Source organism: Urocitellus parryii, chromosome X, assembly GCF_045843805.1.
Source record: "Urocitellus parryii isolate mUroPar1 chromosome X, mUroPar1.hap1, whole genome shotgun sequence".
Lineage (NCBI taxonomy): Eukaryota > Metazoa > Chordata > Mammalia > Rodentia > Sciuridae > Urocitellus > Urocitellus parryii.
The window spans coordinates 98378661-98519913 of record NC_135547.1 but is presented as its reverse complement, the minus strand read 5'-3'; the positions used below and the strand labels follow the sequence as shown (position 1 = coordinate 98519913).

The following is a 141253-nucleotide window of genomic DNA, read 5'->3' as shown; positions in this document are numbered from 1 at the left end:
CAATTAATTAAAATAAATGTCCTGCCAAGATTATTATACCTGTTGCTGATGATTTGCTCTTAAATTAAGTCTAATTTGTTCAGGAACATAAATCACAGTGTCAAGACTTGTGTGAGAGGCAGGAAAGGCAGACTCATGGCAGATTGTTCCAGTGACAGTGAAAGAGAGAACCTAATCTTTCCCATCTTAGTGGTGTAATATTCCAGGTTTATAGAATATTTGAGATTCTGCATGGAATAGAAATTGCTTGGGGCCTGATTCTACTAGGAATAATATACAATTGATCTTAGTTAAGACAGTATGGGCCAGGCACAATGGTGCAGGCCTGTAATCCCAGTGGCTCCAGAGGCTGAGGCAGGAAGATCGAAAGTTCAAAAGCCAGCCTCAGCAAAAGTGAAGCCCTAAGCAACTCAGTGAGATCCTGTCTCTAAATAAAATACAAAATAGGGTTGAGGATGTGGCTCAGTGGTTAAGAGCCATTGGGTTCAATCCCTGGTACCAAAAATAAATAAGAATCCTAGGGGCTGGAGATGTGGCTCAAGCGGTGGCACGCTCGCCTGACATGCGTGCGGCCCGGGTTCGATCCTCAGCACCACATACGAACAGAGATGTTGTGTCTGCCAATAACTAAAAACATAAATAAATATTAAAAATTCTCTCTTAAAAAAAAAAAAGAATCCTGTGTAGAGCTGGGATGGGACTTAGTGGTAGAGCAATTGTGTGGCATGCGTGAGGCCAGGGGGTCCATCCGAGGCAGTGCACTGCAAAAAAAAAAAAAAAAAAAAAAAAGTAGAATCATGCACACAGATAGGAAATTTCCAATTCTGAAATACTCTTGAAATACAAAATTAGACTTGACAAATGAAAAGAGATTACATCATATCTTTTTGGATGGGAAAACAATATCTGTAAAAGGATTCTCCAGAGAACACGTGCACACACACACACACACATTTATTTTAAGGAATTAGTGCACATGATGAGGCAGGCCAACAAGCTGGAATCTAGGCAGTATTTCTGTAACAGTCTTGAGCAAATTCCTTAAAAATACAACAGTCATGCTATGGGTAGGGTAACTCGATGGGAGAGCACCTGTCTAGCATGGGCAAGACCCTGGGTTCCATCCCCAGAACTGCAAATAAATAAATAAATAACAAAAAAACCCACTAGTCCTTGGAATAAGGGCCCACCCTATTCCACTATGACCTCATCTTTAATGACATCTGCGTGACCCTATAAGATCATTGAGATGGGGCATAAAACTTTTAACATAATAAACAAAAATAATAAAAATATTTTTATGGAACCAGACAAGTTGACCCTAAAGTTTATATGAAAAACTAAGAAAACACTGGAAAGGAAGAGTTACACGGGTAAACCAGCTCTAACAGAGAAGACACTAGAAGACACAGTAGAAAACCCCTCTGATTGACACATTCTGTCCCCTCATCCTGGGTGTGGAACACTATTACAAAAAGAAAAATAACAAGCTAGGAATCCAAGACACCAACTGCTCAATGGTAAGGAACTGAAGGGGCAAGAAAGGAGGCCTCCTTCTCTGTGGGTGAAGGCTGGGGGAGGTGGAAAGCCATGACTTTCAGTCCATCACAGTAAATATCTGTTGGTCAGCTTTGTGTTGCTGTGACCAAAATACCTGACCAGAACAAATCTGGAGGGAAACTTTATTTTGGTTCATGGTTTCAGAGATTTAGGCCATGGTGGGCCCAGTTCCCTGCTCTGGGCCCGAGGTGACGCAGAACATTATGGAGGAAGGATGTGGTGGAGGGAAGCTTCCCAGGACATGGAAAGTGGAGAAGGTGAGAGAAAGCAAAGAAAAAGGGTGCAGGGAAGATCGATCCTTCCAGGGCGCTCCTGGGGACCCAGCTCCTCCAGCCACGCCCCATGTGCCTACAGTCACCAGCCAGTGAGCCCACTCACACTAGGATGGCTGGTTAGGTCCAGACTCTCTGGATGTGATGGGTTCACCTCCAGACATTCCTGCTTTAACACAGGAGGTTTGAGGGACACCCCGCATCCAAACCACAGCAATATCAGACAGGGATCACTGGTGAGTGCTCACCCCAGGAAACAGGAAGCCTGGCGAGAGGCACACCTATCCACCCACCAATGGCTCATTAGGAGCTAAGGGCTGTTCCTGCAGCAGTGCCCATGCCAGGCCGCACCTTGACTGCACGAAACGTCCACTCCAGACGAGGAGTTGAGAGTCGTGTGCTTCTGAGAAGAGTGAGGATAACTTTTACAATAGTTTGGCTGACACGAAGAAAATGGCATCCTGGCATTTTTTGGCAAATGGATGGAACTGGCCACTATCATGCTAAGTGAAATAAACCAACCCCCCAAAACCAAGGCCGAATGTTCTCTCTGATATATGGATGCTACATCCGACAAGGGAGGGAGGATATAGTTAAATTCACTGGATTAGACCAAGGGGAATGAAGGGAAGGGGGGAGGGAATAACAGTGGAATGAACTGGACAGAACTCTCCTGTGTTCACATATGAACACAACCAGTGAAACTCCACATCATGCACAACCCCAAGAATGGGAAGTGATCCTCCATGTGTGTATGATATGTCAAAATACACTCTGCTGTCGTGTGTATCTAAAATGAACAAATAAAAAATCTTTTTTAGATTTAAAAAATAACAATATTTTGTCTGTGATGGTATACCCTGAATGTAATGGTGAGGAGACATCAGGCAAACCCCAACTGAGGAACAGACTATAAAAAACTGTACTCTTCAAAAGTATCAATGTCATAAAAAACACAGAAAGGCTGAGGAAATGTTCCAGATTAAAGGGGACCAATAACTGCCCCACATGATGCTGTGCTGGATCTTGTATTGAAGAAAAAAATTCCATAAAAGACATTATTGGAATTTTTTATATTTATTTTTTAGTTTTCAGTGGATACAACATCTTTATTTCATTTTATGTGGTGCTGAGGATCGAACCCAGCGCCCCACGCATGCCAGGTGAGTGTGCTACCACTTGAGCCACATCCCCAGCCCAAATGGACATTATTGGGACAATTGGCAAAACTGGAATATGGACTACAATTAAAGTATTGTATTAGTGTTACATTTCCTGAATTGGATAACTCTTATGGTTATGTCAGAGGATGCTGAGAGCCACAGCCGAGTTGGAATGGCCCCTGGCATTTTGCCAGAAGTAATGGTTGAGAGGCAAGCCATTAAGATGATGCTGGATTGATTCAATTGTATATTAGACCTTTACCGTCCGCCTGGGGTGCCTGCTACTTTGGAGTTCTCGGGAGGATTGCCTGAGGAGTTCGTTTTGGTGGGGGAAGTTCCAGGAGAGGGAGTTCTGGTTGGTGTGTGGTGTTCCTGGGGGCCGTGTGGGTGGCGTTCGGGAGAGTTCCCGGGGAGCGTGTGTGGAGTGTGCTGGTGGAGTTTGGAAATAAAGTTTGTTCCTGCTTGAGTGGCTCATGATTTGTGCCCAGCCAGACTGCGGCAGGAGGAGATCTTTGTTCTTAGGAAATGCATGCTGAAGTATTAAGGAGGAAAGTAGAATGATATTTGCAACCTACTCTCAAAGGTTCAGATTAAATGGTAATGTGTGTTTGGAACACACACACACACACATACAGATATATACATGTGTGTTTATCTGTGTGTACACGTACACATCATCAAAGAGAATCAAACAAACAAGGCAATGTTTAAATGTAGTTGTCACAGTTTGTTCTGTGTCAGCTTAGTTAAGGGGGAGCCATGTTTTCCAGAATCCTCTACCTGTATGGTTCTGGGTAAGAACTGGCTCTCAAATTAGAAAGCTTCTGCAGAGCAAACGAAATGATTAAGAGCTTGAAAAGAGGGCCCCCAGAATGGGAGAAAACCTGGGCCAGCGAGCTACTCCTCCAGTGAGGGATTAGTATCCAGAATATACAAAGACCTCAAAAAATGTAACACCAAATAACCCAATCACTAAGTGGGCAAAAGAAGTAAACAGAAACTTCTCAAAAGAAGAGATACATACAAATGACCATCAAATATATGACAAAACTGTTCAACATCTGTAGCAGTCAAGGAAATACAAATCAAAACTACATCTCCAGTGAGAATGGTAGTTACCAAGAACACAAACAACAATAAATGCTTGCAAGGCTGTTTGGGGGGGGGTACATTTGCACATTGACTAGTACAACCATTCTAGAAAGCAATATGGAGATTCTTCAAAAAACTAGGGGTGGACCAGGTGTGGTGGTGCATGCCTATAATCTCAGTGGCTTGGGAGGCTGAGACAGCTGGATCGCAAGTTCAAAGCTGACCTCAGCAAAAGCGAGGTACTGAGCATCCCAGTGAGACCCTGTCTCTAAATAAAATACAAAATAGGGCTGGGGATGTGGCTCGGTGGTTGAGCGCCCCTAGGTTCAATCCCTGGTAGATCCCCCCCTAAAAAATGAGGGATGGAACCACCATATGACCGGGCTATCCTACTCCTCGGTATTTTCCCAAAAGCTCTAAAATCGCACACTGCAGCTATACAGCCAAACCAATGTTTACAGCAGCACAATTCGTAATAGCTAAATTTGGGAATCAACCTAGATGCCCATCAATAGGTGAATGGATTAAGAAACTGTGGTATATATACACAGTGGAGTTCTACTCAGCCATGAAAAAAGAATGGCGTTATGGCATTTTCTGGTAAATGATTGCAACTAGAGACTGTCATGCCGAGTGAAATTACCCAAACTCAGAAACTCAAAGTTGGATGTTGGATGTTTTTTTTTCATATGTGGAAGTTAGAGTAAAATACAGGAAAGGGGAAGGGATAACATAGAAGCAATCAGATGTCAAGTCGCAGAGGAGTGAAGGGAGGTCTAGTAGAGGAAGGAGGAGGGGTAGAGGAGGCGGGGCAGTTGGAAAGGGGGGATCATGAACTTCAGTGCATTTCCATGGATGATGAGTCTGTCGGGATGGACCCAACTACTATGTATAAGTGTAAAGCTCTTTTTTTAAAAAGGGCGGGGGGGAGTGCTCAGAGACCCCTAGGAGGGATGAGCAGCGCGGAAAGGAAGTCTTACTCACAAAGGCATCACGGCCAAGAGCAGGAGAAGACAGCTGCGGAGGCGAGGGCAGGCTCCGCTTGCTCTTCTCCTGACCTCCTCGTCCAGCTCTTGACTCCCAGGGACCAAGAGCACCCCCAGGCAGCCCACGCCAGCCCCGGATCAGGGCCCCAAGCTCTGCTCTGGCCTCTCCCATGGACTGCCTGGTGCCTCCCCAGACCCTCCAGTCCCGCTCTGGGACACAGCACATCCCCAGCTCCTTCCTCAACCTTGTCCCAGTCCTGCGCAGCAGGGCGACGTGGGAACTGCAGCCATCTGAGCGCTGACAAGCCGCGGCTGCGCATGCGCGCGCTGGCGCCCAGGAGCTCTGCTAACTGACGCTTCACCAGAGAGGCTCGCGGGGGCGGCCAGGCACTAGTGAGAGACCCGCGGTCGCAGAGGCAGGAGGCCATGCAGTGGGGACACAACAATCCCCCTCTAGGCTAAGTGCGATGAAGTCCCCAAGCTGTGTGGGCTGAAGTCCCTGGGCTGCTGCTGATCTTGCAGCCCTAGAAGGATCGCCGAACGCAGCCTCAAGAGAACTGCACCAAGCCCCAGCCTGGGTGTACCCCAAACTTGCTAAGAACAATAGGAAAAGCCCCTCTGTGCCCGGGGCTCGGCCTTTGGGAATTATCCCTCTGGGCTGTGGTGCCACTAATACAGTGTTGCTGGCCGGTCTCGGTGTCCTGGCCCTCATTTCCCTGTGACACCAGGAACTCAGTCAGTGGCTCTGCCTCCCGGGGGTGGAGGGATGGGGGGGGGGAAGCTGATGCTGATCTGAGTGAAGGGTTTGGGGGAGTTCTCTGGATTATCCTTACAACTTCGTTGTGAAATATTTCCAAAGTAAAAAGCTTCAGAACTGGGAGTGGACAGCACTTGCCTAGCGGTAAATGACATCCTGGGTTCCAAAATTCCCACCACCACCCCCAAGAAAGTCTTTCAAAGGCAAAATTCTATATTTTTATATATCTTTCTAAGATTTCAAATACTGGACGATCTTCTCACTAGATGGCTAAAAGTTTTTACTTCTGGTGCAAAGACTAGGTATCAGAAATAGGCAAACCTATTTCCTATGACAGGGTGGCAGAATATGCCACTTCAAAATGTGTCACTTTGACATAGGGATTACTCAAGCTAAAGGCACCTGATGAACAGCAGATCCCTAAAGGGCCTTGTAATGTACCCCCTCTGACCCCCCAGAGCAGGAGATAAAACCCCCATGTGAGCCAGGCCTAGTGGTGCATGTCTGTCATCCCAGTGGCTCAGGAGGCAGAGGCAGGAGGATCTCGAGTTCAAAGCCAGCCTCAGCAACTTAGGAGGCCCTAAGCAACTCAGGGAGACCCTGTCTCTAAATAAAATACAAAATAGGGCAGGGGATGGGGCTCAGTTCTTGAGTGCCCCAGAGTTCAATCCCAGGTACCAAAAGTACCAAAAAAAAAAAAAAAAAAAGGACTGGAGATGGGGCTCACGGCTCACTGGTTAAATGCCCCTGGGTTCAATTCCTGGTACCATAATAATAATAATAAAATAAGTAAATAATTTGAAAACCCCATGTGGAAGATACCCTGCCCGTACCAGGAGAGACCTTTTCTGACAGCCACAGCCGAGAGGCTTCTGTACAAGCTGACCTTGTTAAAATAATTCTCCTCTTCCTTTGGCCTCCCCACTTCAGTTTACCTGTCTCCAATCGCCTCTTTTTGTTCAGCCTACTCCAAAAGCACGCAGGTCTGGACGGTTCTTTGGGGTCTTCATTTCCGTGCGAGGGCGCCTGGGTCAAGTAAACCTTGTCCCCAGTTTGTATGCTCTTCCTGTAAATCTAGCTGATGTCAACTCAAGTCTCAGGCCCAGCTGGGACCCGAGGGGGGGAGGAGGGGAGGAGGGGAGGAGGGGAGGAGGGGAGGAGGGCCAGGGTAAGAGAGGGGTGGAAGGAGACTGGCAACCTCCTGCTTGTTTCCCCCTTGACCTGAGCGGTCAGGGGCCTGAGGACGTGTGACTAGGGCAGAGAGATGACACGAAAGATCAAAAGATGGACAGGAAGCAGCAGCCATTCCCCGGGGCTGAACACAACTGATTCCTTCCCCACTTCAACGCGCGGAGGGACCCAGGCCCGAGGAGGACAAAGCAAGGGGCGTTTTACAGTGAAGGGAAACGGAGGTACAAGACCCCGATGATGCCCGTCTTCGCCTTACAGCTGCTGGAGAAGCCCCCGGCCTTGGCCCCCACCACTCACCGCCCTCACCGGAGGAAAACAGCAGAGAACACAAAAGAGTGGAGTCAGGACCGCAGATGGCTCCAGAATGACTCTGAGCAGTGTCTGAAAATAGCAGAGCCGGTACACCCGCCTACTGTGTCACTCATCCAGCTGTCTCGGGCCAGTGCGGCTTCATTCCTTTGGTGGAACTAGAGCCATCGAGGCAGTCAGCACAGGACGTGGCGGAGGAGGAGAGTTTCAGAAAACACTGAAACCCTTGCACTCTGTCCTCCCAGCCACGATTCAGGAACGCGTTTTTGGAAAGGCTGGCCCGGGTTCCCGAGAAAACCCAAGGAAATACATTTCTGATTTTTATGGTCTTAAAACCACAAGACAGAAAATCATTTTTTTTCTAAAAAGTGAAATGCTGCTATCATTAGAGGAATATATTGATTCAGGCAAGAATCATCAATGAATTTTACAACTCGTGGGTTAGATGTTGGATGAGAAAATTGGCATTTTAACAGTCTCCAAGTTAAATCCCCACAGATCACTTATGAATGGTAAAGGGGAAAACACTGAATTTACCACGGAAAAAGCTGGTAAACACCACTTTAACATCTGAATAATAAGCAGACAGACAGACATCTCGGGCTTCCTGCCCTCAGGTCACTTCCCATGGCCTGGCTGTCCAAAGTGAACACCCGGAAGGTAGTGTCCTAGTCCACTTGGGATGCTATCATAAAAAACTTAAACTCAGCAATTTATAAGCAACAGAAATGCATCCCTCATGGTTCTGGAGGCTGAGAAGTCCAAGATCAAGGCACTGTCAAGTTTGCAGTTTGGTGAGGTATCTCTGCTTCCTAGATGGCGCCCTCTTGCTGTGTGCTCACATGGCAAAAGGGACAGACAGGGGAAAAGGGGCTAGAGTGGCCCCTTCAACATTTTATAACGGCATATCTCTTAATATTGTCACCTTGGGAGGTAGGTTCCAAAATATGAAGTTTGGGGTGAGACACATTGAGATGAGAAAAGTAGGCCTCAGAAAACACCAGATGATCCCGAGTTGAGGGACATTCTTTCAAACGGCATCCTGGAAGAAAATGTCACAATGTCACAAATCAAAGAAAGGAAGAGGAACTGTTCCAGATTAAAGGAGACTAAAGAGGCATGACAATGTCTTGTGTGATCCACTCTGGATCCTGAACTAGAAAAACAATATTGGGTCAACTGGCAAAATTTGTGGATTGAAGATAACAGTACTATATCAACAGTAAATGTCTTGATTCTGATGGGCATATTGTGGAAATATAAAAGAAATCTGTGAATGTCTATATTCTTAGGAAATACACGCTGATGTTTTATTTTCTTTTTCTTTTTTTGGTATTAGGGAGTGAATCCAGGGGCACTTAACCACTGAGCCACATCCCTAGCCCTTTTTTGTATTTTATTTAGAGACAGGGTCTCACTGAGTTATTTAGGGCCTCACTAAGTTTCTGAGGCTGGTTTTGAACTCACAGTCCTCCTGCCTCAATCTCCAAAACCGCTGGGATTATAGGCATGTACCATTGCACCCAGCTAACATGCTGAATTTTGAAAGAAATATCCTTATGGGTCCAGGGGAACCAAAGAGAATGTAGCAAAATGTTAACGGCTGGTGAACCTAGGTGAAGAGTATATGAGAGGTTTTTGGAGAACATTTCTTGCTTTGTTTTAGACTATTCCAACTATTGCCCCAGTCTGAAATTATTTCACAATAAAAAGTTTAAAAGAGGGCTGAGGTTGTGGCTCAGTGGTAGAGCACTCACCTAGCACATGTGAGGCCCTGGGTTCCATCCTCAGCACCACATAAAAATAAATCAATTAAACAAATGTATTATGTCCATCTACAACTAAAAATATGTTTTTTTAAAAAAGTTTAGGGCTGGGAATATAGCTCAGCTGGTAGAGTGCTTGCCATGCAAGCACAAGGCCCTGGGTTCAATCCCCAGCACCACACCCATGCACACAAAAAAAAGTTTAAAAGAACAATTAAGGGGCTGGGGCTCAGTGGTAGCGCATTTGCCTGGCATGTGTGAGGCACTGGGTTCGATCCTCAGCACCACATATAAATAAATAAAATAAAGGTCTATCAACAACTAAAAAATAAAAATAAAAAAATAAAGAACAGTTAAAATGCAATCTCTTGGGATTGGAGGCATAGTTCAATGGTAGAGAGCTTGCCTAGCATACGAAGTCCCTGGGTTCAATCCCCAGTACCAAAAAAAAAAAAAAAAAAAACGAACAAGCAAAAATGTAATCTCTCTGGTCTACTGTGCACTGGAACTCACTGCAGAATCACGTAGGCCCAGGATTGTTCATGTCCAACAGGAAGAAAATATGTGATGATACATTGTCAAGACTAGGAAAAGGTATGAATCTATCTTTGTATTTGCTTGTCTTCTCCCATCTTTTTCCTTTTAAGGATGATAATGAACTTGACAGCCATGTTCATGTTCGTATCTCATAGTTGAGTCACACAGCGGGGTTCACGTTTAAAAGGCAGCACAAAGAGTAAAAATGCCACTTCCAATAAGATCAATGGTAAAGTAATATTATTGAAAATAATGATAAATCCGTAGCTGTTTCGTCTCATCTACTAAAGAGGGAGAAACACACGGCAGGCTAATCCATCTGCGGGGAGGGACAATTAGGACAGCATTACTGCTGTTCTCTAAGCCTAAAACTGTTCTGTCACTCCCTACCTTTAGTTCAGACAGGTAAAGTCCGTGATAATTTGGTTCATTCCTACCACTGCACCCTTCTCAGCTCAGCTTGGAGACTCCATTGCTTCTCTGTCTTTCTTCAGCTGCTGGCCAGGTTCCATTATGCTTTACCTTCCCTTCCCAGAATAAGTCTGCCCCTTCATCATAACTCTAACAATCAAAAACTACCACAAGGCACAAAGTCTGTACAAAGGCTACACGGTTGCACCCTAATGTCCACAGGATTGGTTCCAGGACCCCGCATGGATATAAACTCTGTGTATACTCAAGACCCTCATGTAAAATAGCATCGTATTTGCATAGAACCTGCACACACATCATTCCATATACATTTTTAAATTGTTTAAAAAATTGGGGTCTCACTAAGTTGCTGAAGCTAGCCTCGAACTTGTGATTCTCTTTCCCTAGCTTCCCAAGTTGCTGGGATAACAGATGTGTACCACTGGGCCTGGCTCATCCTCTAACCTGTAAATCATGTTTAGATGACATAATACCTCATATACTATAATGACACAGCCACATCCGTATTTATAGCAGCACAATTCACAATAGCTAAGCTATGGAAACAACCTAGGTGCCCTTCAGCACATGAATGGATAAAGAAAATGTGGTGTGTACACACACACACACACACACACACACACACACTCAGCCATAAAGAATGAAATTATGACATGTGCCAATAAATGGATGGATCTAGGGACTATCATGCTAAGTGAGCTCCACAAAAACCAAAGGCCAAATGTTTTCTCTGATATGTGGATGCGCGGATGCTGACACATAATATGGCAGTGTCGGGGGAGAGAACAGAAGTTCAGTGGAGTAGACAAAGGGGAATGAAGGGAAGGGAGGGGTGGGAATAGGAAAGACAGGGGAATGAATCTGAGAGAACTTTCCTCTGTTCATATATAAATACAGCACAGTGAATCTCACCATCATGTGCATCCGTAGGAAATTAAATTTGAAAATAACTATAGGTAAATGGGGAAAAGATCAATAGAGGGAAGAGAGCATTCGGAGAGGGAAGGGAAGAGGAAAGAGAGGTGCTGGGGTCTGAATTAAATAATATATTCCATGCTCGTACAATTATGTCTCTTATGGTTTGGATGTGAGGTGTCCCCCAAAAGCTCACGTGTGAGACAAAGCAAGAAGGTTCCGAAGGCGCTGGAATTGTAGCTCAGTGGTAGAGCACTCACCCTCCACATGGGGGAGGTGCTGGGGTCGATCCTCAGCACCACATAAAAATAAATACATAAAATAAAGGTATCGTGTCTATCTACAACTAAAAAGAAAACATTAAAAGAAAAGGTTCAGAGAAGAAATGATTGGGTTAAGAGACCTTAACCCAACTGTGAACCAATCCCCTGATAAGATGAACCGAGTGGTCACTGAAGATGGGTGGGGTGTGGCTGGAGGAGGTGGGCATTGGTGGGTATAGATCTGGGGTGTATATTGTGTTTTTGTTTTTTTTTCTAATTCTTTTTATTATTTTTTCTTTAAACAACTGCCAAGATTGAAACCAAAGATAAATAGAAGGCACAACAGTTTTTGCTCTGGTTGTTATTTGGTTAGGGGGATTTTTTTTCTTTTTTTTTTTTAAACAAATACAAATGAAATATGAAAAAACTCTACATCAAAAGAATCTAACAGTTCAAGAAAAGCCTATTAATTGCATTCTAGACACTTAAAACCTATCTCACAATTTAAATTTCAATGGTAAAAACAGTAGGTTTTAGAATTATTTTGGGATCACATATCAAAAGAAAAAAGTTCTATTAACACCTTTCATTCAGTTTTTAACCACATCAGGAAGAATCAAATGTCAAATTTTCCAATGGCAATTTTTCCACATCAGAAGTTAATTGTAAGTCTCAAAAAATAAACAATTTGGATTTTTCCTGCCTCCAAAATGCTTATCAAATCCTCATTCCTCGAAGGCTTTAAAACATGTAGAAAATAAGTAAGAAATATTCCAATGAATGAAACATACCAAATGTCAGTAATAAGCAAGACACATTCCTTTGGGGAAATAGCTGTTTTTTAAAAAAATCCAGTCTATATATTCAAAGCAAACAAGAAAATTCAGTCTTTGCCGCAGTCCGGCTGCAGCAAAATAACAATGACGAGCAACTTGTGTACATTGATACAGCAGGAGTGGGAGCCGTTTATTGTAGGACAGGAGGGGTATATATACATTCCACACAGCTGATCTAATTAACATAAACTAGATACAGCAGTCAACCAATAAGGAATCTCCACACTTAATGGCTCGCTGGCCTTACTTCACAAACCACTCCCTCTGCAAAATGCCAGGCGCCATCCTGACTTGTTTCAGACCTTAACAAGTCTTTTCGTTTTTTCTTCTTTAAAAATTCGTTACTCCTAAAATAGCGTTCCACAAGACTGGAAGTGAAGGACTAAAAGGCCAGGAGAAGGGGAAAGGGAGGGAGCACACACCATTAACACAAAAAGAAGTAAAACTGCACAAACTTAAGCGGTTTATAAGACTAGGGTCATCATACTCCAAGATAACAAAGGCTGGTTGAAGAAATTCATCCTTCTGCAGAAGCTGGGGTTTTTATGCTTCATGAAGATCAGTGAGGAGCCATTCACTGCGTGGAGCAATCCCCCTTCCCACTCCAGATCCTGGTTTCTGTGCCCTGCCTCCACGGGGAGGGCCTCTCATTCCACCGCCCAGGCTACCTCCAGGGCCTCCAGGTCCCCGTCCCAAGCAGCTTTCCACATTCAGTCGACTTCACCTCTGAACACGATTGGCCTGTTGCTAAGGACCTTCTGAACAGGCGCAGCATCATCAAACACAACAGAACCAACATTGGGTAATTTTCCGCCACTGTTTCTGCGCAGCTCCACCACATTCCCATAGTTTTGAAAGAAATCTTTTAAGTTCTGATTTGTCCACTTCATGAGGCAGGTTGCCAATGAAGAGTTGGTGAGTATCAGGATGTCTCACAATTCTTCGGGGCTCAGTATCACCTTGGTCACTGGCCTCACGGATTTGTCTGGGTCCCCTCTGAGGAGGAATGTTTATTCATTGCTCTCGGACTCATTGATCCCTCTGAGGCCTCTGTGGTGGAATCTGAGATTCAGGCTTAGACTTGGCCCCGGGGCTGTGAAGCTGGTACTTTAACAACAGGAGGTGGTATTCCAGTAACAGGAGCAGCTCCACTGGGAGGAAGGTTCTTACTGGTCACAGATGCCCAAGAAAATGTCCTCAAGTTTCCCTGTAGTGTCTGAGCTATATCTGGAGGTGCTGGAGAAGAACTCTTCTGAGCATCCTCAGGAGCTCAGACTTTTCCTCTTGGATTTCAGATACGGGTTCTGGCTCTGGTTTTGGTTCAGGATCAGGCTCTGGTTCAGCAACAGGCTCCTCTAAATGTTTTTCCAAGTCACTGCTGACAGCCTGATCATAGAAAGTTCCAGAATCATCAGGTACCACCTCAGGTGTCTGCTGTCTTTCTTCAGGCTCCCCTACTTCTTCCTCAGATTCCTCCTGAGGCTCAGTGACAAAGCCACCAAAGACCTCATCTTGGTATCTGAAGATATCATTATGAACACAGAATTTATTTGCAACAGAGCCCTCCGGGGCAAGGACAAATGTTTGCATGAATCTCCGCCAAGCCTGGTTGTTGTTTGATAAGAGTCCCATCACCTGGACCACCACACCATCATTTAGAGTAGCATGAGCATCCACATGTCGAATCTTAGTGTGGCAATTGGTGTAGTTTGGTGACATCAGTTTCCTCTAAATTTCTTTCTGTCCATAGAGTGCATCTGCTGGCTTTCCATTTGAATCCAATCCCCCATGCACATAGGAAGAGTCCTTTCCATAAAATCTATGTAGCATGTCTGGGGCCTGGTTCAGCAGTGTGTAATACTGTCTCACAAATTCCCGCCCGAGCAGCAGGGGACTAGGCTTCTCCATAACCGTTACCTTGCCCTCCACCACCCTCTTCTGCCATGATGTTCAGCCTTTCTCGAGCCCTGAGGAATGGAGCCAGCTGTCTATGGACTGAGACCTCTGAGACTGTGAGCCCCCAAATAAACTATTCCTCACCTGAAATTGTGCTGGTCTGGTTTTAGTCACAGCAGCGAAAAAGCTGACTGAAACAATGTCAAAATGGATTCTACGGTTACATAACTAAAACAAACCAATAAAAAAGGCCTAATACAATGTAAATGGTATGTACATAGTTGTTCTACGGTATTGTTTAGGGAATAATCACAAGAAAAAGTCTGTCCATGTTCTGTATGGATGAAGTTTTTTCTCCAACCATCTTCAATCCCTGGTTGGCTGGCCCCATGGATGCATAGCCATGGCTATGGTGGCAACAGAGCCAACATCTACCAGTAAAGCAAGCTCCTTCGTGCTTCCATTTCTCTAGCTCCAAGATGCCCTTCAGAATAGGCAGACCCTGTTACGGTCAACAAGGGCCACGTCTAGCCAACATATTAGAAAGGCTTGCGGGGAGAAGAAATATTTCTCTTTCTTTTTCTTTTTCTTTTTTGGTGGGGGACAGGGAAATACCAAGGATTAAACTCAAGGCCTCACACAGGCCAAGTACATACCCTACCACTAAGCTACATTCACAATCCTCTTAGCTGACCCTTAAGCTAACACAACACAGTGACTTCAACTGGAGTAGAGGATAGGTACACAAACTTGTGAGTGTGTGTGTGTGTGTGTGTGTGTGTGTGTGTGTGTAGGCAGTACTGGGGATTGAACCAGGGGCACTCTACTACTGAGATACGTCCCTAGTCCTTTTGTTTTGAGATAGGGTCTTGTTAAATTGCCCAGGCTGCCCTTGAACTTGCTGTTTCTCTTGCCTTAGCCTCTCGAGTAGCTGGGATTACAGGTGTGTACTACCATTCTTTCCCTGGCCTAAAGGAACTTATGACATAGTTAGAGTGACAAAAACTCATCAGAACTGACAGTGATCTGTGCAGAAGATATAAGAAATAGGAAACCTTAATCCTATTTTCCCATATATTCATTGTGTTGCCATGGCAAACGACATGACCTCTTAAGGCCTCAGGCCTTCTTTGTAAAATGAGAGGCTAGAATGGATGATAATAATAATAACACATCAAGTGGTGCATGTCTGTAATCCCAGTGGCTCAGGAGGCTGAAGCAGGAGGATTACAAATTCAAGGCCAGCCTCAGCAAAAGCAAGGCGCTAAGCAACTCAGTGAGACCCTGTCTCTAAATAAAATACTAAATAGGGCTGGGATGTGGCTCAGTGGTTAAGTGCCCCTGAGTTCAATCCCTGGTACCAATAACAACAACAACAACAACAGGTCAAGGGCTGGGGTTGTAGCTCAACAGCCGAGTGACTGACTAGCATGGAGGAGCACTGGCACTGGGTTCAACCCTCAGCACCACATTAAAAATAAATAAATGAAAAATAAATGGTTAAATTTTTAAAAAAATAACAACTGGTAAAATTCACTGAGCACTTAGTACCTGCCCAGCCTACTCCGAGTGTCACTGTGTATTAACACATTGAAACATCACAACAATCCGAGGCAGGTGCCACTGTCATTCTCCTTTTACAGATAACCCGTGAGATCCTTTCAACTCCAGGTCTAGCATTAGGTAATTTCAAGTAATGTGGTACACTGTATTTTTCCAGAAGTGGCCACCACCACAGTATTTCACATCTCATACACTCTTCTTTGACTGTGACTTTGATACTCCTGCCTTTGAGAGGTGAGTCTCTGTCCCCTCCTGTTGAATTTGGGTGCCTCTGTGACTACAGAGAAAGTGATATTGCATGATTTCTCAGGCTAGGTCCATAAAAACCCATACGGCTTATATTAGTTTTCTATTGCTGCAAACCAATGACTACAAATTTAGTGGCTTAAAAAAAAAAAAACACTCAGTTATCAGCTCATGGTTCTGTGGCCAGAATTCTGGACACAGCATAGCTGGATTCTCTGCTCAGGGTCTCAAAAGGCTGAAAGGAAGGCACTGGCTAGACTGAGTTCTTGGAGGGCCAAGAGAAATTCTGCTTCCAAGTTCATTCACTCTGTTAGAAGAATTCTGTTCGTTATGCTCCTAAGACTGAGCTCTCTGCTTCCCTGCTGGTCTTCAGCTGGGGGCCACCTGCCTTCCAGGTCATGTGGCTACCCCACTTTCAGAGCCAGCTGCAGAAGATCTCTCACATCCAAGCCTCCGTGCTTAGACTCTCTGACTTCCTGTCTCTGATCTGTAGACCCTTGTATGGTTTTGATATTATGTCCTCCCAAAGCTCATGTTCAAAACAAGCTTTAGAGGAGAACTGACTGGGTTAGGAGGGCCTTAATTCAATAAGTGAGTTAATCCCCTGATGGGATGAGTGATGACTGGAGGCAGGGGGGTGTGGTTGGAGGAGGGGGCATTGGGGCGTGGCTTTGGGTGTATATTTGTATCTGGAGAGTGGGGTCTCTCTCTGCTTCCTGATCATCATATGAGCTGCTTCCCCCTACCTCACTTGGAGACCTGAGGAATGGAGCTGGCTGTCTATGGACTGAGACTCTAAAACTGTGAGTCCTCAAATAAACTTTTCCTCCTCTAAAATTGTTCTTGTGGGGTCTTTTAGTCACAGCAGCAAAAAAGGTGACTCAAACAACCGTGATTGAAAGAGCTCATGTGAGTAGGTAGGTCCCCTGGGACAATCTCCCTGTGTTAAGGTCAACCCAGGTGAGACCTCAGCTACATCTACAAAATCCCTGTGTCATATAGTCATGGGAGTAATAGTTAATGATATTCCTAGGAAATTCACACTCAAGGGGAGATTATACAAGGGTGAGGATTGCTAGGGTCCTCTTAGAATTCTGCCTACCACACAGCTTCCACTTCATTCTTTTTTCTTTTTTCTTCATTCTTTTTTTTTTTTTTTTTTTTTTTTTTTTTTTTTTTTTTTTTTGGCGGTAGTGGGAATTGAGCCCAGGGTCTTGTGCATGGCCTCACTTTGCTACTGAGCTGTATCCCCAGCTATACTTGATTCTTTTATGTTTGCTCTTAAAGGTCAGCCACCATGCTGTGAGGAAGTCCAAGCAGCCTGTGGAGTAGCCCATGTGGAAAATAGGCCTCCTCACCCTGGAACAGCCCCAGCTGAGCTCCCAGCCAACAACCAGCATCACTCGGCCAGCCATGAATGAGCCCCCCCCCCCTTTTTTTTCTTTTTTCTTTATTTGGTACTGAGGATTGAACCCAGGGGTACTTAATAACTGAGCCATATCCCCAGCCATTTTTTTGTATTGTATTTAGAGATAGGGTCTTGCTAAGTTGCTTAGGGGCTCACTAAGTTGCTGAGGCTGGCTCTGAACTCTCAATCCTCCTGCCTCAGCCTCCTGAGCTGCTGGGATTACAGGTGTGCACCACCACACCAGCTGAGTGAGCTATTTTGAAAGTGGATCCTCCAAGCCCCAAGATGAACCATGCTGCAAGGGATGCATGGAGTAGATGAGCTGTCCCCATTAAGTCCTGCCCAAATCGCAAATTTATTGCCAAATAAAGGATTGTTGTAGTTCTCATCCAGTAAGTTTTGGGGGGATTTGTTACCTAACCATAGGTAATCAAAATCAAGTGACAACTAGGTGATATGATCTACAAGTACCAGAAGCTTCTTGTACAAAGAATAATAGCTTAGACTTTTTTTAGAATATTGAATCATCTGACAGTACTGGCCTAAAATGTCATTCAAAGCAGAGCACAATGGTGCATGCCTGTAAACCAAGCAACACTAGAGGCTGAGGCAAGAGGATCACAAGCCAGCCTTGGCAACTTAGCAACTCCTGTCTCAAGATAAAAAAAGATTGGGGATGTAGCTCAGTGATAAAGTACCCTGGGTTTAATCCTTAGTATCAAAGAAATAAAAAATTAAAATAAAAAAGTCATTCAATACACACTTTATTTTTTAGTATTGGGGATTGAACCCAACGGTGGTTAACCACCAAGCCACATCCCCAGCCCTTTTTATTTGAGACAGCTCTCACTAAGTTGCTTGGGGTGGCCTCAAACTTGTGATCCTCTTGCCTCAGCCTCCTGAATTGCTGGTACTGGTGTATGCCACGACACCAGACTTAGGCTTGCTAATTTATTAATTTAAACTTACACTGAACTGATTTAGACCAGAATGCCAGTCATCCATATCTGGAAGCCTAACATTTTAAAAGGGTTATCTAAAAATTGGATCACTTTATATTATATATTTTAAGCTGCATTTGTAAATATTTGGAATGTAAATGAACACCAAATGAATACTAATTTTCAAAGATACAAAAGACTTGTTTGTAATCACTAAAGTATTAATATTTCAATGCATATTCAATTACTTTTCAACAGTTGCTATTTTTATGGGAAAAAAGAAAACACTGAGAAAATGATCTCTAATTTTGTCATTAAAGAATTTTCATCAACAGATATTAAAACTATTAGATACAAAGATTTGGAGAATATAATATCTGTACACTCCCAAAGCAGCCGCCCCCCTTTGCATTATTTGTTGAGTACTGAGAGGATAAATGACCTCTACCTTGGAGAACCCTGCCAGACACCTCAACCACGTATCAAATTTGCCATCAGAGACAGGGTCTCACTGAGTTGCTTAGGGTCTTGCTAAGTTGCTGAGACTAGCCTTGAACTCGTGATCCTCCTACCTCAGCCTCCTGAGCCTCTGGGATTACAGGCATGCGCCACCATACCTGGCCTTGGGACATTCTTTTTTTTTTTTTCCCTCAAATTTGTTTTATTGTTTGTTATTAACTTATTTAAACTTTGGGTTTTCATTTCCGAGAAGAGTGGAAGAAAGAGAGGTGTGAACCCATGGGAAGAGCCTCTGAGACTCCTTCTGTTCCGTCTTTTCCTTGAAGATCCTTTAGAGAGCCTCCACTGTGGGATGGATGGATGTGTCCTACTGCAGATTTGATAGCCGTGCAGGAGAAAACCGTTCCAATTCTCCAACCCTGTCACATATCATGACGTGCCACCACTGTTTGAAGAAGGAAGGAGAGCCGAATGTCTTGTAATCCCAGGCTCAGACAGGAGGATCACAAGTTCTATGCCAGCATCAGCAATTTAGGGACACCCTGTCTCAAAATAAATAAAAAGCCAGGTGTGGTGGCGCATGCCTATAATCCCAACAGTTAGGGAGGCTGAGGCAGGAGTTCAAGGTCAGCCTCAGCAACTTGGTGGGACCGTGTCCTTAAATAAAATGTAAAAAGGGCTGGGGATGTGCTCAGTGGTTGAGTGCCCCTGGGTTCAGTCCCCAATACCAATAAATAAATTCATACATACATACACACATACATAAATACATAAACGAAAAACGAAGAGGGCTGGGGTTATAACTCAGTGGTCAGGCACCCCTGGATTCAATCCCCAGTGCAAAATTTTAAAAAAAGAAAGAAAGAAAGAAAGAAAGAAAGAAAGAAAGAAAGAAAGAAAGAAAGAAAGAAAGAAAGAAAGAAAGAAAGAAAGAAAGGAATGTAACAGTGTCCGCTTTATGCTGTGAGTGCAGCCCTTGCTGCTCTGCTCTGCAACTTATTTTTAAAACGAACACTTTTCTTTCTTTTCCTCTCTCTCTGCCTCTCCCTAATCTCTCTCCCTCTGTAATGTCAGGGGAAACAGGATTACCTTTCTTACCCATTTTAGACAAGAGTTATCTGTCCCCACCATAGGAAGGAAATAATCTAGACTTTAGGGATGGTACCAGATGATCTCAGAAAGGACTATCTCCCAAATTAATAAGTGAATTACAACTCAACAGAGAACACGTAGAACATGCATCCTTTGAATTGTCTGTTTAGCTCAGTTGGTAGAGCGCTTGTCTCCCATGCATAAGGTCCTGAGTTCATCCCCAGCACCACACAAAAAACAAGCAAACAAAAAAACTGAATCACCTTTTTTAAAAGCCCCCAGTTCCTGCTGTTGGGCAGAATCGCAGCCTCTGGGACGGAAGCCCCCTGTGTTTCTCCTTTGCTAGCAAACAATAAACCTCCTTTTTCCTTTTTCTCAAAACCTCGTTATTGGACTGGCATCAGGGACAAGGACTGAGCTTTTGACAACAGGAAGAAGAAAAAGAGAAAGAAAGGAAGAAGGAAAGAAGGAAGGAGGGAGGGAGGGAGGGAGGGAGCACACTGCATAGTCCCCCACCATAAGCAGGAGGAATGCACAGAAAATAGCCAAGCAAAAGTGAAGCGAGGAAGAACGGGGAGAAGCTATATATATATATATATATGAATATGAGAGAGAGAGAGAGAGAGAGAGAGAGAGAGAGAGAGAGAGAGAGAAATAAAAGCCTAGGGACATCCTTAAAAACCACTGACTTGGACTCTTCAAAAATGTCAATGTTGCAAAAGGCAAAACAAGCTGGGGAGCTCTTCTAAAATGATGGATTAACTGAAAGAGTTAAGGAAATGTGAACTTTGATTAGATCTTGAATCTTCCCCCTCCGACAAGGGGGAAAAAACCCGTAACACTATAAGATTTAAATATGCACTGCATATTAGATAATAGTGCAGTACTAAATGTTAATTATCTGAGTGGATTATTGTGTTGTGGTTAAGTAGGCGAAACTCCTTGTTCTTCAGAGGCACATGCTAAAATATTTACTGGTGGAATGTCGCTATGAGCCGGGCGTGGTGGCGCATGCCTGTAATCTCAGCAGCTTGGGAGGCCAAAGTAGGAGGATCCTGAGTTCAAAGCTAGCCTCAATAACTCAGCGAGGCCCTAAGCAACTCAGTGAGACCCGGTCTCTAAATAAAATATAAAAAATTGCTGTGGATGGGACTCTGTGGTTAAATGCCCCTGGGTTCAATCTCTGGTACCAAAAAAAAAAAAAAAAAAGAAAGAAAGAAAGAAAGTCTCTATGCCTCCAAGTACCACACTCGGGCAGTTGTGCCAGGACTGAAATTCTATACCTAGTTGGGGAATTTTGCACCGACAGCCTCCTGGCCAAAGCTGGTACCTGGGGGATTTAAGGTTGCGGTGGCCCGCGCCATGTAGCCGTCACCATGGTGGCGTAGGGTCGCAGACAGCCTGCACACTGTGTGCCAGCACGCTGGTGACGGTGCACGCCATGAGCAGCAAGGACAAAACAGGCAACGTTTCCTCTGCACAGATGCAGAAGCTGGGCCGTCGCCTCCCTGGGTTGCACGTGGAGCCCCGAATATGGCCGCAGCACAGCGGGGAGGGCGAAGCAAAGCCGCCTCCACCTCTTCCACGGGGACAAAGACACAGGCACACTCGGTCCACTGTTTCCTGGGGCGAAGGCACGCGCGCCCACCCCGACAGGCACACGACAGGGGTTCTGCGCGCCGGACGCCCGGACGCACTTTAGACAGGCGCAGGCGCGAAGGCAAGCCACGCCCCCACGCGATTGCAGCACGTGCGGCCAGAGGCGCTTTACGGCAATGGGGGAAGGCACGAGGCCGCTGGAGGACGTCACGTTGGGGGCACTGCATGTTCTGGGCTCAACGCTCCAAGTCATTGAGGGCTGCCAGTTCGGCCGTTGACGGTCCGACGGCCAGGCCATCATGGGGGTGACGGAAGAGGTGTTGAAGAAGGCCAAAGACTACGTGAAGACTAAGGAGTTCCGGGATTACGTAACCAGCACCCACTTCTGGGGTCCTGTGGCCAACTGGGGCCTTCCATTGGCCGCCTTGAGGGACATGAAGGCGTCGCCGGAGCTCATCAGTGGCCGCATGACCACAGCGCTCATCTTGTACTCGATGACCTTCATGCGCTTCGCCTACCGAGTGCAGCCTCGAAACATGTTGTTGATGGCGTGCCACTTCACCAACGTGGTGGCACAGAGTGTGCAGGCTGGCCGCTACATAAACTATCACTATCTTGGTGACGCCCAGCGGGCCACCGCCGCCAAGGGCAGCGCAACTCCAGCGGCTAGCTCCGGTGTCCAGTGCCCCCCAAAAGCTTCCTAATGTGTGGGGACTCCATCAGATCTTTGCAGCTTGCAGGCTGAGCCATATTTCCTTCTGAAGACCCATGGAAATTGGTTCTGACTCAAAAAAAAACAATGAGAAAATGACTTAAAACTGCAGTTTGATTAATAAACAATAGCATCACAAGGAAGCTGTTGATCGTTGCCTATTTTGTGAACTGGAAATCAGTTTTTGGCGGAGGGTAGTTTGGCTTGGAGGATCTGCACATTGTGGGGTCGGAGGGAGGACGAAGACTTTGGGAAAACATTTAACATCATCCACTGGCTCATAGTTCTTTGTTTTGCTTTCCGTTCCTTTTTGTTTGGCTCTCTGGGGAACATGCTTATTACCACACCTGATTTTTAAAACTTGATACAAGTCTGTACCAAAAAAGTTTGGGGGCTATTTCTATTGAGGGAAATGTTTCCATGTGAGTTTAAACAGGAATGTGAAATCCAGTGTAAATTTGTAAGGACCACTTAGAGAATCTAGAATCAGTTATAGAATCTGCCATGGAGACGGGATAACAACTCTGAGGATGGTTGCTGTCAACCCTGGGTTCTAGGCAAATAAAAAGTAAAAACGACAAGGCCATAATTCTTTCCTCCTTATCAAAAATGGAGATAGTTAACCTATCACCCTGTGTTGAATGCTAGCTAGGGTTGGGGTGTGAAGGGAAGTGGTCAAAGGAGTAGCCCAGAATATTTCCCTAGAGATCCTGTGGGTGCTAGACTTAAACCAAGGAGCAGAAGAAGAGGGAAAAGAGAAGGGTGGGGGCTGTGGGGCCATGACCTCCAGGGTAGAGGCTGCCCTCTGGCATTTGACCCTACATTTTCCCCTGAGGATGCAGGAAGATCCAGATAGGTCTGTCACTGGGGAACCCAGTGTGTTTGGAAGTGCTCAAACTATGCTTTTGTTTATTTTGGTACTGGGGATTGAACCCAGGGGTGCCCTACCACTGAGCTATATCCTCAGTCCTTTTTGTTTTTATTTTCGGTTTTGTTAAATTATTGAGACTGGCCTCTAACTCGTGATCTTCCTGCCTCAGCCTCCTGAGTCACTGGTATTATAGGAATGTGTCATTGCACACCACTTAAACTGCTTTTAAGTTTTCAAATGCAAAGAAATTGGAAAGGAAACTGAAAGGTTCTGAAGATAACAGCTCTTGGTTCAGTTACATTAGTGGAATTCTAGAAGATTCCTCACCTTTTCGCATCTAAGCATTAGACCTCTTTGGGGACAGTTTCACATTCCGCATATAGCAGTAGAGGTGGGGAACAGATTATGGGACAGTATATTGTATTTGTTATCTATCGCTGTGTAACCAATCAGCCCACAACTTAACAGCTTAAAAAAATGAATAGTCTCAGAATTTCTGAGGGTCAGAAGTCTGTGCTGCAGTCTTTGGACTGGGGCTGAAAGATGTACTTCCGGATCACTTAGAGTTGTTTGCAGGGAGCTTCAGTTCCTTGTCATGTGGGCCCCACCTAGGGCTGCTAGTGATGCCACACAGCTTCCTCTAGGGGTATTCTGAGAGAGCCCAAGATATGATCCTTAATCGTACCTTATACCTTAATTGCAGCGACATACTATCACGTGCTATGTTCACACACAGCAACCTTAGACGCTGGAAGGACAGTGTGAGGGTGGGACTATCAGGAGGTGAGGATCACCAGGGTCATCTTAGAAGCTGGCTACCACATGGTTCTAGAATAAAAATTGTCATGTTTCCCGTACTCAGTATGAACCAAGTAAGGTCATTGCCCATCTTTTTATGTGGTGCCGAGGATCGAACCCAGTGCCTCATGCATGCCAGGCGTGCACTCTACCACTGAGCCACCACTCCAGCCCCGTCATTGCCCATCTTTACAAAGACATGTCACAAGAAGCTTAGTTTACAGTTGTGTGATCAATTACTAATGTGCACATATCAGAGCATGGGTTTGAAAAGTTTTTGGAATGGTGGTTCTTAATATTTTAGATAATCCAGACTACAATGTAGTCATAAAGTCCAGTTGAGTTATGAAATGAATCATATCAAGATTTTATTAAAACATTAAAGGTTTTTTCACTGAGTAGAAATTAATATATTTTCAGGCATGTCTTACAAAACATTTTTGTACAAAATATGTAGCCAGGTGTGGTGGTGCACATCTATAATCCCAGCGGCTTGAGAGGCTGAGGCAGGAGGATTTCGAGTTCAAAGCCAGCCTCAGCAAAAGCGAGGGGCTAAGCAACTCAGTGAGACCCTGTCTCTAAATAAAATGTTAAAAGAGCTGGGGATGGGGCTCAGTGGTCGAGTGCCCGAGTTCAATCCCTGGTATCAAGGAAAAAAAAAAAAGGCAGAGGGTGGGCTGGGGATGTGGTTCAGAGCCCTTGGGTTCAATTCCTGGTACAAAAAACAAAACAAAACATATTTCAATAAGTGGCCACTGTCTGTTAAAGACACTTCAGTGCAGCTAGGTTTCTAATTAACCTGGTAAAGGAGGCAATGCCTGCTGATAATTTCCCACCAATCTACATTTATAATTCAGAGGTCAAAATGCCCAGTCTCCAAGACTGCAGCACCTCCACTCCCATGCCACACTGCATGCTTACTACATTTAGTTTGTAACATGATCACCCAACTAAGACATGCCCTTTGTTGCCTAGGATGTTAGTATTTAAAGCCACAGAAGTCATTAATGCTTTAATAAAAAATGAACCTCTTCATATCATTAGGGCAACAATAATTTCATAATCCCCCCAAACTCTCAAATATTGTGACCTTGGCTATTTAAAACTGTCTACAGATCTCTTTACCACTACTTTATGAAGCCAGTAATAACACGTCCGAGTTGGCAGAGATAGATTTCCAGAAGTTTTGGACACCAACACACTTGAATCATTTCCCAGAATTCAGGTGTTTTTATTGAGTTTAATATGTCACATCTTCCTTTGAGTTCTTGGAGATCTGTGGTAAAGAACAGGCTAAAGCCAAGGAACTGCCTTTGCAATACAAGTTTGAACGTTTTTTTTTTTTTTTTGGTACTGGCCATGGAGGTCAGGACCTTGAACATGCTAGGCAAGCACTCCACCACTGAGGTACATCCTCAGCCCTTTTTAAACTGTGAGATTCTTGCTGAGTACCCCAGGCTGACCTTGAACATGTGATCCTTCTGCCTCAACCTCCCCAAGTGGCATTATAGGTGTGCACCATCACACCTGGCTCTCAAAAATCTTTCAAAATTCTGAACCACACATTTTGTATCCCATGTAGTGGAGAGCAAATCATACTGCTGGACGAAGACAAGCCACTCTCCAATAGAACCAAGACAGCTCTAGGCAGAAAGGAATCTTCTTCCTATGACCCTGAGGATTCCCGAGTGGCCCCTGGAGGTGTACTCATAAAAAGGGGCTACAACAAATTCTGGGAAATATGACACAGATGTCTTGCAACTTGAATTTATACTTTATTTTGAAACTAAACAAATTAAGAAAATTCAAAATACACAAATGCATGTTTGTTGTAAAAATTTCACACAGGAATATACAAAACAGAAAAACCAAATAACTTGTGTTAAGTACCCCATGGCCCCAATTCCTTTATAGACACAGCACAGCAAAAGGTTAGGAAAAACACACGACTTTCCATACCTGTTATTAGAACATAAAAAAAGTCTTACGGCATGCTATGTGCTGTTAAACATTTTGATGTTCTATTTATTTTTTGTGGTGATGCTCAGGAAGGAAGCCAGGGCCTCAGCTGCTGGGTGAGTGCTCCACTGCAGCCTGCTCTCCTATTGTACTGCAGCACTGCAGGGCCATCTCTTTCTTCCTAACAGTTGCCCACTATTCTGCAGGATGGATGCGCTAGACTTTCTTTAAGGGTCCTCTCTCCGACAATGGCTGGTAACAATGCTACTGTGCACATCCTTCTGTGCACACCCCGGGGCCCACCTCTGCTGGAGAGCTGCCCACAGGCTGATGTCTGTGTATATGCTACATTGGCTTTAAAGCCCTCTCTGGACACGCCTTCCTATCTGTTACTGATAAGGTTTTCTGAATACCTTGGATGTTTCAGAGCAGACAAATCCAATGAGATAATAGCTTGTCTATGGTCATCCATACTTTACAAATCCTTATATGTGCATCTACTTCAGTGTCTCTAACATGGTGGACATCCATAAGTGTTTTTCAGATAAATAGGGAAAAATTAACTAGACTCAGTTCACTTTCCAAAGTTCCTAGAGGAAGAAATCAGGTCTTAAACTGGTTAGTGCATCAACCAGATTCCATTTGATTCCACGTTTTGTATCTCAGAGCTAGAAACCAGGAGATATTTCATTAAAGTTTCTTAGTTGGGAAAGTTGCAAGATGAATTAAAATTCTTCCTTCACCACTGAAGAGTTCCCAAAGCGCTCCAGGAAAAAAGAAAACACAAGACTAAAAACTGCACAGCAACTGAGAAGACAAAGCGTGAAGCTGTAGGCACATGTGCACTCACCCAGGTTTTACAGAATCGTAGTAAATGCATTTTAATGTAGACATTTATGCCCAATATACCTCCTCCCTCCACCCATTCTCTACAAATTACAACCTTGATGGGAAGCTGGATAGGCAAAGGAGCAGGTCACCTTCCCTCAGTGTACTTCTTCCAGACAAATTCCGTCCCTGAAAGGTTCAGAGGTGACTTGATCCAGTTTAGTGCCACTGGCCTTGCAAGTGATCAGATGGGGTGAAAGTGAGGCTGACCCCATAGATCACTGCACACAATGGTGCACTGCTTGTGTCATTCAGGCACAAACAGGGTGAAGCCAGGAGTGGGAGATTTGGGGTGCAAAAATGAAGAGCTAAGTACAAAGGAATCTGAATCTGTTGAAAGGAAATGTCTTAGTTTTATAAGAATGTTGAAAGTTCACTCTTAAATTTCATAATGAAGGACCAGGCTTAGTTAGCAGTATGACATTTATACCAATAAATACTCATAAACACTCAAAGGCCAAAAGATGAATGTTCAGTTAGATGAGTACACGCTGGCTGTGAGGGCCAGGCCCTGCCCCCGGCACTGGGTATACAACTGCACAAAAATAGCCACGGCTGTCAACGAGTTTACTCCCCATAAGTATATCGTAAATAAGCTGCCAACTGAGCCCTCCCCTTGATGTCCCTGATATGACGTGGGCCTGGGCCCTTGTTAGTCAAGCCACTCGCTGTCCTCCAGCCCTGCACTCACCACCATGGCCGCCCCTTGGCCTGGAGCCTCGATCTATTCAAACCTGTTAGGAACGGTTCAGTTTTATACTCGGTTGGCTAGAGAGCGGCCTTCCAGGCACTTTGTCCTCTTGCCTTCTTCCAAAATGGAAGGTTCCAGCCCAGCCCTGGCCATCTGCATGCGAGACACTGTCAGGCAGCAGGCAGGGGGATAGGATGCATCTGCCTGGGGCACAGCACTCCATGTGAGGCCTTGACACAGGCCCGGCCAGAAAAGAATCTCACCTTTGAAGTAGCCGAAGTCCCTGGCTGTTAACAGCTATGGCACAAGAGTATCCAATATTTTTTGGATTGGCATATATCACACAACCGCAAATTTGTGAATATGGGAAAGAAAATATATGTGTGTGTGTGTGTGTGTGTATGTATTTCCAAAGAATCAGAGCAAAGTCCAGGACAACAAAACCTCCTTTTCGCTGGGGTATAGTACTCTGAAAACTTCTTCCTTTTGCCTGAGCTGGAAGCCATGCTGACTTTCACAGGACATGCCTGATTTTTGTTGAAGGTCAACCTAAAATAAAAGAGAAAGTCTTTTTTTGTTTGTTTCCTTAATTTGAGAAGAAAAAAGTTAAATACTGAAGATGGTTACTTATGTGAACCAGTTTTCCTAATAGAAAGAAAACCAGTCGGTTGCTATTAATGCCACAGTAAAAGCTAGCTGTCATTTCTGGGGGCAGAAATGGTTTTGGATTCTGCTATAAAGTTGATTCACTGAAGAGCAGATCAGTGAGTTCAGGTATATTTGGCTAAACAAAGCTGCCAGGGAGGTGCTGTTGAATTACTTCACAGATATGAGAACCATTCATTAGAAAAAGAGCACAAAGCTCAGTGTCCTTCCTTTGAAATAATAAGGACACAGGGAAGCAGACGAGACCGTTGTGTGTTATTATGGATTCACATAAGAGGACAGAATCTAAGCAGCAAGGCTCTTCATCCTTATTTAACATCATATGCCTAAACTCACCTCAGTCCTTCCTTTCAGGTGTCTCTCTCCCAGGCTCCTTTGAGTCTCTTTTTGGATTCGGGGGATGGAGGCTGTCTAGCTTCTGCATGTCTTCTCGAAGACCATTTCTCAGATCTTCATTGTTCCTCAGAAATTCCTTCATCACTTCCAGTCGATTTGAGATCTGCAAGCAGCCATACAAAGCACAGCTTAGGGTGACTCTTACAGCAGACTTGTCATGCCAATGAAAAACTCACTGGCTACAAGATTGGCCCCAGGGCTGGAGCTTGATAGCCGAGTGCACGATCAAGCTCGAAGCCATAGGCTGCATCCCCAGCGTCCCACCAGCCTGGACCCAAAGGCGGGCTCTTGTTCAAGTGCCCACCAAGAAACAGAAATCTTGCCTACAGGTATCTGTCCATCGATGGGTTAAAATTTGAAAAACAAAACAAAACAAAACAAACCCTTTTAAATGAGGTACCCTCCACTCAAACAAAACACAACCGAGGATAGGTTTTGAGACCATGCAAGAGGGTATTTGCTTATCTATTGAAAAAAAAATTTTTTTTTTGCTTTAAAACTTCCTACATTTATATGAGAGCTTCATCTTACACACACGTGTTTTATATATGTGTCTATTCATCTATATTCTACATAGATGAATACAGAATATATTCTATACAGATGAAGAGACACATATAAAATAAAGCCCTTTCCTTTGGAATTTTGTGCCTATTTTATTGCTGTTAAATAAACGAACATACATTCACATAAATGTACAGGTATAAAATTCAAAATCTACAAGGTGAAAGGAAAAAAGTTGGCCCTCTTCTGAACCCTGTCCCCAGTTACCCAGCTCTTCTCCCTAGAGGTGACCATAATGAACCATCTGTTGTTTCTTCCCGAGACGGTCCATGCATTGACACGCAAGCATGTCTGTGGACATTTAAAAAACACAAATGGCAATAGACTAGACACTGTTCTTCAACGGCTCTCTTCTCTAGGAGATTATGAAGCGTACCTTCACTATTTTTTAATGGCTGAATAGTATTCCAATTATGGCTGCTTCACATCTTAACACATTTCAAACCTTCTGTTCAGATAATGCTACAGTAATTAACCTGGTACATGTGTTATTTTGCACAAGTGGCACGTCTGTGGGATCTGTTTTTAGAAGTGAGATGCAGTTTGAGTTTCCTATTTTAATTTTAACAGGTTTTGCCAAAACTCCATGTATAAAGGTTGTACCAATTTTAAGCCGCTCCCAGCAACACGCTTCCCAGCATGGAGAGCGGCCCGCAGTAGCTTCCGCTGGGCTCACAAAGGTGAGAGTTATTCAAATTTTGAGGTGTGGTTGATGTTTTAGATGGAGGATCCCCAATTCTAAGGTATGTCAAGGTGATCTAAAAATCTAATGAAGAAAAATAGTGCAGCACCTGCCCTAGAGGTCAGGGAGCTCCGACACTGTAGAGTGGACAAGATTAACCCCACTGCAGTAGGTCTGGGTGGAGCGTGCATTCAGATTACTTGGATATAAGCAACCAAAACAGCTGGGGGAAGAATGGCTAAGGCTATGGCCAGGATGACTAGTAGCAGGGAGGGACAGAGCAGTGGAAGATGACAAGTTTTCAGACTGGTTGGTAAGCAGACTGGGGATGCGCCCTCCGGGTGGAGCTGTTAATGACATGGCTAGTAGCCAGCCCAGAGCTTCTGCAAGACGCCTGCACTCTCAACAAACCTGGAAACCATCAAAATGTGAAAGGACAGTTACTCAGGAGGCTGAGGCAGGAGGATCCCAAGAGTGAGGGCAGCCTCAGCAACTCAGTCTTGTCTCAAAATAAAAAGGGCTCGGGAATCGCTCAGCGGTAGAGCGCTTGCCTAGCATTCACAAGGCCCTGGGCTCTATCCCCAGCACCACAACGCGTGCGCGCGCGCACACGCACGCACACACACACACACACACACAAAGTGAAAGGAAGACCACGCCTACACGTTAGTAACCACGAGCACTGCACTGCTAGCTCTTAAGCCTGATGCCCTGGGGCTGCTGGGAGTTTCCAGCCAGTGCCCAGCACTGCACAGGGCAGCTCTGTGCCACAAGAGCACTGATCCTCACTGGTGTCCCCTGCTCCCTGTTCCAAGACCTTGGTACCTTTGGAGCTGTGACGCTTGTGCGATCACCTCCTGACCCTTTCTGTTGACCCTCAGCACAGGTTTTCTCTATTCTCGGTTTCTTTTGCTTTGCTCAGGGGTTTTATGCAGAAGCCTCTGCGCCTCCTCCACCATGTGCTTTAGTTTTCTTTTCTGTTCCAAGTTGCCTTTCTTTCTCATTCTTCCAACAGGAGTGCCTCATAATTGACATTTCTTGGAATTTCAGTTTTTCCCTTTATGTAAAGCAATAAATGTGCCTAAGAAATGTTCATGGCCAGGGAAAGTATTTTAGCTTAGGGATGATGCAGTCAAAAGAAGGTTTAAAAAAAAAGTTACTGGGGCTGGGGCTGTAGCTCTGTGGTGGAGCACTTGTCTAACATGCATGAGGCCCTGGGTGCACATCCCTGGGACCACAAGATAACAACAAAAATTATTAACAACAAGTGAGGGGCTGGGGCTCAGTGGTAGAGCACTCACCTCGCATGTGAGACCCTGGGTTCAATTTTCAGCACCACATAAAAATAAATAAAAGAATGAGCGAGGCATGAGGTGCAGTGATGTCCACCTGAAACCCCAGGGCCTCGGAGGCCGGATTGGGCCACTCAGTGAGATCCTGCCTCAAAGTAAAAATAAAAAGGGCTGGGGATGTGGCTCAGTGGCCAAGCACCCTGGGCTCAATCTCCAGTACTGCAAAATTTTTTTTAAAACTTTAAAAAGTAAAAAAAATTTTAAAAAGAATGAACTAGGCTTGCGTACACTTCTGTATGCAAATTAAGGACAATAACCCAATACCACTTAGGATTCTTGTTGGGAACTAGAAATGATCTCCTGGGAGCACCGATGAGCACTGTGCAACAAGCCACTCTTCCCCTGTCCCCAAGAAATGTCTGAGAGACCAGCTACCATATGCTGCTCTACTATTCTGATAAAGGATGCCGGTCAACGTCACTCTTCCGGTCACTTGAGCTGAAACTCTCACCCTTATCTTTGCGCCCCCTCCAACATCACACCCACCCTCCTCACCACCTCAGCCCCCATCCCCATCCCCACCCTCTCTTATTTGGGTAACTGCAGGAGCCTCCTACCAGGTCTCCCTGCTCCAACCTCTGCCCCCTCTTCCTCCACCCCAGGGCATCTTCTACTAGAGCTGGCTCCTTTGGTCATTATTATTATAGTCACTGGTTAGAATCTCTGCTAGGCCAAGAGCCTGGGTCCTTCCAGTGCCTCACAAGGCACACTACTTGCTTCGTCTCTCCTCCCTTCTCTCATCTCCTAATTATTTTTCAACTCGGCCTCGCTGCTCAACTTAGTCTCCCCTGCCCAAGTGTTTTTCCTTCAGGCATGTGCGCGACTACTCCTCACCTCCTTCCAAGGTATTGCTAACTCTAACCTCCAGGAGGCCATTCTGACACTTGTCCCCACAGTGCCACGCCTGCCCTCCCCAGGCTCTGCTCTATCTGACCCACATCATTTACCTGTTGCGTTTCCTCTTTATTGTCCATCTCCTTCTACGGGATCTTTGTTTTGTTCACTGATGCCTACCCATTTTCTAGGGCTGTGCCTGGCATATACTAGGTGCTCAATAAATACTCTGGAATATAACAAATGAGGTGCCATTTTTTGATCCTTTCCTTGATGGCCATTGTCACCATCCATTCTCCCTAAGCTTCCCCAAGGATCTCTGTGAAAGTGATTCCCTCATTAGAGTTAAAGAAATCTATAACGATTTCCAAATATGTGCAGATTCTTCACGTTTTTCAACCATTTCTTGTGATCAATGTTCTTTCACTGAGGGTTGGCAGGACTACATGAAGGGAACTTGGTAGCAGTGGAATTCTGGGGCCTGAGTAGTTGTTGTTCCCATTTGACTCCAAAGCAGAAAGCATCTTACAACTACGGTTCCACATGTACCGTGCATTTAAATGCGAGCCCCCACCCCTTTAATAGTAATACATATCATTAAGGCTCATGAAGCTAACAGAAAAGAATAGAGATGCTGAGCTCTCCGTGGTCTGGTGCGGTGACGCAGCTGCAGGAACTAGCAAACTAAAGAACTGCTCCCAACTGGTTTTCTCAAGTTGGCTTTCCAAATCTACCTCTACTGTTTTAAAAGAACCCAGAAAAAGGTCTTGATAAACACTCACCAAAAAAGTTCTCTGGTCGTAACCTTATCACTCTATTTCTTGACTCCTGGGTACATGTTTTTTCCTGTCACCTTAGAAGAGAATGCATCTTACCACTGATAGGGTCTTACAAGAAACTGGCAGCATTTTTTTCTTTCTTAGAAGTAACTGAAATGACGGTGTGTCTTACAACAGATGGCATTTTAGACTGACTGAAATGTGGTCTTATTGAATCCCGACTTCCGAGACTAACCCTAAAGAACACGGATAACCTATACGGTACTGAGCTTTCAGAAAAGGTCAAGTTTCACACACATGGAAAGCTGACCTTCAACTTCTTTGAGATAACATGCCAATCAATCCCAACTTATTCTGATCAACTGAAGTGAGGACACATGCCGTGGTCAGCAGAACCGACAGCATGAAAAAGGAGAATCTGTCAACTCTACCGAGGGACCTCGTGACCCAGAGGACAGGCCGATTAACACTCATTTCCTCTCTGTAAGAGAGACGATGAGAGTTTAGAATTGACAGTTGCCAGAGCGTCAGTAACACCAGATCTGCAGCACAGTATGTGGAAAGCCGCAGGAGCCCTGGGGCAACCCTCACACCCCGGCGCCAGCTTCTTGTAGCCCTTGCCGCCTGTCTAGCAGAGGAGACGGTCAGATGACTGCCAGCTTCCCTTCCAGCTCTCCATGACAGATGCCTGGCTCCATCACGCTGCCACACATGTCCCTGGCTCTTGGCTACACAAGCAGGAAAAGAACTGCAGCTGCCCCAAGAGAGGAGAGCGCAGCCCTGGGGACTTGGGCAGGGGGTCTGGTCTCCTGGGTGTCTTCTTTGATCTATTCTGTTTCCAGAACCGGCAGAAGGAAGAAAAGCAGGGCTGGTTCTAATGGCATTTAAAAATAAAGTCAGATGCAACACGTGGATTCAGAAGACTTCATGTTCTAAGTTACCATTTTAAAAACCCTAGTGGGTACACCCATGCCCCAGTGTACTGGACTTTGGGTTAACAGAGCTCCTCACACTGACTAAACATCTGGATCAAAGCCCAGATGATTAATATTGGCATATTTACCGGGAAGGAGCATGGCTTAATGAGAGAAACACGCACTCTGTATTAAATGAATACTCCCCCTGTGTTTAATGAGGTAACCCAGCAAAATCACTTTCCTTGGTTAAGGAGGAATGCAATTTCCTGACAGGGTGTGTCCCAGATCGCCTGGTGATCTAGAATTTGAATTCAGCCAGGTCTGGAATATCTCTGAACCCTTCCTGAATACAACCCTGTGGCTGTTGGTTTCTTTTAGACCTTGCACATAACAAAGGAGATTCCTGAGACCATGGCTCACCTGCAGGTCATGAGTTAGAAACCTCCATGATCCTTTACCCCTCCTCTCTCCTACTTTTCGAACCTCACCCCTTGTCCCTGATAATGTACCTAGCCACTGAGGTCCATCAGTTCTACTGAGCAAAGCCTCCTGAATCTGGCTCCTCCTGCACAGACTCTAGCTTGTGTCCTTTTTTCAAAGCTTCACATGACCAACAGACTTCAGCACAGTCTCTGGCTACTCATCCAACTCATCCAAGTTAGAGTTCACTTTCTAAAAGACACATCTGATTCTATCACTGCTGTTCTTTCTTGCTTAAAAACATGCGAGCTCCCCATCACTTTGGGGGAGTAAGGCACAAACCCCTTGGTGTGGCACAGAAAACCTTTCAAAACAAGGCTTCAGCCCATCATCCCACGTGCCTACCTGACCACACTTTCTGTGCTCACCCTGCCATCAGCCAGGCCCAGGCCAGTCTCTCATGCCTTTCCAAGTGCTGTCCCTTCTGCCAAGAACATCCTTCTTTCTTTGCCGATTTGCAGAAATCTTGTCGAACCTGTGAACTCCAGTTTAACAGCACCTTCTTGGTGAAGGCTTTTTCAGCAATCCCCCTTGCCTGGCAGAGAACCACACCCCCAGCACTCATTCAGAATTCTGCTGCAGCCCTGATACACATTAGGCCCTTGAATGCATTCAGATTAAAGTGAAAATATTTGTTAAAATGTAACGCTGACCAGGGGCTGGGGCTCAGCGGTAGAGCACTCGCCTGGCATGTGCAAGGCCCTGGGTTCGATCCTCAGCACCACATAAAAATAAAGAAAGAAAATAAAGGTATTGTGTTCATCTGCAACTAAAAAGTAAATATATATATATATATATATATATATATATATATATATATATATATATTTTTATTTTTAAATTAACACTGACCAGTACCAAAAGAAAATTCACTTCCGGAAAAAACTAGTCTTGTAATTACTTTGTCAAAACGATCTGCTCCTCCTCCCAGGCGCCCTTCCTTCCTTATTCACACAGAGCACATAAGTCTTTCCTTTACCTCTTCGGGCAACATCTCTTGTTCTTCTGCTTGAAGATACATCTCGTGAAGTTTTTCCCTCAGTAATTCCATTTCGATCTCATTTACTTGGCTTGCACTCAGGTAACTTCCTGTTTCGCCTTCATACCCATCTCGCTGATCTTCCTCGGGGATGTGAACAGCCCAGTCAGATGTCAACAACTGTGTGTGGGAGGACGGTACAAGCATGTGAACTCGTTTATATATTTATTATTATTTTTTTTAATTTTAGTATTTATTTTTTAGTTCTTGGCGGACACAACATCTTTGTTGGTATGTGGTGCTGAGGATCGAACCCGGGCCGCACGCATGCCAGGTGAGCACGCTACCCCTTGAGCCACATCCCCAGCCCTATATATTTATTCTTAAAATCGATTTTTGTTGCCTTGTTTTGCAGCGCTGGGGATGGAACCCGGGCCTCCTGCATGCTAGGCAAGTGCTCCACCATAGAGCTACACCTCAGGCTCACTGAAGGGATTCGATGCTCAAAGAATCTGTAATTGAACATCATTAACTGGATCTATTTTAATAATACAAAAGCTTCCCAGTCCTTCAGTACTATTTCCTCTGCCATTCTAAAATTTAGTTTAGTTAGGGCTGGGGATGTAGCTCAGGGCACTTACCTAGTATGCATGAGGCCCTGCATTTGATCCCCAGATCTATAGAAAGACAAAATTTAGTTTAATAAACGTCAAATTCTATATGAGTGACTGGGCTTCTGACTCCTTAGTTCTGTACACCAGAACTATTTTTTTCTTTTTTCCTTGTTACTGGGAATTGAACCCAGGGGCAGTTAACCACTGAGCCACATCCCCAGCCCCTTTTTGTATTTTAATAGAGACAGGGTCACACTGAGTTGCTTAGAACCTTGCTAAATTGCTGAGGCTGGCTTTGAACTCGCAATCCTCCTGCCTCAGCCTCCTGAGCCACTGCGCCCGGCCCAGAACTGATTTTTACCTGTTCTATTCTGGAGTATACTGCCACAATCTCTGGAATATTCCGGAATTCATTTAGAAAATTTTGGATTTTTATCTGAAAGTCTCGGAGCCATGTAGATGATACTTTCATCTCTGAAGAGTGCATGATCTCGTTGCGACACTTAATCACCTATAGAAAGATAAAAAAACAAAACAAATAATTATACAGCTTCAAAGTCAATGGGGTAAACAGAGATCTTGTGGCTCCAAAGAAAAACTGCAGAAAGGCTTTGTTACAAAATCAGCAAGTGTGGTCTGGGGGCAAGGGGTGGGGAGGCAGAGCTTTCTTGGAACCACGCATATAAATGTCTCATCAGCACAGCGGGCATGCGGCCTTCCAGCCGCCAAGTCAGATCTCTATTTCATTTCTTCTTGCCCAGAGAGCACATATCAAGAATTCAAGTCACTTCACAAATTGAAATGCTGTCAAGGCATTATTAGATAACCAGAGTGAAGCTGGCCACACACAATAGTAGGGACACTGGGAGAGATGGCAGAGAGACAGAGTGCAGAGTGGCTGGCCCATCTGAAGAGGAAGCCTCTACTCAACTCCCGGCTTTTTGCTACAGGAGCTACGAGGCTGGTGGCACCAGGCCTTCTGATTTTTCAAGAGGAGCTGGAAATTAATATTTTTTATGACAATTAATTAAAATCATAAAAATAACAACTAGGCAGGACAAATAAAAGATGAGAGGCATCATGCCATCTGTCATGTGCCAGCCAGGTAACAACTCTTACAGTTTTATTTGGCCAGAGGGCTCCAGGATAAAGAGATGCAAACGGGGCGACCATGGTTCTGCCTGTTCCCTAAGCCTCTGATGCAGACACCCAAGAACCCAGGAGTTCGTGATAGGACCTGCAGGTGCCTGTGAGTACTCTCGAGTCTTGAGGGGATGTTCAACACCCTGCCACAAGAATAATGAACTAACCAAGGAAAGAAACACAAATATGCCCACAAATATCCTTAGCCTCTGCAACACTGGGTCTGCCTGGATAGTTCACATTTCTCCAAATCTCTTAACTTACAACAAATCACGGAAGGGCAAGCATATTGGTTCTGGGTATAACCACAGGCTAAAGCAGACAATGTGAAAATCTTTTAAATATTGTCGGAGTGCCAGGAAGTTGGATCAAGGGAGTTTCCTGATGTGGAAACCATGATGAAAAGAAAATCAACTTTTGCCTATATTTTAAGAAAAATGGCGAATGGCGCTCACACATTAACATATAATTCACATAAAGTCTTCCACTTTCTTGGCAAAAAGATATCAAAGGGGTCAACCGGTATGACAGGTCTTTGTCTCTGTGAGGTCATAAAGAAGTCTTAATCCTTTCAGTTGCTGCCACACTGGCAAAATATACAGCATCTTCTCTACATATCATAAATAATCCAGTAATGCTATCTACTCTTTTCAATGACCCTCAGAATAAAAAAAAAAAAAAAAAAAAAAACAAACCGCGTGAGAGTTGTTATCTGGTGGATGGACTAGAGAAAAAGCTAAATCTCCCAGAGGAAACCTGGCAAGCACAGTGATCTGACACTGTTTATCCGTCTGTGTCCACATTTTCTTCAGTGCTATGTAATGTGGTCTTGCAACTGTTTAGCCAATGAGATTCAGAAAGGCAGGATTCAAATGCTGGCATATGACAGATAAGATGATGCCTTTTTTTTTTTTATTACAGTCCCGAGGATGGAACCCAGGGCCTTGTGCACACGCAGCAACTGCTCTACCACTGAGCTGCACCCTTAGATTTTCCCCCCAATACAGAAAATTACTTTGCTTCTGTTTATGGCAAACAGGGAAGAGAAACCTGAGCTGTATCCATTTTAATAGCAAACATTACAGTAACAAGTCGCCAAGAAACTTTAATTAGGGAGTACTAAAAGACTAGTTCTTGATTGCATTTACATGAAGGTTCTTGGACATCACACATGAAACGAGTGATGCCAACTTTGGACTGAAGTTTAACTTTCTTTGCACACCACTGTTCTGGGGGACAACCGTGCTATACCCATGTTTGCCTTAGAGTCACAGGGTGTGTCTCACAGCTGGCCTTTGCAGTCCCCACCCAACAGACTTAGTGTACGGTTTGGAATCTAACAGCTCTTACCTCTGTGACTTTCTTTCGATCAACCACAAAGTGATCGCAGGAGTTGATGAGACTTAAAAGAGCAACTGCATCGCATTCCTCGGGGCCTCGTTTATCTGTTAGTCCTCGGGGCATGAAGGCCTGTCCGGAGAGGGAGGTGCAAGAGGTCTCCGAGCCCCTCCAACTCTAGGAGCTGGCGAGGCAAAGTTACCTGCCTATTTCCCAAGCAAGGACTGACATTCTCCTGCACTCTGAGGTTTCAAGTTAGAGACTCAACAAGTGAGAAAACTGTCACAGCTAAGCCTGAGCCAAGGGCAATAACTGAAGGGCCGTGCTGTCCCTCTGCTATTAGATTCACCTGACATAACCGGGTTCAGACCTGTCTTAATGGAGCAGAAGCAGAAAGGATGGTAGAAGGTACCTTTTTGCTTTTCCTTACTGAAATTTCAGTGCTTGAGTTGTTAAAAAGGATTTTAAAATAATAGTTACTCCAAAGTGGACACTTTTTAAGTGACTTGAAAAATTTCAGTACAGCTGCTTTAAGAGTCTGGGCTTTGGAGCGTGACAAAGCTGGTTTAAATGCCGGATCAGTCACTTGCTGGCTGTGTGACCATCGGTAAGTTTCTTATCCTCAGATTCCTCGTCAGCAAATGAAGGATAACTGTCTTCATCTACCTTAAAAGATGCTGAGAACTGAGTGAGTGCAAGCAGAAGATGACTGCAGTGCCTGGCCTGGCACACGGTGACAGAGGCCAGAAATACTGGCAATTATGATGTTGATGGTGTGAGGTGAAGTAGGACCTGCACGGGAGTCACAGAGGGAATCCTAGGATCTGAGATCCTGCACGCACCAGAAGGCCTTGTTTTAGCAAGACCTTGCCTCCAGCAGGAGTTTATGGCATGGGCCACAAAACTTGGGCATACTTCTCTCCTGAAACGTTGCCAAGCTTACATCTGGATGCAACTAGTTTCCCAGGCTAGGACTCTCAAGGGTACAGCCCTGCCAAGGGACTAGAACAGATGATAAGCGAAAAAAAAAAAAAAAAATCACTCTCAACAAGAGCTCTAACTAAAAGGAATCTCCACCAACACAAACATACTTCAATAAGCAAGTAACTGCCGCCTCCTACAGCGTGGCTTGGAACTGTGCTCTGACAATGCTGGTGGCGAGTGCTGACGAGTGCCGGGCAGAGTCAGGGCTGCGCTGCTGCTGGCAGGGGAACTGGAATTTTTAATTAAGAATTCTGTGTCCACTGAATGCCCCCTACAAAGGTACAGTGGCCAGTACCACCACCATATTTCTATGTCTCCATGGCCACTGACATGCCAACAACTCTAATAGAAGCTCATCACAGATGCTACAAAGATGAGCAAACAAGCAAACCAATCTCAGGCAGACTAAAGCAATGCAATGGCAGAGAAGAAACTTTGCATTTTCCTTTCAGCAACGTGGAATTAAGCAAATTAGAGGGGCTTTAGTTGCCTCCAAACCAGGTCTAGTTTCTCTTTTCCATTGTAAGGCAGGTCCTGTCTGGCCCTTCCACATTACCATTTTACTTTAGTAATCATCTCCCCACCCCTGAACTAGAAGCCTCCCTCCCCGCCTGTGGTCACTTTGCTGATAGGAGATGAGGATAGAGAAATGAGCAGGGCCAGATCATGCGGGGCTCACTGGCTCTGGGTAGAAGTGGGAGGTTTATTTTAGGGCTGTTGAAAGCCAACCAAGGGTTTTAGGCAAGGGCATGGGGTATCTGATTGAATTTCCATTTGAAAATGGCCCGCCCTGCCACCTGGGCCAACCAGAGGTGCCTAGAGAAGCCCAGGTGGGAGGCCTCAATTAGAGTCCAGGTAGGAGACAGGTATAAGCTGTAATGTGAAGATGGAGAGGAAGAGGATTCCAAAAGTATTGTGTGGGTACAAACAAGGATTTTTTTAAAAAAAAAAATATTTTATTTATTTTTAGGTGGACACAACATCTTTCTTTGTATGTGGTGCTGAGGATCGAACCCGGGCCTCAGGCATGCACTACCGCTTGAGCCACACCCCCAGCCCCCAAACAAGGATATTGAAAGGGAAAAAGACAAAATAAGATTCCAGGAAGCTGTTGGTGTGAATGGGGGGTGGTGGGGGAGTCTTTAGGATGGGAAGGCAAGGAAGAGGGCGAGTCAGCTAAGCAGCCGGGATCCATGCCTCTGCCCCTCAGAATTCTGAGACAGAGCGCCACAGGCAGAAATGTGGGAGCCACCAGCGTGAAGGCAGTATTCAACTCCACAGGCCTGGCAATATCAGAGAAGAAGGGGACGGAAGAGGTTCACTCCTAGGACACCAGGAAGACAGAAGAGCAGCCAGGAGATAGAAGAAAGGCAGGAAAGAAAGATGTCACAAAGCCTGGGGTGTTTTAAGAATGGCCAGGATGGGGCTGGGTTGTGGCTCAGCAGTGGAGCGCTCTCCTAGCACGGGACCTGGGTTCGATCCTCAGCACCACATAAAAATAAAGGCATTATGTTGTGTCCATATTTTTTAATCTTTAAAATAAATATTTAAAAAAATGGCCAGGACGGGTGCAGTGGCGCACACCTGTAATCCCAGTGGCTCAGGAGGCTGAGGCCCCAAGCAGCTTAGCAAGACCCTGTCTCAAAATAAAATATAAAATGGGTTGTAGATGTGGCTCAGTGGTTAAGTACTCCTGGGTTCAATCCCCAGGACAAAAAAAGAGAAAAGAGTAGCCAGTAGACAGGTAATGCTGCATGCCTCAGAGGTAAGAAAGATGAGCTGGAGAACTGAAGGCCACAGAGGCTCTCGAGTGAGTTCATGGGAGCTAAGGAAAGGAGAATAGACAACACTGTTTTTGAGAACACCTTCAGGAGGCAGGCAGAGGAATGGGGATACAGTTGGAAAGAATGGATCAAAGGAAGCTTTTTTCCTAAATTTTATTTCTAAGTATTTCTAAGTGATTTTAAAAAATAGCTTTATTGAGATAGAATGCCCCCATCTAAGCATACAATTCAGTGGTCTTTAGTATATTCCCAGAGTTGTGCATCTTACACCACAGTGAACTTTAGAATATTTTCATGCCCTCAAGAGAAACCTCATATCCATTAGCTATTATATCCATACCCACAGGCCAACAAACATTAATTTACTTCTGTCTCTATAAATGTGCCTAATCTCAGCATTTCATATAAATGGAATCATATGGTATGATTTCACTTAGTATTGTTTTCAAGATTCATCCATGTTCTTACATGTATCAGTGCTTCGTGACTCCTTCTTGCAAAATAACATTCAACTGTATGGATTCTGCTCATCCATTTGGACATTTGGGTTGTTTTGACCTATTGCAAACAGTGCTGTTATGAACATCTGTGCACATATTTTTGTGGGGATGTTTTCATTCCTCGAGTATGTGTGGAAGGGTAGACCTGCCAGGTCATGTTAACTGTTTGATCCTTTCTTTTCTTTCTTTTTTTTTTTTTAAAGAAAAAATTAAATAGGGGCTGGGATTGTGGCTCAGCAGTGGAGCGCTCGCCTAGCATGCACAGGACCCTGGGTTTGATCCTCAGCATCACATAAAAATAAATAAATGGAATAAAGGTATTGTGTCCAACTAAAAAAGTTAATTAAAAAATCAAATAGGGGCTGGGGATGTGGCTGAAGTGGTAGCGCGCTCGCCTGGCATGCATGAGGCCCGGGTTCAATCCTCAGCACCACATACAAAGATGTTGTGTCCGCCGAAAAACTAAAAAATAAAAATATTAAAATTCTCTCTCTCTCCCCCTCCTCCTCTCTCTCTCTCTTTAAAAAAAAAAAATCAAATAAACCAAGGGGATATTAAAGATACTTGTATGGTGATGGGAAAACGCTAAGGGGGAGGAAGAGTGGACAACCAAAGGCTCAGGGTCCTTGGGCAGGTGGGAGGGGATAAGATCCAGTATATAAGTGGAAGGAGGACGACAGGAGATACACCCTCCTTTGTAGCAAAAGGAAGTGATGTACCTGGTACCTGGGGAAGATGAGGTGGTCTGTTTGGGGACATCCATTTACTCCATGACATGTACACAGGGTTAGTGGCTGGGGTGAGTGATGGATCCAGAGTGGGAACTTAGTGAGGAAAGGTAGGAAGAGTAGTCCCTAGGGAGAAGAGGAGCCAGGCCACTGGGGTCCTGATCCACAACCCTGTCAGCTCCTGTAAGCCCCCTCACCAAACAGAAGCAGATAATGGTGTCATTAGGGCTAGAGTTGGGCTGCAAGGGACTGATTATAATGATGGGTGACGGGAAGAGCCAAAGGCAGGCAGGGGACCAAGGTTGCTGGGTACTGTGAAAGTAATGGGAGCCTCAAAGAGGTAGTGGTATAAGGACAAAGGGTGGGGGTGGGAGAGTTTGGAAAAGTGTGCCAAAGGCAAGAAGGATGTTAAGACACTGACCCTTCCGGTGCCAACAGGGTCCATTCAGGGTGTGAGTATGTAAAAGGAGGCTGAAGTGGAGTGGACCAAGGATGCTAGAATAGGGAGCCTAGGAACTAAAAGTTTGTTTGGGGGGTACTGGGGACTAAACCCAGGGGTGCTTTACCACAGAGCCCCATTCCCAGCCCTTTTGGAGGCAGAGACTTGCTAAGTTGCTAAGGCTGACTTGGAACTTGTGATTCTCTTGCCTCAGCCTCCTGAGTAGCTGGAATTACAGGTGTGTGCCACCATATTGGGCTCCCAGGAACTAAGAGGATGGGATCAGAGAAGGAAGGACTGCAGGTGATCAGCAACAATGAGGATGAAAGAGCGGCATAAGCAGGTGGCATGGGCTTCAAGGGGATTCTGAGACTATGAAAACCGCAGTGAAGATTAAACAAGTGAAGCACAGTGAAGGCCAAGGGTAGAGTATTGTTACCTTAAGTTGTGTGTTTTTTTTTTCTCTTTTCTAGGTAAAAGAAGTCGGTAACTCTGTGGCGGCAATAAACAAAATGGGGAGGAGGATGTAGGTGTGGTAACTTTACTGGTCTCCAAGTCTCAGGTCATGGACACAGTCCAACTCGCTCGTTTTTAAAGGTTAGGGAGCAAAGGCTGGCCCAAGGTCACACCAGCAGCTGGGCCGGGCTTCCTCTGCTTCCCAGGAAGCAGCCGGGTGGGAGAAAGTTTCTACTTCACTGAGCTGGGTTTTGGTTCATCCTAACAGACCCAAATTGCCTAGACACTAGGCCCAGGATAGCCAATCACTCTGCCCCTGTTTTGGGGGCCCGGGCTTCAGCACAGACACACCAGACGCCCGCTGACTTACCTTGGCTACCTCCCAAGCGTCCACGGGCCAGAGGCCCGGCCGGCAATTTCCCCAGTGCACGTCTCCGTTCCTGTTGATGTGATGTCTCAAAATCTCCCGTTTCCACTCCGCGCACACCTGACACTGCGGCTGAAACTACAGGGGCCGACGCTAAGGAGAGCCCGGGAGGGAGGGATGGCACCTGGGAATCCGAGCCCCGCGGAGGGAACGGAACACTGCTCTCCGGGACAGGAAAAGGAAGGGGAAGGGGGTGGGGAGGGCTGGTTTAGGCCTCGGACCACGTGCTCACCTGACGGGCACGCGGGCTGCACCGCGAGCCGCCGCGGCAGGTGGCGCTGGGGCTCAGGCCGGGGGCCTCGGCGAGCAAGCCGCGGTGGAAGGAGAGCACCTCACGGCCGACGAAGCCCTGCAGGCAGCTGCGCAGTAGCAGCAGGCAGTGTCCGGCTTTCACCCAGTTCTTGTACTCTGCGCAATTGAGGCGCGCGGCCAGCTCCGAGAGCACCATTTCCCACGCCACCCAACGGGCGGGGCGGACCGCAGTGCGCAGGCGCAGGCGCCTGGGAGGCGCCTCAGGCGCAGGCGCGGTCCCGCCCAGCAGCCGCCGCATGCGCAGGGAGGAAGTGGTGGAGCGAGGCGCTGCGTCACCGACCCCAGGGGCGGAGCGATTTTGCTTCCGGGACACGTCAGGTGACCGCTATTTAAATGTTTGGTGCTAGCTAATGCAGCCTCAGCCTGAAACCCTTTAGGTCCTCTTCTCTGTCCCCCCAAAGTGAGACCCTGCCAGCCTCCGATCGACTTGCTCTCTTGATGCACAGGTTCCTGTTTTAACTTTATCGTCGAACAGTGTAATGTACTCAGGAACACGTCTTGAATTGTGTATCCCTTCCGTTATGCAATTCTAGAAAGTTCACTGTTTCCTAAACGCACCGACTACTGTAGTAAATCCAGACGTTAATGAAACGCTGGCTCCCTGCACAGCGCACTTATTTTGCGCCCGCGGTGTGCCAAGGTGACACAAAACTCAAAAGCTACACTACTGGGTCACCAAGCAGAGGTAGACAGGGCCTGGATTCAGGAGGCTGCACAGCCCCAAGCTGGATAATAGCGTCCTGAAGCATAGGGCAAAGGTTACATTATTCAGAGTGCACAAAACAGTCTGATTTAAGTTCCAACTAAGTGCCTAGGAGGTTAGAGGGCATCAGATTGTCAACTCCAAGTGACAAGAGGTCCTGTCAGCTTTAGCTGCTTTTAGTGAGTTTCTTTGAGCTTGGAAAAACATGTCTAAATTGTTTGTAATCCCAGCAGCTAGGGAAGCTGAGGCAGGGGGATCGCGAGTTCTAAGCCAGCCTCAGCAAAAGCGAGGCGCTAAACAATTCAGTGAGACCCTGTCTCTAAAATAAAATAGGGCCGGGACATGTGGCTCAGTGATCGAGTGCCCACTGAGTTCAATCCCCGGTGGGGGGGGGGGGGAAGGCTTTGAAGGAACTAGTGTGAACAATTGAAAACCTTCCCCTGATTGCATGGTTCACAGCAAGAGGTACAGTGTTTGGAAGCAGCAGCTCTGGACTCAAGGTGCCTCTTTGTGGTTTGAACTTAAAACAATATTAATTTCATCCCAAGTTAATTTACTTCATTTCTTTGGGCCTCCATGTGTCATCTGTAAAAGGATATTGATACTTACATCCTAGGGTGGTGGTTGTGGTGGTGGGGAGGAGTGCGGGAGGATTGGGATTAAAAGCTCACTGAAACACTTAGAACAGTGCTCAGATAAACTTAGTAAATATTAACTATTATTTTGTGTTGACCTAAATATGCCCTTTCAATCAGTTACATTCATGGGTAAGGTATTTTAATAAATCACCGGCCACTTGTAAGTGGAAGCAATTTATAGAAAATTGTGAGCAGATGATGGTGTTCCTGGAGTGCTGGCTGGCCTCTGCTGTCTTAATTACCTCAATACCATATCCATCCTAAATAAATGCAAATCATACCCTTTGACACATTTCCATTCTGTTCATTCCACATCAAAACCAAATGAAAATTTCACAAGAAACAATTAAATCTACATTAACATTTTTTCCTTTCTGTCCCTTAATTTTCTGTGTATTTATTTTATATCAAGAACACTTGGAGCTGGACACAGAGACACACGCCTATAGTCCCAGCTATTTGAGTGGCTGTGGCAGGAGGATCGCTTGAACCCAGGAGTCTGAAGCTAGCCAGGGCAACATAGCGAGACCCCGTGTCTTGAAAAAAATAAAAAAAAGTAATGGACTTTATTTCTTTTGGGGGGAAAAAACATGAAAGAAAGAAACAACTTTTATATTGAAATTGTGTCAGAACTCAGAGTAGCAAAGTTATACTTCCTGAAGTTATCAAATTACGCACAGTCCAAAGACTGTTGGCATCCCATAGCCAAACAGGTTATTGTGTTAATTGCATCAAAGTTATTAGTGGTATAGAAATTCAAAATCATGTATATTTTTGTTTATGCTTGCACTTAGCTCACTCAGTTAATTTTCAAAGGTAAGGTTCAGCTCCTGCTATTAATAACTTGGTATAGTCTAGTCCAGTTTTCACTTTCCTCCTTATTCTAAAAGTACTTCTACCCATTTTGAAAGCATTTCTGCAGATGGAAAAAAGAAGGTAACAAATTAGGACAGATTTCTTCTTTCAAAATTAAAACTAATACTAAACCAAACTACAATCCAAAACATCTTCACCAAAATTAACTAAAGAGAGTTGGTAGTTCTCTGAAACTTGTACAAATTTTATTTATTCATGTAAATACTAAAATCACATTGAAAAACACCTTCAAGTTAAGTCCCACACCACCTACTATGGAAAATTACTATGGGCATCCAGTCCCTTTGATTGAACGTGGATAACAAATGAGGCAAAAGACATGGTTTGTGATGAAACTTATGATTCAAACACTAAATGTTTTCAAGCTTTAATAAAGTATATATACCAATTCCAAGTACCAAGCATGATATAAAAATTCAAATTCATGGATTGACTCTTAATAAGCATCAAAAGCAAATTCTTTTCACTGAATCCTATCTTACTCTTGCACAATGCATTCAAAGATGAGCTACGATTAGGGAAAAAAGTGTCCGTTGAATGCATCATGTCTAAAAATGCAATTAACATTTCAAAACCACACTTAAAAGGGAAAATGCCTGTAAAGTTAACTCTATTAATAAAATTATTTGAAACAATGTTATCCTATGGATAAAAATACACTTCTTATATATACATGTAGATTTCTACATGAAAGAAGGGATTCAGTCCCAAACAGAAAAGGACTGATCCTTGATAAAGACATCTTAGATTGCCAAACTGATGTGATTATCACTCTAAGGAGAACTGAAAACAAAGATTAAAAAGGCAAGTTAAAGGAAGGATAAAAGTTTAGTCACCTACTCCTGAATAGGGGCAGAGTTGGGTGAGAAGCAGGAGATGAAGGCAGAAGACATAGAAATAAGACAAAGAAGGCTTCAACTCTGACCAGAAATGAATGGAGAATCAAGCAAAGTTGAGAACAGATATGATATACAGTTACAGTTGAGAGGCTTGAAGCTATAATTTGGTGGTTATACTTATAGAAGCCCAATTATCTTAAAATGGAATTAGACAAAGCATCTAAAATTTAATGGAGAGCCAGTATTAGAGTGACCAGATAACTCAGCATGGCGTTATCATTTTAAAAACTTTTCCAAATCACATCAAGTCACCAGAAGATCTCTGATTCAGATCATGTTCTCTGAAGCTGAAAAAGTCCCCGACTGGGAGAGACAGTGCGGGTCTCCAAAAAGAAACCTTGCTCAGATGCATCAGTACCAGAAACTCCACTGGACCCTAGAGAGGCCCTGAATCTTGGACTCTTCAAAATGACTGGACCAGGTTTCTTCTAAGTAAAACATCCTACTGTTTTGTGGACAATGAATTGAGATTGTTTAGAACAACCCCAGTTTTGGTTGGGAAGGCAAGGAGAAGAGAGATAAAGAAATGTCACAGAAATTCATGCAAAGGTAGAACATTAGAGTTTTTGTTTCCTAATTAACGCTGTACACACAAGTATCCTGTGATGGAATTTGCCTGAAAGTTTCCGTATCCTCAACAGATGAGAATGATTGCATTGTCTGAGATCCTTGATCAGTGCAAATCACTTCCTCTTCTCAAAGACTAGGTTCTTTTTCTGTTTTTCACCCAAATCCTACACTGAAAGACAACCAAGGTGCTAAATATTATCACCAGTCAAGTTAGGCATGATTGAAGAAAATAAATTAACCTTGAAATAAAGAAGATGTTTCTGGTCAAACTTCAGACATATCTGACTAGAAATTACTGGCCCCACCAGGTTAAAGATGAAGGGAGGCCCTAAGAAGTCTAGAGAGCTTATACACACACAAGTGAGTGTCACTTTTTTTAACCTAGTTTTATTAAATATTGCTTCTTTGGGATGTGTTTATAACAACTCCCAGAACATTTTCATGTAAGGATTCAAAGCGGTCATATTAAAATACAGCTCCAATATAAAGTTTATCACAGTTTTACAGTATTCAAAAATGACAGACCTGCCTTAAAAAACAAAAATCAAAAAAAAGGACTATTACACCCAAAACATAAGAAAACAATTAAATAAACAAGTTTGGCATTTTCATAACTTTATAGTATAAAACAGAATATTAAATCTATTACTGGCAAGCGGACACTCATGAATTACCTAATTTGAAATGTGTCCCATTTAAACACACTATACAAGTTCACTATACAAAAGATTGAAGGTCTTTTTGATGAAAGAAGTGCACCCTGAAAATTTTTGCCAGTTTAGAATATTTATCTCTGAAAATCAAAAAAGTCCTTTTCCTTTTTTAAAACTGAAGGCTGAATTCAGACTTTTTTGTGTTGTTTTGTCTCATTTGTCAGCCTTCCTGGTTTAAAAACAATAGTGTCTATGGACGCCCACCAGGGGGCAGTGTAAGATTAGCCATTAAATCACGAACAGCTGCAAATATTGTGCATTCACCTGCAACAGAGAAAAATGGTCATTAGCTATTCGCAATACAGGAAAGATGATGTTAACACACCGGTGGGGGAGAGGGGAATTAAATATAAAATTAGTAAGAACTTAAAAGAAAGACTAACTTTTTCACTGTTCAGATTATAGAGGACTAAATTGTGGTGTGAAGAACTAGATAATATTTGGTTTGGGATCCGTTTTGTTCTCAAGAGAGAACAGTGGGAAAGTCCCACTTAGGTATGAATTTAAGAACATACACCAAGGGTTCTATAGAAATAATGTTCCTCTGGATAAGCCTTTAAAATTGAGCTTTAAGCTAAGGTTTAAGGCTTGTGCATTTTGAACCTAGAATGAAAAGATCGAGTTTATACTTATATATTAGTTCTAATTTCAGTGGTGTCCCTCTAATGTTGCATTAAAGGCCAAATAAAAATGTCTATGACAGCACTGTCCAACAGAACATTGTGAAGATGGAAATGTTGTGTATGTGCACTGTGGCTACTGAGCCCTTGTAACACAGCCACTGTGACTGAGACTGAATTTAAATTTTAACTTAAAAGGTTCGTTTTCATTAGATTGTCACATCTAGCTAACTACAGTTATATTGGACAGTGCAAGTACAACATCTATTGGAGATTTCTCCCAAATTTCAAGGAAATGGTCAACTTCTGGAGTTCAACATTAAAATTCAATTAAAATCAATTAGCAACCAAAAGAAGAGATTTTTCTTAGAAACACTTTACCCCAGGAAAGTGACGGGTGTGGGAGGAGGGCAGAGGCTTAAGTAGGGCATACCAGCAATTTAAAATTAAGATTTGATTGTGGGGAGGGGGAGGGGGTACTAATGGCTCATTCTATTGATTTCCCCCTCACCTCTCACTTCTTGTAAATATTACACATATTAAAAATCATAAACCAAAAGCTGAATCCCCTGCACTAGAGCATGGTCTGACACTGTGGTGGCTGAAAGTGGGAGCACTGAAGAACTCATGTGAATCATGGCCTCTGGCAAAGGGCAGGATGTGCGGTGACCCTGTGCAAGTTACTGCCAACCTTCTCTCCAACCACTGGAGAATCAAGGCACAGAAAGAAGGAAATCCAAGGTTTGTCCAGTCAAAAGGGGAAAACAAAAAGGAAAAGAGATACACGTCTACAGTATCTAACCAATTTCATAAATAAAAAAACCAAAATATCTCACCAATTTCTTAAATAAAAGAATTAAGATATATGTATGTATGTATGTATATATATATATACATATATGTTTGTGTGTGTGTGTGTGTGTGTGTGTGTATATATATATATATATATATATATATATATATATATAAAATCTTTTAAAAAAGTACTTTCATTGGTAAGTAGAAAATCTTGCTTGATCCAACAGGATCAAAACATTTTCCTTTTCATTTTAAATTCCACAAGACATAATACATAAAAACACATAAGATAATGATAGCCATCTGCTTGTGAAGGAAGGGTTGTTTATTATCAAAGTTCTACTGGGCTGGTACTCTGAGAATTCTAATGGCTTTGAACTTTGACTCTTGAGGGCCTATTTTTAGCTGAAAGAAGAGAGAAGTCAAAGGATGAAAGCAGAAAATTGTAAGAAGTGGAAGAAGTATCACAACAAAAGAAGCACACCGTTCTCTACTGCCCAGCGTATTCCTTAGAAACTAAAGTGAGAACTTGCCTGTGTACAATATGGGGAAACAAACGGTTAAAAAATATCATCTCATGATTCCTAAAACTGTGGTACCTAAAAATGTTTCAGAGAACAACTTTCCCTCATTTACCATAATTTTGTTAGCAAACTATGCTGAGATACAGAGGACTTCCTTAATATTAGAAATAAGCAAAATTTTCATTGATATTTTCTTAATATTAGAAATGAGCAAAATGGAAGAAAAGTTCCCTTTGCTGAGCTTCATGTTCTGTAACCGCAAATTTAGCACTGCCAGGAGTTACGTGTTAAGCGTAGGCTACTCCAGTATGGAAGGGACCTTGTTTATCTTTCTAGAAGCATTCTGGTTTCCTCGGAAATGTTCAGTTTGAGAGCTTCATTGTGCACTTGGTGAAAAGGTTCACTTGCACCCACCTGACACTTATATAAGAAGCCCAAAAAGCAGTGATGCCATTTGTATCAGCTTTTATTCTTCACAAAACATTTAGAAGATACAGAACTTTTAATGAGAGTATTCTATTCATGATTGAACCATGAAATATGAGAAACCAACATGCATTGCAACTTTGTGATGTACAGAGTGGCAGATATTGATGGTAGGGCAGGAATTCACAGCCATGGAAAATTCTATCATCCTAACCTAGGGCTTTGTGGCAATGTGTGCTATAAATACAAGCTTCTGGCATTAGCAATTGGGTCAGTCCCAACAGTAGATCACTAACAAAAATAAAAGTCCAGGCAGCAGAGAAATGGACAAAAATGAAGAACCAGTGAGAAAGGAAGACAGCGACAGGCAGACATTAAGAGGGCCACGGCAACCAGAGCTCTACTCCTAGGGAGGGACTGGGGTGTAGGGGCAGGGAGGAGAGGAGAGAAGGGGTGTCTCTCAAAAGAACTTTGATAACATATATGCAATAGAACATCGTCTACTGGTCATGTACCTTGTCGCGGTGGATTCATCTCTGCAAACCTCTTCAGAATGTTGCTGACCATCATGGGAGCAGCAACAGAAGAGTTCTGCTGTCTGGGAATGTCTGCCTGCTGAGTTGTACCTGAAGCCATGTCATAAATGATGGGAACTATAATACTAACAGGTTCTTGGGGAGGGACCGATGTTTTCTGAGTTAGTTGAAGCTGTAGATACACAAAGAGAATAAAAACAGAAGGAAATAAAACATCTGTCTCAATTTCTCAAAGGTCATATCATTTACTCTACTTTCACATTAACTAGCAAGGACCAGAAAATTAAATATGATAAGAAAACTGACAACTGAAATATTATGGTTAAGGTGAAACTGTGTCATGCAATTACCTAGTGGAATACATTTCTATAGTTAGTAAGGGAACCAGGATCCCATGAAGTCTAAACGGACAATCAAGGGACCTGGGCCTCTATTTGGCAGTAATGAATGATTCATGCAGTTATCCAAAAGTTGCTCAGACACCCCCATCTGGCACTTTTCTCAGAAGCTCTGTACATACACACAGATGCTGGGTGGTACTTACAAAAAATAGCATTTTGGATTTCAGCACCACAGCAGGTGTCCCAGGAGGTGCAATGGGCGGTGCGCTGGGGGGAATCGTCAGGCAAAACTGAACATTCCACTTCAGCTGTGTTGCCTGGTCAGGAAACTGTTTTGCAAAAAGAAGAAAGAAAAAGAAACATCATGATAAAATCATATGAACATTTAAAATCATACTCGAGGAGACTGAAACATTAGAATTTCACTTTACATCGAATTGTTAACAGAACATAAAGCGATGACCTGCATTTTTTCAAAAGAAATACAGACATGAAACAACTGAAAAGTCAACTCTGAACTTGTGTAATATGTTCCCTGTCCTTCCCTCTCACTTCATTGCTTCCCAAAGCCTATGGATTCAGCTTCTGCAGTGTCTCTGACACCTGACCTATTCCTTTCTTTTTTCATGGAGGCCACCAAGCTTAAGGATCATTACGTCTCCCACGGTTCCCTAACAGTCCCTTCCAGTCGCTGCCTCTCCCAGTCTATTAATAGAATATGTCAGTTACATATCCTGTAGTGTGATTCTTCTAATCAAGTTCAGAAATGTTTAGTGACATTTGCTGACGAGTGTATTCAAGGCCCTTCTTTTTATTTTTTTGGTACTGAGGATTGAACTCAGAGGCACTAGACCACTGAGCCACATCTTCAGCTCTGTTTTGTATTTTATTTAGAGACAAGGTCTCACTGAGTTGCTTAGTGCATCACTGTTGCTGAGGCTGGTTTTGAATTTGCAATCCTTCTGCCTCAGCCTCCCCAGCAGATAGGATTAAAGGTGTGCACCACCATGCCGTGGCAGCTCAAGATTCTTAACTGGTGTCAATCTAGACTTTCTAGTTCTGCTTCCAACTCCTTCCCTAAACAAACTAGTCTATGTGTTAATTGCAAATCATATCTGCTGGTACCTTTTTTTTTTTTTTGGTGGGGGGCAGTACCAATGATTGAACCCAGGGTCATTTAACTACCAAGCCATCCCTGATCTTTTTGTATTTTTTAATTTTTATTTTAAAACAGAGTCTTGCTAAGTCCTCAGGTCCTAAGTTACTGAGGTTGGTCTCAAACTTGCCTTAGCCTCCCAAGTCGCTGGAAATACAGGAGTGGGAAATGGTACCTGATCCCCCTGGTGTTTTCTTAAACATATATTTACTCCTTTAAAAAGTCATAGATTTCTTATTCACATAAATAGTTGCTATAGTCCTATCAGATCAGAAGCCAAATGTTCAGACTATTAGCAAATGACATTGCTTCTCAAATACTCATAGTAAAATACCAACTAAAAGGAGGAATGAGGCATTAGAGTTCCTCAAATAGACACTGGAAACATTAAAACAAGACTGCTATAACACTGAAAAAATTATAATCAGCTGCCACCAGAATTCCATCTATATAGTTGTAAGAAATAGTTAAACCTACCAAAAGTACAAATATAAAACTAGGAAAAGTATTTATAACTGGGTAGGGATAGAGCTAACTGGTAGAGTGCTTGCCTAACATGCAGGAGGCCCTGGGTTCCAACCCCACCACCACACACACACACACACACAAAGTTATAACTAATGTTTCAAGGGAGTAACTTCTGTAATATACACAGAGCTCCCACAAATTAGTAAGAGAAAGACCCAAAATCTAAAGATCAATAAAACTGTTGATAATGATGTGGAAAGCAGGCATTCTCATAAATGGCTAGTGTGAATATAAACTCACATAACCTCTAGAGAATGATCTGGCAGTATCTATCAAAATTATAAATATACATATCCTCTGAGTCAGCAATTCATGCAAGAAATGGATCCTACAGACATACGAGCATATCCATAAAAAGGCTCTCTATTATGGCCCTGTTTGTAATAGTAAAATATTAGAAATCACTAAAATGACTGAAAGAGAAGATTGCTTAGCCATTTTAACACATTCATATAAAGAAATGCTAAGCTTTGTTTAAAAAGGAAAACACAAAGACACTCTTTATGTACCGATTCGGAAAAATCTCCAAGATTCATTCAGTGAATTAAGCAAGACAATATGTCAAGCTTGATATTCTGGAAATCATTTCCACCACAAACACTAACAAATATTTGGAGTAGGGAGACATCATTTTAAATGCTGTTATGGGTTGAACTGAGTGCCTGAAAGATATGAAGTCCTAATTCCTAGTACCTGTAGAATTTGACTTTACTTGAAAATAGGGTTTTTGCAGATATAATCAGGTAAAGATGAGGTCATTAAGGTGAGCCCTAATCCAATATGGCTATGGTCCTTTGTGAGAAGAAAAAAGACAGAGATACACACAGAGATGCACAGATTGCAGTGACAAATATACAAGCTAAGGAACACCAAAGACAGCTGGCACCACCATGCTAAGAGAAAAGCACATGACAGTTTCTCCACTAGCTACTTCAGAGAGGGCATGGCCCCATGGACACTCTGATTTACAAACTCTTGCCTCCAGAGCTCTAAGAGAATTTTTTTTTAAATTTTTTATTTATTTATTTTTTTGTAGTGCTGAGGATTAAACCCAGGGCCTTGTGCATGTGAGGCTACCACTCTACCAACTGAGCTAGATCCCCAGCCCCTGTTGTTTTAAGCCATTCAGTTTGTGGTAATTTGCTATAGCAGGCCTAGAAAACTAATACAAATGGACAGAGCTATGCAGAAGGAAAAAAAAAAAATCCACAAAGACCAATACCAGAGCAAGAGCAGATATCTAGTGCTCTAAAGGGGGCTGCTGCCCATGCAGCTTCTGCTGTCTGTGACTCTGCATTTCAGTCTCAGCAGCTATTCATGGACACAAAATCCATGACCAACAAAGGTGGGGAGTCAGATCTTTAAAAAATTTTATAACACATAAATTAATGTGTATATAATATTTCATAATTAAATGGGGGAAAAAGTACAAAATAGCATGTGTAAATGTTATTGCTTTATTTAAAAAGTATATAGGAGGGGAGTAAACAAGGACAGGGTAGGGACGAAGAGCTTGAGAAGAAGATTTACATTAAACAGGGATGAGAGGTGGGAGGGAAAGGGAGTGAGAAGGGAAATTGCATGGAAATGGAAGGCGATCCTCAGGGTTATACAAAATGTCATATAAGAGGAAAGGAGGGGTAAGACAAGATAATACAAATGGAAGAAATGATTTACAGTAGAAGGGGTAGAGAAAGAAAAGGGGAGGGGAGGGGAGGGGAGGGGAGGGGGGATAGCAGAGAATAGGACAGACAGCAGAATACATCAGACACTAGAAAGGCAATATGTCAAGCAATGGAAGGGAAACTGATATGATACAGCAATTTGTATATGGGGTAAAAGGGGGAGTTCATAATCCACGTGAATCAAACTGTGTAATATGATGTATTAAGAACTATGTAATGTTATGAACGACCAATAAAAAAAAAATAAAGAGAAAAAAAAAAAAAAAAAAAAAAAAAAGTATATAGGAGAGATGTATTGGCCTTTATGAATGGACTACCTCTGCAAAGAGAGGGAGCCACTGAGAACTCTGGTTGGACTCTAGCTGGACAGGGATGGAGAGTGAACTTCTCACTATATCACATTGTCCTGAATTCAAGAGAACAGAATTATGTCAATTGGTCAAAGATAAATAAAATTTAAGTTAAAAATTAAGAATTAAGGAGAAATATGGAAGAAAGTGGGCTGAGGATGTGGCTTAAGCGGTAGCACACTCGCCTGGTATGCGTGCAGCCCGGGTTTGATCCTCAGCACCACATACAAACAATGATGTTGTGTCTGCCAAAAACTAAAAAATAAATATTAAAATTCTCTCTCTCTCTCTCTAAAAAAAAAAAAAAAAAAAAAGGAAGAAAGTACATAAACAAGTGAAACTTAATCAACGCTGCTCCCACCAACTCTAACCTCCTCAAACAGACCTTGCTAGAAAAGCACGCGTTTCTCCAGAACTTACCAGTTCTAGCTTCATAATATGCACACAGTCCCTGAGGATGTGCGTAGGTGCTCCTAACAGCTTCGTGAAGGCTATTAATGTATTGGCTTTAAAAGGTGGGCCTGCAACCTGTCGGGATAAATAAAGCTAGTTATTCTTCATTCCACCTTGACTTCTCTGTTTCATCAACTATATTAAAGTTATGCATTAACACATACTCGTGTTTCAAAGAATTTCTCCAAAACTTGAAGTTCATCAGGTTTCCACTGTCCCGCGTTTTCGGGTGTCACTTTTAGCTGAAGGGTCTGGTTGGTTTTGGGACTAAGAGCTACTCTGCATTTCAGGGCGTCAGTTTTAAACATGATCACTCCGGGTTCATTGGAATTTATCAGTTGCAGCTGCAAAACAAGAAGGAAGCATCAAATTAATATGAATTGTTTCAAAGAAAAACAACTAAGTAAACACAGATGAGAAGAATGAGGTTCAGAGAGCTGAAAGCTTACATGGATTTTAAGTGGCAGAACTCAGGCTGGGTCACAGGTCAGATGACTACTCGTTTAAATACTAATTTGTTCAAATTATGCTAAAACTTTTATTATTATCCTTTTTCCAAATCTGACATTTTAAACATTCACCAGTTTGACTACTTCATTAATACATACAGATATCAATAGCAAGTAGAAGTAACTAACATGTTTTGAAAGCCAAGACATTATGCAAAGGGCTTTTTCATAAAATATCTCAAATTGCCTCTACTGTTATTAGTCAGATTGATATTCTTCTTCTTCTTTTTTTTTTTTTTTTTTGGACTGGGGATTGAGCCCAGAGGTGCTTAACCAGTGAGCTACATCCTCAGCAGCCCCCCCACCCCCGCCACCTTTTAAAATTTCTGAGACAGGGTCTTGCTATGTTGCTGAGGCTGGCTTTGAACTTGGATTCTCCTGCTTCAGCCTCCCGAGTCACTGGGATTACAGGTATGTACCACCATGCCCAGATGATAGATACTATTATCTACTTTTACCAAAAAGGTAAAAAAAATTTGCCCAAGCACATATTAGCAGGTGATATGGCCTGGCCACGAACCTAACTCTAGAATTGGTGCTGTGAATTATGAACTATTTTGTAAGGGAATCACCACGGGATCAGACGTCTTTTTCTATAAATGCTTTAACTAAATTCAATCGTTCATGCATTTTAAAAGGAGATTCATCCTTGTGATCATAAATAATTTAATTTCAATGGAGACTCAGATTCAAAGTCAGCCCGTCTGCAAGGGCACCCTCAGGGGCAGACAGTTATTCCTACACCATTCTCTGCAAGGTCATATCCTCTGAATACTGTGGTGACCTATTTGTAGGTTCATGTTAGTCCTGTGCCATGGAAGTCACAGCACAAAAGATTATGAAATGCAGAAACATGTTAACACAAAAGAAAACAGAGCCCATTTTTAACGCTAGGGCAGAATGAAAAGCATAATTCTAATAAGCTAGTTAAAGGAGGTGTGAGAAGCATCACTTTAGTTCAGATCCTTTTCTGCAGGACAACTCCGCATTCTGCTTTTGACAATCACTACTGAGAGGGTTAAGAGGTACTCATACCGTTTCTTGTTGAATAATTCTTTGAAGGTGTCGTCTCATGATGACTGATCCAAGGAATCTCTCAAGTGGGGAACAAAGGTAACTACCTGCCAGGCCAGGCACGAGACCTGGCGTTGGAGAGGGCAGCAGTAAAATGTTCAAGGCACTGTGAGTGAGGATGGTAGGTATGGACGCCGCCCAGGAGCGCTGAGGTAGTTTGCGAGGTGGAGGCATGTTTGTCGGCATTGTTTGGGAACCTTTGGGGAAGGAAAACATGTCATTTCAGTGACAAATACATACTATCTTTTTGTTTCCTGTTTTGCTGTGAATTATGAACTATCTTGTAAGGTTCATAATTACAACTCATTGTCATTCTAAATCATTTTGGACTGTTTTAGTTACTCCTTGTGGTATTACAATCATTTATTAATTTCCTGGTAGCAAAGATGGTCATAATTATTCTCCTTCTGTAGCCAGGCTCCTTGCAAGTGACTTTGCAGGAACTCCTTGAGGGGTGCAGTCTACATCTCCACCTGGAATCTGACTGGCCTTGCAACTTTATTTTGGCCAAAAGAATGAAATGGAAGTGACACTGGCCTAATTGCAAGCCTAGACTTATATTTACTTCCTCTCTTGGAACCCTCTCCAGTCACCATGTGAACAAACTTGTGATCCAGTATGAGACCACACAGCCAGCAGAGGCCATCTCAGGCCAGCTAGTCCTCAATGAACACAGTAACTGACCAAACACACGTGAGCGAGCCCTATGGAGCTTGGCAGCCTACAGAATTGGGAGCTACTTATGATTGTTGTTTTAAGTACTAAAAGCTATGCAGCAAAAGCCAAGAAATACACTGGTATAATTCTTCTCCTCTGTGTTCATTTGTATCTTAAGGTATTGTCTATGATTCAACGTGGCAGCTAACAATGCAGCGGTCATGACAGAAATACTGGGACTCACTTTCTAAGGCTTCTGGAAAAGATATCACCCCTTTCTTACATTTTGCCCGATTCTGCAAACTAACAATTGTGAACAGATTTACTATGTGGATAAAGTTGAAGCTTTTAGGTATCCTCATTCAACAAGTAGGTCAACCTTCAAGTGTGAGGATGAAAATAAATAGGCCATTTATTGGTTATATTAAAAAAAGAACATAAAAATGTTGACAACACTCACTTGTTCCAGCTCGAGGGGAATGAGAAGCATCGGGAACTGGAGAATGTAGTGATGGGTTGGCGGGTGACATTCCAGGCAGACGTGTTGCTGGTGAAGGGCCAGACACTTGAGGGGACCCTGGCCAGTTCCCTGCTCGTCCACTTGGTGACACCATAGTGTATGGGGAGCTAGGGTCAAGAGTTCCTGAAAGAAGTAAACAGATGGTTCTCAAAACCCACATCTTAATAACCCAAAATTACGTGACAGCATTCGAATCCTCAAATGCTGATTTATTTTTTCTTTCAATAAGATATTCCATTAAAGCTTGATGTTTCTTAACATGCCATGCATGAATCTCTATTTTATGTAGTTTATGTACTTTTCAACTGGATGGATGGAAGAATTTAGAAAAATATGTCTAAGAAAAGATAAAATTTACCTTCACATGAGCTTCTTTCTACATCATGTAAGGCATCACAATCTATTTTTTTTTGTCACTATATGTGCTTGAAAATACTAAGCCAACAATCTTGAAGCTCCTTTAAGGAGAGAAATATTTTATTTTTAAACTAACCCCTAACAAATTATATTTTCATTCTACTCAGAGATGGACAAAGAGAGGGAAAGTTTCCATTTTCTTTCTTCAGCAAAGGCCCCCTTTACCAAAACATGAACCGAGATACAAGTTCTGAAAGCAGTGACTTCCTGAATAATTTATAGTTCATCCTACAGATGACCTTTGACACATTTATAGATCTTTGTCACCAAGAAAAACAGAAGACACTTCTACCTTACATGTCCGCGAGTAAATGGTCTTTACTTTAGAAAGGGTTCCATTTCACCAGTCATCGAAGAAACACATAGTCAACAATAAGATCCCCCTTTTCACCTATCAAAATGGCCAAGACCTTTTAAAATCTTAACACCCGCCCGTTGGCACACATGCAGGACAACAGACAAGAATGTACGATGCTATAGGAAATTCGTACACTTTCCAGGTGAGCATTTTGCAATGTTTCAAAAGCTTTAGAATTTCTCAGACCCTTTGAGACCAAGATGCCACTTCTAGGAATTTATTTAAGAAATAATCATGGGTGTGGGCAGAAACAGCACCTTTATCTTTAACTGTAAAAAAAAAAAAAAGGAAACATTCTCAACATACAGTAATAGGATAGCAGTTCAATCATGGTATGCCCATGCAAGAAATACTATGAAGCCACATAGTACAATGATGTAGAGTTATTACTAACAAATACTTGCACAAGTATTAATGTAAAATCACAGGGGTGTGCAGCTTAAAAACTGAGGAAGCTCTTTATGTTCTGGCATGACACCATATTCATGATATATTGAATGAAAAAAATGAACACCCTACAGTACGCTGCCACATGTGTAAGAGGGATACATATTTGCTTGCATATGTATAAAACAGCTCTGCAAAATTATCAGAAAATATTAACACCAAATACCTCTGGGAAGAGGAACCAGGTGGTTGGTGGAATAAAAAGGAAACATTTCACTGACTACCTCTTCTGTCCTTTATTTGAATCCATCCAAAAAGTATCTTTTGAGTTATAAAGTTAAAAAATTAAAGTCACAGGCTAGGATTGTGGCTCAGCAGTAGAGCGCTCACCTTGCACGGGCGGACCCGGGTTCGATTCTCAGCACCACATAAAAATAAAGGCACTGTGTTGTAAATTTGTTTAAAAAAGAAAATTAAAGTCACAAAACAATTCATATTACCATTTGTGGGGGAGGTGTGGGGGGGCGGAGAAGTGGATAGGTAGGGAGCAAGCAAGAGCCACAGACAGGTGAGAAGGCAGGAGAGCAGGAAGTACACAGGAAGGGCAGAGCAGGGCAAAGTGGGGCACAGAGTTCAAAGCAGAGAGGACAGACTGGTCGTTCATTACCTCTGTGTGGTATGATTAGGAAAAACTGATTTTCTCCTTAAGCAGTTCTTTTGCTATTTCCTCAATAAACAGGCACGGATTTAGCAATAAGGAAATTTACTAACAAAAATTACTTTCATGTCAAGCTCTTATGCTATAGCGATTTCTACGTGTGGACTCACCATGTGGACTAGCAAAACTGGCCCCTGGTCCTATTGAGATTCCATGCGAGGATGGGGGAGGAGTTGGAACAAATGACGCTGGTGATGGGGCTCTCAAAGCCCCACTGGGGGAGCTGGCAGCATGCAGATTTCCTAATAAAGGAAAATAATTATAGATGATCTTGCAGGACACCTTTTACGTCCTGTCCAAGGACCCCGAGTTAAAAATATCCCTAAAGAAACAAGTAGTAAAGCTCCCATAAATAATGTAACAAAAAACTAGAAAGATTTCATTATTGAAAAAGAGAGCTCAATTCCATGGGCCCAAATTCTAGTTCTTATATTGACGAATTTGAAAAAAAAAAAATCCAGTGTACTTTTTACTCACTCACTCAACGAGTAGGCATGAATGCCAACTTCATGCCAAGCACTGTTCTAGGCATTGGGGATGCAGCAGTTAACAAAAGAGACAAAAATTCCTGTCCTCATGGAGCTTATATTCTAGTAGAATGAGAAAGACAAACATCTATGTCAGGTAATAATAAGAGCTATGGAGAAAAACTAGAGCGAGTAAGGGGACAATTTCATGTAGTGGTGGAGATGAGTGCTATCCTGTATATAAAGCTGAGAGAAGACCTCTCTCTCTAAGGGGGCATGTGAGCCAGACGGGAAGAAAGTACAGGATAAGGCATGAGGACATCCAGGGATAAGATATTCCAGGTAAACAAAAGAGCTAGTACAAATGTTCCAGAGGAGGAAAGAGTTATGTGCAAACGGGAGGCAGCCAGTGTGCTGGAACCATGAGCAAGGGGCAGGGGAGAGGAGCCTGGGCGAGGTCCAAACCACAGAGGGACTTGTAGGCCACTCTAAGGACTTAGGGTTTGCCCCAAATGCATGGGAGGCTAGTGTGAAGCCTGGAGCAGAAGTCGTGAACTATCTCCTGTCATAGCTGCTATGGGGAAACAGACTCGGGAGCAAGGGAGAGGTAGGGATGAGAAACCAGTCAGAGGCAACTGCAGTAACCCAGGTGAGAGAGGACTGGTAGTCGAATTCTGGGTAAAATCGGACAATAGAGCTGACAGTGACTAAATGTGGATCTGAAAGAAAGAGCCAGCCAGTATGAGTTTCCATGGTTTGGCCCAGGAAACAGGAAGTTAGAGGCTGCCATTTTCTAAAGCCGGATGTCTGTGGGAGGAGCAGGACTAGGCAATAGGGCAGCAGCAGGAGCTTAGTTCCAGCTCTGCTGAGTTCCAGGTAGCTTCTAGACTTTATATGCAAATGGTGAATAGACAACTAGAAAATATAGGGCTACAGTTCCAGGGTAACTGGAGACATGAACTTAATAGTATTTAAAGCCATAGGATTTATTTTAATTTAGGATTCGAAGGGGGAACTATGGCTACCCAATCTATTGAATGAACACAACATTAAAATATTTGTTACATTTCCATCACTATCTTAAACACCAGCAGGTTTCAAAGCCTCTACCACTATTAAGAAAATTTCAGGTTTTTATATTCCCAAGTACCTAAAGCAATATCTTATCCTCAGAAAATACGTTAATCAACTTGATTAACCTTATTTAGCTATATGCTCTGGACAGGAGATTTAACTTCTCCATACCTCAGTTTTTCTCCATAAAATGGGGTTAATAACAGGACTTATGCCACAAGTTTGCTGTGAGGATTAAATGAGTAAAGTGCTTAGAATAGGGCTTGGCACACAGTAAGCACTATATACTTGTCTGCTAATATAAAGATTTCAAAATTATTTTCCCTTCTTCCTATGAAAAAACCATTGCAACACACACTCTAGAAACACAGTCCCCTAGGGTTCTGTTTCTGTATCTGCCTACTTCCTCCCTAGCAGTTCTTTCACCATAGACCACTAGTGCTCCTAAGAATTGAGCTCACCCACCCACTCAGGCTTCAATGACCCTGGACATGACAATAAAAACTTCAAGTCTTCATCTATGGTCCCATCATCTCTCTGATACAGCCAACTGCCTATGGCATGTCATATCTTAACTCAGATGTCTCTGGCAACTTACAAGCAACAGGTTCCAGAGAAACCACCCCCACATTGAAATCTGCCCCTCCACCACACTTACCCCTTTCAGTTATGCAAATTGAACCCCACAGGGCCCTGCTTAAATCCAACAATGGATTTTCAAGGGGGAGGGGTGCAGGCAGGCATCTACAGGAAATAACAGTCAAACCCCTGCAGAATGCTCAAAATGCTCAAAAGCATGACTAACCCCTTTTGTTACACTTAACACACCTGGTATTACAGATGCAGTCTATTTATCTAGCAATCTAAGACAGAGGAAGCAGGTCACATACCCCCTCCTAAAAGGGGGGAGGGTTGAAATATTTTTTGTTAGATGAGGATTTTTAAAATTTCTTTTCTTTATTTTTAAACCATGCTACTGTAGTAATTTGAAGAGCCATGAGTGGCTAAGTGTGACACACATAGTGGGGCTGGGATGTGACAGGACTGTGAGTCACCTGGGTGGTGCTGGGTGTCAAGTAGCTCAATATGAACAACAAAGCAGATCCTGAATGGGCTGGTCAAAGAGGCAGGAGCCAAGTGCTGGGCCAAAGACTAAAGACCTCCGGGAATTCAATTCTCCTAATACCTCTAAGCAAAATGCTTTATATTATTCCCTTTTGACAAATGCAATTAGCTGGTTAAAAACAAGTGATATCCCTATATTTCTTATCTGCTGGTCAATACAAGTTTCTCATATATACTTATACATAAATGAAAGGGTTTTTTTTTTGTATTTTAAAAAGGAAAAAGTGCACACTGCAAAGTCTGCTTTACAATGCAAAAACTAAAAAGTGAAAGCATTTGTTGGATTTGTCTCTTTTAAAAACAAATCAGTTCTATGTTTGTCCTGTTTTCTAATAAGCTAGAATATCTTCAAATGGCAATGTATTCTTTAGTTGACCAGACTGATATATTTGAATTAAAGGATTTTACTACACATGTGCTTTTAAAAATTATTTAATTGCTTATTACATCCCACATTACATGACATTTTGTATGCTGAAACTTTGTGTTGAAAAAGCATCATACTTTGTATCATTATTGATGCAGAACAGATTAAGTATGGAAGCTGGCAGGCAAGGGGTCACCAGCCACAAGAAATCTGATACCCATCTTCCTTGCTAGCTAAGCTGGAGAGCAGGGCCAGTATCTGGCTCCCTACTGAACCCCTAGCACCAACTGGCACTTGGTACTCCACTGAATCACTGAATCAAAAGTAAAAATTTGTCAAGCACTTTTACAGCGCACTTCACAGAACTGCCCGCAAAGCCATTTTGTCTAGACTAACAAGATGTGCACCTCCTAACTCTGGGGCCTGAGGAGCAGGCATCTTCACAGGTACTAAGGCTTAGAAAACGGAGTTACTGTAGAAGGAAGCTTTGTTTATTTACAAAACTAGGTAGCAGGTAGCGGGGAGTAAGTGACCCACAGGCCTCAGGTTGTTGACCTCTGATAGAGATCATGTTGTAATTAGTACCCCTTGGAATTGTGCCTTAAGTCTGGCTCTGGATGACAATGTCTCCACTTAATTCAAACCTTTTAAAGTGCTCCTGAACCATGAACACAGATTTTTACAACCTTGCTATAATGAATGCAAGGCATGTATCGGAGCCATAGACTAGAAAGGGTATTCTCTCTGAAGCCTGAGGCCACATGCACAGTTCTTCTCTGTGTGTGTATATATGTGTGTGTGTGTATGTGTGTGAGTGTGTGTGTTTGTGAGTGTGTGTGTGTGTGTGTGTTCTGGATTTGAAGGCTGAACATGACAAGTGAATAAGTAATACCTTACCTGGAGACTGTGTGTGCATCATAGAGGGAGACTGATTAACTGTGCTGTGATAAGATGTGGGGGGTGAAGTAAGAGGATACGCGCCTGATGTTCCTGGCTGCTTTGGAAATGGCTGAAAAGAAGAAAATTCAACGTTGATAAAATGGCCGACTCTAGATAATATAAGAGTGTGGCTTTCCTCCACTATAGCTACGGTATTAACAATTATACACTTCACTGGCTACCCAACAGGAAATATGACATATGAAAATGTCCCAAAAAATACACAGTCTTTAAAAACTCATTCAAAAGGTGTTTCAAATAGCAACATCCTCATTCCTGACCTTGCGACATCACCACTTCTATCCATCTAGATTATTTTTTGCCCATTTTGTCTACCATATCCATATCACTGATTTATCTCTACCATTTACCAACACTTCATTGCATATAAGGCGTGTTCCTATACATTCTCAGATCTCTGAAATCAGAATATAATTTTCAACACCTGGAATGTCGGTTTAATTTGCAGTGTGTTGTTGTTGTTTTTAGAAGCACATAAAAATGCTGCATCCTATATTTGGTGGAGTTTAGAGTCAATGAAATACAGTAGTTCAAACCGGCCTCTAGTTACCCTGATCTCTAGTAATAAAAAACCAAGGATAATCTAATTACCTTCCTAGTCTGATGTTTTAAATTGAGGTATAGGTTACATATAATAAAATGGATAAATGTGAAACATATTGGATGAATTTTTTTTAAATGTTAACTACCAAGATCAAGACACCGAAGACGATTACCTACACCCAAAGACCTCCCTATACACCACCTGCCAAATCTCTTTATTTTCTCCCCAAAGATAAGCACTGTTCAGACTTCCATCAGTCAAGTTTAGCCTTGTTTTCGTATTTCATAAATATACTGAATGTACTCTTTGGTGTTTGGCTTCTTTTAACATTATCTCAGTGAAATTCATCCAGTATGTTGCAAGTAGCAGTAGTTTATTCTCTTATTTCTGTAACAAATTCCATTGTATGAATAGACCCCAATTTATTCATTTATTCTACTATTGCTGAATGCTCGAGTTGTTTATAGTTTTTTGAATGTTGCTGCTATAACACTTTTGTGTTTTTTTGATCCGTTCCAGTTGCATATATACCCAAAAGCAGAATTGTTAAATCAGAGTTATGTATATAATGTTCAGCCTCAGCACCCTGGAATACTGCTAAACACCACAACAAGGCAGTTGCAGCATTTTACATACTTCCTGGCAGTAAATGAGAGTTTTAGTTGCTATTAATACCAAATTTTGGCAGAAATTATCAATTGTTTTTCTTAAAGCCATTCTCTGTTGGTGTAGAGTGTTATCTCGGTGTGGCTTTAAATTTGTATTCTGTGGTGCCACGAGGTTTGACTATCTTTTTTGTACATCTGATCATTTGGACATCCTCTTTTATGAAATGCCTTGAATATTTTGTTCATTTTTAAAACTAGGTTGTCTTTTTTTTCCCCTTTCCCTTATTGATTCTTCCTTAACTATTTGAAAGAAATTATAGAATTCAGGCTCTCTAATTCACAAGCTACAAAAATCATACATTTGGGGGTATATTTTATCCAATAATGCAGAATGTACCTTTCTTTTTTTGAGATTCAAATAATGCTATCTTATAACTAAAACTATGACATTCCTAAGCTTTTATATTTTCTTCCTTTTTCATGGACTAAAAGTGTGTTTTACATAAAAGAAGAAAAGCTACCTGCTCACTTCAAGCACATGAAACCCTTTATGAACATTTTTTCTTCCTGTCTTATCAAAGAGATTAACAGTTTACAAATAAGAATATAAGATAGATATCCAGTAAACAAAAAGGAATTGAAAACTAAAATTGTTCAATAAAATGCTCAATTCTTAAAAAGTACCTAGAGCCAAAGAAACTAACTAAATACACTTAGCCACAGCATATGAATATTATTTGAAAAGAACTCTAATTGGTATTAAATGTCAAACTTTTTAATTTAGGAATCAATGAAAAAATCTACCTACAGGTTGAATATAGAACAAGAAAAAACAAAATCCTAGAGCTTTCACAAAGTGACAAATTATTCTAACTTTTTTGGAACATCCTAACTTTTTCCCCACCTAACTACTTCTAATCCTTTTGCCCTGGTCTATAACTATTTTTCTAGATAAAAAGTTCATGCTACTGGTAGAGAGAGCTTTCAGCAAAATCAGAATATCGAATACACTAGCACTGTAGGCTCTTACTGTAGCAGATAATTATTTCTAAATGACAAGAAATCCTTACAAAAAAAGCCAAGGAGCAACATATCTGGGAGAGGGAAAGATGAATCATGTTCTCTATTCATTCCCCAAGTAACACTAGCCTTGCTATGGCTATGGTCACTAGCCAGCCCATCATAGTGACATCTTTCCCTAAGATGTGGCTCACCCCCTGCCACGTATCAGGTACAGGAAAGACCTACAATGCAAGAGTGTGGTTTCCACAAGAACAAAAGGTCCTTTGGCATCTGCCGGGCCAAGGCATTTTCCATCCACCATGTCTCAGCATCCTCGGAGGACTAGCATCTCATGTGAGTCAAAGTCTGTCACAACAGCCCCACACCTGGGCTACAGAGAGGCACTCATGTGGGGCTTTCATAAATTTTCCATCATTTTCATGAAGGACAAGAATGGAAGCAAGTACAAAGGAGAAAAGAAACCAAAATAGCTGCCAGGAACAATATACTTTCTAGAAAACCCTCCTTCTGGTAAGAGTCTGGTACTCTGTCAAAGATGCAAGCACTGTAAAGTTGCAATCATTAAGTGGCCAGACTAGAAGCTAGCCCATAAAAACAATGAGTGAACTCTCTACACAATGCTGGTTTTAAGGACTGCTGTTTCAAGGAGGCTTCTGGATGAGAAGCAGTGAGCTACTTTGTAAACCAAATCTCAAAGATGTTCCAGAGTGTCTTACCTACATGTCATGTGCTCACATATGACTAAAAATGGAGCCACTGAAGGCTCCAGCCTAGAGATAGGAAACCTCTGCATAGTCACAATGAATCTTTTCCAGGCTAAGGAGTCACCCAGGACTACTAAAAGGGTAAAGGATCACTGGCCACCCTCTATTTCAGGAAAGTCAGCATGAGAACAAAGGCTGGTTTGAAGGCCCGTTCAATTCCCAGACATGTACAGGTGATAGCACAGATCTGAAAGTTTTTAAGATTTGATAACATGGCTTATCCAAGGGGCCTGAGGACAGAACCCTTGAAATCTGTACACTTATCTTTGCAACAGTCTCTACTGAAAATATCTCACTAGACATCTGACTCTTCTGTGCTTTGTGTGTGTGTGGTGGTACTGGTGAGCCCGGAGTGCTGTATCACCGAGCTCCATTCCCAGCCCTTTTTATTTTATTTTTGAGTCAGGGTCTTGCTAAGTTGCCCAGGTTGATCTCGAACTTGGGATCCTCCTGCCTCAGCTTGCCAAGCAATTGAGATAACAGGCCTGTACCACCATGCCTGGCTCTGTGCTCTAACAGCTATCTTTCAAGACACAGTAAGGACACTTGCCCAAGGATCTCCTGAGATCTTGCAGAGAATGTTTCCATCCTTGGAATCACATCATTTTAAGTGCATGAATGGCCCGAGTGTCTGAAGTTAATACTTTTACTAACACCATTCACTTCCTGTCACTGAGAGCCTCCTCATCTCCCTCTGTCACTATTTTTTTTCATAAGGACTGCCCAGCTATCTGAGGCCCACAAAGAACATCCTTTGCTTTTCAACAAAGAATCCCTGATATCTGTGCAACCTATGATGCTATGCAAACTGACACCATTTGGAACTTGGGAGGCATTACCTGTTGCTGGGGTGGTGGCTGGAGCTGTGACATTAATGAATCCATCATATCCCCTCCTATAGGAGAGGGAGGATTATCATCCTCATTTACGGATCTTCTTCGAGCATCCTGATTGCTGTCAACGAACATATTCAGGAAAGTCTACAGATACAAACAAGAAAAATTTTGATGACCTGACTTTACTAAAATATTTTTAATCATTTAGAATAATTTAACAGAAACAAAACATATCGTATCCATCCCTGAAAACTATTATTAAGACCATCTGGAAGAGAGACAACCAATTTTGGAGGGGTGTAATTGAGGAAAACAGTTAAAAACAATAAAAACATCTAAGTGAAAAAAATTATAACGAATTAGTACTGTGCAAGCACAAAGTTGAAATATACCCTGGGTTGGAGGGACAGCTCAGTGGAGGAGCACTTGCTGAGCATGTGCAAAACCCTGGGTTCCATCCTCCAGCGCAGCTTTTAAACAACAACAACAACAAAACATCCTCCAGAACCTCTTGCCACCAGGTCAAAATATTTTTTTATTAACTTCTGACCCAGAAATGGGGGAAAAATTAAAAGTTGTATGTTGGCCACCTAAGTAACTTGCAAAATTTTCCATTTAGTCAGAGTTCTCCCTTTTTAAGCTAGGAACACTGAAGGAGAATTCATCCAACTTTGGGCTCTTTAAACCATATGATTTAATCTTAAATGATGTTCGAGCAACTTTGTTTTAAAGAATATGTCACCAAACAATTAAGCAAGGCAACTGAAATTTGGGTCCCAAGCACAGATTTTTTTTAATACAGCCCACTTTGCCAGTTTTTTTAAAAAATGTAGATCATAAGCTAAGCAGAATCATCAAAGGGCTAACAAAAGTACACAACCTGACTTTAAATTAAAAATAATGAATTTGCAGCACACATTCATCTTCTCTCAATACCCTACTAAAACTTACGAGGGAAAAAAATCTAAAGCAGTAACTTACAAAGACAGAAAAAATGGGAGAAGAGAAAAAATAGCAATACATTCTGCAGGCTGTGAAGCAGATGGCTGAACCATCCCATGCGAGAAAGTCTAAGCAGGCCACAGGGGAAGGCCAACAAGCAAAGCTATTTCCATCCAGAACCTCAAGACACGTTGGAACTGGCAACAACAGAGACCTCTGGAAATGGGGATGCAGGTGGCACTAAAACCAGAAGGACTGGGTGAAAGTCTCTTTAAGAAACTCTGAAACTCCTCCAGACCCTTGCTATTCTCAGTGAGCTCAGCTGATCTCCACCCTGCTGGAGGAAGTCTGACTTAGGGAACTGCAGGATCGATGGAAAGGAGCACCATATTAAAAATGGGGATTAAAGTCTGCACAGTGAAAGTCAAGTCAAGAGTACTAGTTTTCTTCTTCATTTTTTTTTTCTTTTTGTGGTACTACAGATTAAACCCAGGGCCTCAAGCATGCTAGATAAATACTCTACCATTAACCTACATCCCTAACCCTTTTTTATTTTATTTTGAGACAAGGTTTTGCTAAATTGCTCAGGGTAACCTCAAACTTGCAATCCTCCTGCCTAATCTTCTTGAATAGCTGGGATTATAGGCTTGTGCCCAGCATTCATCTCTCATTTGACCTCGCCCAAATTAAGAGCTAGATGTATACCATTTATTCAGAAGATCTGGATACTCACATCTTGGTACTCATACCAACCCAATAAAAAGACCTAAAGCTACTGATATTGGGAGTTTCCCTAAGAAATGGCCCAGGCAGGTCATCCTGTAATGAAGATACAATCTTACCCTTAAATAACAGCAGAGTTAAGAATCATTTAAAATATGAAGACACTAACATGAAAGAGATTAAACCACACTCCCACACACACAAAAAAAAAGAATGGAGATTATGTGGGAAGAAAAGAGGTAAGGCAAGATAAAGCAGCTATATAAGAACATGATGTCATAAAATGAACATTTAGGAAGAAAAAATAGCTTTGAACATTTTTTTTAAAAGATAGCAAAAGAAAAAATCTTGACGGAAAAGAAAAAAAAAAAAAAAGGATTGGAAGATGGGCTAGGGCTATAGCTCAGTTGGTAGAGTGCTTGTCTCGCATGCACAAGGCCCTAGGTTCAATCCCCAGCACCACAACAAAAGGGGTGGGGGGAAGTGGAAGGAAAAAAAAATTTCCCAAAAACAAAGAGGTAAAAACAAAAGGTAATAAAATTAGAGGGCAAGTCTAGGATGCCCAGAATAGTAGGGTTACCAAAAAGAGTTAATAGAGAATAGAAGAAAGAATCCAGAAATAATACAAATAAATTTCCAAGTGCAAAAAGGTAATAAGTTTTCAGATGGAAAGAGCCCACTCAGTCACATAAGGTTCAAGGATTAGAACAGCATCAAATGTCTCAATCATCACAATGGAAACTAGAGAACAATGAAGCAAGGCCTTCAAAATTTTTACAAAAAATGATTGCAGCCAGAATTCTGAACCTATCCATTCTCAATTAGATGAGGGTCAACTGAAGGCGCTCGCAGCAATGCAGTCTCAAAAAAGCTCCTGTGTTCAATTTAACCTATCATGTACCTTCTCCCAAGAAGCTAGTATAGGAGGTCTGCCAGCAAACAACAAAGTAAACTAAGGCAAAGTAAACCAAGGTGGGGTCCCAGGCACAGGGCACGCAACAAAAGACAGAAGTAAAGGGCTGGGGATGTGGCTCAAGCGGTGGCGCGCTCGCCTGGCATGCGTGCGGCCCGGGTTAGATCCTCAGCACCACATACAAACAAAGATGTTGTATCTGCCGAAAACTAAAAAAATAAATAAATATTAAAAAAAAAATTCTCTCTCTCTCTCTCCCTCTCTCTTTAAAAGAAAATTTATAAAAAAAAAAAAAGACAGAAGTAAAGAAATCGCCCCCTTTATCCTGTGACAGATTCCTGTGTCACAACTCTGAAGTGCTACCAGTCCAAACTGGAGCAGGTCAGAGAACTGTGGAAGAGATATCTTCAAGATGAAACACACGAGGTATTTGGTAGAGTCTGAATGCACCAAGAGGAGAGTTACATAACTGGGAGAGAATTTAAAGCTGAGTTAGTGAGAAGTTCAGAGAAAGCTCAGCCAGAAAAAAGAACCAATGAATAGTTCCAGGAAAATAAAATATTGAGCAAGAAAGGAAAAAGTAATAGTAAGCTGTGGTACAATAGTGTTTATATAGTCCTAATAATATGAACACTAAAAATGATTGAATCATAATTACCATCCAACCATATTTCAAAGACAGAAGGGAAAAAATGCATTTATGTACTTGAAGCAGGAGGAAGGGATACATACATACATGTATGTATGTATGTATGAATGAATAAATAAATAAATAAATCATCCTTTCCCATGGTAAGAATCAGATAATGACCCCAAAGGTGAACAAACAGCACTGTAAGCATGCTATTTAGAGATATGGATATAAATTCCAAGAGAATTGTGTCTAAAGAGCAGGAAAATAGCAAGAGTGGGTTGCAGAAGACTATTCTTCAAAATAAGCCTTCTTGAAATTTTTTTTTTTTTTAACCTTTGGTGCTGGGGATTGAACCCAGGGCCCCACGCATGCTAGGGTAACACTCAACCACTAAGCTGCATCCTTGGCCCACCTTCTGGAACTATTTGACTTTAAACTATAAACATGAACAACTGAGCCATCCCATGAGAATCTCCAGCAGCTATGGCACAGGATGTCACATTTTTGGAAGGCATCATAGTGGAACGGATGATGAAACTTTTCCAGTAATCAATGATAAAGACAACTTTTTAAATTTCTTAGTTTCAAAGAGCAAATATGGCGTTCTTCATCATCTTCCACCTTATTTGTCAGCGGGTAAGGAAATAGAGAACTTCTCATCACCTCGGACACATGGGCACAGCATTTCATCAGAACTTTCAGCTCCCTCAGAAAAAACTTGCAGAGATGATGAGTTAACACTGATATTTATTAAATTCAAACAGGACTTTGTTGCTTCTCCCCATTATCTCTCTCTCAAAGAAATTGTTTTAGAGGTAATTTTTAAGTTGACTATGTCATACTCTAATGCTTAAGTTCATTACCTTTAGCCCTGGTGCAGGATAAAAACCTTCAACTAATTTGCTGTTATCAAAAAGACTATAGGCACCATCCCGTATTGCCACGACACCTCGACTCCGGCAATATATGTCAATGCAATACATGTTCCTGAAGGCCAGTCTGATGTGGGTGGACGACTGTGGCAAAATGGAGAAGCACTGGTAGGCAGTGTTGGTTCTCTGGGTCAAGCCCAACATCGGCACAGTGGGGAGTTTGTTGATGGCATTTAATGGAGCCTGAGTGTCAAATAGTACCTATAAGGAACAAATACAGTGAGAAAGCCATTTCCTGTACAAGTGCTAAAGCCTAAAAATTTCAATATATAACTGTCAAGAATAAGACAATGTCTTTCTGTAAACTAGCCATGGAAAAGAACACAAACTAGATCATATTTCCGCTTTGATCAAAGAAAATTCCCAAAGAACTGTTCAAGATATAAAAGACACAGGTACCACTCAAATCACTAAAAACAAATGATTCCACGTGATTTTTTTTGAGGAGTTTTGCATGAGAAACTGTCAAAGTTATATTTTATATTTTAGACAGAAAATAAAACTTGAATTACCTGTAATAACTGAACCACATTTGGTGTTTTGTTGAACATTTCTTGAAGCTGATGGAGAATGGTGTTGTGACAGTTACTGCAACCTGAGTTTGGGCCAACTGTTCCCAAAGAAATGTGAAACTTCTGGTGGATAGAATTCCACTGGATACTAATCTATATCAAAGAGATCGCACATTTCAGAAACTGGGAAAGTTATGAGTCAAACACAGAGTAAAGTGTTTTAAAAAGCAAAATGCCAAAGATCCAAATGAGACATTTTTTGAAAATTAAGTGAGATGGGATTCAAACTTCAGATGTGTTGTTATTGTGGACCAGTATATCCCCTGAACATGCATCTATTACCTTCTTCTACTATATAAAATAAAAAGAGAATATGTTAAAGCAGTAATTTTGATTAAACTTTATTTGATAATTATCATTAGTGTTTCTCATTTTCTATTCTTCCCTTGAACTGAAGGAAAAGTCACACTCTTGGTACCATGAACTACGTGGCACTGTTGTAAAAGAGAAAGAAGCCACCTCCAACACAGATGCATTTAGTTAATAGACTTGAAAACACTCAAATGATTTCTGATATGACTTGATGTGAAGAAGGCCCAGAGAAAAGCCAGCTGCTTGAATTTTTACACTAAATTTCTAGGACTTTACATATGGGAAGGGAAAAAAAAGAAAAAACTAGATTACAGGGAATACCTTCAAAGTTAAGATAGGAAGCCAGGTGCATTGGCATACGCCTGTAATCCTAGCAGCTCAGAAGGCTGAGACAGGAGGATCACGAGTTCAAAGCTAGCCTCAGCAACTTAGTGAGGTCCTAACCAAATCAGTGAGACCCTGTCTCTAAATAAAATATAAAAAAGGGCTGGGGGGGGGGGCGTGGATTGTGGCTCAGTGGTAGAGCGCTTTCCTAGCACTTGCGAGGCCCTGGGTTCGATCCTCAGCACCACATAAAAATAAATAAATAATGATAGTGTCCAACTAAAAAATTTAAAAAAAAAAAAAAAGGGCTGGGGATGTGGCTCAGTGTTAAGCATCCCTGAGTTCAATCCCCAGTACCAAACATTTTTTAAAAAAGTAAGATAGGATCAAACAATAACATTCATGTGACGCAAAGCAAAGGCATACTACATTGTTTATACTCAGATATACTCTGCCTTTCAGCAATCGTGTTGCCAAGAAGACCTAGAATCAGTGAAGAAAACAAAAATAGGAACACCAAAAGCACATTATCTTATCCAAAACTCTTCAAGATCACATGCCTAATCTAAGAGGGTATTTTTGTTTTCAATCTGAAGAGTATGAAAACTTTATAGTATGCTACAGTATATGTATGTCAACAAAACATTTAAAATTTACCACTTTATCCCTCATTTTTACTTGAGCCCTTACTGATTTTAAGGCAGTTTTCATGTTTCTGAAGTTCTTGATTTTACAAAGATTTATAAGAGAGGGACTTCAGACTTACTGAACTTCCCTTGGTGGTTCCATAACACAAGATAAGTTTTCGATAATTATAAACACGAACTTCTGAGAAAATATTTAGATGCGCAGGTATGTCTAAGTAGAAAGGAAACAAGAAGGAGATTAATAGTACACTTTATAAATTTGAAAAGGAGGGCACTTTGGCAATATTATGTGCCTAATTAAAAGGTCTCTACATAATTGAGTTTAAAAAAAAAAAAGGCATAAATAGACAATATACTTCCATTTCTCCAAAAAGGAGCCAGGGCAGGACACAGATATACTGAGACATTCTAGCACAGCAGCTAGGGGGGTTCCATTTCCAGCACTGCCACTTACTTGCTATATGAACATTAGCAAAGTTCTTAGTTTCTATGACTTGCCTTCTTCATTTGTAAAAATGAGGAATAATAACCACTTACTTCCTCAGAGGCGATTGTGAAGATTAAACGTTAATGAAATCAAACTGTTTTTTTATATGGCATGGCACATAATAATAAGTATCGTATTACAATAGCACACAGGGATTATTACACACAGGCACATCTCTCTGTAAAAATTTCTGGAAGCAAAAGAACTTAACAGTGGTTACCTCTGGAGGAAGGAAATTGAAGTCTGAGGTAAAATGGACATAATTTTCATTAGACATACTTTTGATTTTTTTTTTTAACATTGTGCATGCTTTACCATTTTAAAGGGGGGATTCTTATTTTATTATTTTTTTAAAGGAAGATTAGCAACTCAGGAGGCTGAGGCAGGAGGATTTCAAGTTCAAAGTCAGCCTCAGGAACTTAGTAAGACCTGTCACACACAAAAAAGGCTGGGAATATGGCTCAGTGGTTAGGTGCCCCGGTTCAATCCACAGTACCAAAAAAAAAAAGATGATGATGATGATGATCACATGTACCTGGTAGGGAACGTGCAAATTCCAACACACACTCATATAATCGTGCAATGCTGTTCCAGTCATTAAGGAACATTTCAACCACTTTTCTACCACCAACAGGTTCAGAGAGCAGATTTTCATAGGTCAGGTAAACATGCCGGGATGGGCCTACAGGATTAAATGAGAAGATTAATAGTAATCAATACTAAAAAAAAAAAAAAAAAAAAGCCCAGAATTATGCAAAAACAAAGGGTGTGAAATATCTCACCTTGTTCCCTTGTAGAAGTGCCATTAAGTGGACAATTTGCAAACACTAACTCTGCCACCCACGTGCGATTATTTCTACCTTGTAATCGGAAAGTGCAATCAAGAAGAGAGCGGTCCAGAGCTTTTTGGGTTTCCTCGTTTACACCCTTACAGGGGGGAATTCTGGTGATGAAAAATAATATATGAAGTGTACTTTACACAGAAAAAGAAAGCACAATGTACACAATGACAGGCAGGGTGTGACATTAGAGCTGCAGTTTAAGTTTTACTTCTAGATACTTTCTGCAAAAGAAGAAAGCAATTCATAGCAACTAATGGTATTTAACCCATTTCCATTCATATCAGCCTGAATTAGGACCTCTCCCTTTAACAAAGTAAAATAAGTGTTTTTCTAATCTTGTTTAAAAAAAAAGACTTTAATTCTACAGAATGAAAATAAATCAACAATATAGATTCTATGGAACATCTTAAAAAAAAAATAAAAAAGCTAAGGAGAACAAAATACTTATAAAACCACCCTCTGAAGATAGGACAATATACTACAATGAATAAGGGCTTTGGAATCTGGGTCTTTCGTTCTAATTCTGTCTCAGCCACATTTAACCCCTCTGAATTTCAATTTCCCAGCTATAAAATAAAAAATTACCCGATGAAAAATGACAAAATAATATACAACAAATGTTTATTGGGGCTGGTAGAGCAAGTACTTATATATGTTAATATCGTTTTGTAGTAAAAGCAAATCTTGGTTTACTGGCTGAATTGCATGATACTCCCTTCACCTCCTCTCTATAGAGGTAACCCTATTATGATGGAGCTTAACATGTATGAACTAATTGAACATACACACTGTGTATATATCTATCACATATATCACATATACAAGAGGAGTGTAGTAGCTTTGGTGTCTTAAAAATACCTACTTAAGCATTTTCCTTCAAGAGCTTTATGGACTATTTCATTTTATCATAAAACATCAGAAGGATATATATTTGACTTGTTTATGAACTATTTTAGTAATGGATGAAATACTGAGGTGATACAGTAATTACACATTATTCTTAGATGTGGCATAATGGTTATCTACACAAAGGCAAACAAAATGAATGCAATCGGAAATATAGAATCTTGGCTCAGTCCTCTTATTCAGAATATAACACCTAGAACAAGGTTTCTCAATCTTAGCAATACTGACATTTGGAGCTGGATAATTCTTTATTGGGGGGAGGGGGCTGTCCTCTCTTGTCCCACCTTGGCCTCTACCTACTAGAGGTCAGTAGCATGTTCCACCCCCGCTTCCCAGTTAATGATAACCAAAAATATCCCCAAAGATTACCAAATGCTCCCTGAAGGGTAAATCTGCCCTGGGGTCAAGAACCCCTGACCTAGAATGAAAAACCAAAGAGAACAAAAAAGAGAATTGCATGTAGTAAAAACAAAACATGTGGGCTGGCGATGTGGCTCAGTGAAGGTACTTGCCTAGCTTGAGCAAAGCCCTGGGTTCAATCCCCAGACCACAAAAATAAATCAATGAAATTCGTTGTGTGGCAGAAAAGAAAGCTATGTAAATATACATTGTTAAAATATAATTAACGTACTCTAGAAATTTACTCAAAATTTCTATCACATCTTCTCATCAAGAGTTTTCAAAAGCTTTTCAAAAGTTAAATCTTTCATACCATATTCTTTGTATCACTACAAGAAAGAATTGCATATTTTGCAAACACGTTCTTCAACTGACAGGTATACTGAGGACTTGCTTGTCCTTACCCCTCATGACATAACCCTCCTCATAGAAGTTATAAAAAGCAGCCAATTCAGATAGATATTTCATCTCAAGTTTGAAAATATAAATGCATTACATTATCATCCTTTTACATTAAGGAGGTTTCTCATGAAATCCACCTGGTTGGAAAATAAAAACAAAGAAGCTAACATCTTCTGAAGTGAGAACTAAGGTAAGTATAAGACTCCTTTTAATTTATGTTCTCAGGGACAGCTGGACCCTGGAATGCACTTTGTGTCACTTTCTTAATCTGTGACAGATATAATTGGCTCCATTTCATGGAACCTATAAAATATTTGTCCAATTTTTTTTTTTTTTTTTCAGCACTGGGGTTGAATTCAGGGCCTTGCATATGCTCGGCAAGTGCTCTGCACTAAGGTATCCCCAAACACATTTATTCATTTTTAAGACTGTAATAGAAAATAATCTATGACTAAAAGCTGAGAAAATTTTCTCAAGATTAAATGTATTAGAGCAATTACATACCAATTAGATCTGTGTAGGATTTTAATTTAATAAAATCAGAGGCAGTATTACTTTTTCCTCTTCATTTCTATACCCTATCCTGATAATGAACAGCATTTACTAGACAAATATATCTTTACTTGAGCCATTTCTATATATTTTCCTATAAGTTTAAATAAAGAAATCAAAAGCCAGAATGAATAATTTTGTTTAAAAATCATTGGTAAATGAAGCTAAAAAATATGAAGTGCTTCCCCCATAGATAAGATTCTTATGTGAAAGAAAAAAAGGAATTCTAAAACTTCTCTTGAAAAAATGATTAAGAACAAGGTATTTAAAATCTTGTATGCCAGGCACAGTGGCACATACCTGTAATCCCACTGGCTCAGGAGGCTAAGGCATGAGGATAGCAAGTTCAAAGCCAGCCTCAGCAAAAAGCAAGGCGCTAAGCAACTCAGTGAGACCCTGTGTCTAAATAAAATACAAAATAGGGCTGGGGATGTGTTCAGTGGTTGAGTGCCCCTGAGTTCAATCCCCAGTACCCCCCCCAAAAAAAAAAACTTATGAATCATGAAAAATATAACTAAGGAGAATAGAACACAAATGTTAACATCACTGACTTATCTGTGGTTTCCAGGAAGAGTAAAAAGAAAAAAGAAACCTATATTTAAGGCAAAGCAATTCAAAACCAAAAGCAATTAAAACACATTACATTTTCCTACTGAAGTCAATTGTAAGACCAGCTCTATCTCCTACAAACTTTGTGTAGAAATGGTGTTAAGATGGTCAGCTAGGAAGAGGAGCTATCCTACTTCTTCAACTCTTAGGACCCAAAGTGAGCACCATTACATACATTATGCTCACCCTTATCTGGTAGCCCTTTCCACCTTCTACAAAAGCAAATACCCACATAACAAAAATTAAAGCCCTATTGCTTAAATTTACAGACCCATGTTTTAGCAGATGGAGGAATTCTATAAAAATTGTTTTTATATTAATAAAATACATCAAGCAACATCTAAGAAACAATAAAATGGTCCCGGTAGGAGAGCCCTCTCAAAAAACCTGTTTTCCGGACCAAAAAGGATGATGTCATAGATGGTACTCTAGCACTGCACATTCACCTGCATGGCTGTGTAAAGTGAAGATGACCACATTAGATTCACTTCTAAGCATCCTTCAGCTCCTTGTCCTCTGGCCACTTAGAACCAAGCCCTCTGCTCATCTCCTTTTGTATACTTGTTCCCAGCGATCAATTTATTGCCCTAGCTCAATCCAGGATTCTGACTTTATCTACTTATGCATAGACCTGTTAACTGAGCTTGAGATACACCCCTTCTGGCTCAAAGGATGTCTAGGGCCTGAAACTTAGCAAAGCCTTTTCAAACTCACATCTACTATGTCCCTTATCTCAGAAAACACCACCAACATCCATTATTTGACCAAGATAAAACTCGGAAGCATCTTGGCCACTTGCCCATTCTCACCTCCAACATCAATCAACTGAATCACCAACCCTTTCATATTTCATGTCTGAAGTCCCTGTGGAACCTACCCTAGGCCAAGCTACCAATAACTTGATGTGAACCAGTTCAGCAACTGGTTTCTGCTCCAATTTATTCTCCACATCGCTATCAGGTTAAGCTTTCAGAAACACTTATCTAATGATGCCAGTTTCTGCCGAAAATCATCTAATGGCTTTTGAGTGCCATAAAGATCAAGTTCAAATTACGAGACCTGATCCTTCCTTCTTCCATTTCCAGTCTCACCTTTCCTACCTGCGGCCATGCTGAACTCCCTTCAGCTCCAGGATAGCAAGTTCTCTCTGGCCTCTAAGCCTTCATATTAGCAGTTGTCCCCTCTGGTGAGGATCTCAAACTCCCACCCCGCCTCCCTTTCCTCCTCTGGCTAAGTCTCACAGCTTCTTCAGTCTGAGCATAACTGTTGCTTTCTGAGGTATACCTTTCCTACCTTCTGAACTGGCCCACATCCACCTGCTTTATGAACCCGAAGTATCCTATCACAAGTCAAGCCTGACACTCAGTTGCATTCAGTAAATATCTATTGAATGAATTAAAGAAACACGAAGGAGATATCCTAAAATATCAAGTGGTGCTGAATGGTCACTCCACAAGTCAAAGAGAATGTGCCCCCAGACATTAGTAATTCTACACAGAAACCTATGACACTTGCAGGTTCTACTGTTTTAATGGAAGGAGGGAACAGCTCTGGCACTGTGACTGCCACATGTGGTACCAAGTGAGACACATGACAGGGACTTACTTTAATAAGCGAATTGCATGGCTGAAGCCATCACCTTCAATTTGCACTCCTTGATGCGGAATCTCCAGATTGGATAACTGGAAAGACAAAAGTAGACATTTTAACAGACCATTAATTTTACAAAGGAAAGGAGCTGCCTTTACTATGTATTAGTGTCTCTATGTTGGTAGCATCTGTTTTACGGCCAGACTTTCCCAAAGTTAGAACCTTATGAGGCATGAGCAAATCCCCATTGTTAGATTCCTTGGGAAACTCATTTAATCCAGTGAAACTCAAAGCTGCCTCAGAGTCTCTAGTTTTTTCAAAACGTCTCCACAGGTGGCAAATCTTCAAAATTCAGGAGATTAACCTAACTTTTTAGTGAGTCAAAAGTAATCCAGGGTTGGGGTTGTGGCTCAGTGGTAGAATGCTCGCCTGGCATGCACGAGGTGCTGGGTTTGACCCTTAGCACCACATAAATGTAAAATAAAGATGTGTTTCCACCTAAAACTTAAATAAATAAATAAATATTTTTAAAAAAGTATCCAGACTCAATTCTGGTAGTCCCAAATGAAGCAACAGAAAAATAAGGCAATTTTTCTTGTGTAATTCTATTGTTTATTCCAAATGAAGTTTAAGTCACAACAGTTGTATCTTATTCCTAATCATAAACCATATTTTTTAGTTTATAACTTTGCCAAAATACATTTTGAACTATTAAGTCATTTTCTACGTGAAACTCAAGAAAATAAATTTCAAATTTATGCCTTTTCCCAAAGAAATTTCTCCCAACTAGAGGAGTCAGAAAGTCAGTTAAGATGACGAACGCAGGAATGGCAGCTGAAACCCTTCCATACCTAAGCTGTTAAGGTATGCCAGAAAGCCATCGGATCCACCAAAGAAATACTTGCCACCTTTGGTGACATTGCTGGGTCTTCTACGACCGAGGATTTATACCTACCTTGTTCCAAAAAGAATTTAGGGTGGCTCTAAGTAACTCACTGAGGCCTGCTCTTTGGGAAGGACAGAGGTTCAAAAACACCAGCTGCTGGGCAGTAAAGGTTCAGATTCAAAAGGAAATAAAGTGTGGGATGGTTCAAATGTTGCCACTATTCCATAAATCACATCCCCAGTGAGGTTAGATTTAGTTTTTCATCTCAGTGTAAATTACTATAAGCATAAAAAGGTGTTTGCTTTTGTCATAGCATAGCTAGAGTTTTCACTAAAAGAAAAAGTAGAGTGAGTTTTTACAAGCTTGACCAAATTCAACAGAGCATTATAGAATGTTCTGATGTGCCCCATGTGTATACAATACAGGAGTAAAGAGAAGACATACATCTACAGGCATCAGTCTAGGTGGGCCTGCAAACACACATTCTTGCAAATTTTGGTCTATATTTGGGGAAGAGAGGACATAAATGCATTGACTGCACTGTCCCAGCACCATGCATCCTCCCTTCCGACTACGAAGGTAATAACTAAGTGACAGCCATATAATCCATCTAAATGACAGATAAAAGAGTCCAAGAACATGGTAAGTAAATAGGAAACATGAATACCCTGTACAGTTTAGGAGTTATGGTCAGTTCCCAGACAGAAGGGCCAGGAAGGACATTCATCAAGCTCACTCACAGTTCTAGGAGCTGGGGGCCATCAAGGACATGAGGACCTATTTTAGGTGCCTGTTTCTGGGCTTGGGTTTCTCTCTGGGCTACTGCTGCTCTTTGCATTTTCACACCTTATTCTCTGCCTGCAGATCCCAAAGCCCTCTGAAGCAGGGGCTGGTGAACAGTTCCTGGGACCATTCCAGCCACTGCCTATTTTCTATAAGTCAAGTTTTACTGGAACATAGCCATGCTCATTTGTTTAAATATCAACCATGGCTGCTTCATACAACCACAGCATGTTTGGGTAGCTGTCAGAGACTGTGTAACCTCCAAAACCTAAAATATTTACTTCTGGCCCTTTCCAGAAAAGGTTTGCCAAGCCGTCTGAAGGCCTGAAAGCTATTTTGAAAATATCTTCCCAAGAACATCATCATCAGCCCAACCAAAAAAGTCCATGTTCATATTTCCAGGTCTCTTCTTCATTTCCAGTAACTTATAGAGAAGAGGATTTTTACAAAAACTAAAACTTTACACTAGAGGGAAATAATTAGGGTCTAAATGTACAACTTTTGAAGGATAGCCAACCTTCAGCCAAACCTCTTTTTGGAAATACAAAAAATTCAGATTGTTAACCTCCCTTTACTTTCTTCTTCTTTTTCTTTTTTTTTTTTAAATTTTTTTTTTTTAGTTGTCAATGGACTTTATTTTATTTATCTTATATGTGGTACTGAGAATTGAACCCAGTGCCTCATACTTGCTAGGCAAGTGCTCTACCACTGAGCCACAACCCCAGCCACCTTTTACTTTCATGTTTGGGAATCACACTGACTACACAACTATATATTCTTAAAAGACACTGATTCTGCTTAAGTCCATTGCTTCTTCCATGTGATAAAAGACTTAATATTCTTTCTCACTTGCTTCTCAGAAAGCAGCCCCATTTTATTAGTACTTAATATGCCCATCTTCACCAACTCAAAAGAGAGCTGCCCCTTTGTTAAATAACCATTTCTAATAGGCTTAAACAAATGCTCCAACTAAGATGTAAAAGTACGGTGCAAATTCTTAAAAGCTGTCCATTTTTCTAACTGGGAAGACTTTACTTTCCATTTACATAAAGAGCAGAAGGCTCAGAATCTGGAATACAGAAAGGAAATAATTAAGCCATGTTTTACATGTATACCATGAGAGGCTGCTTGTAGACCCACCCTTCCCAAAATGAACAGGATGACAACCATCCTGGTTCTCCTAATCAAATCCACGTAACTTTACAATGAGTTTTTTAAAAAAAAAAACCCTCCTTCATACAGAATATTGAGAATCATTCCAAAAAATTACCTCCAACCGAAGTCCTACAAATGGCATGTTTGTATCACACATGGCAACAAAGTGAGCTAGAACTTTATTGAAGGCACACGTTTCTCCTGATCGCTTGGTTTTCTTGGATTCTACTGGACATGGATCATCACATACCTAGAATTCAAGTAAAACAGTACAGATGATGCAACTCAGTAAAGCAATCAAAGCAGTCACAAAACTCAAGGGTAACCAAAACAAATGTTAATGATTTCAACAAATGTTTATTGAGCAAATACTAACCTAAGCATTGATAATTTAGTTGAAAATACTGTGTGTTTAACAAAATTGCTTGTGGAAAATGGTGTATAATTAATTAAAAGAAGCAGTCGTATCAAGAGAATATAGAGAATTGTTACTTAAGTTCCACTGCTGCCCTTTAAAAAAATCTTATCTTTTTCACATTAAAAAAAAGGGGGGGGGGTAAAGAACACAAAAAAGGTAATACACTCATATAAATTCTATGCTCACTTCTGTATATGACCATACCTTACGCTTGGTTCCAGTTTTAGTCTGTTTCCCAGGTTTTGTACGATAAATCAAGTCCTGGACGTTTTCCTTGAACTGCTGCAGCAGAAGTGCCACCACAGGGCTGTCTTCACGATCGGTGGCATTCACGGACATGAAGTAGTACTTGTATGACAGCTGTGTAGGTTTATTGGGAACCTCCAGCATCTCCACAACCTAAAAAGGCCCAAATCAGAAATGAGACTCAGAGAATTAAGTGTTGGGCCATGGGTGTTGGCACACGCCTGGAATCACACTGACTCGACAGGCTGAGGCAGAAGGATCGCAAGTTCAAAGTCAGCCCCAGCAATATGGTGAGGCCGAAGCAACTTAGCAAGACCCTGTCTCAAGATAAAAAATTAAAAGGACTGGGATGTGGCACTGGTTAAGCACTCCTGGGCTCAATACCCAGTACCAAAAAAGAAAAAAAAAAGACGCATTAGATATTTTCTCCTTATAACAAGTATGGTTCAGAATTATACATCTAATATAAATTTTATACAGACAAATCAATCATGATGTCAAAAAGCATTCCTAGTAAATATATACTGTTGTTTAAAAAACAGACCAGATTAAAGAGTGATCTAAGTAAGCCAATCATAAACCATAGCAAATTGGACATTCAAATTATTAGCAGTAGGTGTTTCTTGATATTCATGCTTCAGGTTATAAACTGAAAAAACAATTTATGTCTACTCCGGCTGCTAGATTTTCTAGAACAGTATCAATTTTAAATTGCCCTGCTGTCTCCCTATAACCATTAAAACACCTAACATTCTACATTATGGCAGAGAAAAATGATAACTATTTCTCACTGGGAAGAATATAAAAATAAACCCACCCTGGTTTTTCAACTGAAAACTATACACTATGAGGACCAAAACATCAGCACTACTTTAAAATGGTATGTACCAAGGACCATCCAAAGTGCCTTATAGAAGTGAACACTTTTAATCCTAAGATTCCTATGTATTTGTTTTTTTTAAGGAGGGAATTGAGGTATGACAATGTAAGTTACATGCCTAAAGTCTTACAGCTAAGAAGCCATGGACTCGTGCTAAATGTTTGGCTATAGAAACCTGGCTCTTATCCACTATATGAGATGGCTATTTTTTTGTTTTTGTTTCGGGGTGTGGAACTGGGATTGAACTCAGGGGCACTTGACCACTGAGCCACATCCCCAGCCCTACTTGGTATTTTATTTAGAGACAGGGTCTCACTGAGTTCCTTAGGGCCTCGCTGTTGCTGAGGCTGGCTTTGAACTCACAATCCTCCTGCCTCAGTCATACAAGTTGCTGGGATTATAGGTGTGCGCCACCGCATTCAGCCTCCTCTGTTCTTAATGTCCATGGTAGCAGTTCTTTTCATGTTTATGAACATATCACCCCTAAGTGATAAATCTGAACAATGTTGGAATAACCTATAAAGTATTGCTTTACCACTGGTCACTGACACTAAAACCTGAGCATTTGTTGATACTAAATAAGGTCAGAAAATGAAAAATATATGCAACTTTCAAATTTTACTGTGTGTGTGGTTGCATATTAAAAAACCTATATGTATTCCCAGGCATGATACCACTTCATGGGCTAGGCAGTTCACTGAGAACTGAAATAATAGCCCTTTGTTGTGTGTCACATCTAGTTCCACAGCAGGTGTTTTAAAATATCAATGACAGACTTATAAGTCTATGTAGAGATATATCAGCCTACACGGGGTATCTTTTTTGGGGGAAGGGGGGCAGGGATTGAACTCAGGGACACTCGGCCACTGAGCCACATCCCCAGCCCTATTTTGTATTTTATTTAGAGACAGGGTCTCACTGAGCTGCTTAGCACCTCACCATTACTGAGGCTGGCTGTGAACTTGCCAAGATCCTCCTGCCTGAGCCTCCAAAGCCCCTGGGATTACAGGACTATGCCACCACACCCAGCCATAGGTTATCTTTTTAAGATAATATCTTTCAAAACTAAAAAATTCACTCCCATTGTGAATTAAAAATTTCGAATACCTTAGATTCTTAGGAAAAAGTATCTATTTGGTATATAAGAAATTTCTACAAGCAGGGAATGTATTAAAGTAAGCTCATATTTCAAATGCTTTCTAATTCTAACCAATTCAAAGACCTCAAAGAAACCAACTGGAAAACACCCAGGAAGAGTAAAAATTAAAAAGAAAGAATCTTATTATATACTGCAATGTACATTCAATCAACCATGGAATATGCCTTCAATTAGAGATGAGAAAAAAAAGCTCTATCAACCAGCCCATATTTATTTATTTATTTATTTATTTATAAAGAGAGAGTGAGAGAGGAGAGAGAGGAGAGAGAGAGAGAGAGAGAGAGAGAGAGAATTTTTAATATTTATTTTTTAGTTCTCGGCGGACACAACATCTTTGTTGGTATGTGGTGCTGAGGATCGAACCCGGGCCGCACGCATTCCAGGCGAGCGCGCTACCACTTGAGCCACATCCCCAGCCCCCCAGCCCATATTTAAAAGGCTGCTTTAAACAAGTTCATATTCAGTTAAACCAAATAAATTTATCTGATACCCAATCATCCAAACCTTCATAATAGTAGCTCTCAACTTTTTCCTTCTAATAGAGGAGATGCCTCAATCTAATCAGAAACTAGAAATCAATATAGGAAAGATTCTAGAATGAGAGATGGAGACGACCTTAAATTCCCCAACCAAAGCCCGACTTATCCCCTTTCCCGATCCCTACCCGCTGGGTTGAGAATCACTACATAAAAGTCAAATGTTCAGGGCTGGGGATATAGCTCAGTTGGCAGAGTGCTTGCCTCGCATGCACAAGGCCCTGGGTTCAATCGTCAGCACCACCAAAAAAAAAAAAAAACAAACCAAACAAAAAGTCAAATGTTCAATAAAATTCATATGCAAAAATTAAATTAAACAATAAATTATTCATGATATTAACAGAATTACTGGACTTGATCACCCCTAATCACCCTTGTGCATACTTACAATGTAGTATTGTGGAAGACGGGTGAGTTTAATAAACAGCTTATTCTTAGAAAGGTTTCCAATAGGATGAGTAGAGTAATTGGAAAGCTGCAATGTCTCACTGCTTATGGTAGGCAGATGTTTTATAGATTGTTTGCAACGCTGTTGTCCAAGCCAAAACCTTAATTTAAAAGAGATAAAACATATCATAAAACTATACTTTTCTGATTAACTGCAGGTTACTGATTTACAAATAGAATGAAGATCACAAAAAAACCAACAATTGAGCCAGGTGTGCTGGTGCACGCTTGTAATCCCAGTGGCTCAGAAAGCGGAGACAGGAGTATCCCAAGTTCAAAACCAGCCTCAGCAACTTAGCAAGGCCCCGAGCAACTTAATGAGATCCTATCTTAAAATAAAAAATAAAAAAAGGGCTGGAAATATGGCTCAATGGTTAAGCACCCCTGGGTTCAATTCCCTGTACTGCCCCCCCGCCAAAAAAAACACCAATCAATTGATATTTAACTGAATTACTAAAAGGTCACATGACCATATCAATGAATTATTTCATCACAGTTCTGTATTAGACTGTTAGTTCTCATTCTAGTTTAAGAAGTTTAAACTGTGATGTGAATGATTTTGATTATTTATAAGGCAAAACTAACTGTAAGGCTGAGTTACTAGTTCACTTTATTATAAGAAATTGCAGATTTCCTATTTAAAGACAGCACAAACTAATATCAACATTCTTTATAAAATGCCTAAACTATTCATAAAACGAAACAGAAAAACAATAAATAAGCACAAAAGTTTTTCTTTTCTTTTTTTTTTGTATCACTGAAGATAAATACCTCTAGTTTTTATATTATATATGCCTGGTATATCAAGCAGGTACAAGTATTAATTACCTACTCCCCCCCTCACTTTCAGGGAAGTCCCCATATTTCACTTTGATGCTTTTACTAGAGTATTCTTATTCCTTTTATTTGTTTATCTATCCTTGATGCTAGCATACCACATAATCAAATACGCAAAAAAGGGATAAAATGACTGGTTCACAAATTCTCACTAAAGCACAATGAAATAACCATGTTAGAATTTTCATAGCAATATAACAATGCCAAAGTGTCTAAGCTCATGATCACCAGACTCACCCGCCTTATTGAAAGGCCATAGATCAGTCTGGGTGCTATTACATTTGCACAGTGAAATGCATGTGGTACAAATCACATACTAGTTATGTGCATTAAAACCATGTTAGAAGCTGGGTGCGGTGGCACACACCTGTAATCCCAGCACCACAGGCAGGAGGATCATGAGTTCAAAGCCAGCCTCAGCAACAGCAAGGCATTAAGCAACTCAGCAAGACCCTGTCTCTAAATAAAATACAAAATAGGGCTGGGGACATGGCTTAGTGGTTGAGTCCCCTGAGTTTAATCCCCAGTACCAAAAAACAAAACCCCAAAAAACACAATTAAGATAGATATACATTATGTCTCATGATTGGTATTATCAATCCAACCTAAATCAGTTAAAAGAAGCAAGAAACAAGATTTTTGCCATATCAAAAATTCAAATGAGGGGCTGAGGTTGTGGCTCCATGGTGGAGCACTTGCCTAGCACTAGTGAGGCTCTGGGTTCGATTCTCAGCAACTCATAAAACAACAACAACAAATAAAATAAAGGTTAAATTATTTTTTTTATTTTTTTTTGGTAGTTCTGGGGATTGAATCCAGGGCCTTGTGCATGCAAGGCAAGCATTCTATCAACTAAAGGTTAAATTCTTTTAAAAAAAAATGCAAATGGATACACAAGGTAGTCTTTTCAAAGTATATGTTGAACTGCTATTTTACTCTTGATTTTTTTGTTTTGTTACTTTGATTTTTGATTTGTGGAACCAAAACCAGAGTGATGGTCTACACTAATTGCCTGCATTGTATGGATAATTTGCAGTTACTATAATTTTCTTTTTTCCTCTTACATTTGTTCTAATTTTATTTACTGAAATGCAATTTTATGTCTGTTGACTCTAGTAATGAGAATTGGAGCTTATATTTTGATATGTGTTTTCATTTTTTCCTCTAGAATTCATTGTTGTTGTTGCCTAACATAAAGAAGTTATCACATGAACAGATGCTCAATATCATTAGTCATTAGGAAAATGTAAATTAAAATCACAATGAGATACCTAGTCACACTTAGCAAGAGGCTTATATTCAAAGACAATGACAAGCATTAGCAAGGACATAGAAAAATAGAAACCCTCACACATGCTGATGGGATTGCAATATGACACAGCCAGTTTGGGAAAGAGTTTGGCAGGTTCATTAAAAAGTTAAACATAAACTGACTATATGCCCCAGTAATTCCACTCCTGGGTGTGGACCAAAGAGAAATGAAAATGAAAGTTCACACATACACTTGCTATGAGTAGTCACAGCAGCATTAATCACAATAGCCAAAGAGTGGAAACCACCCAAATGTCCATCAGCTAATGAACAAGACAAAATGTGGCATATATATACAGTACAAAACAGTTCAGCCATAAAAACAAAGTACTGGTACATGTTACAATATGAATCCTAAAAACATGCAAAATCAAAAAGCCAGTCACAAAAGAACCTATATCTTATGATTACCTTTATATGGAAAGTCCAGTAAAGGTGATTAGCTATAAATGGGCAACTTTTTGTGGTGGTGGAAATGTTCTACAATTGAACTGCAGTAATGGATGCAAAACTTGGTAAATTTACTACAAATCAAAGTATATATACTTAGGATGGGTGGAGCTTATGGCATATAAATCATACCTCAAAAAGTTGTCTTGAAAAAATTATCCTGTGACAGATTAGTGATAAACTGGCCATTCATCATAGAAAATTTGAGAAACACTATTGTTGCAAGTAACAATCAAGACTTTTTTTTATAAATAATGTTAATTAGAATAAAATATATTCCATGTGTGCATAATTTTATCAAAATGGACTCTACTATCATGTATAACTAAAAATAACCATTAAGAACAAACAAACAAACAAATAATGTGAGTTAAAATACATTATACATTTGATAAGTTAAAGGCTTCTGGGGACTTGGTTTTCTAATTTTAAGTTATATTTCTTCTATCTTTTTAAAATATACTTTTTATTTTGTATTTTTTTAGTTATAGATGAACACAATACCTTTATTTAATTTATTTATTGTTATGCAGTGCTGGGGATCGAACCCAGTGCCTCATACATGCTAAGCAAGTGGTCTACCACTGAGCCACAACCCCAACCCTTAAGTTAGACTTCTGATAGTTACAAATGACAGATAAATAACCTCAAGGCATTGTAGCATGCATGAATTATTAAGCATGTTAGGCATTTAAACCTTGCTTAGCCAAAGGCACGAAACTAACCCTAATACACTAAAAACTGTTGTAAGTTATTACCAGATTATTGACCATAATGTATGTATTTTTTATAATCAGATAAACAGCTGCTCAAAATAGAGGCTCATATGTTACCTACTAGCATTGAAAATCATGCCCTGTTAATTAAAACATTACTTAATTATAATAAAGTCTTCAAATATTCATACAAAATCAAAAACAGCAAAAAGAGGAGGGAGAAGACTAGAAGACAGAAACAAGAGTGTCCCCTGAACAGTCCTTCTGTTAGCTTCTGGTCTTTCCCCCTACATCATTTGCCAGTTTTTCATCTCTGAAGTTTATTTTTAGTCCCTGGAATCTTGTTTTATTAATTTTTATAAAAGAGTTTGTTGTAGCTGCCATAATAGCACTTTTGTGTACCAAGGTGGTAGTGAAGCCCCATAAAAGTATCTCTAGCTTCATTTTCAATTTCATTTAGTTTAATAGGATCACGCACTATCAGACTTTGAGACAAAATGAATGACGGTATTAGAGAAGCAGAAATGACTAATTCTGACAGTGTCAGCTGGTACATTCATACCATGAAGATTTTCCTGGATCAAAAGAAGTAAGACTCTATTAGAGAGAAAACTTGATTTAAAAAAAAAAAATCATTATATAAGTGATCTGGAAAGTGCTTGTACAGGAGGAAATGTGGTATGGAATGAAAGTTGAATGTCATGCCCTTCATTACCTATATCTGCTCTAGAGGGCAATTTAATATGAGGCACTGCCATCTTGGATCTATTCCAAGAGAATTTAGATTCTCAAAAGACACTCAAGTTTTATGTCATAAAACTTAAGGACAGTGACTGATCAAGAGTGGTGATGGAGAAGAAAATATAACCTGTCAAATAGATTTCCATTTTTAGTGTTGAGCTAAAATACTTAAAAGCTTACTTAAGTTGCTGAATCCAAGGAATGATCCGTTTCATGTCATCATTAACAGACTTTTCCATGTCATCCAGAGTGGCTTGGTCTACAGAATAAAGTACTTGATTAATTAATTGCTTACATGAGAAACAAAATCTTTATCTACATAACCCCAAACCAAAGTTAAAATTATTATTTTAGGCAGAAAATCATGTTGTTCTTCATTCAGAGAAAAACTAAATAAAATGCATCATAAGGTACATATCAACCTAATCTGTTTTCCTTCTTTAACATTTTAGCATATTTATAGATACAACAACTAACAGCAAATGTGCACTGGCAAGAAGAACAAGTAACAAATACACAAATAATTGTTTCCCTTTATTTTAATTACCAAAACTCTTATTCTAGTTTATTAGCATTTTCAAGTTATATGTATTTAAAATTTATAATATTACTAGACTTAGAGCCTTAAACATTATTTAAAAAAAAATTCGACTGAAATGTTTATTTACCAAACACAAATGATGTCTGACATAAACAAGAGCTGGTGTAGAAAGATTAGCTTGCTATATATCCCGTTGAACTTTCAGTAACATTAGAAAAATGCTAATAAATAAAATACTGAGTAAAAAAAAAAAAAGCAAGATACAAAACAAATTCAATTAGTGGGAAAAAAGCATAGAAAAAATGATAATATCAAAAAAACAAAAGAGCACTGTTACAGAATGAATTGTGTCCTTCCCCCACTGAATTCCTATTTTTGAAGCCCTAACCCCCAGTGTGATAGTTGGTGAAGGGGCCTTGGGAGATAATTAGGTTTCGAAGAGATCATGAGGCAGGGTGCTATGATTCAAAGCAATGATGAGTCAGTCCTACTTTCCATGAGTAGCTCATATAAAAATCTATATAGCCAGAAATGTGACCAGAAAACCCCTTATCTTCATCAATCTATCTTCCTTAATATTAATATCAAATGGAAAATGTGTTAATATATTCAAGAATACCATTTAGTAGCAACGCAAAAATACTGTTCCTAGTATTTCATTATTTCTGAACACCAACTTAGTAAAGTTAGAAATCAAAATTTTTAAATTCTCTATTGTGTTTAAAGCAGAGATAAATACTTTCCTCTAGAACTCTGTACCTCAAAAGTCATCATAGGTATTTATACTATCATAACTATGTTCTCCAGCCATGAATGACATTAGAATCTCTTGTAGTCGTTTCTATGTCACCCAACTATTAGTGGTAAAACAGAAACCATCTATTGGATAAGTTAATCTAAGCAACATCAGTTATCAACATTATTACTTTTACAAAAGAGAAACAGCATAAATGCAATTTTTATTGGGAAGTTTAACATCCGGTGCAAGAAAATCCAAACAAGGGTAAAAACAGGGCTCCGAGGAACAGATGGCAGCCAGTTATTCCTTCCATATCTACTTTAAACACTCTGTAAAAACACCCGTTCTGATACCTAAAGGCAAAATAATTTTATTTTGTTAAAATTTTTTTTCTTACACTGAGTGATTATATCATTTAATAACTTACCAAGTCCATAAAGCATCAACTGGAACATCCCAGAATGCAAATCTACAAAAATGTGCAGGCATTCCGAATTACCACAGGGCTCCAAGATGGGGACGACGAGAGCCGGAAGTGCAGTCTCGATGGAAGCTGAACAGGTAAGAATTTAAAATTATTTTTCTATCTGAATATTTTCCAAATATATATATCTCAGTGAGTAGAAACACGATTGAAAAACTAGAAGAAAAAGATGATTCTGCTAAATTTGGAATGGAATTATTGTCAACTAGGATGAATGTAATTTTCAAAAATGAATGTTTTAACAAGCTACCCTTTTCAAATATTACAGAGGGAAAAAAAAGCCAAGATTCCTTTAAAAGTGTTTAAAAATCTAATGAAAAGTCAACTGAGTTCTGGATTTATTTTCATGCAGTGGTTACTAATAAATAAACTTTTGTGGATTTTCTTCTTGATAATGGTTGAAAAATATCAAGAAGAAAATTAGTTATTTGGTAAACAGAATAAATCTCATCTATAGGCTGAAGATTTTCAATGTCATTCTTTATAAAGTGTTTTTCTGGCAATAAGGGGCAGGTGTTTCCAGAAAGACTTGAAAACTATTAAACATTATTGATGGCATAGGGAAACATTCTTTTCAAGTCATTTGTGCACCTCATTTTCAAGTCACAGATGAAACAAGAATATAAGCAATTACTAAACACAAATCCCAGAGCTGACAAGATACTTGATCTAGAGTATTACAGTATTTCCACTAGCCCAATTCACTTTTCCCTTAATCCCACAAGTTGGTAAAATGAAATCCAGTAAAAAGCAAAGCGCACTAAAGAATTTCCTCTTCTGGACCAAGTTCCTCTAAAGCTTCAGCACAGAAGGCAGGCAGGGAGCAAAGTGAGGGCATAGGCCTTTCCACTAGGCACGACTCCTCTGTGCCACTTTATAAACCAAGGACAACAGCATCTTCCCCTCCATGACACAGGTAGTTAGGAGGAAAAAAATAACAAGTCTAGGCAGATACCTTTAAAAAAGTAAAGTGGGAACCGGGTGTGGAGATCCACGTTTATAATCCCAGCCATGCAGGAGGCTGAGGCAAGAGGTTTGAAAGTTCTAGGACAGTCTGAGCAACTCAGCAAGATCCTGTCTCTAAATTTTAAAATATTTTAAAAGAGCTGGGGATACAGCTCAATCTTGCCTAGCGTGTGTTTAAGGTCCTGGGTTCAATTCCCGATACAAAAACAAAAACATAAAACTGGGGTATAGCTGAGGCCCTGGATTGAATCCCCAGTACCAAAAAGAAGCAGAGTGTGTTCAACAAATGAACATTATCTGTATTCCCTTATGAATTGAAGAAATAACCCAAACCCTCTTATGAATTTGCAATATTTTGGGTAGAGTTAGCATTAGTACTAAGTATACAAATTATCAAATTAATAAAAGAATGTAGGAGCATTTAATGAAAATAAATTGCTTTCAAGTTCATCTAGTACATATTTGTATACAAATGCTTAAGATCCAGGTGCAGCAGAAGTTTCACCTGAGGGGGTGGGAGAACAAAAAGGCATACACAGGAATTTCTTTTATAATATTTTTATAATTCAAGACCAGTGTGACAAATTTGTTCAAATCAATGATGTTTTGCTACACTTAACTAAATCAAGTAATATAATAAAAAAGTACTTAAATTTGAAACAGGGTTGCTGATTTTTAAAACATCTCTTTACAGTTGCAATTACTAATGGGATACAAATGTATCCTTTAAAGTGAAACTATTTCTAAAATGTAGCAATGGAATAAAGCTACTTCTGGGAATTGGGATAGCAATTATAGTTACAATCTATCAAATTTTAGTATTCTCAAAAACACAGAGCAGTGGTAGAGAACACAGTCCAAAAGGGAGAAAATCCTTAGATACGTGTCTATGAAAATTTTCTATTACCACCAATGTCCATATTTTTCTTTACAGAAAAATGAAAGGAAGTAACTAAGGCCAATCAGGAATGGCTGTTCTGAACTGAACACTTGCCCTGATTCAGGTGCTGGAGGGTAGACTACAACACAAAGGAACACAACTTGGCTCCCAAGAGTCAGGCAACTGCTGTGAACTGGGACATATCTGGAGTCACTTCTCGCAATTCACACTATTTTGATCTTCTCTCCAAAGTCCTGAGCTTCCTCTTCCCTGAGCCATTTCTGCCTCCACGAAACCACACATTGCCATCTGAGCTGTCTAAAATGTTTAGCTGTGTGTTCTCCCTCCGCACCGCCCCCCATGCTCTAATCTTTATGCTACTCATTTGCTCAGGTTAATCCAGTTAGGAGCTGGAAAACTAAGGGATTCCAAGAACAGACTACATTTCCCACCACAAAAGAGATCAAATAGGACCACATGAAGAGTTTAAATTCATGAAAGTGAATTTTTTAAACAAATTATACCTGAAAATGGTGGGTCGGCAGACCTTTTCCTCTAGCAGTTGTATTTGCAGAATGCCTTGATTAAAGCAGGACTTGGGACCAACCCTATATGCAAGCTCCTCCCTTGCCTCCAAAATCACAGTCCGTGAAACACTTATCCCTAGCACTGAGATTACAAATACACACCTAGGGCTTGAAACCCACTGCTGTAGCATGCTGCTACTAGAGTTAGCTAAGTCTCAACTAATATCCTCAAATCACAGATGGAGAATGGGGCCCAGATACGTAAATGACTTGTTCAAGGGCACATAGCTGAACTCAGATCTTCTGGCTATGCAGGTAGTGACATCTCTACAAATGCTACTAAAGAGAAATCTTCTACACTTAGATGAACAGTACACAAAACCATTTCTATGTAGACATAAACTTGGCTTACTTTTCAGAGTAATTTAAATATCCTGGCAATCACAGTAATTTCATTTTATTGTTTGATACCAGGGATTGAACCCCAGGGACGCTTACCCACTAAGCCACACCTCCAGCCCTTTTAAAAAATATTTTGTTTAGAGACAGGGTCTCACTATGTTGCTTCAGGCCTCCTTAAGTTACTGAGACTGGCTTTGAACTTCCAATCCTCCTGCCTCAGTCTCCCAAACTGCTGGGATTAAAGGTGTGCACCACTACACCTGGCTTGATTTTACTTTTTTTTACTTACTAAGCTTTGTTTACAGATGATACCAAAGTAAATCAATCTATCAAAGGATCACAAACCTTATTTTATGGAATCCTAAAAAATAAAATTTTAGCATTTTACTATTTTAAAAAATTAGAAATTAAAAAAATGAAGATTGCAAAATGCTTAGTCTTAAGGCTTAATTTAAGAACAAAATGGAAGTTTCAACAAAGGTGAAAAAGTAATAGGCAAAAACAGTCTTCAAGAAATGTTACTGAGATAATTGCATATGTTCATATAAAAGAATGCAGTTGGACCCCTACCTTATACCAGTCACAAAAATGAACTTAAAATGAATCATGGATCTAAATGTAAAAGCTAAATATGAGACGAATAAAAGAAAACCTAAGTGTGTATCTTTACAACTTCGGGTTGAAGAAATGCATTCTTAGGCTTGATGCAAATGCACAAGCAACAAAAAATAGATGAAATTAAACATCATCAATACTAAAAATTTGGCCAGGTGTGGTGAGGTGTGGTAGAACTGACTACTCAGTCCTGGCTACTCAGGAAGCTGAGGTAAGGGGACCACAAGTTTAAGACCAACCTAGGCAACTTAGTGAGACACTGGTCAGCAGATGGGGGGGACCTAGAGATGTTGCTCAGCAGTAGAGGGCTTGCTTGGCATGCACATGGTCCTGGGTTCAATCCCCAGGATCACCCTCATGCCCCGAAAAAAAAAAAAAAATCAGTACTACAAATAAATGATGCCATAAAATGAAGAAACAACCAGAGAAAAATGTGAGAAATTCTTGTAAATCATGATATATGAAAAGGGACCTATATCCAGAATATATAAAGAACTTTTACAACTCCATTAAAAAAGAAAAAAACAAACAAAAAAATTATAAAGTTGGTAAAGGATCTGAAGAGACATTTCTCCAAAGAAGATATATGGAAACATGTTCAACAATCATTAGGGAAATGCAAGTCAAAACCACAATGAGATACCACTTCGCAATCACTAGAAACAAAAAGACAACAAGTGTTGGTAAGGACGTGGAGAAGACAGAACTCTCACACACTATCATGGGATTGTAAAGTGGTGTTAAACATATCAAAAGGTTAAACAGAGTTACTACATGACCCAGCCATTACACTGCTAGGCATATATCCAAGAGAAATGAAAATGTATGTCCACACAAAACTTGAAGCATCATTCACAATAGCCAAAAGGTGGAAATAACCACAATGTCCAGCCATGATGAATTAATAAAATATGGAATATCCATACAGTGTATTAATTGACAATAAAAAGGAAGTATTGAAACATGGATGAACCTTGAAAATATTATGTTAGAAACAACATGCAAAAGACCCCTGATTATCTGATTCATTTATGTGAAATGTCTACATAGGCAACTCTGTGAAGACAGAAAGTAGGTTGGTAGTTGTCAGGAGGTGGGGGAAGGGTAAATGGGGAGGAACTGCCAATGGGTGCAGGGTTTCTTTTGGGGGTGATTCAAATGTTCTAAAATTAGACTGTTGTGATGGCTGTACGACTCCTTGAGTACAGTGAAAACCATCAAATGAGGTAATCCCATGTGAGTTACATCTCGATAAAGCTGTTAAGAAAAAAGAACAAAGGGGGGATTCAGCACCCTTCCTAACCCCAATGGGTTTCAATTATACTTTCTGATCATAATTTTTAGCCATGTATTCAACATCTTTGCTTCAGAGATTGGTGGAGGGGGTTCCCACTGAAACTAATCATTAAGATTATTAAGCACTGACAATTCTAATGTTGAACCCTGATAAAGCTAATGGACTCCCATCCGCTCCCTGCAAAGTAAGATTTAATCAATACATTCAGCAGAGTTCTGGTACACCCTTTCTTTTTTTCTTAAGGTCCATACTTGCAATTCCATTAAGATGCCCTTCCCTTAATCTCTTTAAAAATGTAAGCTCCTTTTCACATCTATTATTCATTTTTCTTGAATGACCATATATCTTTTTATTGACACAAAATAACTGTACATATTTATAGGGTACAACGTGATGTTTTGATACATGTAGACATCGTGTAATAATCAAATCAAGATAATGTATCCATCACCTTAGACATTTATTATTTCTCTGTGATAAGAACATTCAAAAAAACCTCTTTTCTATTTTGAATGTTGTAGCCAAGTCTAGTCATGCCGCTATGCAACAAAGCAGCAGAATCTATTTGAATGAATATTGTAATTTTTTTCTGACTTGGCCTATTCTTCAAAAGTGCCTTTATATACTTTTGTTCAAAGTGGCTTTAATCCAGGTTACTAATATACCTAAGAAGCTGTTTTTAAGTATAATGGATTGAGCTGGGCTTTGTGATGATAATAAAAGGCAGTATCTTTGCTACTAGCACTATTAAGACTTCCTACTTTCACCTACATCATCTTCTTAATTACCTTCCTACCTTCCTACTTCACCTTACATCATCTCACTTAATTAACTTTTCGAGTGGGGCACAAGGTAATCATGGTCAGAAATAATTGGGATAGCATAGTAAACAAGCTCATTATGATGTGAACCTATATAGAATGAAGGGTTTTGCTTTCTAAACGATTGACTGGTCAATTTGGAAGATTTTTCACTCTGTTTTTAAATGCATTTCTTATTTTGAACCCTGTTACTATATTAACAATCCAAAAAAAATTGTAAAGGGATGAAATTCTTCTTTACTCAGTTGTATTTTATAAATATAAATACTTGGAATGCTGCCTCATCAGTAAAAGAAATAAAATTCATGTTAAAAAGCTTCCATTTCAATATTAAAAAAAAATTTGAAACAGAGGCACTATGCAAACATTTCAAAAATGAGGCCAAGCAAAGAAAAGAATAAAATAAAAGAAAAATTAGAACAAGTTTGAAAATTTTACAAGTTAAAACATGGAAATGCCCAGCCTCCACACAAAACCAATGTACCATGAAAACAGTTGTGTTTAAAAAAGACCCTTCATACAACAAATGTGGATGCTAACTTAAAGAAAAGCAAAGCAGAAATGTCAATTTAAAACACCTACAGTTTTCATTGGCATTGAAGCCTCTAAGAATGGCCTTCAGTTCCTGGAGCTTCTGATGAGCTCTTGCATGGACGCTGTCAATCAAGAGTTTTTCTATTGATAAGTGGTCAATCTGCATAAACAACAACAAAAGTGCATGTGCAATTGAAATATTTTTACTTTAAAAGACTGAGAGTAGAATTCCGTGCTACAAAATATTTTAGAAGAATCACATTGATTGTTAACCAGTAAAAGTAAACTTAGATAAAATTAAAAATCAATTTATATCATATTAAGTTAAAAATTAACTTGTGTGATATTGGAAGCTTAAAAAAACTACAGTTGATATTTTGATGAGGAGATAAAAATATGTGTGTATGTGTGTGTGTGTGTGTGTGTGTGTGTGTATCAGTTATTATAATAATCAAATGCCAGACCTTAAAAATAAAATAATGGTCTGAACTATAAAATTTGTGATAGAATTGGGGGGTGGGTGGCTCAGTGGTAGAGCACATACTTAGTAAACACGATGCCCTGAGTTTAATCCCCAGCAAACCCCCACCCAAAAGTGAAAGTCAAAGTCAGTATCACATGTTAAGTAAAAACACAATGAATACAGAAGTGTAACACTCAAAACAAATTTCATAAAGGATTTTAGAAACGATTAACGATTTTAAAGAACTGGGTACGTTGATTTAATCATGTTATAATCTAGTAATTATAATAATATAATTATGATTAATTATTATGGATCAGATTATAATTAAGTCATACTGATTTAATCAAACCATATTAAAATATATTGAGATCCTTCACCTTCATAGCTCTTTCTACTAATTTGGAATCAGAAGCTGGCAAAGGGGGATCATGAAAAATCTGTAGAGGCTTGGAGACATCATTCTCATCAATTTTAATTGTAACTTTGTGAACAGAAGCTGTTCCTGTTTTCCTACCAAGAACCTGTTGACTGAAGAGAAAAAAGAAATATTAAAAAAAAATTTCAACATAGCTTAACTTTTGGAATAATCAAAAAATAACTCTAAAACAGAAAAACCTGTCTTCTAGGCAGTATTTATTCACTTCTAATTCCTTTAGAGAAAATGGGAATAAAGCAAAGTTCAAACACAGCTTGATATCTGATTTTCTCCAAAACAAAGTTTTTAAAAGGTATAATTGAAAACAGAAAACTGTGCTAAGCAAACATATTAAAAAAAAAAAATACTCAACAACCTAACCTAATGGTCTTTTAGCAATCTGGTATGACTCTAGAGTAAACTAACCTTAAGATTTTAAAAAATATTACATCTTAATATAAATAGATAAATGTTTATGGATCTGAAACATGCAATGTTCTAAGAAAGGTGTGGGGTTGGGGATATAGCTCAGTGGTAGAGTGCTTACCTAGCATGTATGACTATACAAATGCAAGTTACCATGGGCACATACTCATTATGAGTATATATTAAGTCAGACATATGAGAGAGAGAGAAAATAAAAAAGAGTATTTAATCAAAGCATAAATCTACCAGAACCAATTTTACTTACTTCCAAACAGACAGCGAGAGGCACTTTCCAGCATGATACCTTTCCACCTGCACAAGGTCTCCCCACCGCTCTCGGATTAACATTAGAGTCTGGGAATGTAACACTTCTAACTGAAGTGATAAGCAGAAAGAATCTGGTAGATCTTGTTAAGCAAATCTAATATATACATTACTCTAACCGTCAATAAAACGTAGATAAACTTCATTTAACAAAGCACCCACTACCAAAGAGCTGGGTATGAAGGAACTTTTGGGAATCATCTCTCTCTGATGACTCATGCTAAAAAGTGGTAAAATTTGTGGTATTTTTAGAAAAAAGTTTTATATTTAATTCTGAACCAGCATAAACAAACCATAAGGTCCATGTTGACCCTTAATTCAAAGTTTAGGAAATATGGATTAACCAAGTAGTACTACTCATTCCTCAAACAGTACTATTTTCTAACATATCACTTTTGGGGGCCTGCCTACAAATTCAACAGTAAAATTTAAACATTGTTTCATTATAGATGGGGAAGTATGTTTCACAATGGCTGCTTTCCCAGTTTTGTTTCTACCCAAAGTAGGGGAGAGGCTAAGCTGCTTCAGTTCAGAAATAAAGATAAATGGACAATGTAGGAGGGAAAGGGAGACACAAAATCCTTATAATATGTCTCAAATTCCAGAAGGATACGTAGACAGTTGTACATGTCCTGAAGAGGTTTCTCATCAGCAAAGAGCCTAGACTGCACCAGCTGATGGATAAAGTTGATCTGCATACTATGAACCAAGGCTCGCCCATCTTCCGTTGGCAGGAGAAAAGAAGGCAGTTCATCAGAAAAGGGTACAGATCACGTCATGATGCCAACTAAGGAAGTGTATACTAACAATGAATTTTAAAAAGAAAAGAACTGAAATTAACCCTGGAAATTCGGGAACACTATACTCTGAGAAAGAACTGAAACTTCCATAGGCAGTAGGTAGTTCTGATTATGATAAAACTTGCTTCCAATTACAGGATAAACTGCTATACAGATTCATTATTCTGCAGGAATATTTCAACAATACACCAAACATTCAAATCAATACTTATGATTTAAATCAGTAATTGTAATTTACCTCCTGTTTCTTTATCCTCAACCAGAATTTCTAGCTTGAGAAGACGCCATGGAACATCAGGGTCATCTCCCATCACTGTCAAGGTAGCCTCAAATTCTCCTTCAACTCGAAACTTCACGCGGCCATTTGCTTTTAGAAGAAGAGAAAGAAGTGTACTTTGCTCCCAAACAAGCAGCCTCCTGCTAAGCTTCAGTCTTGTAAAGAAATTTTAGCTAGACTGAGAATTCTTTCTTAAGTCTTCAAATCATTCATTGGTTCTCTCATGAACAGAAGCCAGCACCCAAGTCATTAAGAAACTAAAGGCAGCTCTTTTGACAAACAGTATTTTCTTGAGACTCAAATCAGGGACCCTTCTCCTTCAACTCAACAAGATCTCGTCCAACATGGACGTTGTATTTTTAGGTACTAAAGAGACTGATGACTGACAAGGCATAGACTCAAAAAACACCAAAACTGTGTGTCAAAACTTCATAGTATTTCTTTGAATAAAACTATTTAAGAAAATATTCTTTAAAAAATGAATTTCAGCCTGGTGCATACCCTCCTAGAATTCCAGCTACCTGGGAGGCTGAGGAGGAAAAAAAAAAAATCACTTAAGTCCATGAGTTCAAGACCAGTCTAAGCAACACAGTAAGATATCATCTCAAAAAAAAAGAAAGAAAGAAAGAAAGAAAAAGTTTTAGGTACATACCAACTGTAAGATTTGCTAGCTGAGGAGGAAGATCTGTGGTTACAAGCCGATGTCTAAGAATCTGATTAAGCTGATGAAGTGTGGCTTGTTTCTCGATTTTGGTAATTGGGTCTGGAGGAATGATTTTATCCTTAAAAAAAAAAAAAAAAGTTAAGTGACTTTTAACTAATCACTGTATACCTTTCCACTGAACTATACCCCCAGCACAAGGCATAATTTTTACCTGTGCCTGTCTTTACACAATGTTTTCTTAACTTGACCCAAGAGATACTCAACACTCATTTCTGCAGTTCACATCTAAAAATAGTGAACATTACTACCATGCATTAGGGTGCCAAAAATTCCTTGGTCACCTAGCTTAGACCACTATATGACATGGTCTTCATGCTCCATTTATGAAATCAACTTAATATCAAGGGATGACTTACCCTACTTATTTTTTTAATTAATTTATTTTGAGTGCTAGGTACCAAACCCAGGGCCTTGTGCATTAGCCCCTATACTTCTCAAAAGTATAAAATATAGTAACACCAACTTGGTAAACTAGCACAGTAAATTTTAAAACACTTCCAAATGGCAATCAGCATGCAGTATTCTCACAGACTGAAATCAATGTTAAGTGATGTTGGCACATCTGCCCACTCCCACCCAAAAAAAGGATTCACCCATTTCGATACCTCTCACATTCCAGCCCCAATTTATTTCACAAAAAGTACAATTTACTTATAGAGAAAAAGGACCATATGAAGTATTTGTTTTGAAAATGTTTTTTTTTGGTAGGCTACTTAATCCGAAACCAAATACTTTTCGGAGCACAAAGGTCAAAGCACTTACCCTAATGCAGGTTAAAAGCTTGAACTTTTCTAAGCACAAGGTCAAAGCACTTACCCTAATGCAGGTTGGCAGCCGTGGATAAGAGCCAGTAGTCAGGACATCGATGGCATACGGGATAGCAAAACTAGGCAGGCGGGCATGGACCAGAGCATCTCTAGCTAACGAGGCCAGGCGATCAGCAGTATCCACAAACAAGATGGCTTGCTGATCTAAGAAGCTTGAGATCATCTTTAATGCAAAAGGAAATGCATTCAGCTGCTTCAAAACTATCTGTTTCTTATATTAAACATCAAACACACAAAATATAAAAAGTTGGGAAAAGAAAAGAGAATAAAATGCTTCTACTCTTAGTAGAAGTACTGAAAAGCATGGCCTCCTAGACTTAGACTGACTTGGATTTCTATCAATGCCACCAGGTCACTGCTAACACACCCTTGTCTTCTAAACTGGGTTTCACTGATATTTAGGCCATTCTAAGAGTCCCCTCAATGGAGTCACTGTGAAAAGGCTCATCAATCAAAGTCAAGATCAAAGACTACCAAAATCCTCTCTCTGGGAAGATTTTCATCAACCCTATTGGGATGTCAATTTATCCAAACCCACCTTAAACATGGGTAATGAAACACTTGCTGAATTTAAAATACACTAGCTTCAGCTACATCCCTTTTGACTTAGAAATTTAATAAAGATAAAACTTCAGTTTCCAGTACCTTATTAGTGAGTTCATTAGGTTCCTCATGATCATCATGTTCTTTTTTAAAATATTTATACACCAACTATTAACATGGTTAACAACAATCTCCTTTGGAACTTAACTGATCTACTGAATAGACATTTCTGTAAGGAAGATACACAAATGGCCAATATGGACATGAAAAGATGTTCAACATCACTGGCCATCAGGCAAATGGATACTGAAACCACATAAAATACTACTTCATACCTACAAGGAAGGCCAGATTTCAAAAGCCAGATAACATGTGTTGGAACAGTTGTGGAAAAACTGGAACTCTCATATATTGCAGGTGGGAATGTAAAAATGCTGCAGCCACTTTAATTTATTTATTTATTTGCCAGGATTTAACCCAGGAGCACCACTTATTTATTTATTGGTTTGTTTGTTTGGGTACCAGGGATTTAACCCAAGGGCACCACACCCCCAGCCCTTTTTATTTTTTATTTTTGAGACAGGGTCTCGCTAAGTTACTTAAGGCCTCATGAAACTGCTGAGGCTGACCTCAAACTTGCAATCCTCCTGTCTCCTCAGCCTCTGGAGTCACTGGGATTACAGGCATGCACCACCACACCCAGCTGCAACTACTTTAGAAAACAGTCTGGTACTTTCCTCAAATGATTAAATGTAGAATTATCACATGACCCTGATGCTCTACTCTTAGATATGTACTCAAAACAAATAAAAGCATGTATTCACACAGAAACCTGTACAAGATTAATTACAGCAATATCATTCATAATAGCCAAGAACTGAAAACCCAAACCACTGTTAATGAAGATAACACAAAATGTATATCCATGCAATTCAGCCATAAAAAGGAGTGAAGAACTGATACATTTTACAACACAAGTGAACCCTGAAAACATTATAAAGATGCCAGACCAAAAAAAAAAAAATACAACATAAGATTTCTTTTATATGAAATGTTCACAACAGGCAAATCCAGAGACAAGAAGCAGATTAGTGGTTGCTCAAGGCTAAAGGAGAACTTGGAGGTGATAGCAAAAAGGTGTAAGTATTCTTTTTGAGGTGGTAAGAACATTCTAAAACTGACTGTGGTAATGGATGCACAAATCTGTGAATATAATAAAAATCATTGAGTTATACACTCTACATGGGTGAGTTGTATGGCATGTGAATTGTGTCTCAATAGACCTATTAAAGGGAAAAAAGGCATGGTAATGAGGGTTTTCTCTTTTCCTTAGACAAAACATACTTAGACTATATTACCACTAGAGCTCTATAACCTGTGCAGTTACACAGAGCGACACACTGAGTATGGCTAGTAGCATTAAAGAGCTTTTTTTTTTGTTTTCAGCCCTGGAAACTGAACCCAGGGCCTTGCACATACCAGGCAAGTGCTCTACCACTGAGCTTCATTCATAACCAGCCCTTTCCTTTAAATTTTACCTTGAGACAGGGTCTCAAGAAGTTGTCCAGGCTAGCCTTGAACTTGTGAACCTCCTGCCTCAACTTCCTGAGTAGCTGGGATTACAGACATGCGCCCACATAAGATCATTAGCTATTAAGAACCTCTAATGAGGGGCTGGGGTTGTGGCTCAGTGGTAGAGAGTGTGCCTCACATGTACGAGGTACTGGGTTTGATTCTCAGCACCACAAATAAATGAATGAATAAAATAAAGGTGCATCAACAACTAAAAAAAAATTTTCTTTAAAAAAAAAAAAAGAACCTCTAATGAGATCAGTTTAATGATCATTAGACTGAGAAAATAGGTGTCAAAATATGAACAATATTCTAATTGACCAGTTGATGGATTTGACCTCTGACACAAAACACTTCCATGTCTATACTCACAAACAAAAACACTGAAACTTTCTGCAAGTCCGGTACTTCCTTCAGAATGTGACTTATTTGAACAGCAAATTCAGAAAACAAATAGAAGAATGCTACATAGTACTAGGCTTCACTGAAAGATGAATACAATGTAGCTTGATTTCAAACTAAGAGTTTCCAATTTGTCTGATAATGTTATTGAAGCATGCAACTTAGTACTATCAAATACATGATTTTAATACTTATGGTATAATTAGGGACTTAATATCAGACTTGAAAAAAACTGAACACTTGACTTTGATACCCTTCAGAAATGCCTAATCTTTTTTTTTTTTTTTTTGGCGGGGGGGGGGGTTTACTGGAGATTTGACCCAGAGGCTCTTTACTACTGAGCCATATCCCCAGTCCTTATTTTTCAAGATAGGGTCTAAGTTGCTGAGGACCTCACTTATTTGCTGAGACTGGCCTTGAACTTGTGATCCTCCTGTCTCAGTCTCCCAAGTCACTTGGATTACAGGCCTATGTCACCACACTCGGCTAGTAATGCCTATATTTTTACTAAAGGTTTGAACATGTGTAATAAAATATCATCCCAAATTAAGTAATTATTGAAAGAAATCTGAGACTTTTCAGAAATACTATACCTCACTTCTTTGTTTAGGCCAAAATAGATTAATTAGAACTGGTGCCCAAATTTCCAAAACAATGAACTGTACACTTTCAGATAAACTTGAAATAAGCATGTTTATTAATATTTATAACAAAAACTATTCTTTAAATTATGCTTCACATTGTACAAAAGACTGTTTATGAACTTTAATTTCCCAATTACATCAACAGACCACAATAGATGAACTAACAGAAATTTCCCCCCATAAGGAAAATTTCATATATGGTACAGAATATTCTCCCCCTAAACAAACCTTCAATCAATGTTATACACCTGGATATGAGTCTACTCAAAGAGACTCAAAATATGTGGCTAGCTACGTCTTACAGAATTCTTCCAGCCCCTCCATTAGCTGCCAGGGCTGAAATTGTACATGAACTTCAATGATAATCAGGGTTGGCTTCTTCTCTTTTAAGCTTAAAAAAGAGAAAAAGGAGAAGAAGAATCTATATTCTAGAATTTAGAATTCTCAATTTCTTCATAACTTCCTTTCTCCTTTCATTCTGGCAACTTTCATATAAGTTCTATGTCTAATGATAAGGAAATCCAGTGAAATAAAGGATAAGCAAACCCAGCAGGCGAATACTGAGGTGAGATGTCAGGAAAATTATATGCAGAAACACATATACAAAAATTATGTGTGGATTTCTTTCTGAAGTGGTATTTTCTGGAACAGGCAAACCCCCATATAGATTTACAAATATAAAAACTGCTATAAAAATATTTTCAACTTAGCTTGTCAGGGTACTAAAAATAAACTACTGTGGTACCTCTATACTAGTTAGCTGCTAATTTTAACTTATCCAGGAAGCCCTATAAACTTAAGAGAATGTTTAAATCCCTTAAATATAACTTAACCAATGTAAAGCTGTTTTTCTACTTTAACCTATGAAAACTGGTAACATTTTACAATGTCATTACGTACTTGAATGGCGAAAAAAAAGGAATTTGAGCATCATTGTCAAACTTAGAGCATATCCCCATTTTGCTCACTTTCCAAATATAACTGACAACAGCCAGAAGTTTACTTGGCTTTGCAGAGTTGGGCCTAGAGAGCTGACCTCAATTAAAGTGGGTAAATTGCTCTCATTACTTCAGGGACTTAATTTGTTTTATGATAATTATTTTACCCTTTCCAATATGAACTCCATTCTCCTCATTAGGAGTGATGGAAATAAAACAGGAGCAATTATGTGCCTCATCTGTTAACACCACACCAACATCCCCAAGCTATGAGCTCAATGAGGTCGTACAAGATCCCTACTGCCCAGGCACGGTGGTACATAGCTATAATCCCAGCAATTTAGAAAGCTGAGGCAGGAAGATCACAAATTTGAGGCTAGCCTCAGCAACATAGTAAGACTTTCTAAAAATAAACAATAAAACAAAACGACTGGGGATATAGCCCATGGTAAAGTACCCCCGGGGTTCAATCCTTTGTACCAAAACCAAAAGAAAACAAAAACAAAAAATGATTCCCTACTGACAGCTTTCCTCAACACTTCTTAAAAATAGCTTATAACTTTTGGGATGGGTAGATCTTAGCATCTTTGGCATACTTCACTGCTTGTCACTTGTCCAAATTCGAGTGAGTGGCTCAATCATCAAAAGACTAGGAGTGGCCGGGTATGGTGGTGCACACCTGTAATCCCAGCAGCTCAGGAGGCTGAGGCAGGAGAATCTTGAGTTCAAAGCCAGCCTCAGCAAAAGCAAGGCGCTAAGTAACTCAATGAGACCCTGTCTCTAAATAAAATACAAAATAGGGCTGGGGATGGGGCTCAGTGGTTGAGTGCCCCTGAATTCAATCCCCGGTACCCACCCCCCCAAAAAACAGGAGCTTCTTGAAGACAAGGATTGTGCCCTATAACTCATGTTCAATAGAGGTTTGGATAATAGATGGGTGAATAAACAAATGAACAGATAAATGCTGTTATCAGCTCTATGACCTTGAAGAAGCCACGTAATTTCTAGAATCTTCTAGAAACCTCATCTCCTCATCTATACAACAGGGAGAAAACACCAACTCTGCCATTCTCATACAAGGATGTCAAGAATCAATAAGCAGCTCTCTTGCTTCCTGGCTGTCAGGAACCAAGCAGCTTGCCTCTGCCATGTCCTTCCACCATGATGCTCTACGTCACCCTGGGCCCAGAGCTGTGGAGTCAGCCAACCTGGACTGAATCTCTAAAACCTTCTGGAGGCTGGGAAATTCAAGATGAGGACACTGAAAGATTTCATGAATGAAGCAAGTTACTAGGCACAGGCCACTCTCAAGGGGAGGGGATCATGCAAAGGCATGAATATCTAGAGGAAAGGATCATGGGAGCCATTTCAAAAGCTGCCCACCACATAAGTGAAACTGAAGCCTAAACATAAAATTCACTCAAGCGGCATAATGGAAGGATGACATGGAAGGAGAAGATGAAATCAGTCTCCCAAGAACGTAATCCTTTATAGGCCTGTATGGGCTTTGGTGGAGGACACATGATGTGTGAACTTCTGAACAGTGCTTGAGAAACCTCTGCACCCAAGGACTGAAGATGATAAATGTACCCCAGAACTCAAAGCAGGATTATAACCGTGTGGCCTGTGGATCATTGGATATAACTAACACTTTGTGGACTAGCCTAGTTCTTACCCTTCCATTATTGTTTGTTAATTCTCACAATAGTACTCTGGGGTATATACTGAATTGGCCCTTCTAAAAAAGACCATCTAGGTTCAAAAAAGGCTCTTAACCATGGCACTTCTTACCTCATGTCCAGTATTCATAACTTTAACTTAGGGAATCCTGTCTGCATACATCCCCTCATTCTATTCTGTTTCAGTAGTTCTCAACCAAAGAATCACTATGGACCTGAAATCAGTTGCCAAATACAAGTAAATTTACCACTGATAACAAAACTAATATGAGCTAATGACTTAGGTTGAGAAATCAGAGTGAATTCAGGATTACCTGAAAAGTCCTTCCTTGTACACATTTCTATTCATATATTCTTTCTTATTGATTAATTGATTCTGAAGATGGAACCCAGGGGCACTTTGTCACTGAGCTACATCCACAGAGATTTTTTATTTTTATTTTGAGACAAGGTCTCACTAAGTTGCTGAGGGTCTCACTAAGTTGCTAAGGCTGGCCTTAAACTTGTGATCCTCCTCACTTAGCCTCTCAAGTAGTGTGTACCATCACACCCAGATCATGTATTCTTCTTGAGTGAGGAACAAAGGAGGAAGAGTGCAATTGAAGGATAAGAAATTGCATCAACCAGATGAAAGGAAGCATCTCTAACATTCTCTAGGATGAGAATAGTCTTTTGCTAAAAAAAAAAAAAAAAAATGAACAAATCTCCTGACATGTGGCTACCTAAGTCTGGAGCTAAAGGTAAGTAATTTAGATAGACATCACTCATCAATGCCTGCTGCCTGAGGGACAGTTTAAAAGGGTGAGGGTTAGGAGAGGGGGAAAGGAAATAAAACTGCATACTAGCAGGAAGGACTGACTAGCTTTTGTGTTTTTTGTATTTGATTTGTTTTGTTTGTTCTAATTAGTTATACATGACAGTAGAATGCATTTTGACACATTGTACACAAATGGAGAACAACTTCTCATTGTTCATGCTGTACACCATGCAGAGTCACAACAGTAGTGTAATCATACATGTATGTAGGGTCATAATGTCTGTCTCATTCTACCATAGCAAAGACTAGCTTCTTTTGTGAGAGAGTACATAAATTTAAATTTTTGGAGAAAAATAAATATTTATGATTTGACTGTAAAAAAAAATCAATAAGCAAAATTTAAGGAAAATCTTTACAAATTCTAAAAATACAAAATTTAAACTAACAACTTCCCCTCTTTAGTTCCAATCTCATATTTAAAGCTGTTTATGTAATGATGTCTCCAAAAACCTCCTACTCTTCTGATCAAGTGTCCAAAGAAAATACTAGGTTTCCAAAGAAATCCACTGTACATTATCCTAGAGAAATATGATTACTTATGAAGGTGATGTCATTTAAATAAGAAGTATTGAAGCTAAAATTAGCAACTGTTTACTATAACATTCAAAGCTTTTCATACAAAGTAAAACCAAAAGTTTAACTCACCGCACATTTTTCCACTTTGCCAGCATTATTAGCCCATTTTACTAAAGCTAATAATCGAACGAAGAGTTGGCGTGTCCGGCTAGCAAACTGTACTATTTCTATTTTCCTATAAAAGAGTTTTCAGAAAACCAATATATTACAATGGATATTCCACAAATTTATTTCATCTGAGCTAAAAAAAAAAAAAAAAAAACATCTGTGTTTACAACCACTACAACAAAACGAAACTCCTAAATATTTATACAAATATGAATTATCACATTTTGTATGCCACCTGTATATACTTTATTTTTTGACCACACAGTAATAAACCCAATAGGATGTTTTAGCAATAAATCACTTTTTAAAATCAATTTCATACTGCAATAAAAGCTGTTTCTAAAACATACTAAACTCGCGGATATATGGTAGTAGAAGTTAACTGCATCATAGAGGGAATCAAATTAGGCGTTTGATGTAACTAACTTCCTAGCTGAAATTAGTAGTTAGTAACCTTTTTGATAAGAGCAGGGAATTGAAATACATTTTTACCAAAGCTTGAAACTATTACTCTTTCTACAAAAGCAAGGGCCAATTTCCCATCTTGGAAAAGCAAGATTTAAAAATTTGAATAAAGAAAGAACTGGACAACCCTTTATCAAATGAATTTTAGTGGGTAAACACAGAATTAAATTATTTAAGCCAAGTCAAAGAGAATATGTTGAATAATAAAAATACAAAGTAGAAGGTATGTTTATATCTAATTTTTTCTTTTTTTATTGGTGCATTCTAATTATACATAACAGAGGGATCCATTACGCCATATTTATACATGCAGTTCATATCTATTTTTGTTATACCCATCTCTATGCTTTTTCTCCCAACATTCACCAGTATTTTTATCATCTCCTCATAAAGTCTTAGAGATTCACTAAAAGCTTTACGTTGTCAATCAGTGCGTTAGCTAGACTTCTCAACTTCAAGGCAGCTACAAAAGGGATAATCATATCTTTGATGGCTTACCTTAAGACACTTAAAGAAAAAAAAAATACTCAAGATGCCAGAACTAATGGCAGCACCCAGAAGAATACCAACTTCCCTCCAGGTGGACTAACCTATGAATTTTCATACATCTTGTCAATGACCTACAAATCCAAACTACATCTCTGCATCTCTCCAATATCACCACCATGATGAAATGCACCAAAATAAGCTTTTGCTTAAGTATAATCCTAACTAAAGGCTACAGAGTCAAACTGCTACCAAGAGCATATGAAGCCCACAACCAACCTGAAAGGATTCCTTGAGATCAGCCAACAACTTGATTGGTGGCACTATATAGAGAAAAATCAAGGACAACTTGGCAATGACTCTTTGCTAATGTCTATGAAGATTATGGAAAAAAACAAGCAGAGCATCGCTGACAAGAGAGACATAGCAAAAGTGTTAAATGCACATGAAGATCTGGCAGAGCTGGGGATGTAGCTCAGTGGTACAGCGCTTGCCTAGCATGTATGAAGCCCTGGGTTCCATCCCCATAATCCTCCCCATAAGATCTGGCAGCCACCTGAGAGCTAGAAGCCTCTGTAGTGTCACTTTAACACAGCAATGAATTACAGAGGATGTGAGGTCTCTGCTCCCCTCCCAGAGCAAACAGATTTGCATATTATTAATTTGATTTCCTAAATACATTCCTCTACTAGAAAGAAGAAGTCCCTTTTTGTAAACTATTGCGATGTGGTTTGGTTTTCTGAACCAGGGTCTCAGCGATAAGGAATGTGAGCCAATTTCCAAAGGCCCAGTGTCCCTTCACCCCACAACAGACAAAACCTTCTGTCCTTTGAAATTGACCAGCTAAACCATAACACAAGTAAGTTTCAATTGTCTCTTTCACCTCTTTACCTATGTCTAATTCTGTCAAAAAAGGACACTTGGTGTTGGCATTTGAATGTAGACATTAATAAATGCTCAAATCCTCCCTAGTGACTTGGTATTAAAAAAACCAACCAAGGAGTATAAGTAATGTCAAGATATAATCAAGCCACCTTTACTATAGCCACAATGTAAATTCCCATCACATGATTTCTTTGAAATCTGAATTTGTCTTGTTCCTTTGGCCTATGCAAACAGACTAGTGTGTAGTTGAGTATTAAGCCCCCAACTTCAATTGAACCAAAATTTTCTCAACTATAAAACAGCAATAGCAAAAGGCAAGTATCAATTCTCTGAAGATACCAAATTGCATCATTAGAGCAAAGATAAATTAGCAACCAAATTCTTAAATCGGTATGACCCCCAGCTTCTTCCATTGCAGACTATTATCTTCTACATCTTCCTATCCTACTCAGGGACTTGATCAGGTCAGTCACTCTAAGGTTTGTAGAACAAAAGATCTAGAACTCATCTCACAGATGAATATTGTTGAGAATGAGATAATGACATTCCTGCTACTCCTAAACAAATGGTCCTAGGCTTCCAATCCACAGCCCTACACCAGCAATACCCACATATCCACACCCACAGATAGATTAATAAAGAGGCAGATTTCAGGTTTTTATACTTACCTTTCCACATCAGATTTTCTTGGCAATCTAAGAAGAAAAAAAAATTGATTAAATATATGCATACCTTCATCGAAATGTGACAATGGCCTTTACTCTGATACTATTAAATACCTTTAGTGTTTTAGAAAGCCTGGGTACCCAGCTACTACAGGCTCATGTGGCCATAAGCTTCCAGCAATATGACTATAAGGGAAAAAAACAATGGAGGAATATTTCTCTCCAATCAAATTGCTTCAAGAAGCATTACATAATCCTCAAACATTTTTTTAAAAGCCAAGTCTCACATCAGCACACTATATCATAGAGTCAGAAAAAATATTTTTGAAGACCAAAAAGATCACAGATGTAAAAGTACTACTTGATTGCCAGCCCCCCAATACTCACACTCTGGTTCTAAGCAATAATCCTTCCATGTTTTGTTATGGGGGGCTAAGCATATAAATGGGTCAGTGTCAAGGGTTTAATGATGACATTGCATAGTGGTTAGATGAAAAGATCTGTGTTACTTTAAAACAGCTCCAGTAGAGTTTTGATTTCCTTTTGCTAGTTCTCCAGTATTGAGAGCCAGCACTAATGTCAACTTTTTCTCTGACAAATTATACCACTTAATATTCACAACTACAGATGTTTAGAAAGGTCCCCCTCAGCTTCCTGAATTGCCATATTCTGTTAACCTCTATTCCCATGGTCTGAGACTCAGCAGCCTGAATAATTCTTATACCTATCCCACAACTGTCAGATATTGAAGAATATACACCTAGTCACTAAGGTTCTCTCCCACCCAGGTGCCACAGGATCAGAAAAACTAAAACCATTTCCAAAGGTTCAAGATGCAAGGAAGGGAATGATTAAAATGAGCTCTGGCTTGTCAGTTCTACTATTCTTAGGGAAAACAGTGGAATGGAAGCAGAAGCTATGATCAGAGCCACAGAGGCAACTAGGGAGGGGCTGAAAGGCCAGCAGACCAAGGGATGAAGGAGAAATAAAGGCCCTATTAGGAGACTGCAAACTAAAGCACCACTGGTAAATTCCTTTACATGCAAAAGCTGCTGACAAGCAGTCCTTGAGAAGCCACAGCCCTTTTCCTCAAGAGAGAAAGAAAATGAGAAGGATGGTTGTCTGTAGGGGTGGGAGGAAGAGAATATCCTCTGGGGGTAGAAAGAACAGGAACCATTGTTCCAGCTCCTCCCACCTGCCCCAGAGACCCTAAAAGGATCATCTCACATCAGAGGTGCTGTCATTTCAAGGACAATGGACAGGCTTTGCTGCCTGCCTCCTCTTCCCCCCCAATGCCTTCTAATCTATTTAAAATTCCTTTATGAAAAGAAATCCACCATTTGGGGTAAAAGCCTTAAAATGCAAATGTTGGAAGAAGTAAGGCAAAGGAACTTATTTGCCCCAAAGTGCAATCAGACAACTTTACATGACTTAGATCCTAGCATTTTCTGATTCTAAAAGTCTTTAAAAGAGAGAGAAATCTAATTCCCTACAAAAATCAAACCAGAGAGTAAACTCTAAGATGTGAACATATCTGTTGGGGGTGGGGATAGACTAGCAGAAGGAAAAAAAAAAAAAAACAAACAGAAATGTGGGGCCAAAGCCCAACCAAGGCTGTCCAGTTTACCTTCAATAGTTCACAGTCTAGCATCAAGTGTTACAAAATAAGTAACTATGTCCCTAAAGACCCTTCTACTAGAACACTGGCTGTACATAATACATTAATCCCAAGAGTTTTTACCTGGAACAAGGGAAAACACAGTATTTAGGCACCTTCACAGTAAGTTCTCTAACACAAATAAAAAATGAAGAAAGTTATTTTATATACCTATGTATCAAGAGCAACAATGACTCCTCCCATCACATTCTCCAAGGTTTGCAATGACAATTCTAAAAATTCAGTTATTCATGCACTAAATCAAGAAATACTTAGTTAAGACCCGAGTATGTGCAGGCATTATTCTAGGCCCTGGGGAATGTAGGAAACAAGTCAAAATCTCTCTCCATAAGGAGCTTACATTCCAGTGACCAGAGGAGAGAGTACCATGTAATAATAATGTCAGGAGACAATAAGTCCTGTAGAGAAAACTAAAAGCACCCAGCACAGAGAAAGAACAGCACAAAGGTGCAGAATACTATTTTAATGGGTAGTGAAAGGCAGTCTTTCTGATAAGTTATATGTGAACTAAGATCGAATGGAAATGAGAAGGCAAATCACACAGATTTCTCAGGGAAGAGCAAAGGCTCCAAGATGACAGTATTAGGACATGAATTAAAGGCATAAGAGAAAAAAGGCACAGATCATGCAGGGTCTTAAAAGGAAAATGAGGGGCTGGATCCAGAGTTGTATACCTGTAATCCCAGTGACTCAGGAGGTTGAGGCAGGAGGATCTTGTGAGTTAGAGGCTAGCCTCAGCAATTTATGAGACTGACAACTTGGTCTCAAAATAAAAAAGCAAATGGACTGCAGATGTAGCTCAATGGTAAAGCGCCCGGAGGGGGGGGGGGGAGTCGATCCCCAGTACTTAAAAAAAGAAATAAAAGGAAATGACCACATGTCCACATGTCCTGGTTTGCACAAGATAGTCCTGGTTGTTTGCTGTTCTGACACCACTATTAATGCCACCTACCTTTAGGCTCAAAAGTGTCCTGCTGGATCATAAACTTTATGGGCACTCTCTATGTAGGTGATTATAAAAATTTTTTAATCTAAGTGAGATGAGAAACCACTGGAGGGTTCTGATCAGATAAGTTTTAAAAGGATCATCTCAGCTATTTTGTGGAGAAGAAACTAGAGGGGCGAGGGCAGGAAAGACACCAACAAGCAGACTACCGCAGAGCACAGGCTGAAGACTGGGTGGCTTGGACCAACACCTGGTGAAACAGCATTGGGAAGTGGTGGAATTCCAAAGTGAGAGACAAGACTTGCTGATGTACCCTGGGGATGGGACGTGAAAAAAGAGGAGCCAGGAATTACTCTAAAATTTTTGGCCTGAGCAACAACAGAAAGAATGTATTCTTTGAGAAAGAAAAGGTTTTGAGATAGAGGGGAGATGTCAAGTAGAATCAGGAGTTTGAATCTGGCCTTGATATGTTGAAATGCCCACTAGATACTGAAATGTAGGTATCTGGACATATAATCTGGAGTTCAACAGAGATGTCTGTGCTGGGTTGGGTGTGGGGGGCACACATCAACATACTATACCTATATACTTATTCTACAGCAATAAAACAGATGTTTCTTCTTCATAAACCAAGTTTTAAAATAATAAAAACAAAACAATATAATTCAAGGAATCTCTCCAAATTTCCTATGGAAAAACGAATCACACAATTACTGATGGCAGCAGTCCTCACCATTTTCTTCCCAGCTACACATAAGGCAGGTGACCTTCACATATATCCAATTGTCTCATGGACACTCATGAATTCTTATGAAATCCAACAATAATCATTGCAGAGGAATAAAGTACTGCAAGAATTCCCAATCGTGACAGCTATTTAAATTTCTCATTAGACAGGGGTAGATTTCTTTTATCTTTAGATTTCTTCCTGTCTCATTCAATGAAGTACATCAAAACTGAGAATGACGTTTCACAGGAGTCAGTGGAACCCATTCTAATTTCTTTAGTGACATGCAAACAAATATTTTAAGTCTCCAGTAACAAATTACTGTGACACTGTACAACCTAAAATCTCCACACTAACGTAATTGAAAACCCTGATGTCTTACAATAGATTAAAAAATTAATCTAGATCAAAATTAATCTTTCTTCCTTTTTTTTTTCTCTCTGACTTACCTTTTCTGAACCTGGGTTAAAAGATGTAAAAGAGCCCCCCAAATTTTATAATGCCTTTTCTTCATGCACTGAATCATTAGTGTATTCTGATCCTATTCTGAAGGGATTAACACCCTTAATCAAGCCCCAAGGCTTTTCATAGGTAACTAGGTGAAATAACAGCAGCAGGCTGGTTACAATTTTTTTTTTTTACTTTGACTAAATTCATAAAGACTCAAACATTCTCAAATGTTTCTCACACACACAAACTTGCATCTGAAACGATGAATGACCTTAAACACAATATAAACACAATATATCTCCTGCGTTTAAACAGAAGCAATTACAACCTCTATTTAAAATGTATCATCCAGATATGAAAGATTTCCTGTCTTTGTTTTTTTTTTTTTTTTAAGTTTGAATATTATGTATTCCTAAATACTACACTGTGATCTTGGGCTTTGGGCTAAAAAGCTTTCAGCCAGAAATCAATAGAGTTCTGTTGGGAACTCAGACAAAAATCCCAAAGACAATCTTCAGCTTCAGTGTAACGACACGCTAAATGAGCCAAGTCTCGGTTACTTCATTGAGAAACACCCCCCAATACAAAGCTTCTCCACCTCCCCTGCACCCCAGGAGTTCAAAAATTCTAGACTAAGCAGCCAGCCCAGCGGAGAAAACGGCAGCCTCTCGGGGAAAAGGGAGGCGCAACCCTCAGTCGGCTGGGCGGGAAGCGGGGGCTGGGGAGCAGGCGTGGGTTTCGCGGCACTTACAGGTCGGTCAGCACCATGAGCTCCGAGTAGGCCCGGTGCAGCAGAAATTCGATGAGGGTGCTCAATCGGTAGCCGGGGCTAGCCGCAGCCGCAGCGGCCGCCGCCACGGCGGCTCCTGGAGGAGGAGGAACTGGGGCTGACGCCGGGCCGCCACTGCCCCCGCCGCCGCCTCCCGGCGGGACCAGCTGGTGGTTTTCCAGCTGCACTGGGGCCATAGCGACGCAGGGTCGGGCTTAGTGCAGCGGCCAAGATGCGGCCCGTGGACCTCCCGGGCGCTCGGTCACCGCGCCGAAGCAGGCGCGGGCAGAGTCGCCGCCGCTTACAGCCGGGCAGCCTCAGAACAGGAAGCCTTGCGCCGGCCACAGAAGCCCGCCCCCATGAAGCGACGAGCCCGCCGGCTCCAGAGACGGGAGCGAGGGGCGGGGGGGAGGCAGAGAGGGCGGGGAAGGGGGACCGCCGCCGCAGAAAAGCTGCACCTCCGCGATGGCTCAGAGGCCGCTGCGCCCGGCAGCAGTAGCGTCCATGTTGACGGCCCAAAGCGGAAGTCTTTAGACAGAGCGGAAGGGGAACCTGCAGGGGGCCTTCCGATAACAACCTGTGACTGTTCTCCCCGCTGTCCTGCGCGGTAGCGCTTGGTGGCGGTGGGGGGTAGGGGGGGTGCGTGGGAGTGGGGCGGAGCAGGCGCGTGGGGGGGGGAAGCGGAAAAGGGACCGCGTACAGCCGGAAGCCAGAGTGAAAGCCGAGCGGGCCGCGTCACCGCGAACGTCAGTACCCAGCCCTTACCGTCGCCCCCCGCCCCCCGCTCCCCACCCAGGGTCTTAAAGACAGCAGTTTGCCCTAAGGGGTCGCTCATCACTCGCTAAGCGGGTTCCTAACACGACCGTGGAGGTCGACCCTGGAAGCTCGTGAGTTGTGGCTTTGGAATCGCAAAGAAAACGGAGTGGCAGCGCGCGAGTGATTTTTTTTTTTTTTTTAGGCCTTTGCTCCTCCCACAGACGTCCTAGGCGTGTTGCGTGGGAGAGAGACGTATTGTCCTTTTCTTTTTTTTTTAAACTGTGGGAAAATGTGCTAGCAGACATGATTCGGGGTAGGGACAGAGTCACCCCACAAAATCACTTACTTTTAATAGAGTGGGGCGGGTGCTGAGCCCGTTACCGCCACGCAGATCCCTAGTGCAACACAGAAACAGCCCTTAAATCCTCTGCGGCGGGCTCCCGCTTCTGTCCCTGCTCTTGAAATAGCTACCCTGCCTACCAAGGGCTTTCACTGAATCTATTCCTAACCCGGAGTTTTCCGCGTCAAAATCCACGTTTATTATTTCGCCCCTGCTTTAAAATGATGATTCTCAAAAAAAAGGGGGGGGGAGCAGTCCTCTGGGTTCCACCCCCATAGATTACATGTAATTGGTCTGGACTTAAGGGATTGATTTCCCAAAGGATTCTAATGTGTACTCACATAGACATTAACTGTTAAAGTGTCAGTTGTTTTGATCCTTTACTGACATCTTTTTGCAGCTCCTAAGGTGTAAGCAAAGCTGGTGCTGTTTTTCCTACAGTTAAGATACTCTCATTTTATTGTTTCTTTTCCTTTTATTAGTGCATTATAGATATACCTAATAGTTTATTTTCTTTCTTTCTTTTTTTTAACTGAGATGGGGCCTCCCTACATTGCCCAGACTGGCCTAGAACTCCAAGGCACAAGCAATCCTCCCACCTTAGGCTCCTGAGTGACTGAGGCTACAGGACCAGAACCGCGGTATTGTGCCGGCTAATTCTTTACTCTTGAAAGCCTTTCACTTGTCTTTTGAAGGTTTAACCTCCAGTGTAATCACTTCTCCTTCCTTTGTGGGCCTAAAGCACATTTACATGTATCACTATAGTACTTAAAATGTTTTAGGATTATCTATAGCCCCTACAAGTGCTGTGGCTGCAGGGCAGAGACTATCATTAATCCCTAGGCAAGCTACCCCTAGGGAGCAAACTTTTTTGAAATTTTATTTTCATGTTTAATGGATGAATAACTGTATATATTGGTAGGATACAAAGTGATGTTTCAGTGTATGTATACACTGTGGAATAAGGAAGTCAGACTAGTTAACATACCATCACCTCACTTTTTTTTTTTTTTTTTTGGAGTGACAACATTTTAAAGCCACTCTAACAATTCTGAGCCGTACATAGTTGTTGTTTGTTCTTTTTTTGTGTGGTGCTGGGGATTAAATCTAGGGCCTTATGCATGCAAGGCAAGCACTCTACCACCTGAGCTACAACCCCAGCCCTATACATTGTTATTAACTATAGTCAACTTGTACCCTTTGTACAACAATACTCCTTTCCCTGCCCACTTTCCCCTGCCCTCAGTCTCTGGTAACCACTATTCTTCTTTCTACTTGACTTTGACTTTTTTAGATACCACATACAAGTAAAATCATGAGACATTTGTCTTTCTGTGCCTGGCTTATTTCACTTAAGGTGGTATCCTCTAGAATCATCTATGTTGCAAGTGACAGCATTTCATTCTTTTTAAAGATGATTGTATTGTTACAGTATACAACCTTTTAAAAGTCCCATTAATTTAGTAACAGGCACTTAGGTTGTTTCTAAATCTTAGCTACTGTAACACTGCGACAAACACACATCTCTTTGGCATAGGGATTTCAATTCCTTTGGATATATATTCAGAAGTGGGGTTTTGAGATCATATGGCAATTTTCTTAGTTTTTTGAGGAATCTCCCTATTGTTTTCCAAAATAGCCATACTAATTTGCATTACCACCAAGGGTTTACAAGAGCTCCCTATTCTCTATATCCTCATCAGCATTTTTCTTCGTTTTTTTATTTTTGTTTTGTTTTGTTTTTGTTTTTGTTTACTAGCCCTTCTAACAGATTAAGGTATCTCATTGTGGTTTTAATTTGCATGGGGAACAAACAAAAATTTTATGTTAAGTAGAACTGGACCATCTCTTGTGCAGTTTTGACTTGTTTCATTGTATCAGTATCTCTGTCTGTGTCTGTCTCACTCCCTCTCTGTCCTTCTCTCTCCCTCCCTTCTGAAAAAGGATATTGACTTCACTTAAGAAATCTGGTTGTCTCCCCAGCAGGGTAGCACATACCTATAATCCCAGCAATTTGGGAGGCCGAGGCAGGAAGATCAGTAAGTTCAAGGCCAGCCTCAGCAACTTAATGAGACCCTGTTTCAAAAAATAAAAAGTGTTAGGGGTATAGCTCAATGGCAGAGCACCCCTAGGTTCAATCCCCAATATGGGAATCAGGTGGGGGGTTGTCACATATACACCAAAAATAGGTAATTGTGCAAGGTGATCCTAAAAGTCTTTCCTAACACTGAAACTCTGATTCTGTGTGATAGGGTTTTAACTCTGCCTTATTGTATAAACTCAAATCTACATCTTGCCTTTTGGTAGTCATTCTATTTAGCAGTGTGTTTCTACCTAGAAAGAGTATGACCAACTTGTAAGTAAAGGGGAAAAAAAAAATCAGTGGATGGGGAAATTGTTTTAGAAAAAAGAAAATTTCATCCACATCAATTATAGATTATTGAGATTTCTGTTTTTGAATAGGTATCTTTAAAAATTAGTAAGTACTCATTGTCAAAAAAGATGGCCTAAGCCAGGTGCAGTGGCACACACCTGTAATCCTAGTGGCTCCAAAGGCTGAGACAGGAGGATCATGAGTTCAAAGCCAGCCTCAGCAAGGGTGAAGTGCTAAGCAACTCAGTGAGACTCTGTCTCTAAATAAAATACAAAATAGGGCTGGGGATGGGGCTCAGTGGTTGACTGCCTCTGAGTTCAATCCCTGGTACCAAAAAAAAAAAAAAAGGATGGCTTAAAGGAAAATAGGTTGAAAATACAGGAAAAGGACTTGTGAACCTTACTCTGCTTTAATATTGAAGATCAGGTAGATAAAGTAAATGAAAGCTACCAAGGGGAATGATACCTCTGTCTCCTAGATACTCCAACATAAACACTTGGCAGACATACAGAGGGCTAGTAAAAGAAATGAATGGTGAAGGAGAGGAAATGTTAGCATGTTGGGCTGAATTACTAAAGGCATGACCCACATTTGGAAATAATTTCTAATTTGTCACTTGAAAGTCTGTAGTACTGTTTGGCATTGTAAGAGAGTTACTTACTTTTTTCATTCACATTTTTCAGTTCCTTTGTTTGGGCGTCCTGTGATTCTGTCACATCTCAGTTTCAGGACTAGCAGTATATTTTCTCAGCTCCCGAATCAACCTACGTGCTTTAGATCTTCGATGAAATCTATTGGATTTTAACAAAAGAGAACAAATTGATTACAAAACATGGATGGGGGAGAAAAGGCATTTCTTTTAAGTCTTTTTGATGGAAAAATGAAATTGGGATAAATATGGTTTCATTTTGAAATATATAAATGCTGCTCAGCCACAAAAGGGTAGGGAAGGAATTGAAAAGTATTTTCTTTTTAGAATATGTTGCAATTTCTCCAAAACAGAGAGCAAAAGCAGTAAATGCATTCATATAACAGATGCTAGATGCTATATTTATTGTGAATTGAGGGAAGGAATTTATAATGTTGGGACATGGTCTGACCAACATAAAAAAAAAAAAAACAAGAACACTTTAATAGCTTTGCATTTAGAAAAAAAATCAAACTTCTTACTGTGACCTCTAAAGCTATTAGCAGAGCAGCCCTTTTCTGCTTCTCCTTTGTCCCCCGACTCTTGCCCCTGTTTCTCTCACTCGCTACACTAGGATCTCACTGAGTCTGTCTAGTCATTGCCATTCCCTCTCACCTTAGGGCCTGTCTTCTGATCCAGATGCTTAAACAGCTTGTTTCCTGGCTCTTCACATGGATGACTTCTCATTCATCAAGTATCAGCTTAAGTGAAAAAAAAAAAAAAACCCTCAGATATTATATTGTCATATGCCAAGAAAGTCCATCGCAGCCCTCTTGGTAGAAACAAACAGTTATGAATAATCTTAACTGCCTCAGTAAGAGAACAGATGAGGGCTGGGGTTGTAGCTTAGTGGTAGAGCACTTACCTTGCATGCATGAGGCCCTGGGTTTGATCCTCGGCACCATATACAAATAAGTAAATAAAAATAAAGATATTGTGTCCATCTACCACTAAAATAAATTTTTAAAAAAGAGAGAATGAATGATTAAATTAGTATATTTGTACAGTGTTCAAATGAATTAGAGCTACTTGCACCAATGTGAATACATCTAAAAATCAGTACTGGCTAGCCGCAAACCCAGTGTTTTGGGCTTACAGGAGGATAACAAGTTCAAAGCCAGCCTCAGCGAGGCCCTAAGCAATTTAATGAGATCCTGTCTCAAAATAAAAAGGGCTGGGGATGTGGCTCAGTGGTTAAGCACCCTTGGGTTCAATCCCCAGTCCCAAAATAAAACAAATTCTGAATGAAACATGCAATCTCTTTTGATACCACTCTATACTTTCACAGCACATAAAACAGTATCTATAATATATTGAAGTATAAATCTAGATGAGGATAATATACACCACCTTCAAGATTGTAGTTACTTCTAGGAAGGGGTAAGGGATGAGGTGGTGCTTTATAAGTTAGCAGTTACTAGTCAGCTAATGGAATTTTAAATTATTTTTTATTAATTTTATAGTGACACATAATAGTGGGTGTCATTGTGAGATATTCATCCAGGTATATAGCATGATGGGTCATTTTGATTTCCCAGCCCTCCCCTTTTCTTCCCTGTCTCCCCTTGCTCTACTGTACTAGTCTCCCTTCTAATTTCCTGAGACCCTCCCTTTATTTCTTTTTTCCTCTGTAGCTTCCACATATGAGAAAACATACAACTCTTGACTTTCTGAGTCTGGCTTATTTCTCTTAACATATGCTGCAATGGATTTCTTCAAGAAAAACATGAAGAAAATATGACCTTTTTGCTATCTGTTCGATCTGGGGATAGAGATATGATTGTTTAATGTATTCTATATGTTTCAATATTTTTTAAATATTTGATCATTTTAGAACATTTAAATTAATGTTTGTATTAGTATAATTTACACTAGCTGTCATAACAAACTCCACAATCTCAATAACTTAACACAGTTTTGAGCTCACAAAGTTCAATAAAGATGGGCCTAATAGGAGGTTTTCCTCCAGGTAGAAACTTAACCATACTGGGCAGCCATCATTCTATGACCGTCAGAATAAATAAATATGTATGTGCATTTGTGTGTGTGTCTGTCTGTCTGTCTGTCTGTCTGTCTGCCTGTCTCCACTTCTCCACCCACTTTCCGTTAACCAGTTAGTCACATGGCCCCACTTGAAGGCTAGGGAGATGGGAAATAGTCTGTGTACTTACAAAGGCAAAGAAATGGTTTGATGAACATATAGCATTGTTTTTACCACAATATTAAAATGGTTCCCTGTTTTTATCCCTCAAGGCACAGCCTCTGAAATCAAACTGCTTAGATTCAAATCCTGGCTCTACTACATACTATCTGAACTCTTTCCATCAAGTTATTTCACTCCTCTGGGTCTCAGTTTCCTCATCTGTAATAGTCATATACCTCAGAAAATGATTATGAAGAATAAAAGAATTAACATTTGCAAAGGCTTAAAACAGTAAGTGACTTATAAATTATCATTATCATTCTATTTATTCACCTAATAATCCATGAATTTTTAGATTTTTGTGGGGGGGGCATACCAGGGACTCAGGGGCACTTAGGGGCACTCAACCACTGAGCCCCATCCCCAGCCCTATTTTCTATTTTATTTGAAGACAGGGTCTCACTGAGTTGGTCAGCATTTTGATTTTGTGGAGTCTGGCTTTGAACTCGTGATCCTCCTGCCTCAGCCTCCCAAGCTGCCCAGATTATAGGTGTGCTCCACCATGCCTGGCTTTATCTTCTGTACTCACATGATTATCTTTCTAGTATAGCCAGCACTTAGCTTAGTACCCATCTATTGCCTTTGATGAATGAATGGGACAAGTATATTCCTTCGCTGATGTTCTGTTGTTCTTTTTATATTGCATTACTTTTGTAGAATAAGACTAATATATTTATATGGAATGAAATGCCAGGAGTTTCTTTTAAAATACTTGAGAAAAAATGTTGGGGGAAGTAGATAAAAAAGATTAGAAAAATATTGATCTTGTTCTGTTTCTATTGCGTCGACGGTTGTTCAAGTTGATGATAAATACATGGCAACTCAGGGGCTGGGGTTGGGGCTGAGCGGTAGAGCACTTGCCTAGCACGTGCGAGGCCCTGGGTTCGATCCTCAGCACCACATAAAAATAAATAAAATAAATAAAGGTTAAAAAAAAGAGAGAAATATTTTTAAAAAACATGAAGGCTCATATTCTTTCTCTTCTATATATTTGAGGACATACACAGTAAAGTCTTTTGAAAACAAGACTGGGCATGGGTAGTCAATTAAAAGCTTAGATCTTTTTTCTCTCCTAATGAACAACATTTCATACATATCTACTCAGTGTTTCAGATTTTAAAACATTTTTGTAATTTCTAGTGTTTAAAGCTAACATAAAAAAGAAGACTATAAGGAAACTTCAATTATAACTGCTATGAAAGAGATGAAGATATCAGATAGTTTAACACTTTGGGTTTTAGGCCTGGAAAAGAATGTTTCCAAGGAACTCTTAAAAAACGTACCCAAATTTATAATCTAACTGTTTTCTAACTGCTAAAATGCAACATCTTATAAATAAGTGATTCCTAATGGGGGAATAAAGGAAGAAGAAGAGGAGGGGCATTGTTAGAAAGGAGAAGGAACCAGGCTTAGGGGCACTCACCTGTAATCCCTGTAAGCAGACTTCCCCCTGTAAAACCTGTAAGCGGCTCTGGAGGCTGAGGCAGGAGGGTCAAAAGTTCAAAGCCAGCCTCAGCAACTTAGCAAGGCTCTAAGCAACTCAGTGAGACCCTGTCTCTAAATAAAATATTTTAAAAAGGGCTGGGGATGTGGCTCAGTGGTTAAACTCCTGGGTTCAATCCCTGGTACCAAAAAAAAAAAAAAAAAAGAGAGAGAGAGAGAGAGAGAGAGAGAAGAAGCCCATTTAGGACACAATTATATTCTCTCTGAAAAAATGAAAATCTCATCTTACCTTGTTCCATCTTTGTTAGGGAAGCGACCCCCCTCAGTCTGGCAAGGAATAAAACTGCCATGGATAGATGCTGAAAGTAAACAACAAGATGGGAGGGGTATCAGTGAGGTGGCTCTTGTTCCCATGTCACCATGTCTTGTGGAGAGATGCAGCAGGCCCCCATGGAGACCACATGCACAGGAGTTGCACCACAGCTAAGGAGCCAAGGCCAAGGGCTGCATATCTTCATTCGCATCTGAGTGAAACAAGTGTGTGTACAAGGCTGTTTTGGTACACACTGGGAAGGAGCGGGGGTGTGATGCATGGCAGACAGTTCTGCCTTGTGAGGGTGTCAGGAGTGGCTGAATAGTCCTGCTGGTGTGAGGGTATTAGGCATAGCAAACAGTTCCGAGCCAGCCGGGCCTATGTAAGTGTTTCTGTTTCCAGAATGAGGACGGGGATGCAACAGGGTCTTCTTACCAATTGCAGCTGCTGCCTGACTCAAGGGACATGGTGTCTTATGCTGCTGCAGGGCTGGATCTAGGGGAAAAAGAAAGCATTTAAATACTCCCCTTCCCCAACTCCCACACCTCTTAGGGACTAAGGTATTCCTTCCTTCCTCAAATGCCCAGGTTGTTGTTCTTTCCATAGCCACATAGTCCATTTGTTCTAAGTCACTGGCCACTATTTCTCCTCCCTTCACAAGGGCCTCTCCCACCTGCACCCACATGGATGATGGCTAACTGAGCACTGTGTTAGAACTTGAACATCCCAGGAGGCAGGGTTTCCTTTTCTTTCTTTCTTTCTTTTTTTTTTTAATGGTACCGAGGACTGAACTCAGGGGCACTCAACCACCGAGCCACAACCTCAGCCCTTTTTTATATTTTATTTAGAGACAGGGTCTCACTGAGTTGCTTAGGGCCTCGCTAAGTTGTTGAGGCTGGCTTTGAATTTATGATCCTCCTGCCTCAGCCTCCCCAGCCACTGGGATAACTGGCGTGCACCACTGCTCAGGATGTCCTCTTAATACTGCCCAAGCAGGACATTGTAGGTGTATACTAGGGTTCATGAATTTCACCACCTAATAATTCTCCTTGTGGTCAGCAGCCTTCCACACCCAGCAACTGAAACCAAGTGGTAGCAGAAGCAAAAAACTGCAGTCATCTTCCTATGTTGCCTAATTGCCACCTTAGGATGAAGCCAGTCAGGCTTTTAGGCACCAGGAGCAGCAGGGAAAAAAAACTTCAGAAATAACTGGAAATAGGGTGAGATTGCAGACATGGAGTGCCAGTCTCCCGCTCCTCCTCCCTCCATCTGACCTTCCCTAAGCGGTGGGAAATTTTAATAATTGATCAGAAAAAGTATTCCATCATGTGCATATTCTAGCACTGTCTACTACAGATAGTCTCAGATGTTTATGAGAAAGAAAAAATTTAATAACTGTTTCAGTTTTAATACAGATAAGCTTAAGTAATAGCCTTTGTTACTATCCATACAAGATAAGAAGAATGTCTTCTGATTTTAATCTATAAAATTAATGCAAGCCCGTGTTCTAGTTGAGATATAACTAAAGTCAGACTTCTCAAGATTTAAACTTCCTAAATTAGATTTGTGGATCAAATAAGTTATCATTGTTTCCACTGAATATCGAAGATCACAAACATAAAATGGCTTTTTACTAAATGAAATTTTAGTTACAGATGTCATTTCAAAGGATTGGCGCTTATAAATTTCTTGTAAGTTTACAGATCATAAGGGTTTAATGTGTTAGCTAAAACTATAATTTCCAGATCTTTAGTTAACCTTTGCTAAGATTTTAAATATTAGGCTGAATTCATTGACAATCTTTGGATATTTGGATAGTTTCTAAGTAAAAGAATATATAAAGCTTTTGGTCACTAAACATAGCTTCAATTTACCCTTATTTGCATGTATTATAAAATGGTATACATTTACTGGTATACATTAAAATGTTCCAGTGCTTTGTATGATGTCATATGCTCATTTTGCCACCTTAAAATTTATATAGATAATCTGAAAATTGTGCTCAGAGAAAATTAGCTAGATGGTTCCTGGTTTTCTCTTGGTTTAGAGAAAACAGAAGTTAATTATTTAGATTAAAAGAGATAAAAATAATCAAGACTATATATGATATTGTAATTACATAAAATATAAATATGTCTGGAAGAAAACAGATATGATTTGTTACCTAAGGATACTATTTGTTAAAATGCGTGTTTCAATGTAACATTAACATTGTTTTGTTTAATATGCTAAGACTGATTATATTTTTAAATTAAAGTTAAAGCCTTTTATTATTTCTTTACATAGCTAAGTATTTCTGTCCAAGCACATTAAAATGAAAGAATATTAAGAAGTTGGGCTGGGGTCGTGGCTCAGTGGTAGAGTGCTCACCTTGCATGTGTGAGGCCCTGGGTTCGATCCTCAGCACCACATAAAAGTAAATAAATAAAATAAAGGTATTGGTTTCAACTATCACTAAAAACAATAAATATGTTTTTTTTAAATAAAATAGAATATTAAGAAGTGGTGTCACCAAAAATTGCAGAGTAGGGTACTCCCTCTACAAAAGCAACTGACGAGCTAGGAAAAACTGTCGCGGTGAACTTTTGCAGAACTTCAGAATCTACTCAAACCAACCAGGGGAAGACTAGTGAAGACAAAAGCATTGAGGTAAGACAGCACCTGCCCGCAATCTCCCGTACTGGTGGCAGCCATGGGGACAACAGTCCACACTCCTGTTGCAGGGTCCTAATTTCAGAAGGGACAACATGAACCATCCTCTCAACTCATCTGTGGTGATGGGCTTATACTTGTCCATTGGTTCCTCAAAGGACAGTACAAGGTCTACCCGTGTTTCACTCAACTCAGTATTCCCAGGCCCAGCTTCCTAAACAGCTTTTGCAAAAAGCATTTAAAGGCACAAGTATTGACTGTAGTAATCTGGGATAGGGAACAACAATCAAAACAAAAAAATAGACCGAAAGACCTAGGTAGGAAAGGATTGGGAAAGGAGATATATGGGTGAATAAGGACTTTTAAAGTTCCCAACTATACCTGGTGGAAGGTATAGCTTTCTATATCAAGAAAGCCACAGGTGTGGTAGCGTAGGCCTGTAATCCCAGTGACACGGGAGACTGAGGCAGGAGGATCACAAGTTGGGAGGGCAGCCTCGGCAGCTTAGAATATCCTGTCTCAAAATAAAGAATATAAAGTCTGGTGTTATAGCTCAGTGGTACACTGCCCTTAGGTTTGATCCCCAATACTGAAAAGAAAAAAAAAAAAAAAGCCACATTCATGCCCAGGGTTTGCTGCATGTTCTGAAAAGATCCTAAACATTCACCTCTAGCTGGTCATCAGGCTCCCAGCCATCAAGATGTGAAGAGAAAGACCAAGATTGTAAATGGCCTGGCCAAATGTTAAAGGAGGACCCCAACACGGAGCCTGTCTGCAAGGACTGGGAGAGTGTTTGTGTATTCTTCTCCCTCTTCCTCCTCCTGTTTTTGACCCTTAAGCATTTCAGGAAACACTGTCAAAAGTCTTAACCATAAACCTGTAGTCCCAGCTGCTCTAGAGGCTGAGGCAGGAGGATCATGAGTTCAAAGCCAGCCTCAGCAACTTAGCAAGGCACTAAGCAACTCAGTGAGACCCTGTCTCTAAAAAAAATACAAAATGGGGCTGGGGAAATGGCTCAGCAGTCGAGTGCCCCTGAGTTCGATCCCTGGTGCCGCCCCCCTGCAAAAAAGACTTAACCGTAAGCTAACAGAACAGAGACTTCAGTGCCACATGACAAAGAATACAGACTTCACCAAAATGGTTTTGAAAAGTCACTAAACAAGGAAACAACCCATATAAATCAATGAAATAAAATTTAAAGTCCAGAAGACTTCATATATCTATGGCCAATGAATTTTTTGACTCATAGAATCATACATATTTACGGTTACCATGTGATGTTTCAATACATGTACACATAGTATAACGTTCAAATCAAACATTTATCTTTTGCTAAAAACATTCCATATTCTTTCTTGTGACTTTTTGGAAATATACAATGCAATGTCATTAATAGGTAATGACTGTACAATAAAACACCAAAACTTATTTCTCCTGACTGTAAGTTAGTACCTCTTGATTAGCTTTTCCCTATCGCCCCTCTCCCTACTCTCCTCAGTCTCTGTTTACCACTATTTGAGTTTGAACTTCTGTGAAATCAATTTGTTTAGATTCCACTTGCGTTTGTCCTTCTGTGCCTGGCTTAGTAACTTCCAGTTCTATCCATGTTGCACGATAGAATTTCATCGTTTTTATACCTGAATAGTATTCTATTGTGCATATATACCACATTTTTTTTATATGTTCACCAGTTAGTGAATGCTTAGATTGATTCCATTTTTCGGCTGTCATAAATAGTGCTACAATAAACAGAAGAATGCATATGACCCAGCAATTCTACTCATGAATCTGAACAGGTGTATGTGTGTGTGCATGTATCTTTTTTGAAAAGAATTAAAAACAGCCATACAAACACATACTTACATACAAATGTTCATAGCAGCACTCTTCACAGTACCCATAAGATGGGAACAACCCAGATGTCCACCAATCCATGAATAGATAGATAATCAAAGGTGGTAGATCTGTGTAATGGAATATTATTCAACCATTAAAAAAGAAAAGAAAGAAGAAAAAAAGAAATATTGATACATAAAAGGTTCAAGGATGAACCTTGAAAACATGCTTGACTGAAAGAAGCCATGCATAATAATAGGTCCTATATTGATTACATGAGGCCATTTGCATGAACTACCCAGAATAGGTAAATCCTTAGAGACAAAAAGCAGATTAGGGATTACCAGGGAGATGGCACAGCGGGGGAGTGACTGCTTAATGGGTATGGGCTTTCTTTTGGGGTGATGAAAATGTTTTGGAACTGAATAGATGTAAAGGTAGCACAACACTGTGAATGCACTAAATGTTGCTGAATTGTACACTTTAATTTTATACTATGTGAATTTTATAAATATATAAAAGTATATTGCTGGGCACAGTGGCACATGCCTATAATCCCGGCAGCTCAGGAGGCTGACACAGGAAGATGAGAGTTCAAAGCCAACCTCTATAATTTAGCAAGGCCCTAAGCAATTTGGCAAGACTCTGTCTCAGTTTTAAAAAATGTCTAAAGATGTGGCTAAGTGGTTAAGTGCCCCCTGGATTCAGTTCTCAGTACTAAAAAAAAAAAAAAAAAAAAAAAAAGTAAAGAATATTTTTTAAAGGTAGTAGTAATGGTTAAAAAAATTAAGGGTATATTCAGTATTGGTAGATTTATTTTAAAAGGCATATAAAAGCCGGGCCAGGCAGGGTGGTGCACGCCAATAATCTCAGCAGCTCAGGAGGCTGAGACAGGAAGATTTCGAGTTCAAAGCCAGCCTCAGCAAAAGCAAGGCCCTAAGCAACTCAGTGAGACCCTGTCTCTAAATAAAATATAAAAAGGGCTGGGGATGGGGCTCAGTGGTTGAGTGCCCCTGAGTTCAATCCCGGTACACCACCGCCCCCAAAAAAAGGCATATAAATTTTGCTGCAAAGTATTATATAGATGATATACAAAAAAAGTGTAAAACTAGATTTAGATTTTCTTCTTGTAAAAATAGCTAAGTAATTCTCTACCTGGATAACAGAGGTTCCTGTTATGACCTGTTTTTATTGTCATGGTACATATTTTGTTAAGACCCCCAAATACTCTTTTTACTTCTTTATACTTCTAGAAAACTCTTGAATAATTTTGACAAAAGTTTCTCATTTTTAAGTAAGTTCCTAAAACACAATTAATCATTACTGTAGTTTAAAAATATTTATAACTAACTGTATATTAGGTTTTCTAAAATGACAGCTATGTTAGTGTCCTCTGTCTCCTGACAGTTCTTGACTTTGTCTTTCCCTTATCAGAGCCTAAATATGAAATAATAAAACTGTTAAGGATGTCTTTTATGCCTAAGCTCTCTTTGGATTTCCTGGAATGGCCTCAACAAAAATTTGCAAGTTCAAAGCCAGCCTCAGCAATGGTGAGGCACTAAGCAACTCAGTGAGACCCTGTCTCTAAATAAAATACAAAATAGGGCTGGGGATGTGGCTCGGTGGTCAAGTGCCTCTGATTTCAAGCTGTGGTACCCACCCCCCACCAAAAAAAATTTTGCTCCTTTACCTTATAAAAAGGAAAGATAATAGAAATACTAGTTAGAGCCGGACGTGGTGGCATATACCTGTAATCCATTGACTCCGGGAGACTGAGGCAGGAGGATAGCAAGTTCAAGGCTAGCCTCAGCAAATTAGTGAGGCCCTAAGCAACTCAGCAAGATCTTGACTCTAAATAAAATATAAAAAGGGCTGGGGGAAAAAAAATACAAGTTAGGTTTGTTTCAGCATTCTCCACATTTAAGTAACTCAGAACTGTTGTGAGAACTCTGATTTCCCAAAGTTAAGGTTGTAGGGGCTGGAAGAGTCCGACCATCAAAGGAGTTCAGTCTTCCTTGGTTCCTTGTATATAAAATAAGCAGATGAAATACATTTCAGTGACTGCGTGCTTTCAGGTTAAAGGAGATGGATCATGTGCTAGCACACAGACTGGTATAAAAGCTTCCCACAAAGGTATTTTCTTTCTGGGTGCCAGTTGCCTTGTCAATCAGGGGCAGTCCTCTAAGATATAAAACAAAAGGTGCTGGAAGTTTGCCAGTGTCCCTGCTGTTCATACTATATTATTGCTACTGGGCAATTTGGACTCTGTCCTTATAAATTAGTTGTGTTTTACCCCAAGAGAGGATTCTGCTCCCTTGTGTTCTGCTAGCGCTGATTAACAGCACATTAGCCAGGGTGCTCAGCCATATTATCAAGGCAGAGATAAATTGACTAATTTTTAAACCAGCATTGGTGGGAAAGCTTTATTACTGTTTTATTTTTTATTAGTTCATATTAATTATACAGAGTAATGGATTTCACTGTGGCTATTTGAACACGCACGTCACATATTTTGATTGTTTCCACACCTCCACCATGACCCTACTTATTCCCTCCCCTGACTCCCCTCCTTTTCTCTCTGCTTTCATGTCATCTTGGTGTTTTCTAGGTTCCACATATGAGAGGAAGCACGTGATCCATGTCATTCTGAGTCTGGCTTATTTCTTTCACGTAACATGATGTTCTCCAGTTCCATCCATTTTAATGCAAATGATATGTCCTTTTTTATGACAAATAATGCTCCAATGTGTATGTACACCACATTTTCTTTATCTATTTATCTGTTAATGGGAATGTGGGCTGATTCCATAGCCTGGCTATTGTGAATTATGACACAAAAAAACATGAGTATGCTGGTATCTTTGTAGTATGCCGATTTTAACTCCTGGGGCTTTATACCAAGTTGGTGGAAAAATTTTAAATATGCAGCTAAGTGCATTTTCTACTTGCCTGTGCCATAATTCTCTCAAAACTCTAAAGATGGGATAGAAACTGGAGCCATAGCCTCAGATCTCCTTTAAAAACCGCCAAATATGCTAGGTGCAATGGTGCATATGTGTAATCTCAGCAAATCAGGAGGCTGAGGCAGGCGGATCACAAGTTGGAGGCCAGCCTCAGCAATTTAGCAAGGCCCTAAGCAACTGAACAAGACCCTATCTCTAAATAAACTATAAAAAATGGCTGGGGATGCTGCTCAGTGGTTAAGTGCCCCTGGGTTCAATCCCATACCAAAGAAAACTCCAAGTGAATTATATTTAGTTGCCCCCAGCTATGGATATTAATATGTTTGCCCATTATGTATCTGTTCTGAGGATCAGCAAAGCTAAGCAAAAATCCACAACTTAATAATGGAAAAGCTGCTTGTCTTTGTTTTCTACTCAGGAAATTGTGATTTTTCTCCCTAGTGATGCTAATTCTCCTCTAGAAATGCTACTAAATATCTTTGTACACTATCACATCTTAGCCAGGTGCAGTGGTACATGCCTCTAACCCCAGATACTTGGGAGGCTGAGGCAGGAAGATTGCAAGTTTGAGGCCAGCCTAGGCAATATAGTGAGGCCATGTCTCAAAATAAAATTAAAAATAAAAAAAAAATAAAGGCTGAGGGTGTAGATCAGTGGTAGAGCAATTACCTACTATGCACAAGGCCCTGGGTTCAATCTCCAGCACCATGAGATAGATAAATACACACACACACACACACACACACACACACACACACAAGTATTACTTATAATCTTCACTGCCCACATCATTCATGGTCTTATGTTCAACAGGTACAAGAATTTTCATGACATCCTCTAAAATAGTGATGTTAATAAGCAGCTCTTTTGCCCCCCCCAGGGGACATTTAGTTATCACATCTGGAGGCAGGGTACTGCACTGAGTCAGCAGGAGCCAGGAGTGCTGCTCCACAGCCCACAGTGTACAGGACAGCCCCCCTACAACAAAGATTTATCTGGTTGAAAACGTCACTAGTGCTAAGATCAAGAAACTACTCTAAAACAGCCTTCTTTGCAATTTAAAACTCAGAGACTTTGTCCTCTGGAGAATGATCACAGAAAGGCTTCCCTCCAACTTTGATGAGAAGGTCATTACCAGGTACTACTAACTAACAAAACAATAATACTCCAGGATATTGATCCTTGCACTCAGGTCTTTCAAAGAGCTCTGGGTCACCCCTAAATTACTGGAAGACCAAAGCAGCCAGAGACCTCAAACTGATTGTTCTGAATCCTTCAGAAGCAAGTGACAGCATAAAGCAGGCAGTTTTCACCCACCCGTGCACAAGACATTTTTTTCTCTTTACCAGTTTAAGTCTTAGATTATTGACTTCTTTAACCATGTTTATGGTCCTATTCTTTATTTATTTATTTTATTTTTTTTTTTGGTACCAGGGATACCACTGAGCCTCATCCCCAGCTCTTTTTTTTATATTTTATTAGAGACAGGGCCTTGCTAAATTGCTGGGTTTGAACTCAGGATCCTCCTGCCTCAGCCTCCCGATTCACTGGGATTACAGTTGTGCACTACCACGCCTGGTTTTTTTCTTTTTTATGATTCTATTAATATTGTCCATTACAGCCTTAATCGCTGCTTGATGATTATCCTACAATGGCTTCAATTTGTGTATGATTGATCTCAAAAATAGAATTCAACCAACTATTGAGTTTATATTCACTTTTTTTTTTTTGAGAATTTTTAATATTTATTTTTTTTTTTTTAGTTCTCGGCGGACACAACTTCTTTGTTGGTATGTGGTGCTGAGGATCGAACCCGGGCCGCACGCATGCCAGGCGAGCGCGCTACCGCTTGAGCCACATCCCCAGCCCCTATATTCACTTTTATAAAAAAAAAAAAATAGGCATTTATTAACCTTTGTTTCCAACTTCATTCCCATGCTTCTTCAGCTTAATTAGCTACAAAGAATAAATTGTGTATAAGCAAAAACTGAAAAGAGTTTGCAGTGTTCAAGGGGCTTGGGCTTAAAAATATTAGAAACCACTGGGTAAAGTAGCTCATGCCTGTAATCCCAGCAGCTCAGGGGGCTGAGGCCAGAGGATCACAAATCAAAGCCAGCCTCAGCAATTTAGTGAATCTCTAAGCAACTCAGTGAGACCCTGTCTCAAAATTCAAAATAAGGGCCGGGGATGTGGCTCAGAGGTTGAGTGCCCCTGGGTTCAATTCCTAGTACAAAAAAAAAAAAAAAAGAATTTAGCGACCTAGATTTTATCAGAGCCACGAACAAAACAATTTTTTAAAAAACAGTCATACGGGCTGGGGTTAAGGTTCAGTGGCAGAGCGCTTGCCTAGCATGTGTGAGGCACTGAGTTTAATTCTCAGCACCACATATCAATAAATAAAATAAAGGTCCATTGACAACAAAAAAAATATATTAAAAAATAAACAGTCATAAACTATGCATGGTGGCACATACCTGTAATCCCAGCAGCTTGGGAGGCTGAAGCAGGAAGAGCACAGATCAAAACCAGTCTCAGCAACTCAACCTGGCTCGAAGCAACTTACGGAGACCCTATCTCTAAATGAAATATTTTAAAAATGCTGAGGATGTGGCTCACTGGGTTCAATTCCTGGTACAAAAAAAAAAAAAAAAAAGGTCAGAATATAAATAACAGCTTCCAGTAATTTCTCCAAGTTTTATCTTCTTAAAAAGTTGAACAATTCACTCTGCCTGATTCTTAGAAGCCTCATCAAAATTCTCTACAAGATCTAGAATTTCATCATCATTATTCTCCCCACTAATAAAGGGTGTTTTTCTACGCACAGATTGTTTGGGGCAGAACTTCAGCCAGTCTCCTTAAGCTAGTCAGACTGTCTACCCCAAGTTGGTCTAAGATGCTGGGTAGCATTTCTGCCACCTGCATTGTATCAGCATGGCCTGTAAATGGTGAAGAGGTTTGCTGCCAGAGAGGCCTGAATTTTAGGGTTGTTGATGTGGATCACAGTTTCTTGGTCTGTAAACATATTCACTGCTTCATTTTTTGGTACCCAGGATTGAACTCAGGAACACTCGATCACTGATCCCCAGCCCTATTTTGTATTTTATTTAGAGACAGGGTCTCACTGAGTTGCTTAGGGCCTTGCTAAGTTGCTGAGGCTGGCTTTGAACTCACCATCCTCCTGCCTGGGGATGTGGCTCAGTGGTGGCGTGCACCTGAATTCAGTTCCCGGTATCCCCCCAAAAAAGATTATTGAATTTTAGGTACTGTTGAGTGACAGGTATTGGAATATTCACTAAACCAAAGTTCAAAACAAGGATTGCCAAATATTTTGAGGTGGTCAGTTCTTCAGTAATTTCATTTGTAAATATATTTTCTTAATTTCTCAAAGCTTTCTCTTTTTGCTAACCCAACAACCAGAAATGTATTTTCTGTCCTGGAACCTAGACTGTACTGAATCCAAACAAGTCAACTTTGAGGGTCACCAAGACAGAAAAATACACATGGATGAATCTGTACCCTGAAAACTGACTGGGCTAAACCTTTATCATGCCCTGGGAATCATTGTATAACAATTTTTTCACAGCAGAAAAGTTAGATGACATTGCCTTATATTTGACAGTAAAGCAACAGTTCTGTCAAACTGAATTTCCACATCACTCTGTTATTTCCTCTTTATGGATGTTGTATCCAATTATTCTGACATTGTAGGTCATGATTTAATGTCAAAGTATTTTCTCTTTGACAACAGAACACTTTTCTAGATAGAACAAATAATAAATAGATTGAAGAGACCATGCAGATACCTGTATTGATGAGTAGTGACTCTGAACCGTGGCCCATCTGTCTCTGTTATGTAATTGTCCCAGCCCATTTACAAACTCTCCCAGTCCAAGCCTGACCTCAGCCAAATACTAGATTGTGTTTCAAAATCATTGGGACTGTTGGCTTTGACTCGAGAAAAACAGAATAACTAGAATCTAGCCTCAGTGCAAACCAGTTCTGCCTTATTATTTTTATATATTATTAATCTTTTTAGTTGTAGATGGACACAATATGTTTATTTTATTTATTTATTTTGATGTGGTGCTGAGGATGGAACCCAGGGCCCCACAAGTGCTAGGCAAGCGCTCTACCGCTGAGCCACAATCCCCAAGTGCTAGGCAAGCGCTCTACCGCTGAGCCACAATCCCCGGGGCCCTCTGCCTTATTTTTTGAAATGCCCAAAGCCTGAATACCTCCCATTGTTTTAGAACTGATTAGAAGCCACAAGGACAGAAAAACCGGCTAATAGTGGACAGGGGCTCATTTTTCTCAGACATCTAGATGTCCTGGAGATTAGCAACTGCTGGGAAATGGGTTCAATGTCTCAACTGGATCGGGATCTTTTGCTCAGTAAGTTCATGGCCATGAGTTAGTGGCTGCAGCTCCACACAACATGAAACAGAGGGAAAGATATGGTCCCAGAATTTTTGTCCCTTCGAAAGTAAAACTTTCCCAGAAGCCCTCCAGTGGATTTCTGCTTGTAGTTCATTAGTAAGAAACAGTGTAGGACAGCCACTATTCTGTGCAGAAGATGCTGGGAAACAAAGGCTTTTGTAGCCCCTGGAATGGAGACCAGGGGACAGTGAGAGTCTACCAGCCCTTGGGAAACTCGGGTGATTTTCTGCTGTTAGGTCTATGCAGTGGGACACAGGGCAGAAAACTTAAAAAGAAAATCAAAGTCATTCTGTCTGGGAAGTTCAAAATCTAGTTCCATCTACTTCTCCAAAATACAATCAAAGCTGCCATTCAGGCTTTATTGACTCTCATTCCCTTTGGTGTACTGCATGAAGTGACCCAATTTCATTTCTCACTAACATGCATTTGCTCACACTGTTAGCTCAGCCGTAATGAACCTCTTTTCCCATTTCTGCATATTAAACATTTTATTTATTCTTTACAACCCAGCTCAGATATTATCTCTTCCGTGAAGTGTATCCTAATCTCCCCAAATGGAAATTATCGGTGAGCTCCAAGGCATGTTATCATCTAAAATAGCAATAACTTGGGCTGCAGCTGTGGCTCAGTGGCAGAGCGCTTGCCTAGCATGTGTGAGGCACTGGGTTGGATCCTCGGCACCACATAAATAAATAAACAAACAAATAAATAAAGGCATGCTGTCCATCTACAACTATAAAAAATTAATAAAATTGCAATAACTTGAGTACTTCACATAGGATAGCTCAATCTTCACAACCACCCAATGAGATAGATGTTGGGTTTCTATTATCTGGTTGCCAAAACCAACACACAGAAAAGATAGAGCACACAGCTAGTAAGTGCTAGAGGGGAGACTGGACCCCAGCCCTGTTAAAGGCCAAAACCCACCCCCTTTACACCATGCCACACTGCTTTCCCCACACCCCTGACTGCAGGTGGATAGATAAAAGTCAGGTAGAAATGGTATCTTACTCACAGTTAGCCTCTTTTCTACCCCTTCCTTACCCACCCCACTGCCTTAGAATTCAAAGGTACTCAAAACAGTGTCTTGGTTTGCTTGTTTCATTTTGCAGGACTGGCCATTAAACTCAAGGCCTTGCACATGCTAGGCAAGTACTCTACCACTGAGCTGCATCCCCAGACCCCAAAACAGTTGCAAATACAGAAGCAAAGTGAAGGCAAAACAGTACCTATGTCCTACAAGGGTGCTGGGATCAGAGTTCCTCTTCGTGGAGCGGGTTGGCTGCAGAATAAAGCGAAGAAAGAAAAAAACTGCGAAGAAATCCTAGGACATGAGAAGGAATTTTAGAAAGCAAGATGGGACAGCTCTTTAACCTTAGGGGTTGAGTTCCTACACTAGAAAGAGAGCTCGAGCCCGCATTGGCTTATTTATACTGGGGAAACTTCAAAGGTTTTCCATGGAATGTTCTTTTAACAAATAAGGTAGGAGGTGGGCTGTCCAGTTTCCAAGGGGTTACACCCAACTGCGGAGCTATAAGATTGGTCTCCTTGGCCCATGGAAGACAGAGGTCAGTGTGTTGCGCAATCCATCAGGTAGGAGGAGCCACGAAACAGATTGCAATGCTTAAACCTAAATCTCCTCGGCTCAAGGCCAAGGGAAGACGCTCAAACAGCTCAAGGGTGGCTTCCCACACCTAAGAAAATGATTAAAAATCAAATTGTCTGGATTCAAATCCTGGCTTACTTCAGCCTCAGTTTTCTCACCAGTAAAACAGGAATAATGATCCTTTTCTCTATCTTATATTTTATTGGATTTAAATGAAATAATACATATGATATACTTGAAAAGTGTAAAAGTGTTTGGCACATAGTAACTGCTCATTAAATGTTAGCTTTTTTTTTTTTTTTTTTTTTGGTGGTGCTGGGGATTAAACCCAGGGCCTTGTGCATGCAAGGCAAGCACTCTACCAACTGAGCTATATCCCCAGCCCTAGCTTTAATTTTTTTCAATAGCCTTTATCCAAACTAGAATAAAAGATCTTAAGAATAGAAGGATCATTTTAAGATAGGCCCACCTAATGGACCAGAATGTAAATAGAGCATTACAAATAATTTACTGAATAATTCTGTTTGTGTCATATAGTTGTTCCTGTCACATTACTTAAATTTATTTTTCATCAACATGCAACATTGATGACTCTCTTAACTCCACAGCCTACCCCAATAAAGGAAGAACCTTAGCAGGCCTTCAGTTATTCAGTTCCATGTTCTACCTGTACCCCTCACATACTGAGATAACTCTTTCAAAAATAGTTTACATATCTAAGAAATAAGTAATTTTGCAATCATCCGGGTCTGAGGAAAAGTTTAGAGATGCTTATTTATCAAAAATGTTTTCATTTCACACTTAAAGTTGAATGCTAGTGAGGCTGGGGATAGAATTCTAGGATCAAAATAATTTGTCCTCTGAACTTTCAAGATACTGTCTTATAGTATTAGATACATTATTGCCAATTTCATGTTCATTTCTTTATAGGTAATCAGTCTATTTTTCCTCTGAAAGTTTTAGGATTTTCTTTAAATGTCAAGATCTAAAATTTCACAATAATATGTATAGGTGGGGGATTTTGCTAAAAAGGTGGGGGGTCTGTATAATTAGTGTTGGTGCATCCAAGTAGCTTGAAGACTCATCTTCTTGAGCTCTGATAACATTCTATTATTTCTTTATTCTCTTATCTATGAAGAGTCACTATCAACAGACACTTAAAATGTCTGGATCTATCTTCCATGTCTCTTGATGTGTATCTTTTACTTTTCATTTCTTTGCTCCTATGCATTATACTCTGGGAAAAATCTCCTGGCCCAATATTCATTTGTGTTTAAGGCTGAGATCAGGCCAGTATTCATTGTTAGGTGTGTATATTTGGATGCTTTGATACCTGTGCTGTACTACTCAGTAAAGGTCCCCCCACCCCCTGTACCGGAGATAGAACCCAGGGGTAGAGCCACATCCCCAGCCATTTTTTTATATTTCATTTAAAGACAGGGTCTCACTAAGTTGCAGAGGCTGGCCCTGAACTCTCAATGCTCCTGCATCAGCCTCCCAAGCCACTGAGATTACAGGCCTGCATCACTGTGCCTGGCGCAGTCAAGATTTTGAACATCATCCTAGATGTGTCTGTTACCCTTTTTAGCTCATCTCTTGAGTTTTCTTTTAATTTCAATGTTCATATATTTCATTTCCAAAAGCTCCAGTTATAACCCTCTGTTCATGGGCTTTCCTCTAGAATATTCCTGAGGATATGATGTTTAATCCTAAAGTCATCCTCAGTTTGCTACTGTTTCTTCCATTTGGGAAGTGTGCTAGCTTACTTTTTTGGTTGCATACTTCTTTCTTTGAGATACTTTGTTATTCTGTCTTTGGGTTTTTTGTTACATATACTGAATTTGATATTGTAAGCCATGAGAGGGTCTAAAAGTTTCACTTATCTGAATGAATCTTCAGCATAGCTCTAAAACATAATAATTTTTGCACAGACATCATTATAGCTATGGAACAATGCCACATAGGAGTGGGGTCTTCTCTACTCTAGGCAATGGTATGTGGGAAGCTTTAGGGGTTGGTTAGAAATGTCTCTTCAAAAATCAAAATCTCACAGGCTAGGGCTGGGGCTCAGTGGTAGAGCACTTGCCTAGCATGTGTGAGGCACTGGGTTCGATTCTCAGCACCACATACAAATAAATAAAATAAAGGTCTACCAACATCTAAAAAATATTCTAAAAAACCTTTGTTAAAAAAAAATCAAAATAGGATATACCTATTTGGGGCTTGAAGTCCAAATTTATACTACTCATGTTTTAATAATCCTAAAACTATAAAAGTCAACATTAAAAATTGATCCTAAAATTTAAAAAAAAAAAAAGAAAATTGGTCCTGGTCCCCTTCTTAAGAACCTGATATGCCGATGGATGATTAGTTTTGCTAGTCTGTTGCCTTACAGATCCAGATCCACCCTTCTCGGCCCTGCTTTGTGGCACTGAACCTTTTAAACATTTCTGCTTTGCCAGATAGCGCAATGCCGGCGCTTGGTCAGGTGAGGGTGCTGGAGGAACAGTGCAGAGCCCAGCCGAGGCGGGGAGCTTTTCTTTCTGGTCTGATATGTTTACTTTTCCAGAAAGCTATGGTGCAGTTGCCAGTGGTATGCAGGAGACTGTGGCACCCACCTTTCAGCAGTTTTCACCCGAATCCCAAAAGATGAAGTCCTTGTCAGCACCGCACAGGAGGCCCAGTGGCATGCACCCAAACAGGTATTCCCTGCTCACCAGCCGCAGCACCCTGGTGGGCAGCCGCCTGATCTCCAGCCTTGGCCAGCAAATTGTGGGCCAGCTCTGCCCTTTTTGGCCTCCTGAGAATTTTTCCACCATCCAACAAGGCAGCCATACAGTCGCACAAGCTCTGCGGCTCGGCCTGGGCTGGGAGAAGGGGCAGAGTGTCTGCCTCTCTGGATCTGTTTCCTCAGCTCTAGAAGAAGCTGCTCCCTGCTATGCTATTTCTCTATGTTTTTCAAGTTTTCTTTTATCCTTTTAGCGATCACCTTTAACTAGTTCTTTGCATTAATTAGGTTCAAATTTCTGGTATGGTTTCTGGGGCCTGATGGGACCCTAATTGATAACACCTG

At 40.5% G+C, this 141253-nt stretch overlaps 3 protein-coding genes and 1 pseudogene across 5 annotated transcripts; 1 reads left to right on the top strand and 3 right to left on the bottom strand.

The window, feature by feature from the left end:
- Positions 1-12622: 12622 nt before the first annotated feature.
- LOC144250704 (ras GTPase-activating protein-binding protein 1 pseudogene) lies at positions 12623-13798 on the bottom strand (annotated as a pseudogene).
- A 7784-nt stretch (positions 13799-21582) lies between these two features.
- Positions 21583-21987, top strand: Mpc1l (mitochondrial pyruvate carrier 1 like). The gene has a single exon (XM_026387594.1). The coding sequence runs from the start codon at positions 21583-21585 to the stop codon at positions 21985-21987; it is 405 nt and encodes a 134-aa protein (XP_026243379.1).
- Positions 21988-25419: 3432 nt separating this feature from the next.
- On the bottom strand, positions 25420-43765 carry CXHXorf38 (chromosome X CXorf38 homolog). Of its 3 annotated transcripts, XM_026387569.2 has the most exons (7): positions 43497-43764; positions 43208-43342; positions 37959-38078; positions 35827-35976; positions 34852-35031; positions 28205-28367; positions 25420-27751 (listed from the first exon to the last, which is right to left on the bottom strand). In XM_026387569.2, exons 1-6 carry the CDS (start codon positions 43710-43712, stop codon positions 28206-28208), a joined length of 963 nt encoding a protein of 320 aa, XP_026243354.2. In that variant the 5' UTR covers positions 43713-43764; the 3' UTR covers positions 25420-27751; position 28205. The 3 variants fall into 3 exon arrangements, with proteins under 3 accessions (XP_026243354.2, XP_077650020.1, XP_026243355.2); XM_077793894.1 differs by lacking the exon at positions 37959-38078; XM_026387570.2 differs by lacking the exon at positions 25420-27751 and having other exon boundaries at positions 28203-28367; positions 43497-43765.
- Positions 43766-46044: 2279 nt separating this feature from the next.
- Med14 (mediator complex subunit 14) lies at positions 46045-117180 on the bottom strand. The gene is made up of 31 exons (XM_026387555.2): positions 116549-117180; positions 112000-112026; positions 109457-109562; positions 102206-102379; positions 101318-101447; positions 100627-100755; positions 100202-100309; positions 99530-99662; positions 98801-98951; positions 98006-98117; positions 91859-91984; positions 90332-90410; positions 86038-86197; positions 83033-83227; positions 82526-82660; positions 79602-79678; positions 75069-75229; positions 74822-74968; positions 73919-74010; positions 72457-72609; positions 71876-72145; positions 67804-67944; positions 63963-64074; positions 60143-60274; positions 58093-58275; positions 56937-57172; positions 55557-55736; positions 55360-55467; positions 51424-51549; positions 50859-51051; positions 46045-48239 (listed from the first exon to the last, which is right to left on the bottom strand). Exons 1-31 carry the CDS (start codon positions 116761-116763, stop codon positions 48166-48168), a joined length of 4365 nt encoding a protein of 1454 aa, XP_026243340.1. The 5' UTR covers positions 116764-117180; the 3' UTR covers positions 46045-48165.
- Between the last annotated feature and the right edge of the window lie 24073 nt (positions 117181-141253).

Excerpts from the sequence above, each read along its gene's own strand:
- Mpc1l (XM_026387594.1), top strand. The coding sequence starts at position 21,583 with ATGGGGGTGACGGAAGAGGTGTTGAAGAAGGCCAAAGACTACGTGAAG.
- CXHXorf38 (XM_026387570.2), bottom strand. The coding sequence starts at position 43,712 with ATGGTGCTCTCGGAGCTGGCCGCGCGCCTCAATTGCGCAGAGTACAAG. Across the intron at positions 43,343-43,496 it reads GCAGCCCGCGTGCCCGTCAG|TTTCAGCCGCAGTGTCAGGT; the intron begins GTGAGCACGTGG and ends CGGCCCCTGTAG. Across the intron at positions 35,032-35,826 it reads TATACTCCAGAATAGAACAG|TTGTTGACATCTGACTGGGC; the intron begins GTAAAAATCAGT and ends TCCCACACACAG.
- Med14 (XM_026387555.2), bottom strand. The coding sequence starts at position 116,763 with ATGGCCCCAGTGCAGCTGGAAAACCACCAGCTGGTCCCGCCGGGAGGC. Across the intron at positions 102,380-109,456 it reads GCAAAGTGGAAAAATGTGCG|ATGATCTCAAGCTTCTTAGA; the intron begins GTGAGTTAAACT and ends TTTGCATTAAAG. Across the intron at positions 57,173-58,092 it reads TTCCCCTCGAGCTGGAACAA|GTTCCCAAACAATGCCGACA; the intron begins GTGAGTGTTGTC and ends CCTTCCCCAAAG.